General features: G+C 41.5%; 3 protein-coding genes across 9 annotated transcripts in view; 1 reads left to right on the top strand and 2 right to left on the bottom strand.

The window, feature by feature from the left end:
- Window positions 1-18042: 18042 nt before the first annotated feature.
- Window positions 18043-74445, bottom strand: LOC106594751 (60 kDa lysophospholipase). 6 transcript variants are annotated; one of them, XM_014186323.2, is made up of 19 exons: window positions 74304-74445; window positions 73767-73905; window positions 53066-53204; window positions 52259-52294; window positions 49701-49812; window positions 49284-49409; window positions 49121-49204; window positions 36089-36215; window positions 34490-34602; window positions 33199-33384; window positions 33003-33116; window positions 31177-31296; window positions 30775-30870; window positions 29428-29591; window positions 28903-29013; window positions 21834-21920; window positions 21307-21406; window positions 19608-19673; window positions 18043-18602 (listed from the first exon to the last, which is right to left on the bottom strand). In XM_014186323.2, the coding sequence occupies exons 1-19, from the start codon at window positions 74319-74321 to the stop codon at window positions 18558-18560; spliced, it is 1983 nt and encodes a 660-aa protein (XP_014041798.2). In that variant the 5' UTR covers window positions 74322-74445; the 3' UTR covers window positions 18043-18557. The 6 variants fall into 6 exon arrangements, with proteins under 6 accessions (XP_014041798.2, XP_045572176.1, XP_014041644.2 ...); XM_045716220.1 differs by lacking the exon at window positions 52259-52294 and having other exon boundaries at window positions 74304-74423; XM_014186169.2 differs by lacking the exon at window positions 74304-74445 and having other exon boundaries at window positions 73767-74068.
- A 14150-nt stretch (window positions 74446-88595) lies between these two features.
- On the top strand, window positions 88596-93014 carry LOC106594671 (ADP-ribosylation factor 6). Its single transcript, XM_014186091.2, has 2 exons — window positions 88596-88778; window positions 88935-93014. Exon 2 carries the CDS (start codon window positions 89654-89656, stop codon window positions 90182-90184), a length of 531 nt encoding a protein of 176 aa, XP_014041566.1. The 5' UTR covers window positions 88596-88778; window positions 88935-89653; the 3' UTR covers window positions 90185-93014.
- A 21011-nt stretch (window positions 93015-114025) lies between these two features.
- The window catches only part of vcpkmt (valosin containing protein lysine (K) methyltransferase), a 2183-nt gene continuing 684 nt past the window's right edge, over window positions 114026-115524 (bottom strand). The window contains exons 2-5 of one of the 2 annotated variants that reach the window (NM_001141246.2): window positions 115523-115524; window positions 115262-115334; window positions 114913-115032; window positions 114032-114758 (exon numbers count right to left, since the gene is read on the bottom strand). The exon at window positions 115523-115524 is cut by the window's right edge and continues 112 nt beyond it. In NM_001141246.2, coding sequence (NP_001134718.1) covers window positions 114654-114758; window positions 114913-115032; window positions 115262-115334; window positions 115523-115524 — 300 coding nt within the window. In that variant the 3' untranslated portion in view covers window positions 114032-114653. Of the gene's footprint in view, window positions 114759-114912; window positions 115033-115261; window positions 115335-115522 lie in introns of both variants that reach the window. The other variant, XM_014169948.2, reaches the window with a different exon arrangement.

Genomic DNA, 115524 nt, shown 5'->3' with positions numbered 1-115524 from the left:
ACAAAAGCATGGATACATTTTTCTGCATAATCTTTGGACAGAAAGTTTCAGATTTTAGCAATGTTACGTAGTTGGAAAAAAACTGTCCTTGAAACAGTCTTGATATGTTCGTCAAAAGAGAGATCTGGGTCCAGAGTAACGCCGAGGTCCTTCATAGTTTTATTTGAGACGACAGTACAACCATCATGATTAATTGTCAGATTCAACAGAAGATCTCTTTGTTTCTTGGGACCTAGAACTAGCATCTCTGTTTTGTCCGAGTTTAAAAGTAGAACATTTGCCGCCATCCACTTCCTTATGTCTGAAACACAGGCTACCAAGGAGGGCAATTTTGGGACTTCACCATGTTTCATGGAAATGTACAGCTGTGTGTCGTCTGCATAGCAGTGGAAGTTAACATTATGTTTCCGAATGACATCACCGAGAGGTAAAATATATAGTGAAAACAATAGTGGTCTTAAAACGGAGCCTTGAGGAACACTGAAATGTTCAGTTGATTTGTTAGAGGACAAACCATCTACAGAGACAAACTGATATCTTTCCGACAGAAAAGATCTAAACCAGGCGAGAACTTGTCTGTGTAGACCAATTTGGGTTTCCAATCTCTCCAAAATAATGTGGTGATCGATGATATCAAAAGCAGCACCAAGGTCTAGGAGCACAAGGACAGATGCAGAGCCTCGGTCTGACGCCATTAAAAGGTAATTTACTACCTTCACAAGTGCAGTCTCAGTGCTATGATGGGGTCTAAAACCAGACTGAAGTGTTTCCTATACATTGTTTGTCTTCAGGAAGGCAGTGAGTTGCTGCACAAAAGCTTTTTAAAATAAAATTGAGAGGAATGGGAGATTCGATATAGGCCGATAGTTTTTTATATTTTCTGGGTCAAGGTTTGACTTTTTCAAGAGAAGCTTTATTACTGCCACTTTTAGTGAGTTTGGTACACATCCGATGGACAGGGAGACGTTTGTTATGTTCAAAATAGGAGGGCCAAGCACAGGAAGCAGCTCTTTCAGTAGTTTAGTTGGAATATGGTCCCGTATGCAGCTTGAAGGTTTAGAGGCTATGACTATTTTCATCATGTGTCAAGCGATATAGTATTAAAAATCTTGACTGTCTCCCTTGATGCTAGGTCCTGGCAGTGTTGTGCAGACTTAGGACAACTAAGCTTTGGAGAAATATGCAGATTTAAAGAGGAGTCTGTAATTTGCTTTCTAATGAACATGATCTTTTTGTCAAAGAAGTTAATTTATCACTGCTGAAGTGAAAGCCATCTTCTCTTGGGGAATGCTACTTTTTGATTAGCTTTGTGACAGTATCAAAAATACATTTTGGATTGTTCTTATTTTCCTCAATTAAGTTGGGAAAATAGGATGATCGAGCAGCAGTGAGGGCTCTTCGATACTGCACGGTACTGTCTTTCCAAGCTAGTCGGAAGACTTCCAGTTTGGTGTAGCACCATTTCCTTTCCAATTTTTTGGAAGCTTGCTTCAGGGCTCTGGTATTTTCATATATATGAGGGAGCTAGTTTCTTATGACTAATGTTTTTTGTTTTTAGGGGTGCGACTGTATCTAGGGTATTAAGGTTGAATTGAGTTCCTCAGTTAGGTCCACACCATTCATTCCACGGGACAACACTAGGTCCAGAGTATGACTGTGGCAGTGAGTAGGTCCGGAGACATGTTGTATAAAACCCACTGAGTTGATGATGGCTCCGAAAGCCTTTTGGAGTGGGTGTGTGGACTTTTCCATGTGAATAATATCTGCCATGACTACAAGATCCGATAGGAATTCAGGGAACTCTGTATATGGCGCAGGAGGCCTGTAAACTGTAGCTATAAAAAGTGATTGAGTAAACTGCAATGATTTCATGACTAGAAGCTCAAAAGACAAAAACAAAGTCGTTTTTTTTGTAAATTGCAATTTGCTATTGTAAATGTTAGCAACACTTCCACCTTTGCGGGATGCACAGGGGATATGGTCACTAGTGTAACCAGGAGGAGAGGCCTCATTTAACACAGTAAATTCATCAGGCTTAAGCCATGTTTCAGTCAGGCCAATCACATCAAGATTATGATCAGTGATTAGTTCATTGACTATAACTGCCTTGGAAGTGAGGGACCTAACATTAAGTAGCCCTATTTTGAGATATCACAATCTCTTTCAATAATGACAGTAATGTAGGAGGTCTTTATTCCAGTGAGATAGACTGCTAAGGCGAACACCGCCATGTTAAGTTTTGCCCAACCTAGATTGAGGCACAGACACGGTCTCAATGGGGATAGCTGAGCTGACTACACTGACTGTGCTAGTGGCAGACTCCACTAAGCTGGCAGGCTAGCTAACAGCCTGCTGCCTGGCCTGCACCCTATCTCATTGTGGAGCTAGGGGAGTTAGATCCCTGTCTATGTTCATAGATAAGATGAGAGCATGCCTCCAGCTCAGATGGAGTCCATCACTCCTCAGCAGGCCAGGCTTGGTCCTGTTTGTGGGTGAGTCCCAGAAAGAGGAACAATTATCTACAAATTCTATCTTTTGGGAGGGGCAGAAAACAGTTTTCAACCAGCGATTGAGTTGTGAGACTCTGCTGTAGAGCTCATCACTCCCCCTAACTGGGAGGGGGCCAGAGACAATTACTCGATGCCGACATCTTTCTAGCTGATTTACATGCTGAAGCTATGTTGCGCTTGGTGACCTCTGACTGTTTCATCCTAACATCGTTGGTGCCGACGTGGATAACAATATCCCTATACTCTCTACACTCGCCAGTTTTAGCCTTAGCCAGCAGCATCTTCAGATTTGCCTTAACATTGGTAGCCCTGCCCAATGGTAAACAGTGTATGATCGCTGGATGATTCGTTTTAGTCTAATACTATGGGTAATGGAGTCACCAATGACTAGGGTTTTCAATTTGTTAGAGCTAATGGTGGGAGGCTCCAGAGAAGGCTCGGCCTCTGACTCCGACCCGTTGCTTAATGGGGAGAACCGGTTGAAAGCTTCTGTCGGCTGAATGAGCGGCACCGGTTGAGCATTCCTACAGCATTTCCTTCCATGAGCCATGACAAAATTGTCCGGCTGCGGGGACTGTGTGAAGGGATTTATACTACTATCTGTACTTATTGGTGGCACAGACGCTGTTTCATCCTTTCTTACACTTAAATTACCCTTGCCTAACTATTGCGTCTGAAGCTGGGCTTGAATCACGGCTATCCTTGCCATAAGGCGATCGTTCTCCTGTGTATTATGAGTACAGCGACTGCAATTAGAAGGCATAATGTTAATGTTACTACTTAGCTTCGGTTGATGGAGTTCCTGACGAACCACGTCCAAATAACTCTAATGAACTTATCCTCTTCAGCAGAGGTAACTCTGGGTGTTCCTTTTCAGTGGCGGTCCTCGTGAGAGCCAGTTTCATCATAGCGCTTGATGGTTTTTGCGACTGCACTTAAAGAAACTTTAAAAGTGATTGAAATTTTCCAGATTGACTGACCGTCATGTCTTAAAGTAATGATGGACTGTTGTTTAACTTTGCTTATTTGAGCTGTTCTTGCCATAATATGGACTTGGTCTTTTACCAAACAGGGCTATCTTCTGTATACCACCCCTACCTTGTCACAACACAACTGATTGGTTCAAACGCATTAAGAAGGAAAGAAATTCCACAAATAAACTTTTAACCCTTATGTGGTTTTCAGGTCTGTGGGACCCATTTTTAATGTTTACTAAAAGAAAAATGATACAATTAATTATATTTACAACCTGAGACTCATTGGCCTTGGCTCATTTTCTGTGAAGAACATGTACAATAACATATTTTCATTGAGGGCACACTGTGCACCCCCTACACATTTATATTACATATGTGGTGTTCAGGTCCACTGGACCTGAGGGTAATAAAAGTCTGGAAAAATGTGTGTGTAGGTGAAAACAAGAACAATTAAACAAAAAGGTTTGCTGTGTGCCTTCACTCTGTCCTCCCTGGACCTGCTGTTTCAACATAGCACCAAGAACCTGTCAGTTTCCCTTCCCGTCTGCCTGTCTCCCGCTTTCCTTGCACTCTTTACCATTTGTAGTGTGTGAAACGACACAATGTCTTGCGGGAACCTGCACAATGTTGTCACATTGTAAATACATTGTAAAAAATTCAGTATTTTCCCACCCTCTACCCCAGCCAATTGCAATTTGGGGGAAGGACACAAATAAATAGCTTGAATGTGTGGCTCCTTACCACAATCAATCATTATGTCAAAAATAATCTCTGCTCATAGGGCCTTAGAAATTATTTTTGCAGAGATAGAAGCTAGTGTGGAAGGAGCGTCTTCCACTTTGGAAGATGAAGAATCTTCAGAATATGAGGCTTATGTCTCTGTTAGTTCGGAGTCTGACAGTGAGTTGGAAGAAGATGAGATTGACCCTCAGTCAGCGCCAGTACCAGCCCATCAGCGTCCAGCCCCAGGACCAGCCCGTCAGCGTCCAGTCCCAGCCCGTCAGCAACCAGCTTATCAGCAGCCTGAAGGAGGAGAAATATGGATGTCAAACAATTGTGAAATTGAATGGTCTTCTTGTTCAAAGAATGGCAGCCAAGCGGGGTGCCTCAATGTGAAAAGGATGCAAACAGGGCCAACGTGGATGGCGGTTACTCATGTGCAGGACATAAAGTCTTATTTTGAACTGTTCATCCCAGACACCATCCAGAAAATCATTCTGGACTGCACTAATTTGGAGGGAAGGCGTGTTTTTGGAGAGAGATGGAAGGAGATGGACCGAACTCATTTACATGCATACTTTGGGGTTCTTATCCTTGCTGGTGTTCTCAGATCCAATGGGGAATCCACAGAATCCCTGTGGGATGCAGAAACTGTCAGAACTTCAATATTATTTCAAGAATTATCCACTTTGATAATCGAGACACCAGACCAGCTTGACGGCAGAGAAACAAGCTAGCTGCAATCAGGTCAGTGTGATGCTGCTTCATAAAATGTGTGGAACTTGCAAGTACAGTGGGGAGAACAAGTATTTGATACACTGACGATTTTGCAGGTTTTCCTACTTAAAAAGCATGTAGAGGTCTGTAATTTTTATCATAGGTACACTTCAACTGTGAGAGACGGAATCTAAACCAAAATCCAGAAAATCACATTGTATGATTTTTAAGTAATTCATTTGCATTGTATTGCATGACATAAGTATTTGAACTTAATATTTGGTACAGAAACCTTTGTTTGCAATTACAGAGATCATATGTTTCCTGTAGTTCTTGACCAGGTTTGCACACACTGCAGCAGGGATTTTGGCCCACTCCTCCATACAGACCTTCTCCAGATCCTTCAGGTTTCGGGGCTGTCGCTGGGCAATACGGAATTTCAGCTCCCTCCAAAGATTTTCTATTGGGTTCAGGTCTGGAGACTGGCTAGGCCACTCCAGGACCTTGAGATGCTTCTTACGGAGCCACTCCTTAGTTGCCCTGGCTGTGTGTTTCGGGTCGTTGTCATGCTGGAAGACCCAGCCACAACCCATCTTCAATGCTCTTACTGAGGGAAGGAGGTTGTTGGCCAAGATCTCGCGATACATGGCTCCATCCATCCTCCCCTCAATACGGTGCAGTCGTCCTGTCCCCTTTGCAGAAAAGCATCCCCAAAGAATGATGCTTCCACCTCCATGCTTTACGGTTGGGATGGTGTTCTTGGGGTTGTACTCATCCTTCTTCTTCCTCCAAACACGGCGAGTGGAGTTTAGACCAAAAAGCTCTATTTTTGTCTCATCAGACCACATGACCTTCTCCCATTCCTCCTCTGGATCATCCAGAGGGTCATTGGCAAACTTCAGACGGGCCTGGACATGCGCTGGCTTGAGCAGGGGGACCTTGCGTGCGCTGCAGGATTTTAATCCATGACGGCGTAGTGTATTACTAATGGTTTTCTTTGAGACTGTGGTCCTAGCTCTCTTCAGGTCATTGACCTAGGTCCTGCCGTGTAGTTCTGGGCTGATCCCTCACCTTCCTCGTGATCCTTGATGCCCCACGAGGTGAGATCTTGCATGGAGCCCCAGACCGACGGTGATTGACCGTCATCTTGAACTTCTTCCATTTTCTAATAATTGCACCAACAGTTGTTGCCTTCTCACCAAGCTGCTTGCCTATTGTCCTGTAGCCCATCCCAGCCTTGTGCAGGTCTACAATTTTATCCCTGATGTCCTTACACAGATCTCTGGTCTTGGCCATTGTGAAGAGGTTGGAGTCTGATTGAGTGTGTGGACAGGTGTCTTTTATACAGGTAACGAGTTCAAACAGATGCAGTTAATACAGGTAACGAGTGGAGAACAGGAAGGCTTCTTAACCTGTTGGGTCTAGGGGGCAGCATTTGCACGTCTGGATAAAAAAAATGTACCCGATTTAATCTGGTTACTAATCCTACCCAGTAACTAGAATATGCATATACTTATTATATATGGATAGAAAACACTCTAAAGTTTCCAAAACTGTTTGAATGGTGTCTGTGAGTATAACAGAACTCATTTGGCAGGCAAAACCCTGAGACATTTTCTGACAGGAAGTGGATACCTGATGTGTTGTATTGACTTTAAACCTATCCCATTGAAAAACACAGGGGTTTAGGAATATTTTGGCACTTCCTATTGCTTCCACTAGATGTCACCAGCCTTTACAAAGTGTTTTGAGTCTTCTGGAGGGAGATCTGACCGAACAAGAGCCATGGAACGATGATGGCCCATTAGACACCTTGCGCGCGAGTTCATGTTGGGTACCCTCGTTCCAATACGTTATAAAAGAGTATGCATTCGTCCACCTTGAATATTATTCATGTTCTGGTTAAAAAAGGCCCTAATGATTTATGCTATACAACGTTTGACATGTTTGAACGAACGGAAATATATTTTTTCCCCTCGTTCATGACGAGAAGTCCGGCTGGCTTACATCATGTGCTAACGAGACGGAGATTTTTGGACATAAATTATGAGCTTTTTTGAACAAAACTACATTCGTTATGGACCTGTGATACCTGGAAGTGACATCTGATGAAGAGAATCAAAGGTAATGGATTATTTACATAGTATTTTCGATTTTAGATCTCCCCAACATGACGTCTAGTCTGTATCGCAACGCGTATTTTTCTGGGCGCAGTGCTCAGATTATTGCAAAGTGTGATTTCCCAGTAAGGTTATTTTTAAATCTGGCAAGTTGATTGCGTTCAAGAGATGTAAATCTATAATTCTTTAAATGACAATATAATATTTTACCAATGTTTTCTAATTTTAATTATTTAATTTGTTACGCTGACTTGACTGCCGGTTATTGGAGGGAAACGATTTCCTCAACATCAATGCCATAGTAAAACGCTGTTTTTGGATATAAATATGAACTTGATAGAACTAAAAATGCATGCATTGTCTAACATAATGTCCTAGGAGTGTCATCTGATGGAGATTGTAAAAGGTTAGTGCATCATTTTAGCTGGTTTTATGGTTTTGGTGACCCTGTCTTTGACTTGACAAAACATTACACAACTCTTGTAAATGTACTGTCCTAACATACTCTAAATTTATGCTTTCGCCGTAAAACCTTTTTGAAATCGTAAAACGTGGTTAGATTAAGGAGATGTTTATCTTTCAAATGGTGTAACATAGTTGTATTTTTGAAAAATTTGAATTTTGACATTTATTTGGATTCAAATTTGCCGCTCTTGAAATGCACCTGCTGTTGATGGAGTGCACCACGGGTGGCACGCTAGCGTCCCACCTAGCCCCAAGAGGTTAAAACCTCTTGAAGCGCTCGTCCCGCATGTGGGATCAACATCCAGCAAAAAATCATATCGCCATATTCATAACCGAACCATAACAAAATTGAATATTTTTTTTCCTCTCAAATATAGGACTATTTTATATCGTTTTGTAGATACACCTCTCCTGAATCGAACCACGTTGTCCGATTTCAAAAAGGCTTTACAGCAAAAGCAAAACATTAGATTATGTTAGAGGAGTACGTAGTCAAAGTAGCCACATCGCCATTTTCCGACCAACCACATGCATCACAAATAACCAAAAAACAGCTAAATGCAGCACTAACCTTTGACAATCTTCATCAGATGACACTCCTAGGACATCATGTTACACAATACATGCATTCTTTTGTTCGATAAAGTTCATATTTATATATAAAAACAGCATTTTTACATGGGCGCGTGACGTTGAGAAAATATTTTCCCTCAAATGCATCCGGTGGATCAGCACTACAATTTACTAAATGACTATTCGAAAACATTTTTAAAATGTAATATTGTCATTCAAAGAATTATAGATTAACATCTCGTGAAAGCACCCGCATTGCCAGATTTAAAAATAACTTTACTGGGAAATCACACTTTGCAATAAAAGGGGATGCTATACTCAGAAAAATAGGCTAGCGATACAGGTCAGCGCCATCTTGGAACAATCAAATATCAAATCTACTCTTGTATACTATTGTAAATATTCCCTTACCTTTGATTATCTTCATCAGAAGGCACTTCCAGGAATCCCAGGTCCATGTAGTTTTGTTCGAAAAAGTTAATAATTTATGTCCCAATAGCTTCTTCTTGTTAGCACGTTCCGAAGGCTACTCAAAATGTACCGTAGTGCGCGGGACTTCTCGTCACGAATGTGCAAAAAATATATATTTAAGTTCGTTCAAACATGTCAAACGTTGTATAACATAAATCTTTAGGGCCTTTCTCAACCAGAGCTTCAATAATATTCAAGGGGGACGATTGCATTGTCTTTCTAAACGTTTCGAAAGGGGAGGGTAGCCAGGGGCACCCGCATCATAATGGTAATGGCCCTCCCCCTATGACCAAGTTCCACAGCCTCTCATTCGGTCAGTTTGTACCGTAGAAGACTCAAACCACTTTGTAAAGACTGGTGACATCTAGTGGAAGCCATAGGAAGTGCTCAATGAATCCTAACTCACGGTGTGTTTTATAGGCAAAGTGCTGAAGTTGAGTCCACAAATCAGATTTCCACTTCCTGTTAGGATCTGTCTCGGGGTTTTGACTGCCATATGAGTTCTGTTTTACTCACAGATACCATTCAAACAGTTTTAGAAACGTTAGGGTGTTTTCTATCCACATCTACTAATTATATGCATATCCTAGCTTCTGAGTTTGAGTAGGAGGCCGTTTAAAATGGGCACGTATTTTTTTTTTAAAATCGCTGTAGCGCCCCCTATCCTTGGCGTGCGTTAAGAGGTTTTAATTTACAATGCGCTTACATTGAACACAGAATACAAAGAAAGTAGAAGGAAAACATGAAGGAACGTTTCTAAAGGACATTCTTTGTACAGTGTGTTTCATCAACTATAAACTTTGCTTGACAAGGAGCTTCAGGGATGCATGCTTTGAAAGCAGGGTGTCGATACACCAGCTTGTATACCTAACAAACAATGGTTTTCCTTCCCTGAGCCCTTTTTTCTCTTTCAAGGTTTGGGTGATAGAGAAAGGGAGGGAGGATACTCATTTCAACCACCATATCAAGTAACTGTCAGCATGTCTAGACCAGAGGCTTCAGATGCTGCTGCCTGGCCATGGCTGAGGAATTAAAGCCCTTGTGGGTCACAATACCGCCGGGCTTTAGGGACTTTAGAAACCCAATGGCCCATTGTTGTCACTGACAGCTCCTTAACTTTTCATGAGATGGATGACAGTGCAGACAAAACAAACCTTCCTCCTCACAATCGATCACATGGCATTGACAAAATATTGAATGTTGACAGATCCTCTGATTACGGGAGAGGGGAAATTCGTGCTTTGAACCTGAGGTTAGCCTTTAAGTGATCATCTTTCCACCTGTTATACATTACCTTGCTTTTGTCCATCCACCTGAAATGTAGTGTGTAATGTCTGCTGTAGTCATCCAGACTGTCTGCCATTTGTGACCCGATTCAGGAAACTAGGCATATGTCGCAAGTCACGACTTCACAGGAGAGCCGTTTGAACGTAAAAAATAATTGTTTATCAAATTGCGTTTTTTTTGGCAGAAATGCCTTCTCGAACCTGTGACCTTTCATGTGCCTTAACAACAAACGTGTATGCCGTCTGTAAATACAAATAAAATTGTTTAATTACGAGCCTTGTTCGTTAATTAAGCCACAGAAAAAGCCAGCAACTTTCCACTAGCCATGATTGGCTGAGATAATGAGTGGGCTGGACATGCCGAGAGAGGAGTTCGGATTGATCTGCCTTAAAGAAGGCTTCTGTCTATTTGAGCTGGTCAGTCTGTATTGGTAATCCTGTCAAATGCAGCTTTTAACCTCTCTGGGCTAGGCGGGACGAAATCGTCCAGCCAGAAATAATCAGACACCCATTTTTCAAGCTAGCATATAATGTCACAAAAACCCAGAAGACAGCTAAATGCAGCACTAACATTTGATGATCTTGATCAGATGACAACCCTAGGACATTATGTTATACAATACATGCATGTTTTGTTCAATTAAGTTCATATTTATATCAAAAACCAGCTTTTTACATTAGCATGTGATGTTCAGAACTAGCATACACCCCGCAAACTTCCGGTGAATTTACAAAAAAATTTACTAAATTACTCACGATAAACGTTCACAAAAAGCATAACAATTATTTTAAGAATTATAGATACAGAACTCCTCTATGCACTCGATATGTCCGATTTTAAAATAGCTTTTCGGTGAAAGCACATTTTGCAATATTCTGAGTAGATAGCCCGGCATCACAGGGCTAGCTATTTAGACACCCAGCAAGTTTAGCACTCACCAAAGTCCGATTTACTATAAGAAAAATGTTATTACCTTTGGTGTTCTTCATCAGAATGCACTCCCAGGACTTCTACTTCAATAACAAATGTTGGGTTTGGTTCAAAATAATCCATAGTTATATCCAAATAGCGGCGTTTTGTTCGTGCCGAGCACGACGCATTTCGTGACAAAAAAAATTATAAATATTCCATTACCGTACTTCGAAGCATGTCAACCGCTGTTTAAAATCAATTTTTATGCCATTTTTCTCGTAAAAAAGTGATCATATTCCGACCGGGAATCTGCGTTTAGGTAAAAAGACGAAAGAAAATAAAGCATGGGGTCGACTCGTGCACGCACCTAAGCCCATTGTCCTCTGATCGGCCACTTGTCAAAGGCGATAATCATATCATTCAGCTTTTTCCCGGGTTCTGCGAGCCTATGGGAGCCGTAGGAAGTGTCACGTTACAGCAAAGATCCTCAGTCTTCAATAAACAGAGACAAGAAGCTCAAGGAATGGTCAGAGAGGGCACTTCCTGTAAGGAATCTTCAGGTTTTTGCCTGCCATATGAGTTCTGTTATACTCACAGACACCATTCAAACAGTTAGAAACTTTAGGGTGTTTTCTATCCAAAGCCAATAATTATATGCATATTATATGGGCAGTAGTAATAACCAGATTAAATCGGGTACTTTTTTTATCCGGCCGTGTAAATACTGCCCCCTACCCCCAACAGGTTAAATATATACAGTAGAGATCTGATATGATTTAGGCCACCCCACAGAGACCAGACCACACATACAGAATAACAGAAGTTCAATTCCTCAGAGGTTTTCCCCATCCCATATCTCCCTGTTCCCATAAGAAATGAGGTGTTGAGGGGATTCAGAGGAGGCTGGATGGTTTGTAATCCAAGCTAAGCATGAGACCGTCCCTCCAACAACAAAGGAGAACAAAGGACAACAAAGGAGAAGCATCCCTGGGGCAAACTCACGCAGAACAACAAAAAGTCTGAGGGCCTATATTTAACAGTGATGGGAATGGTGGGGCGAGCCATACAGGAACACTTTCAATGCATGGCGAAGGTCAAAATGGGCCTTAACTACGCCACTCGCTTATTTTCTTCCCTCCTTGCACCCCTCCACCCCTCTCTCCTCAAAAATAAGAGATGAGCATTGTTTAGCAAAACAATGAGCCACTTCCAAAGACCAGCCTTTTACTCTCAGAGGTTGAGTTTTCACATCCATGAACAGCATGTGGCCGTGAGCAGAGAAATAAAAGACTTCACAGGAAGTGGGAACTGGGATGTTATAATCGGAGTCATTACCCCAGTATCTACAGAGGAGAAGGACTTGATATGTATTACCTCTAAACCCAACCAGAGGACAAATGCAGCTCTATAATAAGGTGTGTTGGTATGGGGAGTAATAGCCACAGCTAGGGCTGTTGCGGTGACCGTATTACCGCCACACCAGTGGTCACGAGTCATGAAGGCAGTCAAATTCAACACTACCGATGTCATGGAATATTCTAATCAAGTGAGAGAGACTGTCATTTCTTCAAATAATCATCTTTATTTAATATTGATTAATTATTGCAATAATGAAGCTGTCGACCCCACACTCGAGGCTTTACGATAATGAAAAAACAGAGGTCTTATATAGTAGGCCTAAAAATGCTTAGTCATGGCTGATTCCACCCCTCCCATGCAGATCGGGGCATCATAAGCCACCTTGGGTTCATCTTGTTTTACCCCCAACCCGGCTTAGTTTCCCAGATGCAAGGATGATTAGAAACAATGAGGGGTTCGTTCTACTCCTCCAGGCTATCTGCATCTTGGGTCACACACGCCACATCTTGTCTATGGAATGCAGGCTGTAGGTTTTTATCACCAAGCCATAAATCAATTGTCCGTTTCAGCCCCAGAGGCCCAACTCAGTCCCACAGACACAGATGAGAGGGTACTCAAAGCTATGATGCATAAACAATACTATAACATAATCTTGTAATTTTTCAACTATACCATTTAATCATGGTAATTAGGCTTCTCCAAGCTCTGAAGCTGCTGCTGGTCATTAGTAGCCTACCAAACTTGCTAGCTGCCTGGTACTCAGCACTTGATTCTCCCTCTAATCACTCTGACATCAATCCAAAAGCATTTGAAAATCTAATCAAATACTTCATGAGAGCCCATGAGCTCATGTTGCGCAACATTTCTATAGGCTATGCAATTACGCAAGAAAACAGAGTGATGGCCGCTACATAAAAAGACGAGGATCCCATCAGCTTTCTATAGGCTTTTTCCTACTATATTTTTCTCAAGTTTCCTAATATTAAGCACATTGCTTATATTTACAACAAGAGTATAGCCTACCTGGCTGGCAGGTATGCAAAGACAATGTATTTTTTCCGCTGCCCCTGTTTCGATACAAGTGCATGATAATGGTCCATTCTAAATCAAAACAAATGTCACACATATTATTTAGTATATGTAAAGACAAGATTAAATCAAGAATAGTCTGATGGTGTCACGTCTGCTCCTGCTCTTCCCTTCCCCTGGCGCTTGAGGGTGCCAGATTACCCTGCATCACGCACTCCTGCCATCTATCATGCACACCTGTCCGCCCTTGTCACTCGCATCAGCATTATTGGACTCACCTGGACTCACTTATCACCTGTTATTTCCTCCCCTATATTTGTCAGTTCCCTAGCTCTGTTCCCTGCTGCTTCACTGATTGTTTCTTGTCTTAGTTTCTGTTTGCTGACGCTGTTCCTGTCTCGTCTATGTCAGTTATTTATTAAATGTTTACTCCCCGTACCTGCATCGTCCCTCCAGCGTCATTCTGCGTGACAGAATGAAGCAGCCAACATACAAAGCATCGGGGAGTACTGGCGTTCCGGTTGGAATTGTGGCAGAGGTTCTGGGTCGCCACCGATGGAACCGGGGATGTATAGCTAGCTCACCCTAGCTGGCTCGAGAGGTTTCCTTGCCCCGGTTGGCTCGGATGGCGCCCATCCCACGTCGGGCCTCAGCTGGATCGTCAGTTTTTGTTCGCCCAACCGGCTTGCCGGTGGCGTCCCAAGAGGGAGAGGTACTGTCACGTCTGCTCCCGCTCTTCCCTTCCTCTGGCGCTTGAGGGCCCTGCATCACACGCTCCTGCCATCTATCATGCACACCTGCCTTCCCTCGTCACTTGCATCAGCATTATTGGACTCACCTGGACTCACTTCTCTCCTGTTTATTTCCTCCCCTATAATTGTCAGTTCCCTAGCTCTGTTCCCTGCTGCTTCATGATTGTCTTTTGTCTTTGTATTTGTTTCTGACGCTGTTCCTGTCTGTCTATGTCAGTTGTTTATTAAATGTTTACTCCCCGTAACTGCTTCGTCCCTCCAGCATCATTCCGCGTGACAGATGGATGACAATATTAGCCCATCACTTGCTGGGCGATATGATGATATATATCGTGTGACGATAGATGTTTTTCTATCGTTTCATTAAGCTCTATCGTTTATTTCGTTGTGTCGCAAATCACACTCTTGACGGCAACATTTTTTGTTAATTGGACGACGCTTTGCGTTCGCGTGGAAGAAAATTTGCAACACAAACAAACATGGAGAGTGAACGTGACACAGAGCACGGAGACACAGAGCTCGTACCTAAAAGAGGTGCTACTTCGGTCGCATGGACTTGGGGTTTGGTTATGAAAAGTGAGACACGGACCAGAAAACCATCCTCTGCTAAATATGCCGCAGGCCGGTCCTGCCAACAGGCTCAAACACCACTAACCTCTTTTACCACTTATGCAAGAATCATGTGAAAGAGTACGGAGAGAGATTACGGATGAGACCCAAAAAGTACAGTCGGGTGCTCAAAACAAACCCTCGACTCAGACGTTGCAAGAGGCTTTTGCCCGCGGCACACCATATGGCAAAGAATCACGAAGATGGAAGGAGATAACAGCTGCCATGACAACTTACATCTGCAAAGACATGGCCCCAATTTACACGGTCGAGAAATGGGGGTTTCGTGAGTTGGTGCTAACACTCGACCAAAGGTACCAAATGCAAATTGATATGTGACACATATTAATGCCAAAATAACATGCAAAACAGGCAACCCCCCCCACAAAAAAAGAAAAAAATATATACAGTTGAAGTCGGAAGTTTACGTACACCTTACCCAAATACATTTAAAAACTCAGTATTTCACAATTTCTGACATTTAATCCTAGTAAAAATGCCCTATCTTAGATCAGTTAGGATCACCACTTTATTTTAAGAATGTGAAATGTCAGAATAATACTAGAGAGAATTATTTATTTCAGCTTTTATTTCTTTCATCACATTCCCAGTGGGTCAGAAGTTTACATACACTCAATTAGTATTTGGTAGCATTGCCTTTAAATTGTTTAACTTGGGTCAAACGTTTTGGGTAGCCTTCCACAAGCTTCCCACAATAAGTTGGGTGAATTTTGGCCCATTCCTCCTGACAGAGCTGGTGTAACTGAGTCACGTTTGTATGCCACCTTGCTCGCACACACTTCTTCAGTTCAGCCCACAAATTTTCTATAGGATTGAGGTCAGGGCTTTGTGATGACCACTTCAATACCTTGACTTTGTTGTCCTTAAGCCATTTTGCCACAACTTTGGAAGTATGCTTGGGGTCATTGTCCATTTGGAAGACCCATTTGCGACCAAGCTTTAACCTGTTGGGGATAGGGGGCAGTATTTGCACGGCCGGATAAAAAAACGTACCCGATTTAATCTGGTTACTACTCCTGCCCAGTAACTAGAATATGCATATAATTTGATTTGGATAGAAAACACCCTAAAGTTTCTAAAACTGTTTGAATGGTGTCTGTGAGTATAACAGAACTCATTTGGCAGGCCAAAACCTGAGAAGATTCCAAACAGGAAGCGCTCTCTCTGACCATTTCATGGCCTTATTGATCATCTCTAACAAAAACAGGGGATCTCTGGCATGACGTGACATTCTAACGCTCCCATAGGCTCTCAGAAGGCGCCAGAAAGCTGAATCGTGGCTTTGCAGCCCATGGCTGAAAAACATTAGCGCATTTTGTAAGTGGCCGATCTGAGGACAATTGGACGGGGCGCGCGTGCCCGAGTCAACTCAATGTTTACTTTCTCTCTCTTTGAACGAAAACCACCACTCCCGGTCGGAATATTATCGCTTTTTTACGAGAAAAATGGCATAAAAATTGATTTTAAACAGCGGTTGATATGCTTCGAAGTACGGTAATGGAATATTTAGAATTTTTTGGTCACGAAATGCGTCGTGCGCGTGACCCTTATTTACACTTCGGATAGTGTCTTGAACGCACGAACAAAACGCCGCTATTTGGATATAACTATGGATTATTTGGGACCAAACCAACATTTGTTATTGAAGTAGAAGTCCTGGGAGTGCATTCTGACGAAGAACAGCAAAGGTAATAACATTTTTCTTATAGTAAATCTGACTTTGGTGAGGGCTAAACTTGCTGGGTGTCTAAATAGCTAGCCCTGTGATGCCGGGCTATCTACTCAGAATATTGCAAAATGTGCTTTCACCGAAAAGCTATTTTAAAATCGGACATAGCGAGTGCATATAGGAGGTCTGTATCTATAATTCTTAACCTGTTATGGCTAGGGGGCAGTATTTTCACGGACGGATAAAAAAACGTACCCAATTTAATCTGATTAGTACTCCTGCCCAGAAACTAGAATATGCATATAATTATTAGCTTTGGATAGAAAACACCCTAAAGTTTTTAAAACTGTTTGAATGGTGTCTGAGTATAACAGAACTCATTTGGCAGGCCAAAACCTGAGAAGATTCTGTACAGGAAGTACCCTGTCTGACCATTTCTTGGCCTTGTTGATTATCTCTATCAATTACAGGGGATCTCTGCTCTTACGTGACACTTTCTACGGCTCACATGGACTCTCAGAAGGCGGCAAAATGCTGAATCGTGGCTTTGCAGGCTCTGGCTGAAACAAAGTAGCACGTTTGGGTAGTGGCTGGCTACAGTACTGTGAGACTCAGGCTCGTGCCCGCGTCGACCGAAAGCTTACTTTTCCTTTGTCTGTTTAGCTAAATGGAGATTCCCGGTCGGAATATTATCGCTTTTTTATGAGAAAAATGGCATAAAAATTGATTTTAAACAGCGGTTGACATGCTTCGAAGTACGGTAATGGAATATTTAGAATTTTTGTCACGAATTGCGCCATGCTCGCGACCCTGATTTACCATTTCGGATAGTGTCTGGGACGCACGAACAAAACGCTGCTATTCGGATATAACGATGGATTATTTTGGACCAAACCAACATTTGTTATTGAAGTAGCAGTCCTGGGAGTGCATTCTGACGAAGACAACAAAGGTAATGAAACTTTTGTAATAGTAAATCGGAGTTTGATCAGGGCTAAACTTGGTCGGTGTCTAAATGGCTAGCCGTGATGGTTGGGCTATCTACTGAGAATATTGCAAAATGTGCTTTCACCGAAAAGCTATTTTAAAATCGGACATATCGAGTGCACAGAGGAGTTCTGTATCTATAATTCTTAAAATAATTGTTATGCTTTTTGTGAACGTTTATCGTGAGTAATTTAGTAAATTCACCGGATGTTTGCGGGGGGTATGCTAGTTCTGAACGTCACATGCTAATGTAAAAAATCTGTTTTTTGATATAAATATGAACTTGATTGAACAAAACATGCATGTATTGTATAACATAATGTCCTAGGTGTGTCATCTGATGAAGATCATCAAAGGTTAGTGCTGCATTTAGCTGTGGTTTGGGTTTATTTGACATTATATGCTAGCTTGAAAAATGGGTGTCTGATTATTTCTGGCTGGGTACTCTGCTGACATAATCTAATGTTTTGCTTTCGTTGTAAAGCCTTTTTGAAATCGGACAGTGTGGTTAGATTAACGAGAGTCTTGTCTTTAAAATGGTGTAAAATAGTTATATGTTTGAGAAATTGAAGTAATAGCATTTCTAAGGTATTTGAATATCGCGCCACAGGATTACACTGGCTGTTGAGTAGGTGGGACTAGCCCGTAGAGGTGAACTTCCTGACTGATGTCTTGAGTTGTTGCTTCAATATATCCACATATTTTTCCTACCTCATGATGCCATCTATTTTGTGAAGCGCACCAGTCCCTCCTGCAGCAAAGTACCCCCACAACATGATGCTGCCACCTGCGTGCTTCACGGTTGGGATGGTGTTCCTCGGCTTGCAAGCCTCCCCCTTTTTCCTCCAAACATAACGATGGTCATTATGGCCAAACAGTTCTATTTTTGTTTCATCAGACCAGGATTTCAGTTTAGAAGGATTTCACAAGGATTTCAGTTTAGAATAAATTACACGCTACACTAAGCATTTCATAAAGTACATCTAAAAGGCACAGCATTCTACCCATCAAGTGCAACGTTCTACCCTGTGCTTCCAATGATCACTGATAATACTCTTAATGCAAACAGAGTGAATTGCTCCACATGCATCATATACTGTGGTATATACAAAACAAACAGATATTGTGCTGCCTGTTCTAGGCACAGTGCATCCATATTACTTGACATTCAAGGTTGTGCTACTAGTGCTTTTACAACTACAGTTAAGCAACAGTACATGAGATTATCACAAATATATCAACTGTAAAATGGTTTGGATGAATCTAAATAAAATCTGTTAATCTGCAAACTTGTGCAAATGTCCAGTGTAAGAGAGTGAAATGGAAAGGGAGAGAGAGAGGGATGGATGGAGAGGTAAAAGAGTTGAGGATCTTAGTCTTCAGGATTCTTTTGGACAGGCTGAGAACGCAATGTATTCTTCATTCTGAAACACACAAGGGGAAAACAGTTAAGAGCTGAATTTCAAGCAGTGCTGTTCAATACAAAGAGCAGCAGTGATGACATCAATCTCTGCTACTAATCCACATAATGCATCTCAGAGTAAACTTCTCACCAGGCGGTCATCATACCAGACAACACAGCTTAGAGGCCATCACAGGAACAAATCACAAAAGCCAGGCAGACTACAACTGTAAAGGTTTGTGTCACTGTCTAATCGAACTCAACCAGGCAGCCATTTTGAAAACACCTGTTCAAGCCAGGCTACAACGAGTGACACTCATGTAGGTCATACTCAGATGCAACACATCCCCATACAATGAGAGGAGACAAAGGTACCAAGCACAGGAGAATCCAAAGAGCTAGTTGTGGCCCTTCTAGATTTACCTCAGCAATATCTTTAAACAGAGGCTGGAAGTAAGCAAAAAAACATGTTATTGGAGCACATGGCAAAGTTGAAACTACGTCCCTATTCTGTAGCCTACATGGTTTAACTAGCCTATATGTCAAATCTAATTTATAGGCTACCTCTTAGATGCTTCATGCCACACCATTCATTCACAAGCATGGATCATAGTAATGTTTTAGTAAATATATTGCTAATCTGATAAACATCTATAAAAAATCTGTTAATACAGGGATGAGATGAGACTCATTCTCATGTTGAAAAGTAAAATGACCAAAGATGGATTACCTCATTACTTTCATCTGACTGATGAGGAAAAACAGTGGTGACTAGGAGGTTTTTAATAAATAGGAAATTGTAACAAGTTGAAGATAGAAATAAGTGGATCATACAGTGTGCTGAACTGGTTTAGGTTCGTCACACAATATAAACTGACAAAGACAGATACAGTAAAATATTATTCACTTCGTTTGATTTCAGTGAGCTCAGGTCAGGGAGAGAAGCTCTCTTAATTGAGGCAGAGATGAACGCTGTTGGAGGAACACAGAGGAGAACAGTAAAGCTAGATCACAGTCCATCTCTTACCTGGGCATGGTACTGGCTGACCTGGTGTAAGAAGTCAATCACAACTTCATTCCCCACAGCCTTAGCCTAAGAGAGAAAACCTAATGATCCATCTTACATAACTAGTCTGGGTTACCTTCATCAAATCACATTTTATTGGTCACATACACACGTTTAGCAGTTGTAGCGAAATGCTTGTGTTTTTAGCTCCAACAGCGTAGTAATATCTAACAATTCACAGCAATACACACATCTAAAAGTAAAAGAATGGAATGACAGAGTGGCATAGACTAAAATACAGTCGAATAGAATACAGTATATACATATGAGATGAGTACAGCAAAAATATGTAATCATTAGTGACTAGTGTTCCATTATTAAAGTGGCTAGTGATTTCAAGTCTATGTATATGGGGCAGCAGCCTCTAAGGTGCAGGGTTACATAAACGGGTGGAAGCCGCCTAGTGATGGCTATTTAACAGTCTGATGGCCTTGAGATTGAAGCTGTTTTTCAGTCCGTCGGGCCCAGCTTTGATGCACCTGTACTGACCTCAACTTCTGGATGATAGCTGGGTGAACAGGCACTGGCTCGGGTGGTTGTTGTCCTTGATGATCTTTTTGGCCTTCCTGTGATATCGGGTGCTGTAGGTGTCCTGGAGGTCAGGTAGTTAACGGTAATGCATTGGGCAGACCGCACCACCCTCTGGAGCGCCCTGCGGTTGCGGGCGGTGCAGTTGCCGTACCAGGTGGTGATAAAGTCCAACAGTATGCTCTCAATTGTGCATCTGTAAAAGTTTGTGAGGGTTTTAGGTGCCAAGACAAATTTCTTTAGCCTCCTGAGGTTGAAGAGGCGCTTTTGCGCCTTCTTCACCACACTGCCTGTGGGTGGACCATTTCAGATCGTCAGTGATGTGTATGCCAAGGAACTTGAAGCTTTCCACCTGCTCCACTCTGATGTTTCCTGAAGTCCATGATCAGCTCCTTTGTTTTGTCAACATTGTGGGAGAGGTTATTTTACTGGGACCACACTCCCAGGGCACTCAACACCTCCCTGTAGGCTGTCTCGTCATTGTTGGTAGTCAGGTCTACTACTGTTGTGTCGTCTGCAAACTTGATTGAGTTGGAGGTGTGCGTGGCCACCCAGTCATGGGTAAACAGGGAGTACAGGAGGGGGCTGAGCACACACCCTTGTGGGGCCCCTGTGTTGTGGATCAGCGAAATGTTGGTGTTGTTTCCTACCTTCACCACCTGGATGCTGCCCGTCAGGAAGTCCAGGACCCAGTTGCACAGGGCGGGGGTTCAGACCCAGGGCCCCGAGCTTAATGATGAGCTTGGAGGGTACTATGGTGTTGAATGCTGAGCTATTGTCAATGAACAGCATTCTTACATAGGTATTCCTCTTGTCCAGGTGGGACAGGGCAGGGTGCAGGGTAATGGCGATTGCATCGTCTGTGGATCTATTGGGGCGGTAAGCAAATTGAAGTGGGTCTATGGTGTCAGGTAAGGTAGAGGTGATATGATCCTTAACTAACCTCTCAAAGCACTTCATGATGACAAAAGTGAGTGCTATGGGGCGATAGTCATTTAGTATACAATCCTTTACTTTTCATGTTACATAACTAGTCTGTGTTACCTTTACTATGCATGTTACATAACTAATCTGTTACCTTCACGATCCATGTTTGTAAGTTGGAGAGAGACTCCCAGTCCCAAACACTCACCACCTCCATCGGAGTCTGCCCGTCGTAGCCTGGCGTGTCCAGGTCTCCCCCGGCCAGGTGCCACATCTCCAGGCCCTCAATGTCAGCACTGGCTGCCAGACTGCGACACAGTACCAGATAATTCATTGGGAGGGTTGATATTCAAGAGGTTCCATGATAAAGGGACGAAACAAGCAATCAGATATCTACAGTAATAACATCAGGTTTTATAGTATAATCTTAGAATAAACCCGCTACTTGATTCTGAATAGGACTGAGTGTGCTTGTTTGCCTCCAGAGACAAAGGTCTTGCTCCAGTAACAGACTAAATCTATCTTTTCTAAAAGTGAGGATTTCAGCTAAACGGAGCAATTCAGGGTTCTGTGGTGTTGGTGATGTTTGGATGCTGCAGAGGTCTGAAGCTATGTGGTCAGGGAGCATTCCAAGTGTTTACGCAAGACAACTAGGACAACTGGTCGTACCTGCACAAACTATGTAGGATCAGTATTGGACAATACATGTGTGAGAAAGTGCTGTGTGTTTCTCACCTGCACAGCTCTGAGCCGGCATCCTCCAACTCATCCCTGGAGAACTGAGCTCCAGTCTTTCTCAGCAGCTTCACCACCTCTTTGTGTCTGGATGGACAGACAGACACACACGCATAGATATGACCGACCCTTTTCAAATACAGATGCTATACACAGTGTATTAGAATCAAGGAAAAGATGAAAGGTAGAAAGAAAATCAACATCACACAGTGTGAGTCAGAGTTCAACTGAAACCATAAGGTGGAACACTACTGATCCATTGTTTGAGGTCTGATTTATTAGGACTGCAATGTGTATTAGTCATATTTCTAGTTTTCAAAGTATCTGCTGACAGTGACCGGTTATGGCACTGTGACTGGGTGCTAAACGAGTAGCGACAAGTTCCAGTTAACCACCCATACATGGAATCTTAACAGAACATCTTATTTTTATTTTATAATTTGGGGGGGGGCTTGCCTGTTCTGCATGTTATTTTGGCATTATGTGTGTCACATACATCTACAAACAATGTAAACTATTTTTTGAAATATATATATTAGAGGTCGACCGATTATGATTTTTCGACGCCAATACCGATTATTGGAGGACCAAAAAAGCCGATACCAATTAATCGGCAGATAGATAAGACACACACATATATTTGTAATAATGACAATTACAACAATACTGAATCAACACTTATTTTAACTTAATATAATACATCAATAAAATCAATTTAGCCTCAAATAAATAATCAAACATGTTCAATTTGGTTTAAATAATGCAAAAACAAAGTGTTGGAGAAGAAAGTAAAAGTGCAATATGTGCCATGTAAAAAAGCTAACGTTTAAGTTCCTTGCTCAGAACATATGAAAGCTGGTGGTTCCTTTTAACATGAGACTTCAATATTCCCAGGTAAGAAGTTTTAGGTTGTAGTTATTATAGGACTTTTTCTCTCTATACCATTTGTATTTCATATACCTTTGACTGTTGGATGTTCTAATAGGTACTTTAGTATTGCCAGCCTAATCTCGGGAGTTGAATGGCTTGAAGTCATAAACAGCGCAATGCTTGAAGCACAGCGAAGAGCTGCTGGCAAATGCACGAAAGTGCTGTTTGAATGAATGCTTACGAGCCTGGTGCTGCCTACCACCGCTCAGTCAGACTGCTCTATCAAATCATAGACTTAATTATAATATCATAACACACAGGAATACGAGCCTTAGGTCATTAATATGGTCAAATCCGGAAACGATCATTTCAAAAACAAAACGTTTATTATTTCAGTGAAATACGGAACCGTTCCGTATTTTATCTAACGGGTGGCATCCATAAGTCTAAATTTTGCTGTTAAATTGCACAACCTTCAAAGTTATGTCATAATTATGTAAAATTCTGGCAAATTAATGACGGTCTTTGTTAGGAAGAAATGGTCTTCACAGAGTTCGCAACGAGCCAGGCGGCCCAAACTGCTGCATATACCCCGACTCTGCTTGCACAGAACGCAAGAAAAGTGACACAATTTCCCTAGTTAAAAGAAATTCATGTTAGCAGGAAATATTAACTAAATACGCAGGTTTAAAAATATATACTTGTGTATTGATTTTAACCTGTTGGGTCTAGGGGGCAGCATTTGCACGTCTGGATAAAAAAAATGTACCCGATTTAATCTGGTTACTAATCCTACCCAGTAACTAGAATATGCATATACTTATTATATATGGATAGAAAACACTCTAAAGTTTCCAAAACTGTTTGAATGGTGTCTGTGAGTATAACAGAACTCATTTGGCAGGCAAAACCCTGAGACATTTTCTGACAGGAAGTGGATACCTGATGTGTTGTATTGACTTTAAACCTATCCCATTGAAAAACACAGGGGTTTAGGAATATTTTGGCACTTCCTATTGCTTCCACTAGATGTCACCAGCCTTTACAAAGTGTTTTGAGTCTTCTGGAGGGAGATCTGACCGAACAAGAGCCATGGAACGGTGATGTCCCATTAGACACCTGGCGCGCTACTTCATGTTGGGTACCCTGTTCCAATACGTTATAAAAGAGTATGCATTCGTCCACCTTGAATATGATTCATGTTCTGGTTAAAAAAGGCCCTAATGATTTATGCTATACAACGTTTGACATGTTTGAACGAACGGAAATATATTTTTTCCCCTCGTTCATGACGAGAAGTCCGGCTGGCTTACATCATGTGCTAACGAGACGGAGATTTTTGGACATAAATGATGAGCTTTTTTGAACAAAACTACATTCGTTATGGACCTGTGATACCTGGAAGTGACATCTGATGAAGAGAATCAAAGGTAATGGATTATTTACATAGTATTTTCGATTTTAGATCTCCCCAACATGACGTCTAGTCTGTATCGCAACGCGTATTTTTCTGGGCGCAGTGCTCAGATTATTGCAAAGTGTGATTTCCCAGTAAGGTTATTTTTAAATCTGGCAAGTTGATTGCGTTCAAGAGATGTAAATCTATAATTCTTTAAATGACAATATAATATTTTACCAATGTTTTCTAATTTTAATTATTTAATTTCTGACGCTGACTTGACTGCCGGTTATTGGAGGGAAACGATTTCCTCAACATCAATGCCATAGTAAAACGCTGTTTTTGTATATAAATATGAACTTGATAGAACTAAAAATGCATGCATTGTCTAACATAATGTCCTAGGAGTGTCATCTGATGGAGATTGTAAAAGGTTAGTGCATCATTTTAGCTGGTTTTATGGTTTTGGTGACCCTGTCTTTGACTTGACAAAACATTACACACAACTCTTGTAAATGTACTGTCCTAACATACTCTAAATTTATGCTTTCGCCGTAAAACCTTTTTGAAATCGTAAAACGTGGTTAGATTAAGGAGATGTTTATCTTTCAAATGGTGTAACATAGTTGTATTTTTGAAAAATTTGAATTTTGACATTTATTTGGATTCAAATTTGCCGCTCTTGAAATGCACCTGCTGTTGATGGAGTGCACCACGGGTGGCACGCTAGCGTCCCACCTAGCCCCAAGAGGTTAAGAAAGGCATTGATGTTGATGGTTAGGTACACATTGGTGCAACGACAGTGTTTTTATTCGCGAATGCGCTTGTTAAATCACCCGTTTGGCGAAGTAGGCTGTGATTCAATGACAAATTAACAGGCACCGCATCGATTATATACAACGCAGGACAAGCTAGATGAACTAGTAATATTATCAACCATGTGTAGTTAACTAGTGATTATGCTAGCTGGCACCTTACCTTGGATCCTTGCTGCACTCGCATAACAGGTAGTCAGCCTGCCATGCAGTCTCCTCGTGGAGTGCAATGTAATCGGCCATAATTGGTGTCCAAAAATGCCGATTACCAATTGTTATGAAAACTTGAAATCGGCCCTAATTAATCGGCCAACCTCTATTGGAAACAGCACCAACCTACATGTAAGACTGACCACAGCTCCCCTTGTCCCATGACACAAAGAGAGTGGGGGCCAACTACCCCAGGACATTGTAATATAGCACAGCTCATTGGTAAAAAATGTCAAGTGTGGTGTTATATGGAGGGTGTAAAGACCCTAGCACAATTGGACACGGGCTCAGGTATCCATCAGAAGTGAGGAATAGAAAAAACGTATTTAGTAAAAAACGTAACACAAATTAGACCACTGGCAGAAATCATGAGCAATAGAGAAAGTGGATCTGAGGAGGCCAATGGCACTGAAATTCCCTTTCTGGGTTGGATGGACATTTGTTTTAGTTTGTTTGATCCCAAAGCTGAGGTCATTGCAGGAAAACAGTTTAGGGTTCCGATATTAGTCACAAATGAAAGACTGGAGAAACCAATAATTTTATTTAATTGAAGAAATAGTTAAAACAAAAAGTAACAAGGAGCCCTCAGAGCTGATGTATACAGTAAAGATGCTTAGAAATGTACTTAACCTAGGACAGGGAAAGGCAAAGACTCTACTCACTCTGCTTCAGCACTCAGAGTACATGGAGGAATGCCTGCTGTTGTCATTCCAGATGGACAAACAAAATGGATTCATCCCTCTATCCCTTCAATTATGAAATTGTGTTATTTGAACCGGACGTGAGAGTGATCTGTGGCCTGGACCTACAAAGTCAGGTCGTGAAAACATCAAAACGGCCATCACGAAAAGTTGACATTGCAGTAGTGAATACTACCAAACATGACATTACCAAGACAAACAGTGATAGGGACATTACAGAGAGTAGTAGCTTGTCACCCGTTTCCTGTGCCCAGTGGAGAAAAGGTTACTGTAGCACAGGTTCAGGACAGATCCCCACAGGAGCCTGGCCCTGACAACAGTCACATGGAGTGGTGGGACCCACCTGAACAACAAGAATTAGTCAAACAGATGCTCAGAGAGGAATCAGCTGTTTCCGCCAAAGATGACATGGACATAGGGTGTATTGAAAATCTCAGAATGGAGATAACTGTGACTGATAACATACCAGTGGCAAAGAGATGCAACGGTGTGCCACGCCCCTTGTATGCTGAGGTGAAAAGCCACCTTCAGGGGCTCCTGAACAAAAACTTCATCAGCAAGTCAACTTCATCATACACATCACCTCTGGTCTGTGTATGGAAAAAGGATGGGGTTTAAGACCTTGTTAAATCCCTGGAATCAACACAAAGACTGTTCTGGACAGGCATCCCATACCCTGTAATACAGGAAATACTTGATGGTTTGGGAGGAAACTCATGGTTTACAGTTTTAGATCAAGGAAAGGCATACCACCAAGACTTTGTGGGAGAGGAGTCCAGAAAATACACTTCCTCACCCCTTGGGCCTTATATGAATGGAATAGAATTCCCTTTGGCTTATCAAACAGTCCCTCTGCCTTCCAACGAAGCATGGAGGAAAGTTTAGGGGGTATAAAAGAGAGAATCTGTATACCATATTTGGATGATGTTCTTGTTTTTAGTCAGTCATTTGAACAACATGTGGAAGATGTCCGTCAGGTACTTAGGCAGCAAAATAAATGGGGTATTAAACTCAGGGCTGATAAGTGTGACCTACTCAAGAATGAGGTCCATTATCTGGGAAAAATAATTTCTGCTGAGGTTTACAGAATGGATGTTAAAGAAATTGTAGCAGTGCAAGAACTGGTAAACAGGCCACCAAATGTGAGAGAGCTGAGGAAACTACTGGGGTTTCTAGGGTACTATAGGGGTTATGTTCAGAACTTCTCACAACATGCTAAATGTCTCTATGACTTACTAGCAGTGAAGTCGGAGAATCTTGGAACTGAAAAGTCAAAGAACTAAGCCTAAACCAACAGAATGCCAACAAGAGTCATACAAAGTCAAACAGTTACTGCAAGAGTGGAACAGGCTCCATGTCTCACCAGATGGATCATTACAAAGGAAAACAGCAAAAAGGACACAAGTTGTGGTACCAAGTCAGTATAGAACCCTGATTTACAGTACTTACACACTGAAATGGCCAATCTAGGAACAGGAAGAGTGTTGAACTTAGCACGAGAATGATTTTATTAGCCGCGCATGCAACATGACATTGAACATTTTATCACTAAAGTGTGTAAGTGTATCAAACAAAAGAAACCCAGTGTAATAACTAGGGCCCCAATGCAACATGTATAACCTACAGCTCCTATCCAGAGGATTTCAATTGACCATGTGCATTTGGAGAAAAGCAGAGGGGGCTACGAGTACATTTGAGATATTTTAGATAACTTTACAAAATGTGCACAAGCCTACCCCACCAGAAATAAGTCAGGGAAAACTGCAGCAAAAAAGCTTTGATGATTTTTTTCCCAAAGTTTGGCTTTGTGTCAAAAATCCATCATGATCAGGGAAGAGTTTGTAAATCAGTTATTCAGAGCCTTGCAGAACTGTACAGGAATAGCCAATTCCAGAACCTCTCCATATCATCCACATGAGAAGAGATTTAACTGTAAACTGTTGTCAATGTTGCGCACACTAGATGAAGAGAAAAAGGCCAACAGGGGTGATTATCTGAACAAGGTCATTCATGCATATAATTGTACCACCAGTGATGCTACTGGGTTCCCACTGTATTTCCTGCTATTTGGAAGGGCTCCACTGCTACCTGTTGACCTTGTCTTTGACTTACATATAAAGGAACAGGAGAAATCATACCAGTAATATGCTAAGAAGTGGCAGTAACAGATTGTGGAAGCCTATGACATCGCCATTAGAAACATGGAGAAATCAACGGCAAAAGGAAAAGCCTACTACGATTGGAAGAAAATGAGTTTGGTTCTGGTCTCAGGGGATCGTGTACTGGTGAGGAACATGTCAGAACGTGGGGGGCCGGGAAAGCTAAGATCACACTGGGAGGACCAAATACATGTGGTGGTAACCAGGAAAGGTGATGCTAGCCCTGTCTGAGGTCAAACCCAAGAGGGGTACAGGCAGGGCCCGGGTTCTGCGTCGCAATATGCTCATGTCATGTAATTCCCTACCATTTGAGGAACCTGTTGAAACACCCAGTAGAGGTCTGTGGAGAAGGGAACCACCCCAGCAAAAGCAGCAAAATGGGGAGAGCGCTGAGTCTGAGAGCTCAGATGAGGATTCTTATCCAGTATTCATCAACAGGCCACATAGGGATGAAGAGAGCAGACAGAGTAGCACAGCTAGTATCAGATAATAGTGAGGAACAGGGTCAGACTGATAGAAACTTCACTGTGAAGGAGTGCCAGCCAGTCCTCAGAGAGATCCCGGAGAAGACAGGTAAATATGGAAACAGCTGAGGGCTCAGAGACTCAATCATCTCATGATGAAGTGTACACTGATTCATTGGGGTCACCCATGACCTTGCCCCGCCGTTCAGCCCAGCAGAGGAGGCCCAGAGACATTCTAACCTATAACACTTTAGGGCTGCCAGGCTCTTATCAGGATACCAACTAGAGATGTTCTGATGTGTATATATTTTCTAGTTTATCTTTACTAATCACAGTGTGATAATGTTTAGTGGGGGTTGCGTCTTCGCCCATAAAGGTAGACTGGACATGTCTAGATAGTTATATGGCTGTTAGCCCAGTTCTCTCAGTTGTTCTCATGACCAGTACTTACATGTTCTGTTTGTTTTGAGGCCAGTGAAATGTTTGGGAAAACATTTTGTTTTTGCAGGGGGGGCGTTGTAAGGGGCTTAATACAGTTGTATTCCAGCCACTAGGGGGTACTCTGGTGAAGCCCATGGGAAATAAAGAAATATAGTTTAAGTGAATTGGGGAGAGGAAGAAAAATAAACAAAAAAAGTGCTGTAAATTGCTGTTACATGTGCTGACATGATTAAAAGTGAAGTAAACTGTACCTTCCGCGTTGTAGTTTATATTATAAGCTCATAGAAAGGGTAACAATATCATTACTGTGTGATGCACACCCCCCTCCCTGGGCAGATAGAAGCCATCATTTAGAATGGGCTACTGGGGGCTTGAATCATAAGGGATGGGTGAACATCTACTGTAGAGGCAAAGCTTTTAAGGACATATCATACTCCATTTCCACCAACGCCATCCCTCTATTCCTTAATGGACCTCAGCCACCCCCCCAAAATGTAAAGCTCTCGTCTTTGCCCACATGTTAGCTCAGTCCTACCTGAAGCGCACAGCATTGCGTAGTGGTGTGTCCCCATAGCGGTCTTTGGCGTAGACAGTGGCGCCCTGGCTCAGTAGATACTGCACCACTTTGAGGTGGCCCTCACAGGAAGCGATGTGCAGAGGGGTACGTCCATCATAGTCCCCCAGACTTAGGTTACTGCCCTGATGACAAGAAACACATCTCATACTTTATAGTTAAATAATAAATCAATATTACTCTGTCATGGTAATACTGTGTATTTTAAAACAATGTATTGAGGTATCAAACCCATGTAGTGAATGTTGTGCTACACATTGACCTGTTGCACACCTTACTGTCACCGTTCAGACTCATCTCGAATTGATACTGGGTGGTTCGAAACTCTGAATGCTGATTGGCTGACAGCCGTGGTATATCAGACCGTATTCAACGTGCATGACAAAACATACATTTTTACTGCTCTAATTAAGTTGGTAACCAGTTTATAATAGCAATAAGGCACCTCGGTTGGTTTGTGATATATGGCCAATATACTACAGCTAAGGGCTGTGTCCAAGCACTCCATGTTGAGTCATGCGTAAGAACAGCCCTTATCCGTGCATTAGAACAGCCCTTAGCCGTGGTATATTGGCAATATACCACACCCTCTCGGGCCTTATTGCTTAAATATATCACCTATAAAATAGGTTCAACCAACTGTAGCGTGGGACTGAGGGAGTAATACAAGCACACACATTTTTCTCTTTTACCCTGTACACTGATGATGTTCTGGGTCAATTTGACCCAATACACTAAATACAGTAAGTACATAAATACATGATTATAACCTCCAAACATTAATTTTCAGTAGTTGAGGATGTCCTCTTTAATATGCTGTATTTGCTATGTTTATATACCAAACTATTCAAAATGTAGAGCCAGATGTTTGATAATTAAACCAAAGTCATAAATCAAATGACATTTTAACAATTTTTTTGCCCAACTCCAGATCACTATCCTTACAGGTGAACACAGTCTTCAGAGTGGAACAGGAATAGATAGAACTGGTATTTAACATTGGATTTTGAGAGTCATTTGGGCTACTAGGCATCTATCTGCATTCTGAATTGAGCCGGTGAATGTAGCAGAACCAGTCAGGTCATCATAACATATGTGACGTTCATGGTACAGTGCAAAGTCTGTGGTATCAGTATGGAAACGTGTCATATAACACACAAACATATGGTTTGAACTCTGTCCTACAGTCCTGTAATCATGTGGTTAGAACAGGTATTTTCTTCTCCCCTCCTTATAGTATGTGAGGTCAGTTGTTGCAGTGATTCTTTTTACTAACAGACATGTTATATTTACGTAAATGTTCCTCACCATCTCCTTTATGGCATCCAAGGCCTCCACGTCTCCCACCTTAGAAGCGGCACAAGCTAAGGTGGGGGTCAGAGCATCCCGGACGGCTTCTAGCTCCTGGAAACATCAGCAGAAAAACCATCAGCTGTCATGTCAATACAAAGACTGACAATCAGTAGAGGAATGCTTTATGTAACGTGTTGTAAGTAACGCCTATAAAAATACACTATCAAGTTGGATTTAACACTTTGGAAAAAACCCAACCTCTTTGGCATTGCAATGACTTGAGAAAGTTGTTTTTTTGTACTTCACTGTCCTATCAGATAAGCCAGAGCCCGATGAAAACATGTCAGGTGGAAAGTAACCCCGTAGACTCAGTGGTGGTGAGTGTGTGTGATGTGGCTGGCTGTGCGGTGGCCTCACCTCCTTACAGCTGATGCTCAGGGACTTGGCGATGACCTGGATGAAGCGACTGTCGCTCAGAGTGAGCTTGGCCCCCTGCAGGTCAGCAATCATCTCTCCCCTCAGGTTCTGACTCAGCATCTGGACAGGTACAACAGAGACAACAAAGGACAGATAACACACAAACACAGTCAATACAGACAAGCATGATCAAGGATTCCACCATCATGTCACTGAGCTTTATCCGCATGTGAATCATCTCTGCCATCTATTGCTGTTATTTTCTTCTTAAAATAGGACTAACACAGATGTCACTCTAAAGTTCAGCCTAATGTTGACATTCGCTTCAAAAGATTTTCTATAAGGGGTGTCGTGTCTTTGGGTACCATTAAATGGAAGACATGTTTATCAATTAGCTCCCTGTAATTATTATCACGTGATTAAATTGATTAATCGTTTAATTGTAATTAACTAGGAGATCGGGGCACCAAGGAGAATATTCAGATTACAAAGCTATAATTTTCCTAATATAACTTTCCTGTACTATAATATTATATTCTATTATAGTATAGGCCGATTATCTTCTGGTTTAAATGGTGTATTTTACCTCGAGTCCAGTCTCATTCCAAACGTCGTAAATTGTTCTATCTGCACGAACCCAGTCTTTACTAAAATCATCCATACATCAATTGTCTTAAAATCATTTATTTACTACACTAAGTAATTAACAGAAAAACATACAAACAGTAATTATCGTCACAAAGGATTGGTAGAGGAATGTGCCCTTGTGGGCTAAACAGGCAGGTCGGCCTGTTGAACAATGGGTCATAAACGGTCAGCTGAGAAGTTACACAGAGTTCATTAATATTAACAATTGAAGGCTCACTCATTCGGGAACAATTGCAATCAATACATATTTACGCTCATGTGTCGTCGTGATCCTTGTTCGAGAGTTCTGTTCTGTTGGGGAGTTTTGTCCGCGTTCTCTCTCTCTCTCTCTCTCTCTCTCTCTCTCGGTTAGAATGGATCTTTCAGAGCGACATTCATTAATGTCGTCATAGAATGGTTGTTTCGTTGGTCTTCTCGTTCGATGATATAATTTACTTAGCTGCAGACTAATAATTCATATCAAAGACTTGTTCTTATTCTGTCGGTATCAATAGTCTAAAAGTTAACCACGTGGTATGGTTCACTTTCAGTAGAGTACTTGGATGGTCAAACCTCTGGCCATAGAGTGTAGGCCTGGTCTGAAGAAATGTAAATCAGGGGGTGTTTTATAGTGCCCATAGAACAGGCTTGTCAAATGACGCCTGGTCCTGTATGGGTCCCTGGGGGCGTGCCTATGACTGAGTTAGAATTGTATTTCTGTAACCAAATCTATCACATTACATCAGTACATAGCATCTCAATGTCTTACAAAAGCTTTATCCTTATTAATACATTCTATACAACCATTATGATGCTATTATATAAACAGTTTTATGGTAATATGGCTATATTGTCTCTTCTGAGTATCACAAAATTGTACCAAGCGTATCAGTTCGTAGCTGGATTCTTCACCAATCTTCCATACCTTCTCCAGAACACAAAATGTCGCTTGGCTCTCCAATTCTATGAGTTGGAAGAATTTCCTGTGTCTCTCTATGGGCCATGTGGCCAGAGACTCTCCTGGAATTTTAGAGTTTTTACGACCCTTTACACACAGGGTGGATTGGGGGGAAGGTAGGGGGTGGTGGTGCAAAAGGGAGGTGGTCAACTGTCCTCCCTGTACCAAAAGAGGCCAACGTCATGACAGGGGCCTACAAAGTGTAGTGAGGTAATGAGTGTGTTTAGATTGGAACTCCTACCTTTATTTTGGCCTCTTTGTTGAGGTCCGTCCTGGCCAGCACGTAGGACAGCTTGCACAGGGCAGCCTCAGAAGTCATGTCACAGCCTGCCACCAGTCCTGCGTCACTCAAGGCCTGAGGGGATCAGGAAAACATGTTAACACACATCCATCCACATCATGTGCACTCTCCCACTGAACACAGTGTTCTGGGGTACCTTTCCGGTGGCGTACGATGTGGTGACAGAACCCCTCAGGCACTGGGTGCAGTTGACCATGATCACGCCCCTCTCTGTGGCATTCCGGAACTCCTCAAGCAGGTCAGCACGGTTGTCAGGGGCGTTTCCACTACCATACGTCTCCAGGACGATGCCCTCCATGGGCGCCTGCAGGAAGGACTTCACCTACACACACACACACACACACACACACACACACAGAGAGAAAAACAGCCAGCAAGATGAGTGGCCATCTTAGTCTGGCTTGTGGACAAAGGAGTGTACGGAGCTAGGGTCAGGTTTAACAACCTGCCCACACCTACCTACCCCCAGGGGTGATTCACTGGCTTTAGGAGATCTCTTTAAAATACCAGCTCTGGCATCTGGAGAGGAGATGGCTCAAATGGCCAGGCAGGGGGAACCATTAACTTCAAGGTTAATGGTTGACAGAGTCATTTCACTTGGCAGCGGACCTTAGACCTAACTTGTGGAGGGAGAGAATCATAGCAAGGTCTCTTCCATTGGATTTTGGATCAAGTGGCTAGCTAGCTAAAAATGTGAACAGAATCCCAAATAAACCCCATGCTGGCAGAGACCATGGAAGGCAGAGGAGAGTCTGATGCATAATCAAAGAAGCAGATAATAACATATAAATAAATAAAAACATTGAGACAGTAAATATTGAGACAGATTGAGACAGTAAAGCCATCCTCCCCTCAATCTGTAGCGAGGGAGGCGTATCTAATTGTTTAAGTGTCTGTGCCAAGCCCCTCGTCTTTAGCGGGTAATTGGACATGCCCCATAACCCTGTCTCATTTTTCACTGGACTAAACGCCGCTGGCAGCCCCAAAGCTGCTCCCGGCTGTATGCAGACCACTTGGAACACCCACACGATGCTGGCTCGTCAGAAGACACAGTAGGACCTGCATGAGAGGATTCACCACAACAGAGCTACAATGAAGAGTTTTAGATAAATATGACCCCAAATGGCTGTTCTGATTTAGTCTTTCTACAATAGGGTATTACTTTCACTATTACTGTATATCAGAAGTAGGAAGACAGTTGTGATTTAGTCTTTCTACAATAAGGTATTACTTTCACTATTACTGTATATCAGAAGTAGGAAGACAGTTGTGATTTAGTCTTTCTACAATAGGGTATTACTTTCACTATTACTGTATATCAGAAGTAGAAAGACAGTTGTGATTTAATGATGTGGTTGAATAGCCAACAGAAACAGGGCAGAGCCACTATCCACCCCTTCTCACCCCCACCCTGGGAAGCCTCTTACGGTCACTGCAGTGATGCCTGGGAAGAGTCTCAGCAGACCCACGTTACGGTTCATCAGAGTGCTCACTCTGAACTGCGCGGTTGTGTTCGCTCGCCACACCGTGTCCCAGTTAACTGCAGGGGAAATGGAAAAAGTTTAGTGAAAAGATCCATCCTAGGCCACGTCAAAGATTTGACTTGATATACACTACCATTCAAAAGTTTGGGGTCACTTAGAAATGTCCTTGTTTTCTCCATTAAAATAACATCCGATTGATTCGAAATACAGTGTAGACATTGTTAATGTTGTAAATGACTATTGTAGCTGGAAAGGGCTGATTTTTAGAAGGCCAGTATCCCGGAGTTGCCTCTTCACTGTTGACGTTGAGACTGGCGTTTTGCGGGTACTATTTAATGAAGCTGCCAGTTGAGGACTTGTGAGGTGTCTGTTTCTCGAACTAGACACTCCAATGTACTTGTGCTCTTGCTCAGTTGTGCACCGGGGCCTCCCAATCCTCTTTCTGCTGTTCTGTGAAGGGAGTAGTACACAGTGTTGTACGAGATCTTCAGTTTCTTGGCAATTTCTCACATGGAATAGCCTTCATTTCTCAGAACAAGCATAGACTGACGAGGGTGCCTCCTGGGTGGCGCAGTGGTCTAAGGCACTGTATCGCAGTGCTTGCTGTGCAACCAGAGATTCTGGGTTTGAGCCCAGGCTCTGTCGCAGCTGGCCGCGACCAGGAGGCCCATGGGGCGGGGCACAATTGGCCCAGCGTCGTCCGGGTTAGGGAGGGTTTGGCCGGCAGGGTTATCCTTGTCTCATCGCGCACTAGTGACTCCTGTGGCGGGCCGGGCGCAGTGCACGCTGACCAGGTCGCCAGGTGTACGGTGTTTCCTCCGACACATTGGTGCGGCTGGCTTCTGGGTTGGATGTGCATTGTGTCAAGAAGCAGTGCGGTTTGGTTGGGTTGTGTTTCGGAAGACGCATGGCTCTCGACTTTCGCCTCTCCCGAGTCCGTATGGGAGTTGCAGCGACGAGACAAGACTAACTACTACCAATTGGATACCATGAAATTGGGGAGAAAAAAGGGGTTAAAAAAGACAATAACATGTTTTAAAAAAGAATAGACTGACGAGTTTCAGAAGAAAGGTTTTGCGGGTACTATTTAATGAAGCTGCCAGTTGAGGACTTGTATATGGCCATTTTTGCCTGTAATCTGAACCCAAAAATGCTGATGCTCAAGATACTCAACTAGTCTAAAGGCCAATTTTATTGCTTCTTTAACCGGTACAACAGTTTTCAGCTATGCTAATGTAACAGTGTAGCTTCCGTCCCTCTCCTCGAACACAGGATGGTTGCTGATAATGGGCCTCTGTATGCTTATGTAGATATTCCATAAAAAAAAAAAAAAAAGAATCAGCCGTTTCCAGCTACAATAGTCATTTACAACATTAACAATGTCTACACTGCATTTCTGATCAATTTGATATTATTTTAAATGGACAAAAATGTGCTTTTCTTTCAAAAACAAGGATATTTCTAAGTGACCCCAAACTTTTGAACGGTAGTATAGATATAAACACATAACAGGACAGACCAAATATTACACCACTTGATTACTTTTAATATCCACTTCAGCATTGGCCAGAGGAGCCAGGTTAGGAGAATTGAAGGCATTGAAACTCCCAGAATCCACCTTGGTCACACGGTTCCCCCGGTACAGCTTGTGGTGGAAATACAGACAAACCTAGAGACGTAGATGGAGAATGAATGAAACCTCCTAAGACATCATTATTAAGCATATACACTGAACCAAAATATAAAACGCAACATGTAAGGTGTCCCATGTTTCATGAGCTGAAAGAAAATACATTTTACATATGCACAAAGCTTATTTCTCTCAAATTTTGTGCACAAATTTGTTTATATCCCTGTTAGTATTTCTCCTTTTAAAAGATATTCCATCCCCTTGACATGTGTGGCATATCAAGAAGCTGATTAAACAGCATGATCATTACACAGGTGCCCCTTGTGCTGGGGACACAAGGCCACTAAAATGTGCGGTTTTGTTACAACACAATGCCACAGATGTCTCAAGTTGAGGGAGTGTGCAATTGGCATGCTGACTGTAAGAATGTCCTACACAGCTGTGGCCAGATAATTGAATGTTCATTTCTGTACCATAAGGCGCCTCCAATGTCATTTTAGAGAATTTGGCAGTATGTCCAACTGGCCTCCAAAACCACAGACCACGTGTATGGCGTTGTGTGGGCAAGCGGTTTGCTGATGTCAACGTTGTGAACAGAGTGCCCTATTGTAATGGTGGGGTTATGGTATGGGCTGCTATGGACATCGAATACAATAGCATTTTATCAAAATCAATTTCAATGCACAGAGATAGCTTGACAAGAACCTGAGGCCCATTGTCCTGCCATTCAGCTTCTCTCCCACTCTAACCCTGGTCTGGGAGTGCCGCAGGCACTTCATGTTTTTGATTTGACCTGCGGCACTCCAGGAACAGGGTTGTCTACCCCTGTACTACTGTTATAGTATATACACGAAGTGTACACAACAAGGTTCCACAGGGATGCTGGCCCATGTTGACGCCAATGCTTCCCACAGTTATGTCATGTTGGCTGGATGTCCTTAAGGTGGTGGACCATTCTTGATGCACATTGGAAACTGTTGAGCTTGAAAAATCTATCAGCGTAGCAGTTCTTCACACAAACTGGTGCGCCTGGCACCTACTACCATACCTCATTCAAAGGCACTTAAATATTTTGTCTTGCCCATTCACCCTCTGAATGGCACACATACACAATCCATGTCTCAAGGCTTAAAAATCCTTCTTTAACCTGCGTCATGACGTGACTATCATTAATGTGATGACTTATTTATCGAATCAACTAACCATGTTTAATTGTTACATGATTAATCAAGTAACAATTAACTCATTAGGAATTTGGGGCACCACGGAAGAAGTTGTTTAACGAGTTACCATCTCCCGAATTAAACTCTAAAGATATATAAATATAGGTTATATCGATAACAGTCACTTACTAATCATTACCTTATATCAGTCTCATTCTGAACGTCGCAGACCTCTTGAATCCACAAGAACCCCAGCCTTTTCTTATTATTAAGTTCTACACAACCTATTTTAATTATTTATTTACTAACTAACTAAATAATAACACAGAATACACACTTACATGAGACAAAAGTCCCTAGTGGACTGACAAGATATGACGGCTTGTTACACATATGGAGAGGGAGGGGTAGATAAAGAGGGAGAGAAAGAGTCAAACTTATTGCACATTTGGAAACTACCCTCAAAAGTAATAATAATACTTTGCTCACAAAACACCGCTCGTTTGGGTAAGGAATGCAATGTATTTACGTGTAGATGTCTCTGTCCTTCGTCTCTCTGGAACCAATCGATCCTTCTATGGAAGTGGCTCGATGGGTGTAAGGCTCTGATTGTCCTCCAGTGGTCATAATGTCCTTAGTTGTTCTAGCATGGAGTGGATGTTTCTTCAGATGCACCAATGATTGTTGAGATGGGATCTTCTCCTTCCTTTCTCGGTAGATAGTCAAATTCTAGATCCCTTTACATGAACAGCTGCAGACTGTCAAATGTTCTGGTCAAGTCTATCTTCTTCACCTCATGTTGAGGGTTTCTAAGCATTTCAACGTGTGGCCACAGCTTCACGTCTGCTGGTCTGGTAGTTGAGGTTATCTTCTCACCTTGTGTTGAGTCTTAGAGTTTCAACCATTCGTAACGTTCAGCTCACGCTGTCCATCTGCTGGTCTGGCATGTTAATTCTTAGCGAGTCAATTTATGCACTCTGGTCGGAAAGGCGGTTCCATCACACTGACACTGTTCTGACCTCATTAGGGGAGTGGCTTAGTTAACCCCTGTGCGGCCTCCGTCCCGTATGCGGGACGGACATCCAGCGAAAAATCATATCGCCATTAGCATAACAAAATTTTATAATTAAAAAAAATATAATAATAATTATATCATTTTATAGATACCCCTCTCCTGAATCGAACCACGTTGTCCGATTTCAAAAAGGCTTTACAGCAAAAGCAAAACATTAGATTATGTTAGAGGAGTATATCGTAAAAGTAGCCACAGCCATTTTCCGACCAACCACATGCATCACAAATAACCAAAAAACAGTTAAATGCAGCACTAACCTTTGACAATCTTCAGATGACACACCTAGGACATCATGTTACACAATACATGCATTATTTTGTTAGATAAAGTTCATATTTATATATAAAAACAGCATTTTACATCGGTGCGTAACGTTGACTAACTATTTTCCCTCAAATGCATCCGGTGAAACAGTGCTACAATTTACTAAATTACTATTCGAAAACATTTTTAAAATGTAATATTGTCATTCTAAGATTTATAGATGAATATCTCTTGAAAGCACCTGTAATACCAGATTTAAAAATAACTTTACTGGGTAATCACACTTTGCGATAAAAGGGGATGCGATACTCAGAAAATTACCTAGTAAATATAGATCTGCGCCATCTTGGAACAATCGCATATCATATCTAGTCTTGTATACTATTGTCAATAATCCCTTACCTTTGGTTGTCTTCATCAGAAAGCACTTCCAGGAATCCCAGGTCCACAACAAATGTATTTTCGTTCGAAAAAATTACTCCTTTATGTTCCAAGAGCTTGTTCTTGTTAGCGCGTCTGAAGGCTGCTGCAAAACTTCCGTCGGCCACGGAACAGCTATTTCAAGAAAAAGCTTTTTTTTCCATTTAGGTTCGTCCAAACATGTCAAACGTTGTATAACATAAATCTTCAGGGCCTGTTTCAACAAGAGAGCCAATAAGATTCGAGGGGGACGATTGCATTGTGTTTCAAAACGTTTCGAAAGGGGAGGGTAGACAGGGGTCATAATGGTGATGGCCCTCATGTGACCAATTTCAACAGCGTCTCATTCATTCAGTTTTAACAGTAGGAGACTCAAACCACTTTGTAAAGACTGGGCACATCTAGTGGAAGCAATAGGAAGTGCTCCATGAACCATAGCTCACGGTGTGATTAATAGGCAAAGATGTGAAGTTGAGTCCACAATTCAGAATTCCACATCCTGTTACGATCGGTCTCGGGGTTTTGACTGCCATATGAGTTCTGTTATACTCAGACACCATTCAAACAGTTTTAGAAACTTTAGGGTGTTTTCTATCCACAAGTATTAATTATATGCATATCCTAGCTTCTGAGATTGAGTAGGAGGCCGTTTAAAATGGGCACGAATTTTTTTCAAAAATCGCTTTAGCGCCCCCTATTCTAGGGGAACGCCAAGAGGTTAATGTGCCAGGGACATGAAAAACCATTATCTCATTAGGAAACCAAAATCAACATTGCTATCTTAACAGTTTCCTCGTTCTTCATATTGTATTAGCATCATATTGGATGGAAACTTTACAACTAGAATGCGTTTCCTTCCTAAGTTACAGTATTTTTGTTATACAGTTTTTAATGACATCAAAATGAAAAGCAAAATGACAGGATTATTCTTTAGATTCCCACGGACCATTCTTAACATTCCTATCTTATAAATATTGTTCCCATATTCACTTTTTGAACAAAACGTTTTTGGGCGGCAAAATGTCTCTGTAACAAAGACATTCCGATCTTTGTTACAGGAACAACACAGCTGGCTGCATATACGTCATTAGATACCGGATATACAGATACATCATCAGATCACACAACAGAACATTGTACTGTCTACACTCGGTTTGTTGTTTATATTAAAATAGTTTCATTAAATTGATTTTAAATCAGAACTAGTTTAGTTGCTAAGGACTCCACGACGTGGTTAGTCTTTACGGCTGGGACTGCAAGTTTGTGTTTCATTTTTTCGTGTGGATTCTGCGAGTGCTAGCTGGCTGTACTACAGACACCTGTCGTCGTCGTGGGAAAGACTCATTGTCTTCTCTTCGTAAAACAACTGGTTGCAGTAAAGAGCCAACCTGGATACTAAGGAGATCCTGAGGGAAATCGACGAGAACCAACAGCTTTACACTATGGAGGAACAACATACTCCATCATGGAAAGATCCGACTACCTCACAAAATAACTTTAACCCGACAAAAAAAAGAAAAACAGATTAATCTACAGACACGGACGATTTACTTACCGTTGAAGTAGAGGCTAGTTCTCTGGCTGGAATCCATGTAACACTGGAAAAGTTGTGTGAGGAGGTAACAGGATTGAGGGGTAGTTTGAAATTCTCATGCTCCAAGGAGAAAACAAGGCACTCACAGCCAAGGTAAAAATCCACAATTCCAACATGGATTGTCTACTCGGGGAAAACAGGGTGATGGAGTCGCTAGTAGACATACAAAGTCGTAGCATGCGTGAAAATCTATGTATCTATCCTGAGGACGCATCCAATAATCCAGAGGGCGCGATCAGAGAATTCATGCAATCCGCCTTGAAACTTCCTATAGACTGTAAACAAGGTGGCTTTCCAACGAGTGCACAGACTTGGAGCTCGGAGCGACAAGACCATGGGTCCCAGACCAATCATCGCAAAATTTGAACACTACCAACAGAAGGAGCTGATCAAAAGCAGGGGAAGGGAGCTTAAAGGGACCAAATTTGGTCTCAATGACCAATTTCCAAGGGAGATAAACGAACGTCGTAAGAGACTGTATCCGGTACAAAGGCAACAAAGGGAGAAGGGTAAGCGTGCCTTTCTCATTGTGGACAAACTCTTTATAGATGGACAGCTATTCTGAGACAGCTCCATAACACCACGGCTGTACTAAATTCTACAGGGACTTCAGGTTACAAAAAAAATAAAGTATGGGAACTGTAAAAATATCTGAACATTATGAAGTGGATATGAACACACAGGTACTCAATTACATGCTCGCTTACACATACACACACACCTGATCTCGCTCTCTTCTCTCTTCTCTCCACTCCCTCGATTGTTGAGAACTGTTTTATAATTTCATGTGTTTATTGTTTGTCTCTTTTTTATGTATTTGCCTACAAGTTTATATATGTTTACAACAAGCAAGGGGAAGATATCAGAATAGGGGCATTGGGGAATAATAACATATTGTACGGAATACATTAGTACTGTAGTGAAGCCGTCTCGAGTAATGCAAGGTTTCTTTCATGATCATGTGAAACGTCAATTGCTATGGAAATGCTGGAATGTGTTTTTCAATGATGTTGAAGGTAATTATGATGCAACTATGACGGTGATACGATATTTACAATTATCATCATGAATATTAATGCTATACGCACTACATGTTACACACAGACACTCAACCATGCAAATTGGCAGAGTTATTTTTTATTCGGACATCACACATTATAGTCTTACTCTTATACAGACATCGTACACACTCTCACTAAATCACATCCAATATCATACACATCAACCTACTCAGATTTACCACACACATAATATCTTGTCTAAATGTTTTAACCTCTGTGGCATTGGCTCACAGGCAAACAGGCAAGGGAATAAAACAAATATTGCTAGAACCTACTTCTTAAATATCAGACATTTGAAAGCTCTAGTTTTGACTGTCATAATACCTCTGATGGCAGTAACTTTACAAGCACTAATTATGGTCAAATTAGACTGAGAATAGTATCTAGTTATGGTAAGGGCTGAAATAAGTATAGCCAGTTATAATTGTAATGGTTTAGCAGATTTTAAAAAAGAAGATCAGTCTTTACATGGCTAAAAGAAAAGGAATATAACATATACTGTTTACAGGAAACTCACTCTACATCCTTAGATGAAGTTCTGTGTAAAAAGGAAAAGGGTGGTGAAATAATTTTCTGTCATGGACAAAGGAACTCAAAAGGTGTGATGATATTAATTAACAAAAATGTCGATCTGAATGTACAAATAATCAGGAATGATTCGCAAGGAAGGTGGATCCTTTTGAATATGAAAGTGGACGAAAAAGAGATTTAGCTCATTAATCTCTATGGTCCAAATCAGGATGATCCATACTTCTTCGAAAACATTTATTATATTGAATTATATTTTAAAAGAGGAAGCTAATTATTTTAGGCAGATGTTCTCTTTTCCGTCTCATCCTCTCCCACTGAATGAAGATTACGGTAAGGAAATCTTTCCAAATAATTAAAAAAAAATGGAAAATTAACAAATGTACAGAAAGATCAGTGTGAAGGCCAAATTACAGAGGAAGAACTTTGAGGCTATTAAATCCTTTCAATCTGGAAAAAACCCTGGGCTTGATGGCATAGTGGTAGAGGTATATCAAGCCTTTTTTGATATACTAAAATCTCCATTGTTAGATTGTTTTTACTCCTCCTATATAAATGGTAGTCTGTCAGGTACTCAGCAGGCAGGTCTGATTTCTCTATTATTAAAACAAGACCCAGATGAAAAATATAATAGACCCAGTCTATCTAAAAAATCGAGGCCCCTTACACTTCAATGTTGTGATGCAAAAATACTAGCGAAATGCATAGCACTCAGAATTAAAAAGGGTTTTACCAGGTATTGTTCATCCTGATCAGACAGGTTTTTTACATGGACAATACATTGGAGATAATATACGACAACTACTAGAAATAATAGAACATCATGAAAATTGTAAGAAGCCAGGCCTGGTATTTATAGCAAATTTGAAAAGGTATTTGATAAAGTAAGACTGGATTTTATATATAAATGCCTGGATGTTTTTCAATTTCGGTAATTCTCTTATAAAATGGGTCAAAATCATATATAGCAACCCCAGATGTAAAATAGTACATAACTGCTACTTCTCAGAGGGTTTTGAATTGTCAAGAGGAGTTAAACAAGGGTGTCCGCTGTCACCATATATATTCGTTATGGCCATAAAAAATGCTAGCTATTAAAATCAGATTCAATAACAGAGGATTAGAAATCCAAGGCTTAAAAAACAAAGGTGTCCATGTATGCCGATGACTCAAGTTTTATGTTAACCTGTTATGGCTAGGGGGCAGTATTTTCACGGCCGGATAAAAAAACGTACCCGATTTAATCTGATTATTACTCCTGCCCAGAAACTAGAATATGCATATAATTATTATCTTTGGATAGAAAACACTCCAAAGTTTCTAAAACTGTTTGAATGGTGTCTGTGAGTATAACAGAACTCATTTGGCAGGCCAAAACCTGAGAAGATTCCATGCAGGAAGTGCCCTGTCTGACAATTTCTTGCCCTTCTTGATTATCTCTATCCAATACAGGGGATGTCTGCTGTTACGTGACACTTCCTACAGCTCCCATGGGCTCTCAGAAGGCGGCAAAAAGCTGAATCGTGGCTTTGCAGGCTCTGGCTGAAAGAAAGTAGCGCGTTTGGATAGTGGCTGGTCACAGTACTGTGAGACTCAGGCGCGTGCACGAGGGGATCCCATGCTTTTATTTTCTCTCTCTTTGTACATATACACGCTTTCCCGGTCGGAATATTATCGCTTTTTTATGAGAAAAATGGCATAAAAATTAATTTTAAACAGCGGTTGACATGCTTCGAAGTACGGTAATGGAATATTTAGAAATCTTTTGTCACGAAATGCGCCATGCTCGTGACCCTTACCATTCGGATAGTGTCTTGAACACACAAACAAAACGCCGCTGTTTGGATATAACAATGGATTATTTGGGACCAAACCAACATTTGTTATTGAAGTAGCAGATATGGGAGTGCATTCTGACGAAGAACACCAAAGGTAATCAAACTTTTCTAATAGTAAATCGGAGTTTGGTCTGGGCTAAACTTGGTGGGTGTCTAAATAGCTAGCCGTGATGGCTGGGCTATCTACTCAGAATATTGCAAAATGTGCTTTCACCGAAAAGCAATTTTAAAATCGGACACCTCGATTGCACAAAGGAGTTCTGTATCTATAATTCTTAAAATAATTGTTATGTTTTTTGTGAGTAATTTAGTAAATTCACCGGAGGTTTGCGGGGGGTATGCTAGTTCTGAACGTCACATGCTAATGTAAAAAGCTGTTTTTTGATATAAATATTAACTTGATTGAACAAAACATGCATGTATTGTATAACATTATGTCCTAGGAGTGTCATCTGATGAAGATCATCCAAGGTTAGTGCTGCATTTAGCTGTGGTTTTGTTTTTTGTGACATTATATGCTAGCTTGAAAAATGGGTGTCTGATTATTTCTGGCTGGGTACTCTGCTGACATAATCTAATGTTTTGCTTTCGCTGTAAAGCCTTTTTGAAATTGGACAGTGTGGTTAGATAAAGGAGAGTCTTGTCTTTAAAATGCTGTAAAATAGTCATATGTTTGTATTTTTGAGGAATTTGTAATTCGCGCCACGCCTATCATTGGATATTGGAGCAGGTGTTCCGCTAGCGGAACGTCTAGATGTAAGAGTGTCTGCAAGCTAGATCCCTGCAATGTCTCATTGAAAATCTAGATAACTTTTCTGTACTCTCTGGACTAAAACCTAATTATTCTAAGTGTACAATATTACGTATTGGATCTTTAAAAATACAACTTTTACATTACCCTTCAGTTTACCTATAAAATGGGCTGATGGTGAAGTAGAGATACTTGGTATTCATATCACAAAAGATAAAAATAAGCTCTCCACAATGAATTTCAATAGAAAACTTGTAAAAATATCCTGCAACCATGGAGAGGTAAATACCTGTATATTTATGGAAAAATGTGTCATATCTCAGTTTACTCAATTACTTATGGTGCTGTCTACTCCTGATGATTTATTTTTTCAAATCATATGAGCAAAAAATATTTCGCTTTATCTGGTAAGCTAAACCAGACAAAATAAAATGTGCCTATGTATATAATGAATATGAATTGGATGGGTTAAGATGAAATATAAAAGCACTAAACCTCTCTAAAAGCTTCACTTATTCAAAAGTTTTACTTGAACACTAAATGGTTCTCAAGTAGATTACTAAGAAAAGCTCATCCATTGATAAAAAATTGCCTTTTTGCCTTTGTGCAGATTGCCATGTCTCATTTTCGATTAATTGAAAATGATACTTTTTTCAAAGTATCTCTCTTTTTCAAACAAGCATTGCAGAGCTGGCTACAATTTCAATTTCATCCCCTGAAAAGATAGAACAAATATTACAACAAAAATGATGGCTGAACTCAAATGTGCTGGTTGGTAAAATACCTGGATTTATGGGAAAGATGTTTGAAAAGGGTATTTTGTTCTTAAATGATATTGTAAATTGGAATGGTAGTTATGTCCTTCGTGGAGTTATCAGAATTGTACGGGAAGGTCTTCTCAATCCAAGAGTATAACCAATTGATTACAGCATTACCCCAAAAATGGAGGAGGCGGGTGGCAGCGGGAGGAGGCAGGGAACTTATCTGTCTGCCAAATATAAAGGATCAAAACTGGAAGAGGAATAAAAATAGCATAAATAGGAAAGTATACCAGCTTCGTTTGAGGACCAGGATGTTGACAACTGTGCCATACAGATTGCAAAATAGTTAGGAAGAAATTTTCCTTCTACCGATTCCATGTCACATGGGTGTATGAGTTGATATGAGATATATAAAACAACGCAAGATTCAAGACTTGCTTTTCAGCTAAAATGATTACATAGAACTCTTGCCACCAACAAAATGTTGAATATTTGGAGCATAAAATCATCGAAGCTCTGCAGATTTTGTTGTGAGGATACAGAATCAGTAGACCATTTATTTTGGTATTGCTCTCAGGTAGCCTGTTTCTGATCTCAGGTTCAGGAATGGCTGAAAATGCATAGCATTGATCTAAAATTGACCCTAGAAATAGTACTGGTAGGAGATCTGGAGAGACCGGATCAGTCAATTACTAATACTCTTAGTAAAAGTATTTATCTTCAACACGCAATCTGTGGATTCAATTCGATTAGATAGATTGAAATTGTACGTTAAACATCACAGCATAGTTGAAAGATATGTGTTGCACAGAAACCCAAAGTGTGTGGCCAGCAGAGATAGATGGGATGGGCTGAGGGAAGCTGAGGGTTGGGATGTGGAATTGGAGACAAGTGGGAGTGGAGTTGCTGTGCAGGAGATTGACCATCATTCTAAGATAAGTTTTTCAAAAAATCGAAATAAAACATACTAAAAAGTATGTTTGAATGACACTAAGGGGCAGTGTTATTACAACTAATGCCGGTCTGCCTGAGGCTGATGCTATGCAGGTGTTTGTACACATGCATATACACACACACTCTCATTCAAATAAACGCATACAAGAGCACACACATGCATGTAATAGTGCCAGACATGCACACAAACATATACAGTTGGCATTGCTGTTATGATTTAAGTTGTCCTTGGTTTTAAATGTATTTTTTAATAATTTTTTTGCATTAATGTTTGCTGTTTTCTTCTGTCTTTTTCTTTTTTCTCTTTAGTTCATTCTCTTGGTTGTTGGTACATTGGGGGTTCTTCGGGGTGGGGGGGGGGCTTGGAGGGTTCGGGTTCACGTTTTTTAGCCTGGTGGGAGATGTGTCAACGTGCCCTTGAGCAGGGCATTGACCATGGATGCTTCTGTGTCGCTCTGAATGGGAGTCTGTTGGATGACTGGTATGATGTACAGTTGAAGTCGGAAGTTTACATACACTTAGGTTGGAGTCATTAAAGCTTGTTTTTCAACCACTCCACAAATTTCTTGTTAAACTATAGTTTTGGCAAGTCGGTTAGGACATCTACTCTGCGCATGACACAAGTAATTTTTCCAACAATTGTTTACAGATTATTTCACTGTATCACAATTCCAGTGAGTCAGAAGTTTACATATACTAAGTTGACTGTGCCCTTAAACAGGTTGGAAAATTCCAGAAAATGATGTCATGGTTTTATAAGCTTCTGATAGGCTAATTGACATCATTTGAGTCAATTGGAGGTGTGCCTGTGGATGTATTTCAAGGCCTACCTTCAATCTCAGTGCCTCTTTGCTTGACATCATGGGAAAATCTAAAGAAATCAGCCAAGACCTCAGAAAAAAAAATTTGTAGACCTCCACAAGTCTGGTTCATCCTTGGGAGCAATTTCCAAACACCTGAAGGTACCACGTTCATCTGTACAAACAATAGTACACAAGTATAAACACAATGGTACTACGCAGCTGTCATACCGCTCAGGAAGGAGACGCGTTCTGTCTCCTAGAGATGAATGAAATCAATCCCAGAACAACAGCAAAGGACCTTGTGAAGATGCTGGAGGAAATAGGTACAAAAGAATCTATATCCACAGTAAAACGAGTTATATAGACATAACCTGAAAGGCCGCTCAGCAAGGAAGAAGCCACTGCTCCAAAACCGCCATAAAAAAGCCAGACTACGGTTTGCAACTGCACATGGGGACAAAGATCGTACATTTTGGAGAAATGTCCTCTGGTCTGATGAAACAAAAATATAACTGTTTGGCCATAATGACCATCGTTATGTTTGGAGGAAAAAGGGGGAAGCTTGCAAGCTGAAGAACACCATCCCAACCATGAACCACGGGTGTGGCAGCATCATGTTGTGGGGGTGCTTTGCTGCAGGAGGGACTGGTGCACTTCACAAAATAGATGGCTTCATGAGAAAGGAAAATTATGTGGATATATTGAAGCAACATCTCAAGATATCAGTCAGGAAGTTAAAGCATGGACGCAAATGGGTCTTCCAAATGGACAATGACCCCAAGCATACTTCCAAAGTTGTAGCAAAATGGCTTAAGGACAACAAAGTCAAGGTATTGGAGTGGCCATCACAAAGCCCTGACCTCAATCCCATAGAAAAATATGTGGGCAGAACTGAAAAAGCATGTGCGAGCAAAAAGGCCTACAAACCTGACTCAGTTACACCATCTCTGTCAGGAGGAATGGGCCAAAATTAAACCAATTTATTGTGGGAATCTTGTGGAAGGCTACCCGAAGCGTTTGACCCAAGTTAAACAATTTAAAGGCAATACTACCAAATACTAATTGAGCGTATGTAAACTTCTGACCCACTGAGAATGTGATGAAAGAAATAAAAGCTGAAATAAATCACTGTACTATTATTCTGACATTTCACATTCTTAAAATAAAGTGGTGATCCTAACTGACCTAAGACAGGGATTTTTTACTTGGATTAAATGTCAGGAATTGTGAAAAACTGAGTTTGGCAAAGGTGTATGTAAACTTCCGACTTCAACTGTAGTTGTTGAGCAGCTTCACTGCAAGTATGTTGTATGTTTCAGATAATCAAGATTTTTATTTTATTTTTTTTTTTAAACATTCCAATCTTGCTACTATAGAGCCAGTAGGAGAGTTCTCTCCCTCTTAATTTACGACAGGGTGTGAAGGTGTGGTGTATTGTCTGCCAACAAAGTTCATCCTCACACCTTCATCAATCAGGGAGGACATAGCCAGTCATATCACCTTATTACCATAGCAGGCAAAAAAGATAGACACATGTCAACAGCATGGACAATAGTATGAACACATTCAATTAAGAGAAATGTGATATAGTTCTCATCTAAAAATGTGCAACTAGGAATATTTGGCCAAGATGATTCAACAACATTGCATTCAAAAACAAGTGCAGGTGACATGTAGTCAGCTGTGTGTGAGTGCTGCTCAAAGAAGAAGTGTCCCTCCCTCCTCTACTCACCTCAGGAATGACAAACTGACCAGCGATCAGCAGTGCCCCCAACAGGTTGTCTCTTCCATCGTTCCTCATCTCATAGATCGGCACCTGCAAGAGGTCATAAAACAACATTTCACCCTTCTGTTATCTTTATGAAGCAGTTTAGCTGTACGGATGGCAGGTGTACCTGGGAGCCGGTGAGGATGACAGGCTTCCCCAGGTGCTCACACATGAAGGACAGAGCAGATGCTGTGTAGGCCATGGTGTCCGTGCCGTGGAGAATGACAAAACCGTCATACTTCTCATAGTGTTTCTGGAACCAAGAGACAAAGAGAACAGGATCAGACTTTAATCAAAGGTTCCAAGGTCAAAATGTGTAGCCTACATCTTGCCACAGGCTACTTGAAATAAGTACTGTATTTAATACAAACGCTCCAGTACAGTAACATAACAGGAAAGGGACAGCTGACTTTTACTTCAGTGAATGACTTGAGATTGTTGTGTTATTGCATCATAATGCCTCTGCTTATGTAAATGGTTAAAGTCAGGGTTATGGTTAATGTTGGGGTGAAGTGCAGATAAATAAAATGACCACACCAAGTACCTCAATGTCCTTCCCAATTGTAGCCCAGTCATCTGTGGTCATATTGCAAGAGTCCAGCAAGGGGCTGTACTCTAAAACAGTGTACACTATCCTCTTATTTTGTTTACACAGCCTGGGAAAAGACAAGTTGAGTCACAATCATCCTATAATAACCAAATCTTCAGAAAACACCCAAAGAAACTCTGCGTCTCCAACAGAGAAGACAGTTTACATAGAGACACAAACAATCCAGGTTAAGCAAATGTGGCTATTACATTTTTTTTTTTAAACAACCCTCTTTTTTGTCTTGGTTGTTCTGTTTACTTTACAAACTCATTAAGACATGGAGCCGGTTCTGTTAACATGAGGAAAAGGCTGAAGATAAAGGAAAAGAGTGAAACAAGCCTAGCCTACTTTATGAAGCGAGACAAAGTCTATTTGGTTGGACCTTCTGTTTCAGCAGCAGGGTGCCCAAACCAGTTCCTAAGCGCTGGGTGTGAATTATGGACATGATGAGGGAGGGGGCGACTCCCTGGGAAGTCTATGATGCTGCATGAGGAGTTACTAATTTGCGGGCGTTCTGAGGGGTAAGGGGTGCCTTTTGGGAGTACGGAGGGGGGATGAAAAGGGGTGTGTTCATGTTTTAGCGAGACCCCATGTTCTAATTAGACGGGCAGCTCATCCTGGCCTCCCATGCATATTAACATGTCCTCTAGATGGAGGTAACGTTGTCGTCCCGTATTCTCCTGCTTGCGCTCTATTAAGAGATTGTGCCTGGACTAAGCAGCTGTGCAAAGATTTACCGTCTAATCTCCATTTTTAAGACATGGGACAAGACACTGGAGGGCAGGGGGTGCAAACCATTGAACCCCCCCTTATTGAGGGTTCAATAGAACAGCAGGGGAAATAGCAAGCTTACCCCTCAGCACCTAAGCAAAGGCCTAAAGACACCCACCTAATTAGCCCTGGCTCCAGACACAATCCTCAGACATATGTTGTTGATAATATTAAAGTGATAGTGTCGCTGAAAACAATATTCAAATCACAAATGATTCATTTATCTCCTGGTATAGCCGACGGTGTGGCAGGGAAATGGGTATTAGCATATCGAGGGTTGGGTAGGATGCTGCCCTGTGGCCTGGCCTGCTGATGAGGAACAGAGTGGTGACAGAGGCAAATGGGAGGTTGGGGTGAAGGCTTCCCACAGGGAATCTCACTACTGCTGCTTTTCACTCAGCTGTTCAATAAATCAACAAACCAACTTCCTACTCCACACAATGTAAAACATTTAAGCAATGTTAGGATATATTGACATTAGCTTTGTCAATGTTATTTCAAGTCCACTGCACATGCTCACTGCAAAGCATAACATAAACGAAACAAAAACCAAATAACTCAGGCATTAGGGACATTTAACAGCAATGTTTGGTGACAGCTAGTATGTTAATCAACATTAACTTGAAGCCACAAAAAGGAACATAATGATGGTAATAATGAAAATTAACCTTACAGAAGCAAGGAGGAAAGAGTATGATTGAATCAACTTCTGAAATTACACTGAAAACATAATGAGACTGATACATTTGTCTGTGGGACGGAATCTGAATCCATACGTCCTATGAATCTCCTGTGAGACTGTTGAAGCGATGAGGAGTAGAAGGCTATGGAGGTGACATGGCAGTCCTCCAAACAAACATTACCATGATCCAAGCAGGCACAGTGCCACCAGCCCCCCTTCATGCAAACAGCTTAAAAATAGCGTGCTTGTGTAGTTCTCTTATCTGTCCCCTATAACCCAGGCCCACCCTGCCCCCTCCAGTCTCTATATCTGTGGTCCTGAGCTGCTCTGAGTGGGTTTGAGGTGGAGGTGCTGAGCCCTGTGCTGGGTGTCTGTGTAGAGATTAGCGTGCAGGCAGGCAGAGGCGCCCCCACTGCCACCGGCATCACAGGCCCAGAAAGGAGAGGAGGTTGCTGGGAGGGATTTGACCCAGGGTGCATTGGCCTGGACTCAGGCAACCTCCATTTGGAAGAGCGATAGCCAGCACCCCTCGGATCCGACCTGCCAGGACCATATTCAGCAGAGGGCCCTCTCGCTACTCCTGAACACACGCACTGAGAACCAGACTACAGGAATCAAACACGCTCAACCCAGATTAGCCTCGCTCTCTGCCAGCGTGGCACCAGCAACCCCTCGCATGCCTATTCTCTCTCTGGCAGCAGCAATACTCCTGGGGTTGCTACTGTAACATTACAGAAACGTTATGAGAACTTGACTGTTCTGCACTGTTTTTAGCTAGACATGAACCAATGAGAGTAGCTCCCTCCAGCGGGAGCGAGGCAAAGTATCTGAAGAGAGGGAATAAGGGTAGAATGTCAGGCAGGCGTGAACACCGCTACTGAAATGCTGCAGCACAACTCCCTACAGGTGTGTGCTCCAATGATCCCTCCCTGACAGATCCACACAGACAACAGAGCAAACTGTTCCTGCCAGGCACTGTTTGACACCAGGCGGGACAGATACAGAGGATTCAAACCACACAGCGTAGCGCAGGCACAGTATGCTACCAGTATTTCAGGACCTTTTTGATAGTTCATCAGCGAGGTGTGTCGGCATCCTGTCAAAACAGACAGTTTTAGAGTGAAATGTTCCCAGGCATGCAGGGAATAGAAACGTGTGTATGATATCCCCTAACAAACATTGTATATCCTGTAGGCCTACTGCTATGGAGGGGTCATAGTGAACAGATTTTGGGGGAGGAGGTCAACCTTTATCCTGACATGATATGCTGTGCACTCGAATATGTTGCTATTCAAAGAGCCTTTGAAAAAGCCTCGTATGCCTTGTAGGTTGAAAAAGCCATGAAATAAAAGCTGTCAATGGTTATAAAAAAGGAAGCAGAACTTCAGTCTTGTTTGAATTTGACAGTCAAATTAAGCAGTTATTCTAATCCAGTAAGTACAGTACACACTCATCTCCTGGTTAAAGAAATGGTAAGGGCGTGAAAATGTATGTATCGGTAGTACCGGTAGGTTGAGGTCCCCTTCACATATTTCTATAAGAACAGTTATAGCCTAACTACTATTACTCTACTCTAATTTTATCATCATCTGTATCAAACGCCAAGCTCTCCATCTGAAGTTTGTCAGTCAAACAGCACAAGGTTGCGTTTTCTACAGTGATGATGTGTTACATGGATAGTAATCTTTTCACAGTTTGAATGATTGTACGAAGACTGTACAATAAAGTAAAACATGTCAACATTTAACGCTAGCCTATATATTAATAACAGCAAAGACAAAGTAAAAAGAAGCAGAATAAACAGAAATAGAAGGCTGCAGAGGAGCCCAGGAGAGGTGGGGTGAGGTGGAGTGTATGGGTGACTTACGGCAGGACAAGGGTGTTCTCCTGTGGGCCACTCGTGCTGTCGTAGCAAGACATACAGGTCTGCAGGGCATACTGCTCATCATGGAGGTTGGGAAGCTTTCGCAGGGCCTTCACAAACACATTAGGCTCTGGGGACAGCACTGTGGATGAGAGGGACAGAGAGAAAGAAGATGTTGCCATTAGTGTACAGAGCAACATAACTAATCAGAGTTCAGGAAGGGTGAGCCCAATAACAGCCTACATAGATCTGAGCGTGATGTTTATTTTGAAGAGAGGGTGGCAGTAAGCAACATTTTGGAGCATTCAGATAGCATATTCCTATGTAGAACACACACTCTCTGACATGTAGAATAAGGTTTCACGTCAGCTCTATTCGTGGCATTTCTATCTGCAACGTTCAATAACGTTTGGCTACGAATGAGATTGGCTATCGAATGTTGCCCAGGTTTACTATTCCCAGTAAATCATGCCTTGTATTATACTCAACCCTAGTGGCAAATGTGAGAAATACATCAAAATGAAAAGTAGGCTGTTTGGAATATAGTTCTAATCATTCATGTATTGTATAACTCATCATAGTCCAAACCGCTGGAACGAACTGGCTGACTAAAATTAGGACCTGTGAAAAGTGGACCACCAGCCACTGGTTACAGTAGATGGAAAGATTGCATATAGACAAATATTGGGACTTCCAAACAGAACCTTTGGAATGGTGTGAAAACGGTAGACCTAGAAACTATGGCCATGTTATTTATGGTCTAGTGTTTACTCCAAGTACCATCCACAGTAATGGATGCTGAATGAAATGACAAGGGCTGGTTAGCCTAGAGATCTCATTCAGCAGACATTTGATCCAAAGCGCTTAACAGTTAACACATTTCCTTGGCCCACAAAGGAATCTTCATTCTTTCCCCATTTCCCTTTCCAGGAAATGAACTATTCAGGAAACAGTAGCTTTCAGTATTCCTCAAGGTTCCGTTTCAGGATCTCTCTCTCCTTTTACTGCTATGCGAACGACACACATCTGTACATTTCAATGAAACATGGTGAAACCCCAAAATTGCATATCCTTGAAGCCTGTGTTTCAGACATAAGGAAGAGGATGGCGGCAAATGTTCTACTTTTAAACTCGGACAAAACAGAGATGCTATTTCTAGGTCCCAAGAAACAAAGATCTGCTGTTAAATCTTGATGGTTATACAGTCGTCTCAAATAAAATTGAAGGACCTCAGCGTTACTCTGGACCTTGATCTCTCTTTTGACGAACAGAGCAATAATTTTTCAAGGGCAGCTTTCTCCCCCCCCATCTTCATAACATTGCAAAAATCTGAAACCTTTTATCCAAAAATGATGCAGAAAAACTAATCCGTGCTTTTGTCACTTCTAGATTAGACTACTGCAATGCTCTACTCTCCGGCTACCCGGATAAAGCACTAAATAAACTTTGGTTAGTGCTAAATACGGCTGCTAGAATCCTGACTAGAACCAAAAAATGTATCATATTAATCCAGTGCTAGCCTCTCTACACTGGCTTCCTGTTAAGGTTAAGGCTGATTTCAAGATTTTACTGCTACACTACATGGACGTTCTCCTACCCATCTCTCTGATTTGGCCTTGCCGTACATACCTACACATACGGTACGGTCACATCTACATACCTGCACATCTAATTGCTAAATTGTAATTATTTCGCCACTATGGCCTATTTATTGCCTTACCTCCCTAATCTTACTTCATTTGCACACACTGTATATAGACTTTTCTATTGGGTTATTGACTGTACGTTTGTTTATTCCATGTGTAACTCTGTGTTGTTTGTGTCGCACTGCTTTGCTTTATCTTGTGTCGCACTGTTTTGCTTTTTCTTGGCCAGGTCGCAGTTGTAAATGAGAACTGGCCTACCTGGTTATATAAAGGTGAAATAAAAAACATTTAAAAAATGTCTCTCCATGTGAGACGCAGACTTGGTCTCGAACTTCAGTAAAGACTTAAGACTCATCTCTTCAGTACGTCCCATGATTGAGTGTAGGTGAACGGCAAGGCACTGGACTGATGAACCGCCCTTGCAGTCTCCCCACTGGGACTCTCTGCCACTATTACAGAGGCGGAGAGTTTCTCTCTCTATCCAAAGAATGGAGTTGAAAAGATGGGCAGATAAAAGTTCCAGTGTTGTATCGCAAATGTAATTATCTTTGTAAGGGTGTGTGGATGAAAGCTCCTGATTCAGCAGATCTTTTCCTCAAATTCATATTCTAGACTGCCAAAGGTTTGTGGTGAACACTATCATTTAGTTCAACTGTGACTGATTGGACAGTTAACCAGTACTGAAGCAAACAATACCTTTGGTGGTCTTGTACCCTTAAACATAATATTATTAAGTTGAGTCCTGCTGTTGCCTAATCTTGTACGTCATAGCTAGTTATTCATTAGTTGACCGTTAGGGCAGTACACATCCATCCACACTGTGCGCGTTTGTTCTCAAATCCATCTTACAATGGGAGGAAGGAAGTGAATTGAAAATGTAATCTTCACTAACCATGCATGGACAAACATGATCATGACCTTCTACTGCAGGGTCCCCTACTGGCAGCCCACATTTGGTCTGTGGTTGGTTGTATCCCCCCCTATGTTTTCTGAGCAAAAATAACAATTTGTTCATGTTTTATTTTTATTGTTGGATATCAACTGTAAAAACACCAGGAAATCAGCTCAAGTGATTATCAATTTTGGAACTCTGTTCAAGTATTCCCACGCGTAATAGAGACGTGATCATATACAAAGGTAATCCATGTCAGAAATGATTGTTTGTCAAATATTATATTAGGCTTCTTGTTATCAATTTGCAGTCTGCAATTATGTTCCGCCCACTGACGATCCGCGGCTGAATCTAGTTGATGATCCCTGTTCTACAGGTAGATAATGTTTGCTTGTTACAATTTACAAAGCAAGTGTAGCAGCTGTTACATTTGACAACTCACGAGACCCTTGCGTGCCAGTATGGAAGGCCAAGAGTTTAAAATCATCTTGATTTGAAAGCTTGTTATGGGCATTTTTACACGCGTTCATTACACCTGTTCAGTGTGCATTTACAGGTGATTAGAACGTTTGAATATTGTACTTTCAGACGCATGAAATTGTGCCACTGCACACGTTCTGAACGCCTGTGTAGTAACGGGTACATTTAATGCGTCTGAATGTAGCACATTGTAACCACCTCAATTTCCGTGAGTTTGGCTTTGTTTGACTTCTGGCCTGTTGCGATGAATCACTCAGGGAGGGAGGAGATGTTTCTAAATATGGATCAAAATGTTAATTTGTCAATTACATTTACAGAATTTAAACGCTACTGCGTTGGTGAGAAAAATTGAGAAAGATATTAAAACTACTTTTTCCACATAGCAATACAACTAAAGCTGACGCTGGCTAGCTGGCTTATTTTCATTGAAATAGCATGGCTAGTTAGCTAACTATCAATAGTCTTATGTCTAGCCTTTAACTAATGGTTGTTACGTTGTGGAACAGAGAAATAGTTCTTTGTACTTGTCATTTGGTTGAGACTAACAGTTTAGAAAATAATTGTTAACTTTGTATATTTGCTGTGTAATTGGTTGGCTTTGCTAGTTAGCAAGCTGAGATTTATTTGCTCAAAATTGGCCAACTTAGCTTTTAGCTAATGTTTTAGAACAGGCTAGCTCCATGCAGAATCTAGACAATAGAGAATGGGGAATAAGACATGGCTGTTGCAGTGCCCAGGCGAGGTGAGAGAACTGCTACAGAGATAAAAAGGTAAGATCTATATCTTGAGTAGCTATATTTCAAGGCTGAACCAATGCAATATGTATTTTATTGGCTTGCTAAATGAGCTGCTTTTCCTGAAAATGTCTCTGATAAAGTTGTTAGTTCTAGTTGTTCTTATGCAACGTCCAGGAAATGTCAAGTACTCAAGCATCTTCAGACCAGCGAGGAGGAGGAAAGCCTATAGAACAAGAATTACTAGCTAGTTATCAGACTTTTTATTGGCTTGCCAAATTAGTTGCTTTTCCTGAAATGTCTCTAAAGCTACACTCTTAGAAAAAAAAGTGCCATCTAGAACTTAAAGTTCTTCAGCTGTCCCCATAGGATAACTTTTTGAGGAGCCCTTGTTGGTTTTAGGTAGAACCATTTTGGGTTCAATGTATAACCCTTTCCACAAAGGATTCTACATGGAACCCAAAAGGGTTCTCCCTGGAACCAACAAGGGTTATACTATGGGGACAGCTGAAGAACCCTTTTTTCTAAGAGTGTATCTAGTTCTAATGCAATGTCCATGTTAGAGCCACAACTTGATGATCATGTTGTCAAGCATCTGTAGACTAGCGAGGAGGAGAAAAGCCTGCTTTGGATGAGCAAGGAAGGACAATGAACTAGCTATATCAGATAAACATGTTCAGGAATAGCAGGCAAAGAGCAAGCTAGTAGTAGTAACATTATTATTTAAAAACTCACATGCATCAGTTATATTTAAGCAATACGGCACCTCAGGGGTTTGTGGTATATGGACTTCCCTGTAGCTCAGTTGGTAGAGCATGGTGTTTGCAACGCCAGGGTTGTGGGTTCGATTCCCACGGGGGGCCAGCACTGAATTTTTTTTAAATGAAATTGTATGAAATGTATGCATTCACTACTGTAAGTCGCTCTGGATAAGAGCGTCTGCTAAATGACTAAAATGTAAATGTAATGGACAATATACCACGGCTTAGGACTGTTCTTTTCGCACGACGCAACGCTGAGTGCCTGGATACAGCAAATAGCCGTGGTATATTGGCCATATACCACAAACCCCAAGGTGCCTTACTACTATTAAACTGGTTACCAACGTAATTACAACAGTAAACAAGTAACATTGACTCATACCAGTGGTATACAGTCTGATATACCATGGCTTGTGATCTGTCTCATGTTGTACCGATCATCAACATGAACAAGACTGAATTCTGTTGAATTGTCAACTGGTCTAAATTCTTGTTAGGAAGATGTTGCTGTTCAGAATGACATGTTTATGACTGATGTTCACAGGAATCTCCAAATGATATGTTGAACGAGCACCACGGATGAAGGAGGAAAACAGCTTCTTTCTACCACACCTTTAAGTCATATAATGTTTGGCCCTGTGGCCTTGTGAATGTTGATCTGTTTAAAGGTCTTACTCACATCGGCTGCGGAGAGCGTGATCACACAGTCTTCCGGAACAGCTGGTGCTCTCATGCATGTTTCAGTGTTATTTGCCTCGAAGCGAGCATAGAAGTAGTTTAGCTCGTCTGGTAGGCTCGTGTCACTGGGCAGCTCTCGGCTGTGCTTCCCTTTGTAGTCTGTATTGGTTTGCAAGCCCTGCCACATCTGACGAGCGTCAGAGCGGGTGTAGTACGTTTCGATCTTAGGCCTGTATTGACACTTTGCCTGTTTGATGGTTTGTCGGAGGTCATAGCGGGATTTCTTATAAGCATCTGTGTTGGAGTCCCGCTCCTTGAAAGCGGCAGCTATACCCTTTAGCTCAGTGCATATGTTGCCTGTAATCCATGGCTTCTGGTTGGGGTATGTACGTACGGTCACTGTGGGGACAACGTCATTGATGCACTTATTTATGAAGCCAATGACTGATGTGGCGTACTCCTCAATTCCATCGGAGGAATCCCACAACATATTCCATTCTGTGCTAGCAAAACAGTCCTGTAGCTTAGCATCTGCTTCATCTGACCACTTTTTTTATTATTAATCTAGTCACTGGTGCTTCCTGCTTGATGTTTTACTTGTAAGCAGGAATCAGGATAGAATTATGGTCAGATTTGCCAAATGGAGGGCGAGGGACAGCTTTGTATGCATCTCTATGTGGAGTAAAGGGGGTCCAGAGTTTTTTTCCACATCTGGTTGCACATTTAACCTGTTGGGGCCAGGGGGCAGTATTTGCACGGCCGGATAAAAAACGTACCCGATTTAAACTGGTTACTACTCTTGCCCAGAAACGAGAATATGCATATAATTAGTAGATTTGGATAGAAACACTCCAAAGTTTCTAAAACTGTTTGAATGGTGTCTGTGAGTATAACAGAACTCATATTGCTAGCCCAAAACCTGAGAAGATTCCATACAGGAAGTGCCCTGTCTGACAATTTGTTGTCCTTCTGTTGCATCTCTATCGAAAATACAGCATCTGTGCTGTGACACTTTCTAAGGCTCCCATTGGCACTCAGAAGGCGCCAGAAAGTGGAATGGGGTGTCTGCTGTCTCTGGGCGAAGAACAGCAGGAGAATTTGTGAGTGGTCAGCCTGGGGACAGTGACACTGGAGATACACGGTCACGAGAATTCTCCATTTTTTTCTTTCAGCCTTTGAATGAATACAGCGTTGCCCGGTTGGAATATTATCGCTATTTTACGAGAAAAATCGCATAAAAATTGATTTTAAACAGCGTTTGACATGCTTCTAAGTAGGGTAATGGAATATTTTGACATTTTTTGTTACGAAATGCGCTCGCGCGTCACCCTTCGGCGAGTGACCTGAACGCACGAACAAAACGGAGCTATTTGAATATAACTATGGATTATTTGGAACCAAAACAACATTTGTTGTTGAAGTAGAAGTCCTGGGAGTGCATTCTGACGAAGAACAGCAAAGGTAATCCAATTTTTCTAATAGTAATTCTGAGTTTAGTGAGTCCCAAACTTGGTGGGTGTCAAAATAGCTAGCCGAGCTATGTACTCAGAATATTGCAAAATGTGCTTTCACCGAAAAGCTATTTTAAAATCTGACACCGCGATTGCATAAAGGAGTTCTGTATCTATAATTCTTAAAATAATTATGTATTTTGTGAACGTTTATCATGAGTATTTTAGTAAATTCACCAGAAGTTTGCTAGTTCTGAACATAACATGCTAATGTAAAAAGCTGGTTTTTGATATAAATATGAACTTGATTTAACAAAACATGCATGTATTGTATAACAATGTCCTAGGAGTGTCATCTGATGAAGATCAAAGGTTAGTGCTGCATTTAGCTGTGGTTTTGTTTTTTGTGACATATATGCTTGCTTTGAAAATGGCTGTGTGATTATTTTTGTCAGGGTACTCTCCTGACATAATCTAATGTTTTGCTTTCGCTGTAAAGCCTTTTTGAAATTGGACAATGTGGTTAGATTAACGAGAGTCTTGTCTTTAAAATGGTGTAAAATAGTCATATGTTTAAGAAATTGAAGTTATAGCATTTGAGGTATTTGTATTTCGCACCATACGATTCCACTGGCTGTTGACTTGCCCAGGGAGGTTAACCTGTTAGGGCTAGGGGGCAGTATTGACACAGCCGGATAAAAAAACTTACCCGATTTAATCTGGTTACTACTCCTGCCCAGTAACTAGAATATGCATATAATTATTGGCTTTGGATAGAAAACACCCTAAAGTTTCTAAAACTGTTTGAATGGTGTCTGTGAGTATAACAGAACTCAAATGGCAGGCCAAAACCTGAGAAGATTCCATGCAGGAAGTGGCCTGTCTGACAAGGTGTGTTTTATCTTGGCTCTTTTTATTGAAGACTGAGGATCTTTGCAATAACGTGACACATCCTACGGCTCCCATTGGCTCTCAGAGCCCAGGAAAAAGCTGAAGGATATCGAGGCAGGCTCTGGCTGAAACACTTTATCGCTTTTGGCAAGTGGCCGCTCAGAGTACTATGGGCTTAGGCGCGTGCCCGAGTCGACCGAATGCTTTCTTTTCTTTTGTCTGTTTACCTAAAAGCAGATTCCCGGTCGGAATATTATCGCTTTTTTGAGAAAAATGGCATAAAAATTGATTTTAAACAGCGGTTGACATGCTTCGAAGTACGGTAATGGAATATTTTAGAAATCTTTTGTCACGAATTGCGCCATGCTCGTAACCCTTATTTACCCTTTCGGATAGTGTCTTGAACGCACGAACAAAACGCCGCTGTTTGGATATAACGATGGATTATTTTGGACCAAACCAACATTTGTTATTGAAGTAGAAGTCCTGGGAGTGCATTCTGACGAAGACAGCAAAGGTAGTAACATTTTTCTTATAGTAAATCTGACTGATGAGTGCTAAACTTGCTGGGTGTCTAAATAGCTAGCCCTGTGATGCCGGGCTATCTACTGAGAATATTGCAAAATGTGCTTTCACCGAAAAGCTATTTTAAAATCAGACATATCGAGTGCATAGAGTTCTGTATCTATAATTCTTAAAATAATTGTTATGCTTTTTGTGAACGTTTATCGTGAGTAATTTAGTAAATTCACCGGCAGTGTTCGGTGGGAATGCTAGTCACATGCTAATGTAAAAAGCTGGTTTTTGATATAAATATGAACTTGATTGAACAAAACATGCATGTATTGTATAACATAATGTCCTAGGGTTGTCATCTGATGAAGATCAAAGGTTAGTGCTACATTTAGCTGTGGTTTGGGTTTATGTGACATTATATGCTAGCTTGAAAAATGGGTGTCTGATTATTTCTGGCTGGGTACTCTGCTGACATAATCTAATGTTTTGCTTTCGTTGTAAAGCCTTTTTGAAATCGGACAGTGTGGTTAGATTAACGAGAGAGTCTTGTCTTTAAAATGGTGTAAAATAGTCATATGTTTGAGAAATTGAAGTAATAGCATTTCTAAGGTATTTGAATAACGCGCCACGGGATTCCACTGGCTGTTGAGTAGGTGGGACGATTTTAGAGAGGTAAAAAATACCTTTCTGAATTATGAAGCCTTTGTGCTTTTATTCAATACATAAATGCTTAAAAAATAAAATAATAATTTAAATCACAGAATGTGACGTTAGCTACCACATATTGTAAGTCGCTTTGGATAAGAGCGTCTGCTAAATGATGTAAATGTAAATGTATAAGTTGTTTTCGGCAATTATCAAAATAAAAACTACAAAAACGCCATTCCTTACCCAATAGGCTGCACAGGTGTAATGAATGCGTGTAAAAATGTCCATAACAAGCATTCTTATCACCTGTAAATGCACACTGAACAGGTGCAATGACAGCATGTAAAAATGCCCATAACAAGTGTTCACATGTAACGTTCCAACAGGAATCTGTTCCAAAAACTTTGTAAATAACAAGGTTGCCAACAAACAACGCATACAAAGTTGTATAGCGGCAGAATAAGATACTGCAGTGGGCAATTTAATTAAGTTTTTCCACTCACCACATTTATTCCGAAAAAGGTCTGTCCTCACTCTGGTAACCTATGGACAACATACGTGGTGAGTTGATGACTATTCGGCAGCTAATTAGATAGATGAATTGATCATGCTAATTTGTATGCATTGTTTTTTGGCATCCTTGTACCACAAAGTTTTTGGAACAGACTCCTGTTGGAACTTCACACAAATTATACCCACTCCACTGTTGCTGCTCGACAACATCCGTCGGCCTGGCTGTGCCACATTGCTCTGGTGAACAGAAAACTGCGGTTTGAACACAGACTGATCAGGTTGACTCAACCTTGAATGGGACAAAGCTGTAGCTAGAGAAGTTATTTCTTAAGCTGGAGACGGACATGAGGTTCACTTTCTACATTCCACCTTAATTATAACACTAAAAATAAAAGTTTCCTGGAATATCCTTTAGGGGTTCTTCAAATTAAAACTGTGGGGGAACCTATAAGTTCTTCGAAGAACCCCTCTTAACCTCTCTAGGGTATGTGGGACGAAATCGTCCCACCTACTCAACAGCCAGTGGAATCCCGTGGCGCGATATTCAAATACCTTAGAAATGCTATTACTTCAATTTCTCAAACATATGACTATTTTACACCATTTTAAAGACAAGACTCTCGTTAATCTAACCACACTGTCCGATTTCAAAAAGGCTTTACAACGAAAGCAAAACATTAGATTATGTCAGCAGAGTACCCAGCCAGAAATAATCAGACACCCATTTTTCAAGCTAGCATATAATGTCACATAAACCCAAACCACAGCAAAATGCAGCACTAACCTTTGATGATCTTCATCAGATGACAATCCTAGGACATTGTTATACAATACATGCATGTTTTGTTCAATCAACTTCATATTTATATCAAAAACCAGCTTTTTACATTAGCATGTGACATTCAGAAGTAGCATACCCACCGCAAACTTCCGGTGAATTTACTAAATTACTCACGATAAACGTTCACAAAAAACATAAAAATTATTTTAAGAATTATAGATACAGAACTCCTTTATGCAATCGCTATGTCCGATTTTAAAATAGCTTTTCGGCAAAAGCACATTTTGCAATATTCTGAGTAGATAGCTCGCCATCACGGGCTAGCTATTTTGACACCCACCAAGTTTGGCCCTCACCAAACTCAGATTTACTATAAGAAAAATTGGATTACCTTTGCTGTTCTTCGTCAGAATGCACTCCCAGGACTTCTACTTCAATAACAAATGTTGGTTTGGTTCAAAATAATCCATAGTTATGTTCAAATATCCTCTGTTTTGTTTGTGCGTTCAAGACACTATCCGAAGGGTGACGCGCCCGACGCGTTTCGTGACAATTTTTTTTTTTTAATATTCCATTACCGTACTTCGAAGCATGTCAACCGCTGTTTAAAATCAATTTTTATGCTATTTTTCTCGTAAAAAAGCGATAATATTCCGACCGGGAAACCCTGTTTTCGTTCAAAGACGAAAAAATAAAAACATGGCGTCGGCTCGTGCACGCACCCCCAGTCTCATTGTTCTCTGATCGACCACTATCCAAATGCGCTACTGTTTTTCAGCCATGGCCTGCAAAGGCATCATTCAACGTTTTGCCGCCTTCTGAGAGCCTATGGGAGTCGTAGGAAGTGTCACGTTACAGCAGAGATCCTCAGTTTTCAATAAAGAGTGTAGAAGGCCAAGGAATGGTCAGAGAGGGCACTTCCTGTAAGGAATCTTCTCAGGTTTTTGCCTGCCATATGGGTTCTGTTATACTCAGACACCATTCAAACAGTTTTAGAAACATTAGGGTGTTTTCTATCCAAATCAAACAATTATATGCATATTCTAGTTTCTGGGCAGTAGTAATAACCAGATTAAATCGGGTACGTTTTTTATCCGGCCGTGCAAATACTGCCCCCTACCCTAGAGAGGTTAATAGATCCTCGAAGAACATTTAGAAGAAACTTTTGTGGTTAATATCTGAACTACCCCGCTCCCCTTATTATTATTATTATTATTATTATTATTATTATTATAATAATTATTATTATGCATAACAATAACACAATATTTTAGTTGTCAGTGTTCATTATGATTTTAGTGGCAAAGCAGAATAAATAAAAACCTAAATGTGAGCCCCAAGTCCAATGGGTATATCCTCTGGCGTGTTGATATTATGGTGTTGATGTTCTCTGTATCCATAGCCAGAATGATTTTGCAGTGCATGGTGATTGAACAGGTTTCCTGTTATATTCGTCAGAGGTGTAGGGAGGGTGAAATCTGAATCCCCCAAAAATAGTAATTATACAGATGTTTAACAAAACATACACAACAGTATTCATAACTTGGTTTTTGTAGTAAATGTTTATGGAAAGAAACTTTGGTTTTCATACACATACCATGTCCATAATGTAGAGGCCTATGGGGTTTTCATTGAAGAGGCAAGGGAGGATGGTACATGTGATCTCTATAACATACCAATAGACATACCTTTGTATGCCCCATCGTCTGTATACCTGCAGACAGACACAAAAGTGAGCAGTTCTGTCATCTGCACACAATGCAGCTAGCCTTCATCATATTCTAAAAGCATACATATTCTTACCTCTGTTTATTGATATCCATTGAATTGTGTCCATTATCTGGTTTATAAAGATTTGCACAAATATTTAAAGATACATGGTATCATCACAAAACAATATCAATTTAGATCATATAAAAAGGGACAAATCTTACCTTAACTGAAAAATATAAAGATCTCCTCAATTTAAGTGCCTGTACCTGCTGTCCTTTCAAATCCAAACGTTTCAGTTGGGCAGTTAGGTTCCTGCAAGAACCCCCACCAACTAAGGAGGTTCCTCGATGAACCCCACCTCCTATGGGGTTCTCAGAATAACCTTTTGGGGGCAATTTTCAGTGCCAAGAACCCTAAGGTTCTTCGAAGAACTTTGAGGATCTTAGAAGAACCCTTGTTGAAACCCAAATTTTTAGAGGGTAGACATCTGGTGGCGGAGGAAGAAAGAGTGCCTGTCAAACCAAGGGATGTTCACGCTACCAATGACAGGGTGCTGTAAAGTGCCAAAATGCAATTTACAGAGAAAACTAGCTATATCAAAACTGTAATGTTACTAATCTGATTGATTTTATTATAAACCTAAGCAAATATAATGATTCATAATGATATTGCCCAAAATGTTTTTCCAAGTTAAAATGCAATGATAAGTGAGACAGACTCACCAGAAGGATTAAGTCCATGCTGTAGTGTATGGACGTTACATTATTTGCCAGTAGATGGCGCACAATTACACAATGTAATTACACAGGACAATAACATAACGACACATTGTGGTCAGTAAGTGACTAACGGACGTTGTCTATTAACCTCTATGGGACCGGCGGGACGAATTCGTCCCACCTACGTAACATCCACTGCCAGCCTGTGGCGCGATTTTCAAAATCTTCAAAATCCTATTACTTCAATTTCTCAAACATATGACTATTTTACAGCCATTTAAAGATAAGACTCTCGTTAATCTAACCACACTGTCCGATTTCAAAAAGGCTTTACAACGAAAGCAAAACATTAGATTATGTCAGCAGAGTACCAAGCCAGAAATAATCAGACACCCATTTTTCAAGCCAGCATATAATGTCACCAAAACCCAGAAGACAGCTAAATGCAGCACTCACCTTTGATGATCTTCATCAGATGACAACCCTAGGACATTATGTTATACAATACATGCATGTTTTGTTCAATCAAGTTCATATTTATATCAAAAACCAGCTTTTTACATTAGCATGTGACGTTCAGAACTAGCATACCCCCCGCAAACTTACGGGGAATTCGCTAACATTTTACTAAATTACTCACGATAAACGTTCACAAAAAGCATAACAATTATTTTAAGAATTATAGATACAGACCTCCTCTATGCACTCGATATGTCCGATTTTAAAATAGCTTTTTGGTGAAAGCACATTTTGCAATATTCTAAGTATATAGCCCAGGCATCACGGGCTCGCTATTTAGACATCCGGCAAGTTTAGCACTCACCATAATCATATTTACTATTATAAAAATGTCATTACCTTTTGTTGTCTTCGTCAGAATGCACACCCAGGACGTCTACTTCAATAACAAATGTTGGTTTGGTCCAAAATAATCCATCGTTATATCCGAATAGCGGCGTTTTGTTCGATGCGTTCCAGACACTATCCGAAATAGTAAAGAAGTGTCGCGCTTGGCGCAATTCCTGACAATAAAATTCAAAGTATTCAATTGCCGTACGTCGAAGCATGTCAACCGCTGTTTAAAATCAATTTTTACGTCATTTTTCTCGTAGAAAAGCGGTAAAATTCCGACAGGGAATCTCCTTTTCGGCAAACAGAGGAAAAAATCCCAAAGGCGGGGCGGTCGGGGTCACGCGCATAAGCTAGTGTCTCTTGATGGGCCACTTGAGAAAGGCGATAATGTGTTTCAGCCTGGGGCTGGAATGACGACATTCTCTTTTTTCCCGGGCTATGAGAGCCTATGGACGACGTGGGAAGTGTCACGTTAGAGCAGAGATCCTTAGTAAATGATAGAGATGGCAAAGAAGTTCCAGAAATGGTCAGACAGGCCACTTCCTGTAAAGGAATCTCTCAGGTTTTGACCTGCCATTTGAGTTCTGTTATACTCACAGACACCATTCAAACAGTTTTAGAAAATGTAGGGTGTTTTCTATCCATATGTAATAAGTATATGCATATTCTAGTTACTGAGTAGGAGTGGTAACCAGATTAAATCGGGTATGTTTTTTATCCAGCCGTGTCAATGCTGCCCCCTAGCCCTAACAGGTTAAACTCAGCTCACTCTTTTTACCTATTTTGAATTCTACTGTCTTGAATTCCATGCAGGAATTCAATCTTCAGTGACATTGTTGTTAGCCTGGTTGCTGTCTCCGTTCAGCTATTACATTACACTCCTTGCCACTCCTGTCATTTGCCAATGGATATGCAGGATACGAACATTCCATTCCAGCTAAACAATGGATATATAGCAATTAGCAAAATAACCCATTTTCATACGCTTCTAAAATCTGAATAAAAAAATGTGTGAACAGTAATATTTTACACACACATGAACGCAATCATTTCTGATGAAAAAAAAACACGTGAAAAATGTGTGGATATAGCATTTTGGAATTAAACTCTTCAAATATACAATTGATATACACTGAGTGTACAAAACATTAGTAACACCTGCTACTTTCATGACAGACTGACCAGGTAAATCGAGGTGAAAGTTATGATCCCTTATTTATGTCACTTGTTAAATCCACTTCAATCAGTGTAGATGAAGGGGACAAGACGGCTTAATAATCCTTCTTTAACCTTTGAGACATGGATTGTGTATGTGTGCCATTAAGACGGTAAGTGGGCAAGACAAAAGATTGAAGTGCTTTTGAATGGGGTATGCCAGACGCACCGGTTTGAGTGTCTCAAGAACTGCAACTCTGCTGGGTTTTTCACATTTGAGTTTCCCATGTGAATCAAGAATGGTCTACCACCTAAACGACATCCAGCCAACTGTGGTAAACATTGGCGTCAACATGGGATGACCAGAGATGTCACTATCACTTAGGTCAACTGTGACTGATTGGACAGTTAACCAGTACTGAAGCAAGCAATACCTTGTCTTGTACCCTTGACAAACATCATATTATGAAGCTGAGTCCTGCTGTTGCCTAATCTTGTACATCATAGCTAGTTATTCATTAGTTGACCGTTAGGGCAGTACACATTAGAGGTTGACCGATTAATCGGAATGGCCGATTAATTAGGGCCGATTTCAAATTATTATTTTTTTACACCTTTATTTAACTAGGCAAGTCAGATTAAGAACACATTCTTATTTACAATGACGGCCTAGAAACGGGGGTTAACTGCCTTGTTCAGGGGGGATTCGTTTTTGCAACCTTCGGTTACCAGTCCAACGCTCTAACCACCTGCCTTACATTGCACTCCACAAGGATTAACAGGCTGACTACCTGTAACGCGAGGGCAGCAAGAAGCAAAGGTAAGTTGCTAGCTAGCATTAGACTTATAAAAACTATCAATCTTAACATAATCACTAGTTAACTACACATGGTTGATGATATTACTAGTTTATCTAACGTGTCCTGTGTTGCATATGATCGATGCGGTGCCTGTTAATTTTCATTGAATCACAGCCTACTTCGACAAACGGGTGTTGATTTAACAAGTGCATTTGCGAAAAAAGTACTGTCGTTGCACCAATGTACCTAACCATAAACATCAATGCCTAACAGGAATATTTAGACTTAGTCACCCGTTAGATAAAATACGGAACGGTTCCGTATGTCACTGAAAGAAAAAAACGTTTGTTTTCGAGATGATCGTTTCCAGATTCGACCATATTAATGACCCAAGGCTCGTATTTCTGTGTGTTTATTATATTATAATTAAGTCTATGATTTGATAGAGCAGTCTGAGCGGTGGTAGGCAGCAGCAGGCTCGTAAGCATTCATTCAAACAGCCCTTCGCTGTGCTTCAAGCATTGCGCTGTTTATGACTTCAACCTGGGTGGGTATAATTTGTGGAACGTTCCAACAGGAATCTATTCCAAAAACTTCGTAAATAACAAGGTTTCCAAAAAACAACGCATACAAAGTTGTATAGCGGCAGAATAAGATACCGGGTAGGGAGTGGTCTATTTCATTGCGTTTTTCACTCATCACGTTTATTCCGAAAAATGTCTGTCCTCACATGTCTGTTTGGCTATGGACAAACATTAAGAATAAGCTACGTGGTGAGTTGATGCCTATTCGGCAGCTAGTTAGCTAGGTTTGTATGCGTTGCTACTTTGTAGGTTGGCAACCTTTTACTTTACGTTTTTTTGGAACAGATTCCTGTTGGAACGTTCCACAAATTATACCCACCCCTTTAAGCCTATCAACTCCCAAGATTAGGCTGGTGTAACCGATGTGAAATGGCTAGCTAGTTAGCCGGGTGCACGCTAATAGCGTTTCAAACGTCACTCGCTCTGAGACTTGGAGTAGTTGTTCCCCTTGCTCTGCATGGGTAACGCTGCTTTGAGGGTGGCTGTTGTCGATGTGTTCCTGGTTTGAGCCCAGGTAGGAGCGAGGAGAGGGACGGAAGCTATACTGTTACACTGGCAATACTAAAGTCCTATAAGAACATCCAATAGTCAAAGGTATATGAAATACAAATCGTATAGAGAAAAATATAGTCCTATAATTCCTATAATATAATAACTACAACCTAAAACTTCTTACCTGGGAATATTGAAGACTCATGTTAAAAGGAACCACTAGCTTTCATATGTTCCCATGTTCTGAGCAAGGCATTTAAACATTAGCTTTCTTACATGGCACATATTGCACACACTTTTACTTTCTTCTCCAACACTTTGTTTTGCATTATTTAAACCAAATTGAACATGTTTCATTATTTATTTGAGGCTAAATTGATTATTGATGTATTATATTAAGTTAAAATAAGTGTTCATTCAGTATTGTTGTAATTGTCATTATTTAAAAAATAAAAAATAAATAAAAAAAACATATACACATATATATATAAAAAAAATATAAAATAAAAATTTTGGTCCCCCAATAAAATCGGTTTTGGTATCGGCGTTGAAAAATCTGAATCGGTCGACCTCTAGTACACATCCATCCACAGTGTGTGTGTTCTCAAATCCATCTTACAATGGGAGGAAGAAAGTGAGTTGAAAATGTAATCTTCACTAACCATGCATGGACAAACATGACCATGATCTTCAAGGTGCAACGAACATATACTGCTCAAAAAAATAAAGGGAACACAAACAACACATCCTAGATCTGAATGAAAGAAATAATCTTATTAAATACTTTCTTTACATAGTTGAATGTGCTGTCATGACGTTGGCCTGTGGGTAAGGTTTATGACCCCCCCCCCCATAAATACCTTCCCCTCTCTGACCCTACTGAAGGACTTGAATAGCCTATGTTAAATATAGAGAGTCTGGGAACATCAAACAAATGGGGAAAGGAACCATATTTTGGTAATAAAACCAGTTGGAAATATGCTTGGGAACGTAATGAGTATGTATGTAAGGTTCGGTTGTCATCTGAGACATTATGACTGATGACAGGACGACATAAACTGTACCTGAGAAAGTATACACCCTCTAGTTATCAGAGTAACATGGAATTATTATGCAATTGAAATGTTTGATTTTGGAATTGTTTGTTAGGAGATTGAATGTAATTTTAGCTTCCAAATGAGAGAATTGGGTTTTCATAAGGAAAGTGCCCTGCTTGATCAGTGGCCCACCCCTGTGAAGAGACAGGGGTTATAAACGATGAAACACATCCCTCCCCCTCTCCACTATATAAGCCTTTGACGAAAAGATAACCAGGTTGTTCCTGCACCGAAAACAGGAAGATCTGTTGGCCAACCCGGCCAGCATCTACGACCAATCTACCGAAGCGCAGCTCAGAGTAAATATTTATTGCATTTTCCTTTTCCAAATGGGCGGTAATTTAGAATGCATAAGATAATGTATTTACGATAGCATAGCTGCTGTTTCTTCGTTCCTAAGTCTTCCCGCTCTTTCATTCAAGCCCAACCCCCTTTCCTTTGTGTAACCAGCCATGATACAGGTTCCGTCCACCAGGACGTTTTCTGTATGACATCATATGTATTCGGTGTATTTGTAATTCTGTGTGATTGTTTAGGTATTTCGTAAATAAATAATTAAACCCAATTTTGTATTGCTGATTCAACTTGTTAGCCAGGGTTCGTGAAGATAGCCAAGAATTTACAACTTTCATTATGAGACTGAAAATAAGATAAGGGTTAATATTGACTGCTATCGATGTAAAATATTACTAAGTATTTTAAGAGTTTATTCGGAAGATAACGGCTCTATAAATGTTCTTCCGTGGTGCCCCGACTTTCTAGTTAATTACATTTACATGATTAACTTAATCAGGTAATATTAATTACAGAGAAAGAATTTTATAGGTTAGCATGTCATATCACTTAATCCGGGATAGCCAAAGACACGACAGTGCTGACAACAAAAATCACACAAAAATAATCAATGGAAATCCAATTTATCAACCCATGGAGGTCTGGATTTGGAGTCACACTCAAAATTAAAGTGGAAAACCACACTACAGGCTGATCCAACTTTGATGTAATGTCCTTAAAACAAGTCAAAATGAGGCTCAGTAGTGTGTGTGGCCTCCACGTGCCTGTATGACCTCCCTACAACGCCTGGGCATGCTCCTGATGAGGTGGCGGATGGTCTCCTGAGGGATCTCCTCCCAGACCTGGACTAAAGCATCCACCAACTCCTGGACAGTCTGTGGTGCAACGTGGCGTTGGTGGATGGAGCGAGACATGATGTCCCAGATGTGCTCAATTGGATTCAGGTCTGGGGAACGGGCGGGCCAGTCCATAGCATCAATGCCTTCATCTTGCAGGAACTGCTGACACACTCCAGCCACATGAGGTCTAGCATTGTGAGGAACCCAGGGCCAACCGCACCAGCATATGGTCTCACAAGGGGTCTGAGGATCTCATCTCGGTACCTAATGGCAGTCAGGCTACCTCTGGCGAGCACATGGAGGACTGTGCGGCCCCCCCAAAGAAATACCACCCCACACCATGACTGACCCACCGCCAAACCGGTCATGCTGGAGGATGTTGCAGGCAGCAGAACGTTCTCCACGGTGTCTCCAGACTCTGTCACGTCTGTCACATGTGCTCAGTGTGAACCTGCTTTCATCTGTGAAGAGCACAGGTCGCCAGTGGCGAAATTGCCAATCTTGGTGTTCTCTGGAAAATGCCAAACGTCCTGCACGGTGTTGGGCTGTAAGCACAACCCCCACCTGTGGACGTCGGGCCCTCATACCACCCTCATGGAGTCTGTTTCTGACCGTTTGAGCAGACACATGCACATTTGTGGCCTGCTGGAGGTCATTTTGCAGGGCTCTGGCAGTGCTCCTCCTGCTCCTCCTTGCACAAAGGCGGAGGTAGCGGTCCTGCTGCTGGGTTGTTGCTCTCCTACGGCCTCCTCCACGTCTCCTGATATACTGGCCTGTCTCCTGGTAGCGCCTCCATGCTCTGGACACTACGCTGACAGACACAGCAAACCTTCTTGCCACAGCTCGCATTGATGTGCCATCCTGGATGAGCTGCACTACCTGAGCCACTTGTGTGGGTTGTAGACTCCGTCTCATGCTACCACTAGAGTGAAAGCACCGCCAGCATTCAAGAGTGACCAAAACATCAGCCAGGAAGCATAGGAACTGAGAAGTGGTCTGTGGTCCCCACCTGCAGAACCACTCCTTTTTTGGGGGTGTCTTGCTAATTGCCTATAATTTCCACCTGTTGTCTATTCCATTTGCACAACAGCATGTGAAATGTATTGTCAATCAGTGTTGCTTCCTAAGAGGACAGTTTGATTTCACAGAAGTGTGATTGACATTGTGTTGTTTAAGTCTTCCCTTTATTTTTTGGAACAGTGTATGTTGCAGGAAGTTCACATGACCTTCTACAGCAGGATTCCCATACTGGCACCCCAAATGTGGCCTGTGGGTGGTTTTATTCCCTGTGTTTTCTGAGCATAACACATTTATATTAATGTTTTATTGTTGGACATCAGCTGTAAACACGAAATCAGCTCAAGTGATTTTAATTTTGGAACTCTGTTCCCACGTATTCTCACAAGAGATTTAAAAAATGTTATTGAACCTTTAACTAGCTAAGTCAGTTAAGAACAAATTCTTATTTACAATGACGTCTACCCCAGCCAAACCCAGACTATGCTGGACCAATTGTGCGCCAACCTATGGGACTCCCAATCACAGCTGGTTGTGATACAGCCTGGAATCAAACCAGGGTCTGTAGTGAAGCCTCTAACACAGATGCTGTGCCTTAGACCGCTGTGCCACTCAGGAGCAAATTATTTGCAATTATGTTCCTCCATCCAACCATCTGTGGCTGAAACTAGTTGATGATCCTTGATCTACAGGTAGATAATTACGCCTAAGTGTTTGCTTGTTACAATTTACAAAGCAAATGTAGCAGCAGTTACATTTGACAACTCACAAGACCCCTGCGTGCCAGGGGTGTATTCATTACATCTGGCAACCGAAACAGTTTACAGTTTAAGAACCAAATGGAGCGATACGGAGAGGGACCTACGTGAATTTGACCATTAGAAACTCGTTTCCGTTGCAAAAGTTGTTTGAGTAAACGGTTTCTGTTGTAACAGACGAAACGTTTTGCAACAAAAAAAATATATATAAAAATAAATTAAAAAAACCGGTGTAATGAATACACCCCAGGTCAAATGCGACTGTAGTTAGCGAGTTTCCGCCAATGTGTTGCATCAACATCTGTCACAGAGCATCATTCAAAGCAAATAAATGTACTTTGTTTGGGCAACAACAAATACATTGTTAAAGTCCCGGTCAAAAAAAGGCTTTACCGTCATTATGGCACATCATCCCGATAGTTCCTCCGGTGTTGATGACCAAGACTCGCGCTACAGCACAGGGGCTCACATCCAGAGACTCAACACTGTTGCTGCTCGACAACCTTCGTGGGCCTGGCTGTGCCACATTGCTCTGGTGAACAGAAGTCTGCGATTTAAACACAGACTGATCAAGTTGACTCAACCTTGAATGGGACAAAGCTCTAGCGAGAGAGGTCATTACTGAAGCTGGAGACGGACATGATGTAGGCTTTTTACATTCCGCCATAATGACTAGACAACTTATGGCGGGGAAGAGTGCATGTTGAACCAAGGGATGTTCTTAAAGTGACAGACCGCTACCAATGACAGGTTGCTGTGAAGTGCCAAAACGCAATTTACAGAAACCTAGCTATATCGAAACTGTAATGTTATTAATCTGCTTGATTTTATTACAAACCTAAGCAAATATGATTCACAATGATATTGCTCAAAATGTTTGTCCAAGTTAAAACAATGCACATGCATTGCAATTGTAAGACTGAGACTCACCAGAAGGAAGAAGTTCATAATGTAGTGTAGAGGATGTTAGTTAGTGGCTATAGAGTTTCGTCATTAGCCTTAAAGGATCATTTCAAAAGAGTAGCGTCATCAACCAATTGGAAAAAATGGTAGACCCATCCTTGAAGTTGTTGGCAAAAACACCATGATCACGTGGGAGTAATTAACCCTTGTATTGTGTTGACGTTTTTGTTATTCACCCAATGTTCTCCGGTCTGATGGACCCACAACATTATTGGGTTTTTAAAACAATACAGCCATAACAATTTACGTAAAAACAACTCATACTTAAATGTTGACTTATTTGGGGCGGCAGGTAGCCTAGGGGCCAGTAACCAAAAGGTTGCCGGATTGAATCCCGAGCTGACAAGATAAAAATCTGTCGTTCTGCCCCTGAACAAGGCAGTTAACCCACAGTTCGCTGGAAGGCCATCATTAATAAGAATTTGATCTTAACTGACATACCTAGTGAAATATTTTTTTAATCAATTACAAGCAACATACATGGTTAAAATGAACTGAATAAATTGGATGCCAAATTTTGCATACAGTATTTTATCGAAATGATAAATGAGCCCCATTGAACACAAATTAAGGCCGGTCTACACACCACATGAGGGACAGTTCTACTCTGTGTGTTGCAAATGTATTTCTTGCAGTTGATGCATGTGTACTGCGTCTTCCTGTCCTTCTTGGGTCCACACACACCTCAGCGCTTCTTGTTGCTACTGGCTGCAATCTAGAATGAAAACACTTGGTTCAGGAATTTTACTAACATATGTTATAGCAGGCCAAGGTAGGACAGTCAGACACAACACTCACACTTCTGGGAATTGGAGTTGTTGGTTCTGTGGGTCGGGCAGATGGGACACCAGCATCCTCCTCCTGAATCCTCCTCACGATGGCTGCAGAAGGTGGGGTCATTGGAATTCAGTCTTCAGCGAGATTGCCGTTAGCCTGGTTGCCTTCTCCGTTCAGCTATTACATTCCACTCCTGTCATTGAATTCCACTCCTGTAATTTGCCAATGGATATGCAGGATAGGAACTGTAACGGCTGTCTTCAGGTAGAGGGGACCAAAACGCAGCAGGAATGTGGATGCTCATCTTGAATATTTATTTTAAATAAAGTGAACACCAAAACAAAGACCAACAGTTTAACAGGCTATACACTTAACAGCAGTGCTATAGACAACTACCCACAAAACACCAAACCAAACACACACCTATATATAGGACTCTCAATCAGAGGCAACTAGAAACACCTGCCTCCAATTGAGAGTCCAACACCCAATCCTAAACATAGAAAAACTAAACTAGACAGAATGTAGAAATACATACAAAACACAAACCCTCTGCCACGTCCTGACCAAAACTAATACAATTACTCCCTCTGCTGGTCAGGACATGACAGGAACACTCCATTCCAACTAAGCAATGGGCATATAGAAATAAGCAAAAATACACATTTTCATACACATCTAAAATCTATTAATAAAAAATGTGAGAACAGTAATATTTTACACACACATGAACGTACCCATAAGCAATGATCCCTGATAAAAAAAAACACATATGTCAAAAATGTGTGGATATAGCGTTTCAGAATGAAACTCTTCAAATATACAGTGGATATACAATTGATATACACTGAGTGTACAAAACATTAGGAACACCTTCTCTTTCCATGACATAGACTGGCCAGGTGAATCGAAGCGAAAGCTATGATCCCTTATTGATGTCACTTGTTAAATCCACTTCAACCAATGTAAATGAAGGGGAGGAGACAGGTAGATAAGGTTTTTTTATGTATTAAGTATCAAAATAAGGTATAAATACTTTCAAATTCCTTATATCTTGTTTTTTTATTTACAGATAGCCAGGGTAACACTCCAACACTCAGACATAATCTACAAATGAAGCAGGTGTGTTTAGTGAGTCCTCCAGATCAAAGGCAGTGGGGATGACCAGGGATGTTCTCTTGATAAGTGCGGGAATTCGATAATTTTCCTGTCCTGCAAAGCATTCAAAATGTAACTTTTGGGTGACAGGGAAAATGTATGGAGTAAAAAGTACACCATTCTCTTTAGGAATGTAGTGAAGTAAAAGTAAAAGTTGTACAAAAATAAAGTACAGATACCTGAAAAAAACGAATTAAGTAGTACTTTAAAGTACTTTACACCACTGAACATGGGCCGGCATCCCTGTGGAACGCTTTCAACCCCTTGTAGAGTCCATGAATAGACTTATCTCTTCAGTAGGCCCTATGAGTGTAGTCTGGCCCAGGGGTGCAAAGGTGAACAGCAAGGCACTGGAGCGAAGAACCGCCCTTGCCGTCTCCCCACTGGGACTCTCTGCCACTATTACAGAGGCTGAGAGTTTCTCTCTCTATCCAAAGAATGGAGTTGAAAAGATGGGCAGATAAAAGTTCCAGTGTTGTATCGCAAATGTGATTATCTTTGTAAGGGTGTGTGGATGAAAGCTCCTGATTCAGCAGATCTTTTCCTCAAATTCATATTCTAGACTGCCAAAGGTTTGTGGTGAACACTATCATTTAGTTCAACTGTGACTGATTGGACAGTTACCCAGTACTGAAGCAAACAATACCTTTGTTTGTCTTGTACCCTTAAACATAATATTATTTTGTTGAGTCCTGCTGTTGCCTAATCTTTACATCATAGTTAGTTATTCATTAGTTGACCGTTAGGGCAGTACACATCCATTCACATAGTGAGTGTGTGTTCTCAAATCCATCTTACAATGGGAGGAAGGAAGTGAGTTGAAAATGTAATCTTTACTAACCATGCATGGACAAACATGATCATGATTTTCAAGGTGCAACCAATATATGTTGCAAGAAGTTCACATGACGTTCTACAGCAGGGTTCCCCTACTGGCAGCCCACATTTGGCCTGTGCTTGGTTTTATTCCCCACTACGTTTTTTGAGCTAAATTAATTGGATATCAACTGTAAAAACACCAGGAAATCAGCTCAAGTGATTTAAATTTTGGAACTCTGTTCAAGTATTCCCACGTGTAATAGAGCCCCTTGATAATACACCAAAGTAATCCATGTTAGAAATGATTGTTTGTCAAACATTATATCTGTTTGGGCTTCTTGTTATCAATTTGCAGCCTGCAAATTTGTAAGTATGTTTTCCCGCGCTCTGACCATCCGCAGCTGAATCTAGTTGATAATCCCTGTTCAACAGGTAGATAATGACATCTAAGTCTTTGCTTGTTACAATTTACAAAGCAAGCGTAGCAGCAGTAACATTTGCCAACTCACAAGACTCGACCCCTGCATGCCAGGGGTGTATTCATTCATAATTGAAGGCTCTTCTTTTGTATGGCTTTTATTAGTTTCCATGGCTCTCATCTGTAGTCCTGCCAGTGGAGATATAAGTCTGGTACAAAAGTCAAGGTCTACATCAGATATATTAGAAACCAGAATGGTTGACAATTCATTTTTTTAACAGTTCACAGATTGCCACTTCTGCCTTCCAATTGTGTCATTCTGCTTTGACCAAAAGCCCAAACGTCCGCCAAAAAATGTTCTTTTTAACTTGTTATTTATCTTTCTGCAGTATTTTTGTCCTCCCACCACTGCATGTATTGATATTTTCTTCCAGCTACTAAAACGTCGTCATTGAATGGACGTTCCGTTATTTGCCAGTAGATGGCGCACAATTACACATAATGTAATTACAAAGGACAATAACATTATGACACATTATTGTGTCCAGTGACTAACAGACTTTGTCCGTTAAACTCAGATCACTCTTTTTACCTATTTAGAATTTTAAAATAATTTGTTGTATTATGTATTGTCTTGACTATCATGCAGGAATTCAATCTTCAGTGAGATTGCTGTTAGCCTGGTTTCCATCTCTGTTCAGCTATTACATTCCACTCCTTGTCACTCCTGTCATTTGCAAATGGATATGCAGAGTACGAACGTTCTATTCCAGATAAACAATGGATATATAGCAATTAGCAAAAAAAACACATTTGCTTACACGTCTATTGGCCAACGTGCAATAATTGGAAAACACAATTGATGATATACGATTAAAAACTGTAATATCTTATATTTCAGAGTCGTGGCTGAGCGACGACACGGATAATATAGAGTTGACGGGATTTTTCCATGCATCAGCAGGACAGAGAAGCTACATCTGGTAAGACAAGGGGCAGAGGTGTGTGTCTATTTGTCAAAAACAGCTTGTGCGCAATGTCTAATATTAAAGAAGTCTCAAGGTATTGCTCACCTGAGGTAGAGTACCTTATGATAAGCTGTAGACCACCCTATCTACGAAGAGAGTTCTCATCTATATTATTCGGCGTAGATGTCTATTTACCACCACAAACCGATGCTGGCACTAAGACCACACTCAACAAGCTGTATAAGGCCATAAGTGTCACGCCCTGACCATAGAGAGCCTTTTATTCTCTAAGTTGGTTAGGTCAGGGTGTGACTAGGGTGGGTTATCTAGGTTGTTTTTTCTATGTTGGCCTAGTATGGTTCCCATTCAGAGGCAGCTGTTTATCGTTGTCTCTGATTGGGGATCATATTTAGGCAGCCATTTCCCCACTGTGTTTTGTGGGATCTTATTTTGAGTAAGTGCATGTAGCACCTCTGTCGTCACAGTTTGTTGTTTGTTTCTTTTGGTTGTTTGTAAAGTTTCACTAAAATAAATATGTGGAACTCAGAGCACGCTGCGCCATGGGTCCGTCTCTCCACACAATCGTGACAATAAGGAAACAAGAAAATGCTCATCCAGAAGCAGTACCTCGAGTGGCCGGGGACTTTAATGAAGAAACACTTAAATCCGTCTTATCTCATTTCTACCAGCATGTCACATGTGCAACCAGAGGAGAAAAAAAACTCTTGACCACCTTTACTCCACACACAGAGACACATGTAAAGCTCTCTCTCGCCCTCCATTTGGCAAATCTGACCATAATTCTATCCTCCTGATTCCTGCTTACAAGCAAAAACTAAAGCAGGAAGTATCAGTGACTCGCTCAGTATGGAATTGGACAGATGAAGCGGATGCTACGCTACAAGACTGTTTTGCTAGCACAGACTGGAATACGTTCCGGGATTCATCCAATGGCAATGAGGAGTATACCACCGCAGTCATCAGCTTCATCAATAAGTGCATCGATGACGTCGTACCCACAGTGACCGTACGTACATATCCCAACCAGAAGCCATGGATTACAGGTGACATCCACATCGAGCTAAAGGCTAGAGCCGCCGTTTTCAAGGAGTGGGACACTAATCCGGACGCTTATAAGACATCCTGCTGTGCCCTCAGACGAACCATAAAAAAGAAAAAGTGTCAATACAGAATTAAGATTGAATCATACTACACCAGCTCTGACGCTCGTCGGATGTGGCAGGGCTTGAAGACTACTACGGACTACAAAGGGAAACCCAGCCGCGAGCTGCCCAGTGACGCGAACCTACCAGACGAGCTAAATGCCTTTTATGCTCGCATCGAGACAAGCAACACTGAAGCATGCATGAGAGCACCAGCTGTTCCAGACGACTGTGTGACAACGTTCTCGGTAGCCGATGTGAGCAAAACCTTTAAACAGGTCAACATTCACAAAGGCCGCAGGGCCAGACGGATTACCAGGACATGTACTCAAAGCATGCGCAGACCAACTGGTAAGTGACTTCACTGACATTTTCAACCTCTCCCTGACAGAGTCTGTAATACCCACATGTTTCAAGCAAACCACCATAGTCCCTGTGTCCAAGGAAGCGAAGGTAACCTGCCTAAATGATTACTGCCCCGTAGCACTCACGTCGGTAGCCATGATGTGCTTTGAAAGGCTGGTCAAGGCTCACATCAACAGCATCATCCCGGATACCCTAGACCCACTCCAATTCGCATACCGCCACAACAGATCCACAGATGACACAATTTCAATCGCACTTCACACTGCCCTTTCCCACCTGGACAAAATAAACACTTATTTGAGAATGCTGTTCATTGACTACAGCTCAGCGTTCAACACCATAGTGCCCACAAAGCTCACCACTAAGCTAAGGACCCTGGGACTAAACACCTCCCTCTGCAACTGGATCCTGGACTTCCTGATGGGCCGCCCCCAGGTGGTAAGGTTAGGCAACAACATGTCTGCCACGCTGATCCTCAACTCAGGGGTGCCGAACAGACGTGCCGAACAGGCCCCCATTAAAATTGACAGGGCTGTAGTGGAGCGGGTTGAGCGTTTGAACTTCCTTGGTGTCCACATCACCAACGAATGATCATGGTCCAAACACACCACAACAGTCGTGAAGAGGGCACAACACCTTTTGCCCCTCAGGAGACTGAAAAGATTTGGCATGGGTCCCCAGATCCTCAAAGTTCTACAGCTGCACCATCGAGAGCATCCTGACCGGTTGCATCACCGCCTGGTATGGCAACTGCTCGGCTTCTGACTGTAAGGCGCTACAGAGGGTAGTGCGTACGGTCCAGTACACCACTGACGCCAAGCTTCCTTCCATCCAGGACCTATATACTAGGCGGTTTCAGAGGATAGCCCAAAAAATTATCAAAGACTCCAGTCACCCAAGTCATAGACTGTTCTCTCTGCTACCGCATGGCAGCTTCTACCACCAAGCCATAAGCCCCCCCACACCCCCACACATTTGTTTTTACACTACTGCTACTCGCTGTTTATTATCTATGCATAGTCACTTTACCCCTACCAGCATGTAGAAATTACCTCGACTAACCTGTATCCCCGCCCAATGACTCGGTACCAGTACCCCCTGTATATAGCCTCGTTACTGTTACTTTATTGTGTTACTTTTTATAATTTTTTACTTTAGTTTATTTGGTAAATATTTTCTTAACTCTTTCTTGGACTGCATTGTTGGTTAAGGGCTTGTAAGTAAGCATTTCACGGTAAGGTCTACACCTGTTGTGTTCAGCGCATGTGACAAATAAAGTTTGATTTGATTTTAAATCTATGAATAAAAATGTGAGAACAGTAATATTTTACACACACATGAATGTACCCATAAGCAATAATTTCTGATGAAAAGAACACAAGTGTGAAAAATGTGTGGATGTAGCATTTTGGAATAAAACTCTTCAAATATACAGTGGATATACAATTGATATACAATGAGTGTACAAAACATTAGGAACACCTGCTCTTTCCATGACAGACTGACCAGGTGAATTGAGGTGAAAGCTATGACCCCTTATTGATGTCACTTGTTAAATGCCCTTCAATCAGTGTCAATGAAGGGGAGGAGACCGGTTAAAGAAGGATTTTTAAGCCTTGAGACAATTGAGACATGGATCGTGTATGTGTGCCATTAAGACGGTGAGTGGGCAAGACAAAAGATTTAAGTGCCTTTGAACGGGGTATGGTAGTAGGTGCCATGCGCACCAGTTTGAGTGTGTCAAGAACTGCAACTCTGCTGGGTTTTTCACACTCAAGAGTTTCCCATGTGTATCAAGAATGGTCTACCACCTAAACGACATCCAGCCAACTTGACACAACTGTGGTAAACATTGGAGTCAACATGGGCAGTGGTGGAAAAAGTACCCAATTGTCATACTTGAGTAAAGGTAAAGATATCTCAATAGAAAATGAATCAAGTAAAAGTGAGTCAACCAATAAAATCCTACTTGAGTAAAAGTCATTAAACTATTTGGTTTTAAATATACTTAAGTATCAAAAGTTAATGTAATTGCCAAAATATACTTAAGTATCAAAATAAATTATCATTCATTTCAAATTCCTTATATTACTCAAACCAGACGTCACCATTTTCTTGTTTTTTTTAATTTACAGATAGCCAGGGGCATTCTCCAACACTCAGACATAATTTACAAACGAAGCATGTGTGTTTAGTGAGTCCTCCAGATCAAAGGCAGTAGGGATGACCAGGGATGTTCTCTTGATAATTGCGTGAATTTGATCATTTTCCTGTCCTGCTAAGCATTCAAAATGTAACTTTTGGGTGACAGGGAAAATGTATGGAGTAAAAAGTACATCATTTTCTTTAGGAATGTAGTGAAGTAAAAGTAAACATTTTCACAAATATAAATAGTTACGTAAAGTACCGATACCCCAAAAAACGACTAGTACTGGTCATGAGATTGATCCATGGAATTTAAAGTGATTCCACTACGATTAGGGGCTCCGCTATTATTCCACTATTACTAGTAAGTTCTGAGTTTGCAAGACAAGCGTTGGAAAATGAAATGAAAATCCTCTGAAATGTGTGTCTTGTGCAGTTCAAGCTGGCAGTTTTATATAATTAAAGGACAGTGAATGGAATCCAGTTTGTGAAACTTTAATGATGAGCTACTCACACGGTCTTCTACACAGGCGCTTAGTCATCTGAACTCTGCTGTAAATATTTCATAGCCACAAGTCTGTCATAGTCTCTTTCCTACACCACAACAATAACGTAACTCACATGTATAGTCCCCTTGCAATGTCCTGAGCTGGACATACCAACTCTCAATATTGGGGTTCACATGCTCTTTTAAATACAATTGGGTTAGGTTCAAGCCTCACCTGTCACCTATCAATTAGCAGGGATTAAATTGTTCTACTTTGTGCTAAGTGAATGAAATCCAGAGGGTTGTAAATAAAGCTTATCAAGAGATCACATGACCACCAACATCTACATGGGCCAGGGGAACAGATTACATAACGAGAGAGAGAGCAAGAGAGAGAGAGAGAGAGAGAGAGAGAGAGAGACTCCCTATAAAGTAGAGAAGACACAACCAACTTTCCTCTTGAGATTCTCTGTGAGATTTGGGGAAATGACACAGTAGCAGATATGTGTCTCATCAAATTCATCAAAGGGATATTGATTTCATTCTCAGGTTAGTGCCATTTATATGACTTACTCTGAAACAACCTTTGATGAGTAAAATTTATAAATTAATTTGAACAAAGATATTTGTATGAGGTATCTATCCATAGTATGATTTTACATTCCTTTAAAATTACACAAGAGTCAGGGCCATTCCTTCCTACATTTTTGTAATAATATAAAAAACAAAATGCTCAACTCCATTACGAAGCAATTATCACATGTTAATACAATGGTGATCCCACAGGACATACACAGTTAATTCACTGGTATAGCTAATTATTGAACTTCCATCGTTTTGCAATCCCTTCCCCCACACGGTGATACTACAGAACCCACTGACAACTAAATCAAATCAAATCATATTTTATTGGCCACATACACATGTTTAGCAGATGTTATTGCGAGTGTAGCAAAATGCTTATGCTTCGAGATCCGACAGTGCAGCAGTATCTAACAGGTAATATCTAACAATTCCACCACAAAACCTAATATCTAATACATTCCACAACAAAATCTAATACACACAATCTAGTAAAGGAATGGGATGAGAATATATAAGTATAAAATATATGGATGAGCAGTGAAAGATCGGCTAAGATGCAATAGATAGTAAAGAATAGATCATGAAAGATACAGTATGCAGTTTATACATACAGTTGAAGTCGCAAGTTTACATACACTTAGGTTGGAGTCATTAAAACTCATTTTTCAACCACTCCACAAATTTCTTGTTAACAAACTATAGTTTTTGCAAGTTGGTTAGGACATCTACTTTGTGCATGACACAAGTCATTTTTCCAACAATTGTTTACAGACAGATTGTTTCACTTATAATTCACTGTATCACAATTCCAGTGGGTCAGAAGTTTACATACACTAAGTTGACTGTGCCATTAAACAGCTTGGACGATTCCAGAAAATTATGTCATGGCTTTAGAAGCTTCTGATAGGCTAATTGACATCATTTGAGTCAATTGGCGGACGTGAGTAAAACATTTAAATGTGTTAACCCTCTCAAGGCTGCCGTCCCAGACGGCATCCCTAGCCGCGTCCCAGTCTCCCTGGGGAGACTGGGGTCTGGCTGCTGTCCCTCATCCCAGAGGTCTAGAGCAAAGACTCCCTGCAGCTCCACTCTTCCTGCCCTCCACAGTGCACAGACAGGGAGCTGAAGAATGGGGTGCACCAGGGCCAAGCTAGCCACATATTTGGATGGGCAACCTTGACGTTTGCAGATATAAGACACAGACACATGGCCATGATCCAAATGATGGAACCCTTCAGGAAATGGAAACACATGATTTTGTCATCTACAGGTCAGCCAGACACCAACCTGTGGATGTATTTCAAGGTCTACTTTCAAACTCAGTGCCTCTTTGCTTGACATCATGGGAAATCAAAAGAAATCAGCCAAGCCCTCAGAAAAAAATGTGTAGATCTCCACAAGTCTGGTTCATTCTTGGGAGCAATTTCCAAACGCCTGAAGGTACCACGTTTATCTGTACAAACAATAGTACACAAGTTTAAACACCATGGGACCACGCAGCCGTCATACCGCTCAGGAGGGAGACGCGTTCTGTCTCCTAGAGATGAACGTACTTTGGTGTGAAAAGTGCAAATCAATCCCAGAACAACAGCAAAGGACCTTCGTGAAGATGCTGGAGGAAACAGGTACAAAATAATTTATATCCACAGTAAAACTAGTCCTATATCGAAATCACCTGAAAGGCCGCTCAGCAAGGAAGAAGCCACTGCTCCAAAACCGCCATAAAAAAGCCAGACTATGGTTTGCAAATGCACATGGGGACAAAGATCGTACTTTTTGGAGAAATGTCCTCTGCTCTGATGAAACAAAAATGGAACTGTTTGGCCCTAATGACCATCGTTATGTTTGGTGGAAAAAGGAGGATGCTTGCAAGCCGAAGAACACCATCCCAACCGTGAAGCAAGGGGGTGGCAGGATCATGTTGTGGGGGTGCTTTGATTAACCCTGCTTTGTTGCAGGAGGGACTGGTGCACTTCACAAAATAGATGGCATCGTGAAGATGGAAAATTATGTGGATATATTGAAGCAACATCTCAAGACATCAGTCAGGAAGTTAGAGCTTGGTCGCAAATGGGTCTTCCAAATGGACAATGACCCCAAGCATTATTCCAAAGTTGTGGCAAAATGGCTTAAGGACAACAAAGTCAAGGTATTGGAATGGCCATCACAAAGCCCTGACCTCAATCCTATAGAAAATGTGTGGGCATAACTGAAAAAGCGTGTGCGAGCAAGGAGGCCCACAAACCTGACTCAGTTACACCAGCTCTGACAGGAGGAATGGGACAAAATTCACCCAACTTATTGTGGGAAGCTTGTGGAAGGCTACCAGAAAAGTTTGACCCAAGTTAAACAATTTAAAGGCAATACTACCAAATACTAATTGAGTGTATGAAAACTTCTGACCCACTGGGAATGTGATGAAAGAAATAAAAGCTGAAATAAATCGTTCTCGCTACTATTATTCTGACATTTCACATTCTTAAAATAAAGTGGTGATCCTAACTGACCTAAGACAGATAATTTTTACTCTGAATAAATGTCAGTAATTGTGAAAAACTGAGTTTAAATGTATTTGGCTAAGGTGTATGTAAACTTCCGACTTCATGAGATGAATAACGCGAGATACGTAAACATTCTTAAAGTGGCATTATTAAAGTGACTAGTGTTCCATTTATTAAAGTGGCCAATGAGATCAAGTCTGTAGGTTGGCAGCCGCCTCTCTGCGCTAGTGGTGGCTGTTTAATAATCTGATGGCCTTGAGATAGAAGCTGTTTTTCAATATCTCTGTCCCAGCTTTGATACACCTGTACTGACTTCGCCTTCTGGATGGAAGCGGGGTGAACAGGTAGTGGCTCGGGTGTTTGTTGTCCTTGATTATCTTTTTTGACTTCCTGTGACATCAGGAGTTGTAGGTGTCCTGGAAGGCAGGTAGTTTTCCCCCGGTGATGCATTGTGCAGTCCGCACCACCCTCTGGAGAGCCCTGCGGTTGTGAGCGGTGCAGTTGCCGTATCAGGCGGTGATACAGCCCGACAGGATGCTCTCAATTGTGCACCTGTAAAAGTTAGTGAGGGTTTTCGGTGACAAGCCAAACTTTTTCAACCTCCTGAGGTTGAAGAGGCACTGTTACGCCTTCTTCACCACACTGTCTGTGTGCGTGGACCATTTCAGTTTGTCGGTGATATGTACACCGAGGAACTTAAAACTTTCCACCTTCTCCACTGCTGTCCCATCGTAGGGGGGTGCTCCATTTGCTGTTTCCTGAAGACCACAATCATCTCTTTTGTTTCGCTGACATTGAGTGAGAGGTTATTTTCCTGACACCACACTCCAAGGGCCCTCACCTCCTCCCTGTAGGCCGTCTCGTCATTGTTGGTAAACAAGCCTACCACTGTAATGTCATCTGCAAAGTTGATGATTGAGTTGGAGGCGTGTAGTGCCACACAGTCATGGGTGAACAGGGAGTACAGGAGAGGGCTGAGAACGCACCCTTGTGGGGCCCCAGTGTTGAGGATCAGCAGAGTGGAGATGTTTCCTACCTTCACAACCTGGGGGGCGGCCCAATAGGATGTCCAGGAACCAGTTGAACAGAGCGGGGTCGAGACCCAGAGTCTCAAGCTTAATGATGAGTTTGGAGGGTACTATGGTGTTGAATGCTTAGCTGTAGTCAATTAACAACATTCTTACATAGGTATTCCTCTTGTCCAGATGGGATATGACAGTGTGATGGCGATTGCATCGTCTGTGGACCTATTGGGGTGGTAAGCAAATTGGAGTGGGTCTAGGGTGACAGGTAGGGAGGAGGTGATATGATCCTTGACTAGTCTCTCAAAGCACTTCATGATGACAGAAGTGAGTGCTACGGGGCGACAGTCATTTAGTTCAGTTACCTTAGGTTTCTTGGGAACAGGAACAATGGTGGCCATCTTGAAGCATGTGGGGACAGCAGACTGGGATCGGGATTGATTGAATATGTCTGTAAACACACCAGCCAGCTGGTCTGCGCATGCGCTGAGGACGCGGCTAGGGATGCCGTCTGGGACGGCAGCCTTGAGAGGGTTAACACATTTAAATGTTTTACTCACGTCCGCCATGTAAATGCAGAAGCCGCTCACTGCCACAAAGCATGAACTACACAGGTACCAAGTCCAACAACATAAGGGCCTGCTCTGTAGCCTGGAGTTGGAGCATAGATACTGTATGAGGGTGATCGAGAAGCAGCAGATACTGTACTACAGAGCACTGGGGAGACTGGGGTCTGGCTGCTGTCCCTCATCCCAGAGGTCTAGAGCAAAGACTCCCTGCAGCTCCACTCTTCCTGCCCTCCACAGTGCACAGACAGGGAGCTGGAGAATGGGGTGCACCAGGGCCCAGCTAGCCACATATTTGGATGGGCAACCTTGACGTTTGCAGATATAAGACACAGACACATGGCCATGATCCAAATGATGGAACCCTTCAGGAAATGGAAACACATGATTTTGTCATCTACAGGTCAGCCAGACACCAACCAAGAGCCTAGCTGGAACCAGCAAGATCCAAACAGCCCACAGGTCATGAGGTCAGCCAGCATCAGAACACAGAGAGTACATCCACATGCATCCACACAGAGGTTTAAACAGTTGAACAAAACTGACAGATAATAGACAACCTACCCACCACTATTGGTGCTCAAAGAGATAGACTGGGACTTGTAAACTGAGTGACAAGCCTGTGGCTATGCGTACCTGCATACTTGGTCAATAACTTCAGTAAAATGAGAAGCAGTGCCAATGCATCCCACATGGTGGTGTTATTACACTTTGTATCGAGAACGTAGACCAAGCCTACATACCATTTTTGTGCAGTCTATGCTACACACAGTAACCTAGCCTGCATGCATTTTTTCATTTAAGGCTAGAAAGTAACCTATATTTTAAAATATATATTTATTAAGCATGCCAAATGTACTACTTTCATTTAAAAATGCATATTAATGCTGTTGCAATTTCATGTTGTAACCATGGGCCTACGTGTTTTATGTGCTGTAAAATTGATCCGAATGAATTGGTCTTCCATCATGTAATTGTAATTAAACACATTTACCCAATACATTTAGACTAGCTAATAGTTTATTATATATTATTTAGCACCATGCACGTGCACCAAATAGAGCCATCCACTTCCTTGTATGGTGCCGATGGGTTTATATACATCATTGTATGGTGAGTTACATTTTCCTGCTCTTTACCACATTTGCACCTGAACCAGTACTTGTTAAATTCGCACCATGCATTTACTTTATACGAATCAATGGACCGCATTTCAGACAATGCACGTAATGTCAGAGTCCTCTGGTCACAGTTCAAGCTCGTGCGCAAGCCAACTAACTCCTGAACGATCCAGAGGAAGTGACTGGTGATGTAGTCCACACCTTTCCGGTAGATCAGAGTAGCATTGCAACTCGGCTGAAAAGGAGAGATAGACTAAAGCGGTTTGGAAATTGCTGAGAGAGGAGGGGGGACAACAGAATGTAATATATATATTTTGGGGAGATTTGTGTAAAAGATACACGGAACGTAAGTTACCGACTAACGTCTGCATTTTAAAATTTTGTTGAGCTATCCACAATGCAGCATGTAGGTAGCTAAGTTAGCAAGCTAGTGTTAGCTAGCTAGCTGTTAACTTGCTAAGTTGAGCTTTCTGACACTCCTCATGATCCTCTTCTGTTTCAGGGGGACAAGAAAGGATTTTTTTATTATTGAATCAATGACCTTAGTCGCCGGGACTTTAGGAGAACGGGCTCCTACGAACGAGTGTGTAGCCCAGCGTGACGTTTGATGGAATAGCAGCAGAACATTGCCTTTCTCCTCCGGTGGTGTTGATCCGAACAAGGACGGGGACCTCGAGACACATTCACCAAGAGGAAGTAAGAAGTACCGCAGGTTTTTTGGAGGGCCTATTCGACTTCCTTGCTCTATCAACAGATCCACTACCCCCCCACCCCGACCCTGAAAAGAATAGAAATCAATAGTATGAACATTTTGTGACAGCTACAATTAAGAAGTAACAATATACTTACACGGCTTGTCATACAATTTACTTAACTCACCTTTGGGTCACATTTTAACTTGGGTGTCTCAAACTCTGAGAAATAAGTTATGAACAGCAATACCACAAGTTAGCTAATGATTTCCCACCAGGAATATTATTGTTGCCAGTTTGAGACTCCTTTCTTTGGCCGACACATTGTGAAGCATTGATAGACCCGCACATGGCTCAGTTTGAGCTTCATATTTCACACCATGTCCATTTGTAATTAGTTGCCTAGTTACGCCCGGTTAAGCAAATAAAGTTAACCTGCATGGTTTTGACATTAAGGAAGTAAAAAGGGAAATATTGAAGAATCCAGACATTTTTTTCATTTGGAAAGGAATATTTATGCACTGTTTACATGATGGGGAAAATGCTATCGAAAATCTTTGGCAACAAGGAGATGAGAATATTGATGCTTGGACTTGATGCTGCTGGAAAGACCACCATCCTTTACAAACTGAAACTTGGACAGTCAGTCACCACAATTCCCACAGTTGGTTTCAACGTTGAGACTGTGACTTACAAAAACGTAAAATTCAATGTATGGGACGTTGGAGGCCAAGATAAGATCCGTCCCCTGTGGCGACACTACTACACGGGCACTCAAGGGTTAATCTTTGTTGTGGATTGCGCAGACAGAGATCGCATTGATGAGGCCAGGCAGGAACTCCATCGCATCATTAATGACCGTGAGATGAGGGATGCCATCATCTTGATTTTTGCCAATAAGCAAGACCTGCCCGATGCCATGAAACCACACGAAATCCAAGAGAAACTAGGATTGACCCGCATCAGAGATAGGAATTGGTATGTTCAGCCCTCCTGTGCGACCACGGGAGACGGACTATATGAGGGGTTGACATGGCTAACATCAAATTACAAATCCTAATGATTGAGTGATTACTGTTTTAGATTAAACTACAAAGTCAAATTGAGGCAAGTAACAACTTTACTTCTCAAATAAATATATAATAAAGGGAAGTTTGATCTCCATTTATTTTGATTACTATGATGACCCTATAACTAATTTATCTTTATAAACATGGTTTTCTGGCTTATAGTTTGCTTCTACTTAGCTCTTGAGAACCCAAGGTGTCTTACAGCCGGTCCCGGTCTTGAGTTCTTAGCTGATGGCATGGAGGACAGCTGGCTCCATGTGAACTACAATCCAGACGCTCTGTTTTAAGGTTTAGAAACTTTAATAATCCTTGTTTGCGATACGGTTTTGGAAACCTTTAGTTGCAAACTTAAACATCAGGGTGAAATAATCATTCTAACACAAATGATGCAGTTTAGCAAAGTTGCACCTGGCATTATTATTTTTGGAAACGGCCCGCAGCCGAGGTATGAAACTTCCTCCCCGGTTAAGGTAAATTCACACTGCGGAAGCCATGTAGCGCAGTGTTGCAATGTCGTTTTTCGTCACAAAAGGGGCAGCTCCTTGTAATACGCTACGGCATTCAACGTACTTTTGTACTACCTGAACATTTTGGAGAGCTGTACCATTCCTTCCGCAACATGGGGGCAGTGTTGCCGCTTGATTCCTTGATCTGACCAATGTTATATGCTGGGCTCTCAAACCCTGTTCCCGGAGAGCTACCCTCCTGTACGTTTTCACATGGAGATGTAAGAAGCTAGAAAGGCTAGCCATGTTTTTAGTCAGGCTAATGCCAGCTAGCCAGGCTGCCAACTAGCTACTACTAGCGAGGGAAGGCGACTCTTCCTTGATTTCACAAAATGAAGTGACAAAAATAAAAAATGCTGTCACCCCCTTGTGAATGGGAGTGAGACCGGTGAAGATATCATTTTACCAACAGGGGTCTGCTGCTCCAAAATTTGCACGCACGTAGATCAATGGAGTGAAGCTTGTAGTAACCTTTACACGCCACTGGAGACGTTTGAAGTGGAAATTGGAGGGGAGGAAGTGTAGCCTGTTGGAGGCGGTGTTCTTGAAAATACAGCCGGGTGCAACTTTCCTAAACTTCTTAGAGTACATGTATATTTTGTATTTGAAAAATATGTTTTTGCTTATATGTAAGTTAAGTTCCAAATGTTTCCAAAACTGTATCGCGTGCAAGGCGTATTTGAGTTTAGGCAGAGCATTTGTGCAGTGTTGGCATTGAGCCAAGTCCAATGGCTCAATGTAATGAGGTGGAATTGGAGTCATGAATAAGGGTTAGCTTCTACTCTGTAGCAAGCCTAAGTGACATTATGTGGCTTGATGAATATCAATTAAATGTGGTCATAATTCAAAGCTACAGAGATTACCAACTTTGCCTATTCTTTATCACATTTTTATATATTTTCTAATGGAGCTGGACTTGTATCTTTTCATTAGGGCTCAGGCTTGGTTCATGTATGCTTTAAAGATACTGTTGGATTGTGAGTAACATAAGGGTCTGATTCATAGTTTTTCCTTTCAGAACTAAAGTCTGATGTTTAGTCTAGCTTGTTTGGGACAACTACAACACCTTAGATTAAACATGTTTTTAATACAGAAACCATTTAGCAAATGTAGGTATTTGTTTTGGATTTGTATTGACAAAAACACTGCAAGATGTGATTTAAAATTTTCACATTTACATTTACATTTTAGTCATTTAGCAGACGCTCTTATCCAGAGCGACTTACAGTAGTGAATGCATACATTTCATTTTTTTCATTTCATACATATTTATTTTTTTTCGTACTTGGCCCCCCGTGTACCATTGCGTACATTTAATTGTCAACATTCTGGACATTGTTGTAACAAAATTATGTCAGGAAAGACATTGACTGTGTCCAAATACCCATAATTTCATTCAAAATAGTAGTTATTTTGGGTATGCAAAAATATATAATGTTTCATAATATGTGCATTGTATGTGCAATGTCGAAAATTGCATATTCTTTAAATGCCAGGATGTCATACTCATTTCGGCATTTCATCTAGTAAAATTCATTGCACACTATTGAGGAAGAGAATCGTTTTTCGAGACCCACGTGTGTTTGATAACAGCTGATAATCAGATATGGTGATGTGCTTTACCAAAATAAACGAATGGCAGGAATCAATGCAATTTGAGCATTAGTTTATGCATTCTCAGTATGGATGAGCCTAGTATGTTATTTGTTGCTTACTGTTATTTGATTTCACTAAACAGTACGTTCTAAATAGTATTTAGTACGATTAGTACACACTATGCCGTTTAAGTAAGTAAAAGAACAAGACAGATTTGGGACACAGCCAGTGTAGTGCTTAGACTCGCCATCTGGAACCCAGTTGCACAAGTGATTCCCTATAGTGGGCTATATTGTGAATTAATTGGCCTTTTTGTGTACTCATGTTTTTGATCCCAGATTGTGCTCAAGCAAACTGAAACAGGTCTCTGTTAACTCAAACATGCTTTTCAGAATGCAGCTTTTGTTCATAGGGTAACATTGATGGTTATGAAGCCAATGGACTCAATATTTCCAAAGGAATGTCATTCAGCTCTGAGCTCTCAACCTACTACCATTCATATGTCTCAGGATGCGAGACCTTTTACTAGTCTGTATCTACAGCATGAGTACAGAAGTATAGTAACCCTTCGGCAGAGTGGGCCTGTCATGCAATGGGAGAGAGCAGCTCCCTGGTGAAATGATATGTTTTGGTTCAGCTCTCTTATTCCTATGTTGACTTGGAGAACCATGTACAGAACAATGTCATTGTAATGCCTAATTAAAAAAGTAATTTTAAATGTCTCATTTTCTTATTTTGATCATAACTTGACCAAAAGTGATTAATTGAATAAACTGCCTTAATTTTGCTGGACCCTGCTTTTGCAGCAGCTAATGGGGATCCATAATACATACAAAGGAACACAGTTATCATAATACACAGCTTCCCTAGGACTCAAAATCCATTATAAGAAAGTATGTACAGAATGCTAGAGATAGAATTGTGATTGTTCTTTGCTTCTAGTTTACCACACTTGCATTGGGGAAATTCTTATCTGCTTTATGTGAGCGTTTACCCCCATGAGGAATGATTTATAATATAACTTTTTCTCAACTGGCCTGCCTACCTGGTTAAATAAAGGTGAAATGAAATTTGCAGAGCTCGCACTTCGATGTGCTGCAGACTGCCGGGTGTTAAAATATCCCATACAAAACACCTTCAGGGCTTCAATACTGTGCTTAAAGATGTGTTCTTTTTATGTAGGCTAATTGCCAGTATATGTTGAGACCTATTTTAATTGCATAACTAAAAGCTGTGGTTTAAGGTGTGGCAAGCTTAACTTTGACCAAGAATGCAATTTCCCTCCAGATGAATGGACTACTCTTTGATGTGAATTGGTCAACAATTATTATTTGTTGACGTAATGTAACCTTCCTGTGTTTTTCAGCATTCCATTCACATTAGGTAATGACTCATTCTGTTATCTTTTATGTGAAGAACACAATGTCTCGTTGGTGTGTTGCATTGAGACTTTTCAGGCAGTTTATATAGCTGTCCACCCTCAAAACCTTTTGTTACTCTGTTTGCCACCATTGAATTGGGAAATATATGTTTTTCCTTTTACCCCATGTACAAAACAGGAAGTCCAAATGGTCTCAGTGGAATAACTACAGAGCCACATTGCTAGCCTGCATTGGGGGTTGGTTGACTGACAGGCTGCATAAATGTTGGCGCAATACAGCAGTTTCTGAATTCTGTCAACTGTGGTTCAAAACAGGCTGGAAATTCATAGTTTTGGTCCTGTGAATATTTTAAACTGTCCACCAGATTGGTTAAACTCAGAAAAACATGTTTTTGTTTGTAGAAATTGCCCTGCTAAATGTGTTTTCTTTTTCTCAAATTGGGTTTTATCTTTGCCTAGAGGTAAATGTAGATTAAGGAATCAAATGAAAGGTCACAATGGGACAAGGTCTCTAGTTACTCATTTCTGTATTATCCCACACCAGGCAGTAATGGTGCCTTGTCTTTCTGGGTCTCGCTAGGCCATTTCCTAATTGTATCACCCCAAGGTATTTTCCAAGTCTTGACTTAATGAATCTTATTGAGTAGTCCTCATTACAAGAGTAAAAATAATAGGGCCAGAGACTGTAGCCTTTATACTCAGACACACTGACTCGATCAGCTGAAGAACCAGCATGAACTTATCTGGTTGGCACATGCTGAAGAGAGGTGCCAAGGCCATCGTCTGTAGTCAACCTATTGGTTCAGTAGGAGAGGAGTTCACGAAGAGTCAAAAGCCCAGAGAAGTAGAGGCAGGCTTGACTTTTAAACCTAAGAAAGTCATAGAAGGACAGATGCACAACATCAGTGATAGCCCAGGCAACAGGAGGTTGTCATACAGTTGTGATAAATGATATGGCTTTGGTTTGACTCAGTGTGGATATAAACATGTTCACTGTTCAGAAGCATTTCTAGTGTTGTCAATAGAATGTATGGCATACAATGAACATTCTTACTTAGGAGATGGAAAAGGATGAACATGTTTCAGCTGTGCTGTCAAACTGTCTCTCAAACTTGCAGATAAGTTTGAGTTCCAAAGTGGATTCCTCTTTGCTTGCTAGTTGCTACTAGTCAGGAAGGGGTTGTTGGTGGGTTCTCTAGCACTGGGTGGCCATTGTTGAGAGGATGTGGACATTGTGGTTTAATGCGCTGTGGGTGGAGTGGGGTGTGGGAAAGAACTGATGTCCAGTAATTATGTTTGATGAATTGTGCCTTGTTTAAAAATAGCACCACCACTGTACTGATGAGGATACAGTTACATAGTAGGGGGAATTTGACCCTGAGCAGGAATGGGGAAGGAAAGGGGTGCTCGAACTGGCCCTAGCATTTGGTACAGGATGAGTTTCATACTTAATTTGTCAAAAAGGCCCAGGGATAGGTGTCCTGTCCCTTGACAGAGGATGGATGGTTTGGGTAGAACATCATCATCCTGGGGTGTGATGGGCATCCCTCAACAGTGGGAGGAGAGTGATCCACCCCTCGATCGATGTTGAAGGACGGAGGACTCGCAGCATCTCACAGGGTCTATATCTGGCAGTGCCACAGAGAGGGAAGGCAGACCTCTCCTGGGATATTTATTGATCCCCATTTTAAACTGCAGTGGCTTTGTGGGGTCTGATGAATACATTTTAATAGAATTGTTCGAGCCCCACATGCTTGTTATAGGGCAGGACAAGTAAAGACAGACCAAGCCCCTCCCACTCTTAAGTTATCATGGTCAACTGTCATTTTTAACATTATCAATCATTTTCATGTCGGTTCTTTATTGTTAATTATCTGACTGATTGGATTGCATTTCTCTTGATGTCATGTCTATAAAACATACTGCTTGAGTGTTTGTATATTAACTGGTTGCCTGAAATAGCAATGTGAATGTAAATACAAATGGTGCATCCTTACAATATATACAAAATATATATTGCTTATTGTGCCGAGATCTTATTTCTTGTGGTCACAGGCTCTATGAATATGATTAGTCCTATGTGCCCCCTGTTTTAACAATTTAAAAAATAATAATAATTACAATTCACCAGCAATAGGACTCCATTGGAGCCAGACCGAGACAGACACTGAAGAAGCGCAATGGAAGGAATGCTTTAGTTCTCCCATTTAAATCTGATTAAGGACAAAGGGAGTGTTTACAGTCTTCACAAAGACAGGATTGATGCGGGTAGGCCCTGGGGTTTTGGGCAACAGAAGATTCATTAGTTTTATTCAACAGCAACGGATATTTCCTTTCTCAGCAGCACGGGACAGTGTCCTTTTATAGGTTTGATACGTTTAGCAATAAATTTATTTTTTATTTAACCTTTATTTAACTAGGCAAGTCAGTTAAGAACAAATTCTTATTTACAATGACGGTGATCACTGTATTCCATACATTTCATAACATCTGATTTTGAAGTTAACCACACTGCTACCCCTAATGCTTAACCCTAACCTTAAATTAAAACTAAAAAGCTCATTTTAGTTTTCATGAATTTTTTTAATATAACCAATTTTGACATAGCAGCTGGCCTATCTACAGGTAAGTGGAAATTGCTCAGTACAAGACCATAGACTGTAAAAAAAAAATATGGACTAATTATTTCCTATGGAAAATGCTCAGTGGTGCGTTTGAAGACCAGGAAGTGTAATTTCAGCGTGTCACCATCTAGCAACATGGGAGTGTTTTCGGAACCATTGCATGCCCAGTTGGAGCTGCGTCTTTTTCCCAACGCAGTTAAGCCAAAACCACGGCCCATTATTCAGAGGGCCGTTCTTCAACGCTTTTGAGCGCTCTCCAAGTCCGGGAGTGAATATCACGTAGCACGAAATTTCAGTCACTGATTAATAACATTTGTCCTTGTATTTCAAGATGCCGTGGACCAAGCTTGCCATTAATGTCCCTTAACGCTCAAAGACGGATTCAATGGCTGTAGTATAGTGTATTCGACTGAATGATTAGCGAATAAATATTTGAGAAATTGTGAATAATAAGCATATGCTTTTACCTGATAATACACTACTAATGATAATATAACAACTTCAAATACTGAGCTAGTAACGTTAACCTGTCTGGGCTAGGGGCAGTATTTTCACGGCCGGATAAAAAACGTACCCGATTTAAACTGGTTACTACTCTTGCCCAGAAACGAGAATATGCATAGTATTAGTAGATTTGGATAGAAAACACTCTGAAGTTTCTAAAACTGTTTGAATGGTGTCTGTGAGTATAACAGAACTCATATGGCAGGCAAAAACCTGAGAAAGTTCCAAGCAGGAAGTGGCCTGTCTGAGAATTTGTAGTTCTTCTTTTGATTCTCTATCGAAACTACAGTATCTGTGGGGTTATATTGCACTTTCTAAGGCTTCCATTGGCTGTCTAAAGCCTTCAGAAAGCGGATTGAGCCGTCTCCTGTCTCTGGGCAGAGTATAGTAGCTCAGTTTCTCAGTGGTCTGCCTGGGGACAAAGAGATTGGATATGCGCACGTGCACGCTGTTTTTCTTTTCCTCTTTGAATGAATACACTATTGTCTGGTTGGAATATTATCACTATTTTACGAGAAAAATACCATTAAAAATTGATTTTAAACAGCGTTTGACATGCTTCTAGGTACGGTAATGGAACATTTTGACTTTTTTTGTCTTGAAATGCACTCGCGCGTTACCCTTTGGATAGTGACCTGAACGCACAAACAAAACAGAGGTATTTGGACATAACTATGGATTATTTGGAACAAAAACAACATTTCTTGTGGAAGTAGCAGTCCTGGGAGTGCATTCTGACGAAGATCAGCAAAGGTAATACAATATTTCTAATACTAATTCTGAGTTTAGTTTGCCCCGAAGTTGGCGGGCGTCAAAATAGCTAGCCGTGATGGCTGAGTGAACGTGCCTTAGACATGCTGTAAGGAGGCATGAGGACTGCAGATGTGGCCAGGGAAATAAATTGCAATGTCCGTACTGTGAGATGCCTAAGACAGGACGGACAGCTGATCATCCTCGCAGTGGCAGACCACGTGTAACAACACCTGCACAGGATCGGTACATCCGAACATCACACCTGTGCTGGACCAGACAGGACTGGCAAAAAGTGCTCTTTACTGACGAGTCACGGTTTTTCTCACCAGGGGTGATGGTCGGGTTCGCGTTTATCGTTGAAGGAATGAGCGTTACACCGAGGCCTGTACTCTGGAGCAGGATCGATTTGGAGGTGGAGGGTCCGTCATGGTCTGGGGCGGTGTGTCACAGCATCATCGGACTGAGCTTGTTGTCATTGCAGGCAATCTCAACGCTGTGCGTTACAGGGAAGACATCCTCCTCCCTGCAGGCTCATCCTGACATGACCCTCCAGCATGACAATGCCACCAGCCATACTGCTCATTCTGTGCGTGATTTCCTGCAATTTCCTGTGTTCTTCTATGGCCAGCGAAGAGCCCGGATCTCAATCCCATTGAGCACGTCTGGGACCTGTTGGATCGGAGGGTGAGGACTAGGGCCATTCCCCCCAGAAATGTTCGGGAACTTGCAGATGCCTTGGTGGAAGAGTGGGGTAACATCTCACAGCAAGAACTGGCAAATCTGGTGTGGTCCATGAGAAGGAGATGCACTGTAGTACTTAATACAACTGGTGGCCACACCAGATACTGACTGTTACTTTTGATTTTGATCCCCCCTTTGTTCAGGGACACATTTTTCCATTTCTGTTAGTCACATATCTGTGGAACTTGTTCAGTTTATGTCTCAGTTGTTGAATCTTATGTTCATACAAATATTTACACATGTTAAGTTTGCTGAAAATAAACACAGTTGACAGTGAGAGGACGTTTATTTTTTTGCTGAGTTTAGTTGTTTAATGTTGTTAGTGTATGTAAGTTGTTGTGTCTGAAACGTTGTTCCCCCTGCTGCTATTGGACCAGGTCTCTCTTGGAAAAGAGATGTTATCTCAATGAGAAAGAAAAAAACTACCGCGGTCAGCCTTCAACTTGAAATCCTCAATGCGAGGGGGCAGTCATTCTCCCCTGGACAAGACTCATGACACTAAGGCTGCGGTTCAAACTCATAAAAGACACACCCTCGTCCATTTACACTCGCCTTATGCCCTTGGGGGAATCCCCGTCGCCATCTTGGAGGGTGGTCCAAATGATTAGCCAAGCAAGGGAAGTTTGCAACCTAAGCCCCTCGGCCCTCGTTTTTAGTCGGCTTTGCGAGTGTACAATTATGTTCACTCCCAGGCCTGAAACTCCCCATAATTCAATTCGTGACGATTGTACATCCGCTAAGAAAAGTCCGCCAAAACTTAAAAACAACATCAATGGAGAAGTCAACATACAAGTGTAAGTAAAAACGAATGCAAATAAGTTAGAAATTGTTCTTGTAATGCACATGACGGCACAAACACCTTGTAAAAAGTAAATATGTTTTTGTTTGGTTATCTTTTGAAAATTGAAGGCGTATATTTATAGTTAATATAAGTGGACATGCAATCATAATTGACTGTAGCGCATATAAAGCACCCACAAGCTACCGGTGGCTGAAAACACAATCATCGCGGGATGAACGAGTGACGAATTTCCAGTTGACCATGGACTGATTCTGGCTCATTCAGTTTCGGTCAGACAGGTCAGGTGACATCAACCCACATGATACGGCACTGGATAAATGTATCACACAAACCACATGCCACAAGCAAATGTGCACCCCACACAGCTGAGTTAGTGGATATAAACTTGTTCACTGTTCAGAAGCATTTCTAGTGTTGTCAATAGAATCTATGGCATACCATGAACATTCTTACTTAGGAGATGGAAAAGGATGAACATGTTTCAGCTGTGCTGTCAAACTGTCTCTCAAACTTGCAGACAAGTTTGAGTTCCAATGTGGATTCCTCTTTGCTTGGTATTTGCTACTGGTCAGGAAGGGGTTGTGTGATTTACAGCACTGATAAAACACATACAAACACTTAAACATATGCTTACTTGCATTTCCTCAGACGCAGTTAGTGTGCTTGTGTGTTGGTGTCGACACATACACTCCGTCACCCTCCTCCCAGTAGGAGCTCAGTCAAGGGCCTCCATTAGGACACTGATTGCAGTTTAATTGGGCAGTAATAACTACTGTGGTTCTCCCTGATTCATTACTACCAGATGATCTCTACAATCTTTATGACAGCCATACTAGGACAGAGACAGTCAGCCAGGTTTTACGACCATTCCTCTGTGAAGATGAGACCCCCTGCCACCCTCTCTATTCCCGCTGAGGTTGGCTGAAATCCCAGAGGCTTCCTGAGAGGAAAAGATGGCTAGCAATGGGTTTTCATGCTTTTGTGTAAGGAAGGCAGATTTGCATTCGGAAAGTTTTCAGACCCCTTGACTTTTTCGACATTTTGTTATGTTACAGGTTTATTCTAAAATGGATGAAATAGTTTTTTTCCTCCCTCAATCTACACACAATACCCCATAATGACAAAGCAAAAACAGGTTTCTATACATTTGAGTTTTTTTAAAAATACATTTGCTATCTCATTTACATAAGTATTCAGACCCTTTACTCAGTACTTTGTTGAAGCACCTCTGGCAGCGATTACAGCCTCGATTCTTCTTGGCGCTACAAGCTTAGCACACCTTTATTTACTGGACAGTTTTATCTCAATCTCTTCATTCGAAGACTCAATCATGGACATTCTCATTGACAGTTGTGGCTGCTTTGTATGATGTGTTGTTGTCTCTACCTTCTTGACATTTGTGCTGTTGTTTTTGCCCAATAATGTTTGTACCATGTTTTTGTGCTGCCTCCATGTTGTGTTGCTACCATGTTGTTGTCATGTTGTGTTGCTACCATGCTGTGTTGTCATGTTTTGCTGCCTTGTTGTTGTCTTAGGTCTTTCTTTATGTAGTGTTGTGTGTCTCTTGTTGTGATGTGTGTTTTGTCCTATATTTATATTTATATTGTATTTTTATTTTTTTAATCTCAGGCCCTCGTCCCCGCAGGAGGCCTTTTGGTAGGACGTCATTATAAATAAGAATTTGTTCTTAACTGACTTGCTTAGATAAATAAAAAAGATTGTGGGGGGTTCCCATTCCTCTCAAGCTCTGTCAGGTTGGACGGGGTGCGTCGCTGCACAGCTATTTTCAGGTCTCTCCAGAGATGTTCGATCGGGTTCAAGTCCGGACTCTGGCTGGGCCACTCAAGGACATTCAGAGACTTGTCCCGGAGCCACTCCTATGTTGTCTTGGCTGTGTGTTTAGGGTTGTTGTCCTGTTGGAAGGTGAATGTTTGCCCCCAGTCTGAGGTCCTGAGCACTCTGGAGCCGGTTTTCATCAAGGATGTCTTTGTACTTTGCTCTGTTAATCTTTCCCTCGACAAGTCTCCCAGTCCCTGCTGCTGAAAAACATCCCATGCTTCACCGTAGGGATGGTGCCAGGTTTCCTCCAGACGTGACGTTTGTCCTGAATGCCAAAGAGTTTCATCAGAACAGAGAATCTTGTTTCTCATGGTCTGAGAGCCTTTTAGTGCCTTTTGGCAAACTCAAAGTGGACTGTCATGTGCCTTTTACTGAGAAATGGCTTTCGTGTGAACACTACCATAAAGGCCTGATTGGTGGAGTTCTGCAGAGAAGGTTGTCTTCCTGGAAGGTTCTCACATCTCCACAGAGGAACTCTGGAGCTCTGTCAGAGTGACCATTGGGTTCTTGGTCACCTCCCTGACCAAAGCTCTTCTCCCCCAATTGCTCAGTTTGGCTGGGTGGCAAGCTCTAGGGAGAGTCTTGATGGTTCCAAACTTCTTCCATTTAAGAATGATGGAGGCCACTGTGTTCGTTGCAACCTTCGAGGCTGCAGAATTTTTTTGTATCCTTCCGCAGATCTGCGCCTTGACACAATCCTGTCTGAGCTCTACTGACAATTCCTTCAACCGCATGGCTTAGTTTTTGCTCTGATATGGACTGTCAACTGTGGGACCTTATATAGACAGGTGTGTGCCTTTCCAAATCATATCCAATCAGTTGAATTTACCACAGGTGGACTCCAAGTTGTAGAAACATCTCAAGGATAATCAATGAAAACAGGATGCACCTGAGCTCAATTTCGACTCATAGCAAAGGGCCTGAATACTTATGTAAATAAGGTATTAATGTTTATTTTTAATATATTTGCAAACATTTCTAAATACCTGTTTTATCATTATGGGGTATTGTGTGTAGTTTGAAGAAAAAAGATTATTTAATCAATTTTAGAAAAAGTCATACGTAGCAAAATGTGGAATAAGTCAAGGCGTCTGAATACTTTCCGAATGCACTGTATATTTTCATGCGTTTGTGTAAGGAACAAAGATGTATATTTACTTGGTCGATGTTACATGGTCAGATCTCAACAGTTGGGATTGGCCTTAGATGTTTTGCCAAAATACCTTTACCACACAAGGTGGAATGATCATAGATGTGGTCATGGAGCATGTGTAGTGCCAGTGCTCCAGGACCCAATAAAACCACTGCATATGACAGGGAAATGGAAAAGGATCAGGAAGCATGTGTTCACTGAACTTCAGTGTTACCAGTGATGTACAGCCACGTGTTCTTGGAACCCTGCCACTGAAGGCGCGATCATCAGTATCTCCCCATTGAAATTGGGAAAGTGTTGAGCACTTGACTTTTGTATGGTAAACTGACAGCAGGAGGGCAAGGGCATAACTATATGCAAAGGGAACAGCTTGACGTGCACACCCTTTCACTGGTTTCTCCAAGAATGTGCAAGACAAATTCATCAGTTTGTTGGCCGGTGGGTATGGTATCGCCCTAATGGGGCCAGTGGAGTGGTTTTTGTATCACTGAGGTAATTTAGTTTGAACTGTTTCCTGTTGTGGAGTTCCTCTATGCTATCTGGAAAGGGGAAGACGGCGAAGAAAACGAGAGACCACAAACCTGTGAACAATTTCACATTGCACTTGGCCAGGTTGAGGTCTTTGCATTTTAGGCAAATATTTAATAATAATATTTCAACAAAGGCATGTGGATAAACATGGTGAGTAGTACAGCATTGTAGACATGCACTTAGGCCTCACCCCTGTCTGTGGTGTTAGGCTTACTAAAGCATCAGGCCCTGTGAGTAACTCACCTCTGTCCCGTTTGGGCTGAGTGTGGTCAAAACTGATGGCCCAACGCTGGAGCTTACATTCAGCCACCACACCCAGGGGGATAAGCAGTGTGGTTTGTGAGTCACACACAGTGACTAAGGCAGATTATTTTACATCTGCCAAGTGGTAGAGGGAGCCCCACTCAAAACCACATTGCACAAAGCTCTGTTGGGGAACTGCTTATCCTCAAGGACAGTAAAACATCCATTACGGAACCTCTCTCCTCTGGTAATCCCAACCCACAATGAGTTATAGCTACCTCTGACACACTGTCAATAATATACACACACAGAAGTGCTCAGTTTAAAGATGGGACAGGAAGTGGTTTTGAATTTAGCTTTGGGTTTCCTGCCAGGGCTCAAATGCTTGAATGAAGTCATACGTGCAAGCTCTCAGCAGACCAGAGTGAAAAAATACATACAGCTGCTGTCTGTGAGCAAAGTATTGACTTGAGGTTGAGGATTGGTTATCACTGCTGAATGTATTTTAGTTTAAATACATAGTAAATATTGAAATGCAGTGGACCAGTTTAGTGAGAATTCGGGCCAGAAAGTCATAGATGCACACTGGGCATAGCTCCAGAATACATTCCAATCATATCTAAGGACCAAGGTTAGAGGGGCAAGGGCAAATAGTAAGAAGGCAGGGGTTGAATAAAGTCCTGTTATAAATGATTAGCGACTGGTGGTCAGTGCTCTTTCATGTACTGAGGTGGTGACATGAGCCTGCACCCCACCATAGCAATTTGATCCATTAAAGAAATGAAGAGTCCAGTCTAGTTGGCAGCTTGTGCATTGACCCATAATCAGGAACAGCAATGCATTATGACTCACATAACACTCTTTTGTAAGGAACCCAGTAGGGGGCTTCTATTTATATCCTATTATGTGAAAGCCTTAAGTTTGTCTGTATAGGCCCTCTGGGGTATTGCAGTATATCTATCACAGCTGTGGTGAGGGTGTGAACACACAGAAAAGCTGCTTTATACAGTATTTGTCCCAGAATGTCTGGACTCGTATGCAGAGAGCACAATGTTTGACCAGCTGTACAGGACATGAGTAGTGTCTGATCCCCCATTCTCCTTGAGATGTGTTGTGTATATTAGGAAGAACAGCACTCTAGACTACACCTGTTGTTGAGGGGAAAATAACTCATTTATAAATCTAGTGTATTACACAATCATTTTCTAGTTGGGTGTTTTACCCTCTGTCTTTTGAGGGTATGCGTGCTTGTGTGTACAGTATGTGTCTCATGTCTTTGTATCAGGTCTTGTGAGTCAGAGGGCCTGTATTTGCCATGCACCTTTGTTAAGTAGAGGTGCAGCACTGACCTACCCAGTGTGATGTCAGTCCACCTCTGTTATAATGGGATCACTTAGGTTTCTCTGTTCTAGATGCACATCTATCGTGCTCAGTTGAGGTTAATTGACTGATACTGACACCTGGGCTTTGAATAACTGTCTTTCATTATCTATGTTGAGTAACTATCATACGCATATAAGTGGTGCATTTCAGCGACTGGTGTTTGGTGGTGATATTCACTGAGTGTCACTGGCGGCCATGATCAGTGACTAACCTACTCCATTAGTGACAGGCTGACAGATATAAGGCATTCACTGCTCAGAGACTTCTCATTACGCTCCATTCACAGAGGAGCTCACCACCACACTGTCACAGTCAATGTCAGACTAATTGGAGCAGTGGTGTAAAGTACTTAAGTAAAAATACTTTAAAGTACTACTTAAGTAGTTTTTTGGGGTATCTGTACTTTACTATTTATATTTTTGACAACTTTTACTTCACTACATTCCTAAAGAAAGTAATGTACTTTTTACTCCATACATTTTCCCTGACACCCAAAAGGACTAGTTACATTTCAAATTGCTTAGCAGTACAGGAAAATGGTCCAATTCACGCACTTCTCAAGAGAACATCCCTGGTCATCCCTACTGCCTCTGATGTGGCGGACTCAATTAACAACACATTCTTCATTTGTAAATTATGTCTGAGTGTTACCCTACCAAACCCGTAAATAAAAAAAATAAAATAAAATGGTGCCATCTGGTTTAGCTTAATAAGGAATGTAAAATTATTTATACTTTTACTTTTGATACTTAAGTATATTTTAGCAATTACGTTTACTTTTCACACTTAATTATATTTAAAACCAAATACTTTGACTTTTACTCAAGTAGTATTTTACTGGGTGACTTTTACTTGAGTCATTTTCTATTAAGCTATCTTTAGTTTTACTAAATTTTTCCCCACTGAATTGGAGTAGTGTCAGGGTTCAGGGTTCAGACTGACAACGTGCAGGTAGCCTAGCTGTTAAGAGTGTTGGGCCAGTAACCGAAAGGTTTCTGGTTCGAATCCCAGAGCCATCAAGGTGGGAAAAATCTGTAGTTTTGCACCTTCAGCAAAGAAGTGAACCCCCAACAACAACTGCTCCCCGGGTGATGACGTGGACGTCGATTAAGGCAGCCCCCCGCACCTCTGATTCAGAGGGGTTGGGTTAAATGCGGAAGATACATTTCAGTTGAATGCATTCAGTTGTACAACTGACTAGGTATCCCCCTTTCCCCTTCCCCCATTATACAACAGCCTCTGACTCCCTGAAGAAACCCCAGAGTGCCACTGCTGGCCCTGCACTGCTTTGCTCACAGCCTCACACTACAGAGACTCAGACTGGGGAGAGGTAGTGACATGCCCCACCTCCCCAGCAGCCCTCCCCCAGTGGTAAGGCCATCACACATCTTAATGATGACAAACATACAGTCACCTAACCAGTGCGCCATAGGGACAGCAGTCACTCTACTCTCACTATATCTATACGGTGTAATAATCTATTTCTATATTACTCTTGTGGTAATTGCCATCTCCATAGTACAGATATGCTTCATAATCTATGAGAGTCTCTGCCAAGTGTATAGTAAATGTCCACTGCCTGCAGCATGAGTATATTATGTTTGCGCGCAGTGGGTACAGACAGGGACTGAAGCACCATAGTGCTAATAGCAGTGGAATGGGGAGGGCTAGTGTTGGAGTCCCCTCTCAGCTGCAGCACAGCTGTCTTAACGCCACCCTCCGTCTGCATGCAGGGAGGGGTAGAGTCAGCACTGTGGCTCCACCAGCTAGTTTTACAGCCGTTGCTCTATCCATTCAATCTCTAGAATTGGGCTATGCTCCATTGGCACTGTACACTCCTTTCTTATAGAACTGAGCTTTAAAAATAATCAGCCATCTGTGCCTTCTTATCCAAGACCGGGACACTGCTGTACACAATGTAAATACAAAACATCACAATAAAATGTTATGCTCTATTTAGAACATTGTCAGATAATATTGAGCTTTTGTGTACATGACTCTATGGGCCTGCCAGTCCAAAATCAGAGAGCTGGTCTGTAAAAACAGACAATGGGGAGGGAGGAGGTCTTTCGGGAGGGATTTTGTCATATCAGAGCAGTGGAGGCTGATGGGAGGAGCTATAGGAGGACGGGCTCATTGTTATGGCTGGAATGAAATCAATGGAACGGATTCAAACATAGGGTTTCCATATGTTTGATACCGTTCCATTAATTCCATTCCAGCCATTACAATGAACCTGTCCTCCTATAGCTCCTCCCACCAGCCTCCACTGTATCAAAGGAGCCCCACTTTTACACTACTGGTACTAGTCTATTTTTAATAATCTCAATCTGATTTCTATTCTTAAGTAGTCAAGAAAATGTGTGTTCTTTTGTGGAGCAGCGACGACGTCTCCTGGCTGGGATGAATTGTCAGCAGCTTGATGAGGATGACACAAAGGCTCTTCTGTGTCACTAGGCTGTGATGCAGCAGTCTCTCTCTCGCTGTCTGTGGAATTTATGCAGAGGTTTGGGAATGTGCTGCAGAATGGCTAGCACCTTTACAGAGCCCTCCATAACATGAGGATAATGACCTACATGCAAGACTGGAAACAGTAGCCCCATCACATGATCATTATGACTTAATGTTTTCCCTTTTCACAGAACTGAAATACAGAGGAAGTGGTATTTGGAAGTTGTATCACACAGTAACAGTGTATAGGCAGGTTTACAGAAGTATGCTCCACATTGAGGTTTTCCAGTTATAGAGCCATCAGTTGGCAGAATTGCCTCTGAATACTAAAAGTATTTCCTAAATATTGGCCACCAGCAGTCCTTATAGTTTTTTTTAAGCAATGATATTTCTGCTTGTCAAAAACATACCATTACAAAAAACAACAGTATTCTCATATACACTGGACAGGTGCACACATACAGTATAATTATCAAATGAAACACTCAGGTCCAAAAAGATAAGTTCATCAGAATGCAGCAATCACAGAGCTCCTCTGGTCAAGGCAGCTGTTCTCATTTCAGTGAAAGCCTTCTTACTATATTCTCCTGTAGTGCTAGCCTAATTAAAGAAAACGATACATTTTAAGAGAACGTAAGCTTTAATATTTTATAGCAGGAGAAATTGCAAGGGAGAGGAGAGAGAGAGACAATCTGAAATGCTGCTCAATGATACCATGTACTGGACTTCCCCTTCATCCCTCTGCCCTGTCATGCCCTGTCCTCACCACCCAGAGGGGAGGAGGATGACACTCAATGCCGGCTCTGTGTCAAAGTCATTTGGCTCAACATATCCTGGCCAAGGAGAAGAGGGGATTGAATAAGAAGCCCTACTACTTTGATCCTTACAGTCCAGTGGCACTTAGACAGCATACAGAGGGAGAAAAGAGCAACTAGCAGTAATTCTCAAATTATCTGTTTTGGTTATTTATAGCAAAGGCAACAAATGGCAATTAATCTCTGTGCAATTGCCACATTCCTCCTGCCTTTTCCTGTTGAGTGGAAAGACTTAGAGGCTATGTATTATCAGCCAAGAAGGCCTTGAGAGATTTGAGGGTGGTGGTCTGTGATTCATTCAACTAACATGCACACTTTCATCTCTGTCTCCTGTGTGTGTTTGTGACTAGGACATTTTAGAATGTACAGTATGTGTATTTGTAAAAGGTTCTGATATCCACCACTTTTTTTGTCTCTCGAGTGTCTTTTTGATAGGAAAGGGAGGCGTGTGTATTCTGATTTGGTTAAATTTTTTTACTTAGTCACATGCACATGTAGTTGCAGTGTACAGTGATTCTTAAGCTCCGAGACCCCAACAGTGCAGGTGTGAATGAAACAATAACAATTATAATATGTTTACAACTGTGACAATGATAAATCTACAGTAAATCCACTGTTTAGTCATTCAAAATTGGATTATGGAGAATTTACTCATTCTCTGTCCGACCGCTTTAGATTTAAAACAAATCTCTTGGTATTCACTTTAGATTACAATCCTTTTTAAATCTGAGAAAAGAAAAAAAAAAAAATTATACAAAATGTCCTACTTTAACAAACAAGGCCAAACTCAGGGGAGTGAATAGTATACACCACAGATGGTCATTTAAGCAGGTTTTAAGATAGTAGTAGGTTTTTCTCTACCCTCTTTAGAATCACTGCTAAGTGGATCACTTGATTGAACCCAGACAATGACTGGTACAGTTTGATTACTATCCCTATTAATCATCATTAATGAATCTGCCAAATTTGATTTATAACAAATAAAAAAAGTACAAAGTCATTAGTCAGCAAACACTTAACATGGAGATTAACCCCCACTTGCTTGTTAGTAAATGTCATTGAGTCTCTCAATCTAGCTGAAGAGAGGGCATTGGAGGTAGACCTGCCAACCAACAACACTACAGCCCCACTATGTAAACAGAGATCTGCATGAAAGGCTGCAAGGGGGCCCATGCATGCCTGTGGGAGTATGCGGTACGCTTCATGGTTTATGCTTGAAAAAGAAAATCTTCCTACTAATCTGGGTCTTGGTGAGGAATTCCCCCTGCATGGAGGGCCATTCAGGGAAGCTGGCTATATGCTCGATCTACTTGGTGATGCATGAACATTGAACTACAGTATGGAGTATAGAATAACTGACATGTAACATGGTAAATTATTTGGTGGCTCATTGTATTAATTATGGTGAATGTCTACTTTAGCTTATATGTTAAATCTTAATCAAATCAACATAAAACATCTACATTTAGAAATGTTACCTTTCCATGTCCATGTTTAGCAGCACAACTTGCTGTTTCCCATTGTGAGCAACTATTGCCCCCTAGTGCTCAGAAATGGAAGTGTCTGGTCATTTCTTTGGAAATCATCCTGGGCATCATCTAAGGGTCATGTGCTCGATTACCCCCAACACTACATATTTTTGTTGTGGCCTCAGACAAGAACACCTGATTCTACTTGGCAACTAATCATCAAGCCTTTGACAAGTTGAATCAGGTGTTTTTGTCCGGGGCTACAACAAAAAATGTGTGCTGTTCGGAGTACTTGATGACCAGAGTTGGGAAACTGGTTTAGTGGACCCATCCGTTTGAGGCATATGAAAGGCAGTGGGTGCCAATTCTAGAAACAGGTCACCTGAAAGGACATAGCTAGAACCATTCCCATCCACCAGGCCTGTTCTGCAGCTAGCTGTTTGCATGGAGTCCAGTGGGCTTCCGAGTGGCACAGCGGTCTAAGGCACTGCATCTCAGGGTCTGTAGGAATGCTAGAGGCATTCCTACAGACCCTGATTCGATTCCAGGCTGTATCACAATCGGCAGTGTTTGGGAGTCCCATAGGGTGGCACACAATTGGCCCAGCATCGTCTGGGTTAGGGTTGGGCCGGTTAACGGACTTGCCTGGTTAAATAAAATCATGCACAATCGAACAAGCAGGGTATTGCTCAAAGCCAGTGTGATTTAATGTTCAGTGCTCCATGCTATGCACCAATGTGTAAGGGCTGGACAGGGCGCACACACTGAACAAATAGCTCAGTGCATCGCAGAAAATAGTGATTGTCTGCTATCTACAGTGCCTTCAGAAAGTATTCACCCCCCTTGACTTTGTGTTACAGCCCGAATTTAAAATGGATTAAGTTGAGATTGTGTCACTGGCCTACACACAATACCAAACTGGAATTAAGTTCATTGTTTTTTACAAATTAATTAAAAATAATCTGAAATGTCTTGAGTCAAGTATTCAACCCTTTTGTTATGACAAGTCTAAATAATTTCAGGAGTAAAAATGTGCTTTATAAGTCACATAATAAGTTGCATGGACTGTGTGCAATAAGTGTTTAACATGTTTGAATAACTACCTCATCTCTCTACCCAACACAAACAATGTATACGAAACGCTTCAGTCTGGTTTTAGACCCCATCATAGCACTGAGACTGCACTTGTGAAGGTGGTAAATGACCTTTTAATGGCGTCAGACCGAGGTTCTGCATCTGTCCTCGTGCTCCTAGATCTTAGTGCTGCTTTTGATACCATCAATCACCACATTCTTTTGGAGAGATTGGAAACCGAAATTGGTCTACACGGACAAGTTATGGCCTGGTTTAGATCTTATCTGTTGGAAAGATATCAGTTTGTCTCTGTGAATGGTTTGTCCTCTGACAAATCAACTGTAAATTTCGGTGTTCCTCAAGGTTCCGTTTTAGGACCACTATTGTTTTCACTATATATTTTACCTCTTGGGGATGTCATTCAAAAACATAATGTTAAATTTCACTGCTATGCGGATGACACACAGCTGTACATTTCAATGAAACATGGTGAAGCCCCAAAATTGCCCTCGCTAGAAGCCTGTGTTTCAGACATAAGGAAGTGGATGGCTGCAAACGTTCTACTTTTAAACTCGGACAAAACAGAGATACTTGTTCTAGGTCCCAAGAAACAAAGAGATCTTCTGTTAAATCTGACAATTAATCTTGATGGCTGTACAGTCGTCTCAAATAAAACTGGTAAGGACCTTGGCGTTACTCTGGACTCTTATCTCTCTTTTGAAGAACATATCAAGACTGTTTCAAGGGCAGCTTTTTTCCATCTACGTAACATTGCAAAAATCAGAAACTTTCTGTCCACAAATGATGCAGAAAAATTTATCCATGCTTTTGTTACTTCTAGGTTGGACTACTGCAATGCTCTACTTTCCGGCTACCCAGATAAAGCACTAAAACTTCAGTTAGTGCTAAATACGGCTGCTAGAATCCTGACTAGAACCAAAAAAATGTGATCATATTACTCCAGTGCTAGCCTCCCTACACTGGCTTCCTGTTAAGGCAAGGGCTGATTTCAAGGTTTTACTGCTAACCTACAAAGCATTACATGGGCTTGCTCCTACCTATCTTTCCGATTTGGTCCTGCCGGACATACATACACGTACGCTACGGTCACAAGACGCAGGCCTCCTAATTGTCCCTAGAATTTCTAAGCAAACAGCTGGAAGCAGGGCTTTCTCCTATAGAGCTCCATTTTTATGGAATGGTCTGCCTACCCATGTGAGAGATGCAGACTCGGTCTCAACCTTTAAGTCTTTACTGAAGACTCATCTCTTCAGTGGGTCCTATGATTGAGTGTAGTCTGGCCCAGGAGTGTGAAGGTGAACGGAAAGGCTCTGGAGCAACGAACCGCCCTTGCTGTCTCTGCCTTGCCGGTTCCCCTCTTTCCACTGGGATTCTCTGCCTCTAACCCTATTACAGGGGCTGAGTCACTGGCTTATTGGTGTTCTTCCATGCCGTCCCTAGGAGGGGTGCGTCACTTGAGTGGGTTGAGTCACTGACGTGGTCTTCCTGTCTGGGTTGGTGCCCCCCCTTGGGTTGTGCCGTGGTGGAGATCTTTGTGGGCTATACTCGGCCTTGTCTCAGGATGGTAAGTTGGTGGTTGAAGATATCCCTCTAGTGGTGTGGGGGCTGTGCTTTGGCAAAGTGGGTGGGGTTATATCCTTCCTGTTTGGCCCTGTCTGGGGGTATCGTCGGATGGGGCCACAGTGTCTCCTGACCCCTCCTGTCTCAGCCTCCAGTATTTATGCTGCAGTAGTTTGTGTCGGGGGGCTAGGGTCAGTCTGTTATATCTGGAGTATTTCTCCTGCCTTATCTGGTGTCCTGTGTGAATTTAAGTATGCTCTCTCTAATTCTATCTTTCTCTCTCTCGGAGGACCTGAGCCCTAGGACCATGCCTCAGGACTACCTGGCCTGATGACTGCTTGCTGTCCCCAGTCCACCTGGCCGTGCTGCTGCTCCAGTTTCAACTGTTCTGCCTGCGGCTATGGAACCCTGACCTGTTCACCGGACGTGCTACCTGTCCCAGACCTGCTGTTTTCAACTCTCTAGAGACAGCAGGAGCGGTAGAGATACTCTCAATGATCGGCTATGAAAAGCCAACTGACATTTACTCTGGAGGTGCTGACTTGTTGCACTCTCGACAACTGTGATTATTATTTGACCATGCTGGTCATTTATGAATATTTGAACATCTTGGCCATGTTCTGTTATAATCTCCACCCAGCACAGCCAGAAGAGGACTGGCCACCCCTCATTGCCTGGTTCCTCTCTAGGTTTCTTCCTAGGTTTTGGCCTTTTCTAGGGAGTTTTTCCTAGCCACCGTGCTTCTACACCTGCATTGCTTGCTGTTTGGGGTTTTAGGCTGTGTTTCTGTACAGCACTTTGAGATATCAGCTGATGTAAGAAGGGCTATATAAATACATTTGATTTGACATGCAGACCACTGTAAGGTCCCTCTGTAAAGTAATGAATTTCGAACAGATTCAACCACGAAGACCAGGTTTTTCAATGCCTCGCAAAGAAGGGAACCTATTGATAGATGGGTAAACATTTTAAAAAGCAGACATTGAATATTCCTTTGAGCATTGTGAAATGATTCATTACATTTTGGATAGTATATCAATACACCCAGTCACCGTAAAGATAGACGTCCTTTCTAACTCAGTTGCCGGAGAGGAAGGAAAACAGCCCTCACCACGAGGCCATTGGTGACTTTAAAAATTAAGAGTTTAATGGCTGTGACAGGAGAAAACTGAGGATGAATCAACATTATAGTTACTCCACAATAGTAATCTAATTGACAGTGTGAAAAGAAGGAAGCCTGTACAGAAAAATGGCTGCATCATGTTATGGGTATGCTTGTAATCGGCAAGGACTAGGGAGTTTTTTAGGATAAAAGAAACAGAACAGAGCCAAGCACAGGCAAAATCCTAGAGAAAAACCTGGTTGTCTGCTTTCCAACAGACACTGGGAGACTAATTCACCTTTCAGCAGGACAATAACCTAAACCAAAGACCAAATATACACTGGAGTTGCTTACCAAAACGTCATTGAATGTTCCTGAGTGGCCTCGTTAGTTTTAAATCAGTTTTTTTATTTTTTATTGATGGCAAGACTTGAAAATGGCTGTCCTGCAATGATCCAACTTGACAGAGCTTAAATGTGTGTATGCAAATATTGTACAATCCAGGTGTGCAAAGCTCTTAGAGATTTACCCAGAAAGACTCACAGCTGTAATCACTGCCAAAGGTGATTCTAGCATGTATTGATTCAGGGGTGTGAATACTTATGTAAATTAGATGTATATTTAATTTACAATACATTTTACATTTTAGTCATTTAGCAGATGCTCTTATCCAGAGCGACTTACAGTAGTGAATGCATACATTTTTTCCCCCCGTACTGGTCCCCCGTGGGAATCGAACCCACAACCCTGGCGTTGCAAACACCATGCTCTACCAACTGAGCCACACGGGACCTACAATAAATGTTAATGTTTCTACAAACATGTTTCCACTTTGTCATTATGGGATAGTGTGTGGGGACTGGTGAGAAAAATGTTTTAAATTTAGGCTGTAACTACAAAATGTGTAATAAGTCAAGGGGTATGAATACTTTCTTTAGACTATATCTACACACTAGCACTCTGCTGCTGAACATGATATACACTGAGTATACAAAACATTAAGAACGCCTGCTATTTCCATGACAGACTGACCAGGATGTTACTTGTTAAATCAGTGTAGATGAAGGGGAGGAGACAGGTTAAAGAATACTTAAGCATTGAGAAATGGATTGTGTATGTGTGCCATTCAGATGGTGAATGGGCAACACAAAATATTTAAGTGCCAAGCGAACCGGTGTGTCAAGAACTGCAACGCTCCTGGGTTTTTCATGCTCAACAATTTGTGTATTAAGAGTGGTCCACCACCCAAAGGACATCCAGCCAACTTGACACAACTTAGTATAGTCTGTGTATTTGACATACTTTAATTAGCTAAAATTATATTTCATTAACTTAATCATCCCACAAATGTGTTCCAACAGTTAAATACTGCAATGAGAAAACCATGTTCTGAAGGAGAATGTTTTCTTTTCCTTTTCAAAGGTAGACCCAGCGAAATTACATTGCCACGTTCAGCACCACATATATTGCAATAAGCGAGGTGCAAGAATTTGCTCCCACAGTCACACACAGTATCTGCACATGTGTATGAGTTTGCATCTCGCTGTATGGGACCAAAACAGCTGATAAGTTTAGCCACACGCTTCAACACTCTTAGTTGCTGTGGAAATTGATCCACTATGCTGTTTACTTTGTGCACCTAAGTCACATCGTGGAGTCTACCTCTAACTGGGATTTGTTTTAGAATCATGGTGCAATGAGTATCACAGTCTGGTAAAACTCATAGTCCGTACTGAGACATGGATATATCGATAAAGGATTTTCAAATGAGTTCTTTCAACATTAGTGCTCTCCCCTGGGGTCCATTCGATTTAAACTCCCATGAACTGTACATGACATTTCTCCTTAGGGGTGCAATTAAATTATTTGTATACCACAACCCTGACAACCACATATACACAAGACATTCACTCAGACAGCTCTGCGAATGTGAAGGATTCGGATGTCAGGACTGTTATACTCAGGGTCCTGCTTGTTCAAAGGGATCTCCTCAGACTGGAAGTCTTGTAGCAGCAACTGATTGGACAACAGAACAGAGGAACAGCACATCATTGAAGAGGAAGATGGTCCTAAGATCTCCACAGAAGACATGAAAAGTTTACATATAACAGCTAACTACATTTCCTTACACAACAGCATATATGATAACAAGAACTGACAGAATTCTCACCTCAAAAAATTGTTTCTCCACTTTGGGGTTGACACCCACTGTGCGTTGCTCATAGCAGCATATGATGGTGGTCTCTGGTCCAACCAGGTGCTTCAGGGTTTCCACCAGTGGCTTCACGGACTAAGTACAACAGACAGTAAAAAAAAATATATATTTTTCACCCATGTATTGAACTCAAAGTAACTCATCCCACTATCAATAGTGTTTTATTACTAAATGTGTTGGGCAGTTATATAGGTGTTCAAGCTATAAAAAGCAAGTCCAACAAAAACTGAGCCTAGGTTAGTACCCCCAAATATTAAAATTGCACAAATTCAGTATCACAAGAGTAAATGATAAAGTACAACACCTGTTCATAATAGATGCAGTCTGCCATCAGGATAAAATGTGGGTGTGGTAGAAACTCTGACACATTTTCACCCCTTTAAAAAACAAGAGAATCCCACATTTGAGACATGAACTAGGCTAAATCACATGTCCCATCTATAGAAAAGCCATGGTTTGCCTACACATTAATAGCCTACTGTGATGACTATGGTTGTTGTTTGCCTTGTCTTAGGAAATACAATCTATATTAACTAACAAGTACTGGGATAAGTACAGTACAGACCA

The sequence above is a fragment of the Salmo salar genome, chromosome ssa01, assembly GCF_905237065.1.
Source record: "Salmo salar chromosome ssa01, Ssal_v3.1, whole genome shotgun sequence".
Lineage (NCBI taxonomy): Eukaryota > Metazoa > Chordata > Actinopteri > Salmoniformes > Salmonidae > Salmo > Salmo salar.
The sequence above is the reverse complement of the archived record's forward strand: the minus strand, read 5'-3'. Positions and strand labels throughout refer to the sequence as shown.

Coding starts and splice junctions, on each gene's coding strand:
- LOC106594751 (XM_014186169.2), bottom strand. CDS start 74,040: ATGGCGGAATGTAAAAAGCCTACATCATGTCCGTCTCCAGCTTCAGTA. Junction 36,216..49,120: donor GTCAGTTTGTCATTCCTGAG/GTGAGTAGAGGA, acceptor CTACGTCTCTAG/GTTTGTCTGTATTTCCACCA. Junction 21,921..28,902: donor CCTCAAAACAAACAGAACAT/GTAAGTACTGGT, acceptor CTGTCCATCCAG/ACACAAAGAGGTGGTGAAGC.
- LOC106594671 (XM_014186091.2), top strand. CDS start 89,654: ATGATGGGGAAAATGCTATCGAAAATCTTTGGCAACAAGGAGATGAGA.